Source organism: Sarcophilus harrisii, chromosome 6 (genome assembly GCF_902635505.1).
Source record: "Sarcophilus harrisii chromosome 6, mSarHar1.11, whole genome shotgun sequence".
Taxonomy (NCBI): domain Eukaryota; kingdom Metazoa; phylum Chordata; class Mammalia; order Dasyuromorphia; family Dasyuridae; genus Sarcophilus; species Sarcophilus harrisii.
This window is the reverse complement of record NC_045431.1, coordinates 182,691,961-182,836,139: the sequence shown is the minus strand read 5'-3', so window position 1 is coordinate 182,836,139 and position 144,179 is coordinate 182,691,961. Positions and strand designations below refer to the sequence as shown.

The 144,179-nt window shown below is 36.3% G+C and overlaps 1 protein-coding gene across 7 annotated transcripts; it reads right to left on the bottom strand.

Moving 5' to 3' along the window:
* Nucleotides 1-27,257: 27,257 nt before the first annotated feature.
* SH3TC1 (SH3 domain and tetratricopeptide repeats 1) lies at nt 27,258-130,737 on the bottom strand. Of its 7 annotated transcripts, none has more exons than XM_003773412.3 (18): nt 130,608-130,737; nt 83,231-83,546; nt 73,030-73,101; nt 66,054-66,181; nt 63,968-64,073; nt 62,374-62,538; nt 58,118-58,316; nt 57,015-57,085; nt 53,795-53,990; nt 52,863-52,996; nt 52,368-52,409; nt 47,036-48,730; nt 44,830-45,010; nt 41,586-41,736; nt 39,072-39,194; nt 35,220-35,370; nt 33,409-33,605; nt 27,258-27,697 (listed from the first exon to the last, which is right to left on the bottom strand). In XM_003773412.3, the coding sequence occupies exons 2-18, from the start codon at nt 83,502-83,504 to the stop codon at nt 27,440-27,442; spliced, it is 4,143 nt and encodes a 1,380-aa protein (XP_003773460.1). In that variant the 5' UTR covers nt 83,505-83,546; nt 130,608-130,737; the 3' UTR covers nt 27,258-27,439. The 7 variants fall into 7 exon arrangements, with proteins under 7 accessions (XP_003773460.1, XP_023361893.1, XP_023361892.1 ...); XM_023506125.2 differs by lacking the exon at nt 130,608-130,737 and adding an exon at nt 126,509-126,824; XM_023506124.2 differs by lacking the exon at nt 130,608-130,737 and adding an exon at nt 105,463-105,834.
* Nucleotides 130,738-144,179: the final 13,442 nt, after the last annotated feature.

Sequence of the window (144,179 nt, the reverse complement as noted above, 5' to 3'; positions counted from 1 at the left end):
AAGTGAGCATTTAAACTCTATTTCAGAATCTTAAGAAGACTCTGGATCTACTTAATACTAGGTTATGAATTTTCTTAGATAATAGATTCCCATCAATGGAGAAATAACTATAGATCTGTTATGGAAGCTTTTATGCAGCTCTAAGTAGAAGGGTTCTCTGCCTCATGTTATCAAAATCTGTCTAAAAGTGATTTCCACCCATTGTTGTAGATTCTGCTATCTCTGCCCAAGTAGAATAAATCTAATCCTCTTCTTTATGATAGCTCTTACAGTGTTTGAAGATAACTATTGAATTGTCTTTGAACTTTTCTTTTGTAAAAATATTCTCATTTCTTCTTTGCTCTCTTCCTCCTCCTCCTCCAGCTGTCATTATCATTTAGCCTATTTAGAGTCATCCCAAAGAGGCTTCCAATGTATCTACAGAAGATCAAAAGGGCAGCTAGGTGGGGCAATGGGAAGAGCTCCTGCTCTGCAGTCAGGAGGACCTGAATTGAAATCTGACCTAAAACACTTCCTAGCAGTGTGATGCTAGTTAAGTCACTTAATCCTATTCTCCTGTTTCCTCATCTATAAAAAATGAGCTAGAGAGGGAAATGGCAAACCACCTTAGCATCTTTTCTAAAAACACCCCAAATGGGGTCACAAAGAATCACACATGACTGAAACCTATAACTAGAGAATTAAACACAATCTGTTACAATTACACATGACAATTACATCTTCTATCTGTGCAATAGTTTGCCATGCATGAAACATTTAAGTATATTTGTAGAATGGCAGCTTGTCCTAGGATCATTTCTATCAAAACCCCATGAGGATAATACCTGATATTTATAGTATATTTTTAAAATACATCATCTCATTTAATCCTTATGTTAACTTTGTAAAAATCAGCACTCCTAGTATATAGCCTTTTTGCAGAAAGACTGTCCTATCCTCTGACACTCTCTCACTTTTCTGCTTGTTGACATCATCCAGGTACAAGCTATGGAAATCAATGTCCAGCACTCCCCAAAACTGCTATGAGTACCACTGATAAATCACCCACCTGCCTTCGAAACATAGAGCAATTGGATTTTCCCAGGACAGAGCACAAAAATGACTCATCTCAGAGTACATAGATAGTTAAAGAGTTGCCACCTTTCTTGCACTGGGACAGTCTCTCTCAGGGACCTGAATGGTTTCCATGATCTACAATGCTGCCTTGAATTGGGTCTAAGCAAGAGAGAGCTTGGCTTGCCTACTTACCAGAAGTGCATGGAGTCATGTCAGCATTTACTCAAGAGCTCTTTTCCTTTGTTGTACCCCAGCAAACTCATCTCATTGCTATCAGTGTCTCTTGTTCCTAGAAGGGATCATGGGTCTTCTCTATTCCTCATCTACCAAATGGTGCTTGTTACTTCCTCTCAAGAAATATTTCTGGAACAGCTAGACTATGGCATAATTGCTTTGGAACTCCAGCTGATTATGTTCTTGCCCTTCTCTACCTTTAAGGCACTGACTCCTCCTGGCCCATTTCAATTTTCTTTTGTTTTATGATAAATCTTGCAGCCTCATGCATCATGTGAAGGGTCTCCTCAGAGATCCATGAGAACAACCCTTTCTTGAACCTCTCAAGTAGAACTCTGTTTTCTGCTTGTAGGATGGTTCATGCTGTGTCTATTCTACTTAGCTCTTTCTTTTTCCAGCACCTGAGGAATGTAAATTCTGCTTTAGTCAATCTCTCCCACTAAACCATTTGGGATTAGAAGAGGTCCTCTCCCTTTCTTTCCAATCATCTTCTGGGGCAGCTGGACTTGGTTATACAAATTACCTCCAGACTGTTCTTCAAAATGGAAGAGAGAAAGGTGGAGTTCAGAGCAAAAGGACCAGTACCCCACTATAAATATTGATATCCCCACTTTACAGAAGGAGAAAATGAGGTTTAAATAGGTTAATGATTTTTCTAAGATTCTACAGCTAGAATTGTTCTTCTACAGAAGAACAAGAACTGGAATAAGATGCACTGACTTCAAATTCATTGCCCTTGTTACTATTCAGTGTAGATTTTCTTGTGAGGGTATCTCAGATAGAGAGCAATAGGAATGATATTAGGAATGGACATTCTCATTATCCAGTGAGGACACTGGTAACCCTAGAACAGAGGATATTAAGGGACCTATGTGGGTGGAGGGACCTATGTGGGTACACAGAGACCTAGCAAATCAATTTACATTTTTTTAAAACCACGTACAGAAGATAGAAACAAGGGAAAGTAATGGAAGATGACTATAAAAGCATGACATGTTCCAGTGAGAATAGTAACAGGAATGTTTCACCTACGGAACAGATGGAAAACCTTATGGTCTTTAAGACGCAGCAGCCAAGCAGATGTTAATGTACCTTCATTATTGATTTACTTGGCAAACATTAAGTTCTATAAACATTTTAAGCTGTTATTAGACTATTAGTGCATGTAACCAGTTCATCATATTTTTGGTCATATATTTCCTTAGTGACATCCTTTATTCTATTCTTATTGTTCTTTATTTGTCCTATGTGATGCCTGTTCATACTCTTCATTCACATCTCTATTTCCCATGGGAGACTATTGAATTCTAGAGTTTGTAGCTTGTTTACAATAGAGAAGTATATATTTTACAAAAGTGATCACCATAAATAAAACTAAGAGTTGGTTCTATGAAAAAGCCAATAAAATAGATAAGCCTTTGGTAAATCTGACTAGAAAAAGGAGGGAGGAAAATGAAATTAGTAGTCTTAAAAATGAAAAGGGAGAACTTTCCACCAATGAAGAGGAAATTAGAGAAATAATAAGGAGTTATTTTGCTCAACTTTATGCCAATAAATTTGATAACCTAAGTGAAATGGATGACTACCTCCAAAAATATAGACTTCCCAGACTAACAGAGGAGGAAGTAAATTGCTTGAATAGTCCCATTTCAGAAAAAGAAATAGAACAGGCAATTAAACAACTCCCTAAGAAAAATCCCCAGGACCAGATGGATTTACATGTGAATTTTACCAAACATTTAAAGAACAATTAGCCCCAATGCTATATAAATTATTTGATAAAATAGGGAATGAAGGAGTCCTACCAAATTCCTTCTATGACACAGACATGGTACTGATACCTAAACCAGGTAGGCTGAAAACAGAGAAAGAAAATTATAGACCAATCTCCCTAATGAATATTGATGCTAAAATCTTAAATAAGATATTAGCAAAAGACTACAGAAAATCATCTCCAAGATAATACACTATGATCAAGTAGGATTTATACCAGGAATGCAGGGCTGGTTCAATATTAGGAAAACTATCAATATAATTGGCCATGTTAATAACAAATTAACAAAAACCATATGATCATCTCAATAGATGCAGAAAAGCATTTGATAAAATCCAACATCCATTCCTATTAAAAACACTTGAGAGTATAGGAATAAATGGACTTTTCCTTAAAATAATCAGCAGCATCTATTTAAAACCATCAGTAAGCATCATATGTAATGGAGACAAACTGCAACCATTCCCAATAAGATCTGGAGTGAAACAAGGTTGCCCACTATCACCGTTACTATTTAATATTGTATTAGAAACACTAGCTATAGCAATAAGAGCTGAGAAAAAGGTTAAAGGAATAAGAATAGGCAATGAGGAAGCCAAATTATCACTCTTTGCCGATGACATGATGGTATACTTAGAGAACCCCAGAGATTCTGCTAAAAAGTTATTAGAAATAATCCACAACTTTAGCAAAGTTGCTGGTTATAAAATAAACCCACATAAGTCATCAGCATTCTTATATATCACTAACAAAATCCAACAGTCAGAGTTACAAAGAGAAATTCCATTTAAAGTAACTACTGATAATATAAAATATTTAGGAATCTATCTGCCTAAGGGAAAATCAGAAACTTTATGAGCAAAATTACAGACCACTTTTCACACAAATTAAGTCTGATCTAACCAATTGGAAAAATATTAAATGCTCTTGGATAGGGCGAGCAAATATAATAAAGATGACAATATTACCTAAACTAATCTATTTATTTAGCTATACCAATCAGACTCCCAAAAACTATTTTAATGACCTAGAAAAATAACAACAAAGTTCATATGGAAAAACAAAAGGTCAAGAATTTCAAGGAATTAATGAAAAAAAATCAAATGATGGTGGCTTAGCTGTACCAGATCTAAAATTATATTATAGAGCAGCAGTTACCAAAACTATTTGGTATTGGCTAAGGAATAGATTAGTTGATCAGTGGAATAGATTAGGTTCAAGGGACAAAACAGTCAACAAATATAGCAACCTAGTCTTTGACAAACCCAAAGATCCCAGCTTTTGGGATAAGAACTTACTGTTTGATAAAAATTGCTGGGAAAATTGGAAACTAATATGGCAGAAACTAGGCATTGATCCATACTTAACGCCGTACACCAAGATAAGGTCAAAATGGGTTCATGACCTAGGAATAAAGAATGAAATTATTAATAAATTAGAGGAACATAGGATAGTTTACCTCTCAGACCTGTGGAAGGGGAAGGTCTTTATGACCAAAGCAGAACTAGAGATCATTACTGATCACAAAATAGAAAATTTCGATTATACCAAACTGAAAAGTTTTTGTACAAACAAAACTAATGCAGACAAGATTAGAAGGGAAGCAATAAACTGGGAAATATTTTTACAGTCAAAGGTTCTGATAAAGGCCTCATTTCCAAAATATATAGAGAATTAACTCTAATTTATAAAAATCAAGCCATTCTCCAATTGAAAAATGGTCAAAGGATATGAACAGACAATTCTCAGATGAAGAAATTGAAACTATTTCTAGTCATATGAAAAGATGCTCCAAGTCATTATTAATCAGAGAAATGCAAATTAAGACAACTCTAAGATACTACACACCTGTCAGATTGGCTAAGATGACAGGAAAAAATAATGATGATTGTTGGAGGGATGGGAAAACTGGGACATTGATGCATTGTTGGTGGAGTTGTGAACGAATCCAACCATTTTGAGAGTAGTTTGGAACTATGCTCAAAAGTTATCAAACTGTGCATACCCTTTGATCCAGCAGTGTTACTACTGGATTATATCCCAAAGAGATTATAAAGAAGGAAAGGACCTGTATGTGCACGAATGTTTGTGGCAGCCCTTTTGTAATGGCTAGAAACTGGAAACTGAATGGATGTCCATCAGTTGGAGAATGGCTGAATAAATTGTGGTATATGAAAATTATGGAATATTACTGTTCTGTAAGAAATGACCAACAGGATGATTTCAGAAAGGCCTGGAGAGACTTACATGAACTGATGCTGAGTGAAATGAGCAGGACCAGGAGATCATTATATACTTCAACAACAATACTAGATGATGACCAGTTCTGGTGGATCAGGCCATCCTCAGCAACGAGATCAACCAAATCATTTCTAATGGAGCAGTAATGAACTGAACTAGCTATTCCCAGAAAAACAACTCTGGGAGATGACTAAAAACCATTACATTAAATTCCCAATCCCTATATTTATGCACACATGCATTTTTGATTTCCTTCACAAGCTAATTGTACAATAATTCAGAGTCTGATTCTTTTTGTACAGCAAAATAATGTTTTGGTCATGTATACTTATTGTGTATCTAAGTTATATTTTAATATATTTAACATCTACTGATCATCCTGCCATCTAGGGAGGGGGTGGGGGGGGTAAGAGGTGAAAAATTGGAACAAGAGGTTTGGCAATTGTTAATGCTGTAAAGTTACCCATGTATATATCCTGTAAATAAAAGGCTATTAAATTTAAAAAAAAAAAAAGTGATCACCATATTCTAGAGGAAATCCAAGGCACAGTCTGAATGGAAGAGGATTTCCCAATTGATAATAAAGTCCCTGAGATTCTCCTCCTGGAGTAACATCTTGTGCTGGTTGCATAAAGCAGTGCAGAATCTCTTAGATAAAATGACTACTCAAAAAGAGTTTGACCTAGACATTCACACAGGAAATCTTATATGGATGATGAAGAATAATTCTTATTCAGATTCTGATTGCCATTTATATGGACAAATTAAAGAACTTGATCAGGCACTTCACATAGACAAGTTTGGTTCTTCAAAAAAAAAAAAAAGTGAAGCACACTGATTTGGGGAAATTTCAAAGATTCTTTAATAACCACAAACTTAAAATACATATCCATCTTTAAAAATCCTCATTATTGACATATTTTGTTTTTACATTTCCAAATACATTTCCCCCTGTATCCTTTCCTCATGCCTCCAAAACCATCCCATATGACTAGGATTTTTCTTAAGGAAGAGAGGGAAAAAAATCAACAAAATCAATAAACATTAAAAAAAAACCTAATATTCTATGCAAAGTTCCACATTTGTGGGCATCTATACTACAAAGAAGCTAGAAAAGATGTCAATTCAGCATTTCTTTTCTGGGGCCAAGACTGGCCCCATCATTTTCAATTTTCTTGGGAGTTGATGTTCTTCTCATTTATATTATTGTCATCATTGTATATATATCATTTCCCTGACTCTGCTTAATTCACTTTTCCTCAGTTCATATAAGTATTTCCATTCTTCCCTGTATTTGTCATTTTAAATTTCTTTTAGTGTAGTAATATTCCATTCTTTCATAAGACGCAATTTGTCTAAACATTCCCTAATTGGTGGACATTTACTTTATTTCCAGTTTGCTACCACAAAATTAAAAAAAAAAATGCTCCTATGAATCTTTTGGCTTTGGTATCTCCAAGATCAAAGTTAGGCTCAGTTTTTAAATACAAATATGCCAATGGTCAGCAGCAGACAATAATACAATTAGTGGTTTCTGAAATGGTTAAAAGATTTTTCTCAAAAAGAAGTCATTAATGGAGAGAGAAAGTTTTTTCAACTACCGGCTTCTGAGTTTGATTTTTTGAGTCCTAGCAAAATTCTAGAATCCATTAATAAAAAGATCATTAGTGAACATCTAGGAAAAGAATGAGAAAATATGGAGTCCTTGTAAGGTTCATCAACAACAAGTCATGATAAGACTAACATCATTCTGTTTTTTGACAATATTAGTAAACTGATAAATGAGGGGAATGAGGGGAATGGTACAGACTTTGGTTTGCCTAATTTTAACAAAGATTTGACAAGTCTTTGATGATATGCTTACGAATTATATCTTATAAATTCAAATAAAAGATTGAGATAATGGATTTAATGGATAATACAAATAGAAGGATTTGAAACTGGATGAGTATCTTGCTCCAAAAAGGAGTCATGAATGGGTCAGTGTTAGTCTAGAAAGTCTCTAGTGGAATGCCTAAGGAATCTGTGCTTGGCTTTCTACTTCTAAACATTATTTATCAGTGACTTAGACAAAAGCAGAGATCATGTGCTTAACAATTTTGCAGCTCATACAAAACTAAGAACTAAAGCCAACATACTGGGTAACAGTGTTAGAACTCAGAATGCTTTTGACACATTAGGACATTGTATATAATTTAATAAGATTACGTTTACATTTCAAATCTAATAAATGAGTTTTAAAGTGTGCAAGTACACAATGGAGAAGGTGGAGTGGAGAAGGTGGGGTGTGTGGTAGGAGTTTAAAAAGATTTGGGAATTTCAGTGGATTATAAACTCAATTTAATTCAACAATGTAATATGGCAACCCCCCAAAAAAGGTAAAATTATCTTAGTCTTTGCATTAATAGAGATATTATAGCTACCCCACTCTCATAATGCCATATTTTTGGAAAGACATTGATAAAACAGGTCATTGTATTCAGCTTGTGCCACATTTTACTAAGGATGTTGAAGTAAATTTCGGTAGCCTAGTACAGGAATTCTTAAAGATTTCTTAATCACAATGCTTTTTCACCAGAGACATTTTTATGTGAACTTGGTTGTATTAGCAGATAAAATAGGTATACAAATCAAACATTTGCTGATAATAAAATATAAAACAATTCTTTGATTAACATAATTTTACCATTTATTAAATATGAAAACAAATTTACATACTAATGAGATGGATGCACTTCTTTATTTTTACATAAAAAATTAAATCTGGGCAAAATGTTTGATCTTTTACTTTTGCCAAATTTTTCATGACCCCCACATTCAGTTACATCACCCCATATGGGATTGGGGTGACTATATTTTAAGAAGCTTTGACCTAGTGGCCTGAGTGTTAGGAAGACCTGAGTTCAATCTCTCCTCAGACCCTTACTAGCTATCTGACTCTGGACAAGTATCAGTCTCCCTTTGTTCATCTGTTAACTAGGGATAATAATGGCACTCTCCTCCTAGGATTGTTGAGGCTCAAAGGTGGTAATCTTTATAAAGTGCTTTTGCAAACTTTAAAGCACTATATAAATGTTTTATCATCATCCTCATCTAGAAAGTATCCAGAAGGGGGCAACTAAAATGGTGCAGTGTTTCAATAACAAAATTTGGAGTTGTTCTTTAATCCAAAGAATAAAAGTTATTTCCCCTAAATACACAGATATCCTGTATGTTCTATAAAGCAAGGCTTCTTAAACTTTTTCCACTCCAGAAATTTTTACATACTGCCAGCTATATAGGTATAGAAAATAAATGTACAAATCAAATATATACTGAGAGTAAATCATAATTTCACAGACACTACTTTCAGTTACCTATATGGGGTCAGGACCCAAAGTAAAGAAGCTTTGTTATAAGTCAATTGGAGATATACTCAAGAGAGCCCCAAGGAAAGAAGACTAAGATGTGAAATCTGGTTCTGAACTTAATAACTGTGTGATCCCGGGCAAGTCACTTATATTCTTCATGCTGAAGTTTTTTCATCTCTAAAATGGAAGTCATAATCTAACTACCAAACCTGAGGATCAAATGAGATAATTTATGGCAATTATGATAATGATGGTGACTCTGCATTTTGTTAATAATCTTCAGAAGAGAGATTCACATTAAAATCCTTCACAGATACAAGCTCCTGTGTTTTTATCTTTCTTGTCTATAAGGTGAGTTGGGGGACAGATGAGAAGGGCTGACTTCCCTTTCTCAGGCTGGATTATGGAGGAAACAGATCACAGGGCTGAGTATTCTCTTGGCTCCAAACCCTGAAGACTCCCTACCTCCATTCCTGAAACCCAGCAGCAGTCCAGGCTAATCTAGTCTAATGCTGCCCATCTTGTAACTTCTGAGAAAGAGGCAAGCCCTCCTGATCCATCCTCTTATAGCTAATGCTTTCAACTCTTGTTATTATTCAGTCACTTGGTTCTGGGATCCAGACTGCGTCAGCAATGGGCGGTGGTTGCTTGGTTCCTGGAAGTAAGAAGTCAGAATATACTGCTGATTCATGACACTCTCCTATTGAGGATACTCCCTTTGTGTCTCTAACCTAGAGCATGGGGCTCTCAGAGCTCTAGGTTTACAATCACCAGGTTCAATCTTGAGGGACAACTATAGAAATCAGAACTCTCTGGCTTGTTTTATCTTTACTCATTATCGTCTCTAGGAAATTCCCTTTTCTGGCTCAGATATAACTTGTGTTTAGTTCCCTACAGATAAAAGTAAAAGCATCCTTAGGTATTATATTGCCCATTCGGCAGAATAACGGATATTTTTGGTAGAAGATGGCTTTGACTTGATCCCTAAGTGACAGAGAATACCTAAGTGACTTTGATGTTGTTGTTGCTGTTTGTTCTTTGGTTCTCAAAGAGGACCAGTGACATAAAGGAGTAATATCTTGACTTACAGATGAATTGGATTTAAGTGAGGGAGGGCTATGGAAAGTCGACTCTGGAGCCATCGGAGTCCAGTGGCAAGACTTACAATAGGATGACTGGCAATGATCTCGAATGCAATTGTGGTCTTTATAAACTAGTTCTCCATTTGTCTGAGGCAACACCCATTCAGTAGCTAAAGGCTAGCTAAGAGTAGTGATCAAGTGACATATAAATAAGCCGTGTAATTTTTTCTGCCCTCTCCTTTCCAGAGTCTTACATTGATCTCCAGATCATTATTGACATCCTAGGGTTTGGTTTTTGTTTGGAAGGGCAAGTGAATTTGGGATTGCTAAAAAGGAATCTTCCCTGTCTTATCATTCATTCTACACTTCTTGAAAAACAATGGCAGTAGGAGAAAAGTTCTGATTTTTGCTCTAGTGATGCAGTGTATAAATTACAGGGCCTGGAGGGAGAAAGACATTAAGTTCAAAGCCAGCATCAGATATGTTCTTGCTGTGTGTCCCTGGACAAGTCACTTAAGTCTGTTTGTCTCAGGTGCTCATCTCTAAAATGAGCTGGAGAACAAAAAGGCCAACCGCTGCAGTGTCTTTGCCAAGAAAAGCCCAAATTGGGTCAACGAGAGTCAGGCAGGACTGCACACAACAAATTATACTCTAAATTTGTTTTCTGGTCCTCTAACACTGGAGTTTGGCACTCTTCCTAAGAATCTGGTGTTGCCCAGAGAATACCTTCTCTTGCTAAAAGGCTTATCCTTTTTAATTTTTTAATCCTTAAATTTTTGAAATTGGGATTGCTGAGGAAAGGGGGAGGGGTGTGATCCCTGAGGGATTGTTGCACTCCCTGTCACATAGATCTGTGCTATGGGAGGAAATGCACCAGGATATCCCAAGGAAAACCATTTCCTCAAGGTTTAGACATGTATCACATTATTAAGTAATACGAAGAATCACTTTTCCAACCAAGGAATCCCTAGAAGGATGCTAGTGATTTGCAGAGATCATGAGATAAACAAGTCAGGTTAAGTCAGTAGTGAAGGGCAGGAGGTCCTTGGAGATTTAAGGGATCTCCAGCACTCCTTACCTGAGCTTCACAAGTCCCAATCCGTCCAGCCCAACCCAAACCTTTACTGAGCTCATAACTGTAAGGAAGGGACTTTTTAAATGGGTAGAGCAGCCCTCTCTGACCAAGCCAAATGGCTCCCAAAACCAGACCAAGCCTTCCCAAAGCCTGTGAAGGATTGTCTGAGTCCAGCCTGAGAGAGGACCCAGGACAGCACCCCCAGAATCAATCTGAGACCAGTCTATGTCCAACCCACCTAGCCTGGCTGAGAGAGCAACCTCAAGATGCTCTGGATGAGAGAAAGACCCTCAGCAAAATTCAGCCTGAGCAGTCCCTGAAAATTTCTGAGAGCCCAGAACAGGAGTCAAGGAGTAGTCCCAAGCCTAAAGGGAGAAGAACCCCAAATAGAGTGACAGAAGAGAGAGAACCTAGAGCATTGTGACAAGAAGAGCCTGGGAATAGGAAAACCCAAGACAACTTCAGACTAGGAGCCTAGTTTGGACCACATCAGGACCAGGCAGTCCCTGGCTACTATTCATTTGTGGATTTTGACTCGTTTCTCCCACCATGAACAAACTAAAGATAATTCCAAATGCCATGAGCAAAAACTGCTATATCCCCTACAAAATGTCAAGATAAAACCTCAAGGGAAAAAAATGTGTTTTTGTCATAGGGACATTACAATATTGGAAGAAATGAAACAAGACATATAGAATGGAAAAACTAGGAAGAAAAAGAATCATGAGGAAAAATTGACATCTTTGAACTGATGGTGGAAAATCTTACTTTAAGTATCTAAATTAGAATGGGCCAGACAGAAAGCAATGACTCATTAAGAAATATGAAAAAATATGAAGAAAAAAACAGAAGAAAATCTTTAAAAAATAATAATACAAAAATAATTTGTCCTGAAAAACAGATCAAGGAGAAACAATTCAAGAATTATCAGACTACCTAAAAATGATGAAAAAAAAAGTATGGATATTCCATTTCAGAAAATTATAACTAAAATTAGAACTAGAGGGCAAAGTGAATATAGGAAAAATACTCTACCAATCATCTTTTGAAGGAAAACCCCAAATTAAAACTCTCAGGAGAATCATAGCCAAAATCCACAGCTTCTGGGCCAAACAAAAATACTGTAAAGAGTCAAAAAGAATGAATTCAAATTCCAAGGTGCCACAAGTATTAGTCAAGACTCAACAGCTTCAATTTTAAAAGAGGGAAGAACCTTGAATATGATATTACAAAAATAAAGAGATAAAGGTTTACAATGAAGGATAACCTGTTGGGGGGGGGGAACCCATGCTATATACAATTATGAGCTAATTACTACACTGAGCACTTTACAATTATTATCTAATTTCACCTTCACAATAACTTTGGGGATTAGGTGCTATAATTGTAGCAATAATTATCCCTATTTTACAAAAGAAGAAGTTGAGGCAAACAGGAATTATGTGACTCACCCAGGATTATGCAGCTAGTAAGTACCCAAGGCTGGATTTGAATTTAGGACTTCCTGACCCCAAGCCTGACTCTCTTATCTATTGCCCCACTTTGTTGTCTACAGAGAAAAAAAAAAAAATGGACTTTTAGAATGGCCTTAGAATAGAGGATTCCCAAGCATTACTGAGGAAAAATGCAGAACTGAAGAGACATTTTGAAATGGAAGTAAATGAAGCTTCCAAAAGAAATGTAAAAAAAGTACACATATCTGATTGAGAGGGAGTGTATGTATTGTTTACATATCACTAGGAAAATAAAACGGAAAAAAGTCCTTTTAGAGATGGAGAGAAGTTAAGCAATTTGTATGAGTGCCACACAACTAATGTCTCTGATTTTCTTCATTTGAGTCCATTTTAGCCATCATGACATTATGCTACCTAGCCAATTTCCTCTAGATGAATGATTGAAAAGAGTGAAATATTTCCTAGAATGAGGCTCTCTTTTAGATAGTACATTTTATATTTATGTAGTTTGATCAATATTTCATTCTATTCCATGGCATGAAATAGACCTGCAGCAAGAGAACAGTTAATAAAAATGTCTTTTTGTATGTAAATTCTTGGGTTTAGCTGAGGGACATCAGCATAGGTATTTGTAAATTGATCACAACTTGGTGGACAGTTGGTATCTTGAAGCCTCTTAGAAGAGGGTCTTTTCCCACAAATTCATCAGAAAGACATTGATAAGACCTTGCTAGTGACTCAAGTAAAGTTCCACATAGTAGGAAATTCAGATATTGCAATCAGTTAATTAAAAACTCCCTTGCTGGTTAATTAACACAGTCACATTTACAAATGCATGAAGGGTTAACAATAAGTTTTCTGATCAATTGATCCTCCTGTGGGTCCAGGTTCATGATAATAGTAAAAAAATTCACATTTATATAGAACCTTATAACAAAACTTTTGTAGGTACTTTCAAATTTTATCCAAAAATTCTATGAGATTATTTTTCCTATTTTATAAATGAGTAAAATGAAACTCACTTTTCTCAAATTTATAATAGTGAATTATCTCTGATGAGACTTGAAGGTAGAGTTGGATAAGGGAAATAACCTTGGCCTATTGCTATCCCCAACACTACATCTAAATAATCTAGAACTTTGTGACATTGGAAAAAAATTACTTCCCTTTTCTAGGCCTGTTTCTTTCTCTCTGTGAAATAAGAGGCTGGACTAAATAATCTCTCATGTGCCTTCCAACTCTGAAATGTCCTTGTTCTAAAAGTAAACAGTGGAAAATAAAGAACCTGGTTGATTCTTGATTTAGGAAAGCATGGTGTACCACACAGCAGCCTGGTCTTATAGCCTGAGGAATTTAATTTACATGCTGACTTTTTTCCTTTTTAGAACTGGGATGCTAAGTATGTCACCTTCCCACCTGGGATTCAGTTTCTTCCTCCAAAAGGAAAAGTGTTATAAAGTCCCTCCTTGCTCTGTAAGGTTCTGGAATTTGGGTTGTTCTCCACATTCTTCTTCCTGGAAATAGGAATATATTTATCCCAAGTCTTATCAGTCCGAAAAGGGGATTTGTAAGAAGAAAACAAGTCATTGCAACATTATTATGGAAAACCCCCCAAAAAGGTGTGATAGAAAGATTACTCAAAAATGTTTCATTTTGCAATATTCTCTTCACAGAATTTCAGATTTTCCTTTGAAGAGAATAATAGACTCATTGTGTATGATTTGATGGGACAAAGATTATCTTTGTCCTTTGGGGAAGATTTCCCTGGCTATCACAGACAGTGATGAGTATATACTCTGTGTTTTTTTTTTTTTTTTCCAGGGAAGATTCCTTAATGTCCCTTGGGAGCCTATCCCAATTTAAAAATGACCCTTTCTGGCATGGTTTCATTTTTCCCAATCATCCTGGACTGTTTTCACCCATGGAATTCAACTCTAATTATCTTATCCCTGAAACACAACCAAAACCCAATATGATTGGGAAAATATGGTATCTTAACACTTTTTTGGGGGAAGAGGGAAGGAATTAGAAGTCTGCCTTTATGATTGGATTCTGGAAAATTGTCATTCTTCTTCCTTTCTTGTCGGATTACACTCCTGAGTGTTTAGATTTTCTCTATTATGCCTTTCATCATTTACCTTCCTTTAAACTTTCTTTTATATATTGTCTTCCATTGTTAAAATGTAAGCTCCCTGAGGTCAAGAACTATCTTGTTTTTTGCTTATATTTCATTCCCAGTGCTTAACACAGAACCTGGAACATAGTAATTGCCTAATAAATGTTTCCTGATTCAATTCAAGAAGCATTGCCAGTGAAGTCCTTGGATTTTTTAGAGGTGAGAAATCCAAGATTAATGGGCCCTTTTGTGCCATATGCAATTTTTTGATTATAGAATTACACAAAGATTAAAAAAAGATACTGTCCATGCTTTCAAGTACCCAGACATGGTAAAAGAGTGATGGGGGCAAAAGAAAGGTAAACGAAATGTTTTTAGAAATTTTTGAGGAAAGAGGGCATATTTTTATTTGGGTACTTGAAGGGAATCAAAGGAAGGTTCATGGATGAAGTGATATCTGAGTTGTCTTGTGAAAGAAGAGAAGAATTCTGGAAACTCAAGTCGACGAAGATGTTTATTTTAAATCTGAACAGGATATCCTGTGCAAATGCACAGAGATAAGAGATAACATGTTCATTTTGAGGGACTGCTAGTAGTCACATTTAGCTAGAATAAAAAGTATATTGGGGGGGGATGTGAAATAAGATTAGAAAATAGGTTAGAGCCAGATTAAGGAAGAATTTAAGCAAAGAGTTTGTATATTTTCCAAGAGGCAATTGGTAATCATGGAAGGATTTAGAGATAGGAAATAAGATTTATGGAAAAGTGCATTAGGATTATTTTTGTAGCAAAGTGAAAGATGGACTGGGTAGATCAGAGCCTGGAGGTAGGAAGAACAAATAGAAACCTATTACATAATCTGGCTGGGAGGTAATAAACACTTGAACTGGAGTGGTGGTTGTGTGAGTGGAGAAAAGGAAGGGAGGTAGATGTGTGGAGAGAATGATTTTCCCTGTGGAGGTAGAATCAATAAACTTTGCAAATTGGATATGGAGAGTTAATAGAAGGAAAAGCAAGAGATGATTTCAAAATCTTGGGCTTGAGTAACTAGAATGATTCTGTAAACAACAGAATTGGATCCCTAGGAGTAAGGACAAGTTTTGGAGGGACATGATGAGTTCAGTCTTGGTCATGTTAAATTTAGGTGCCAGAAGGACAATAAGATGGAGATGTATGGTAGGGAGTTGGAAATTGAATTCAGAATGAAAGATTAAGGTTTGATTTATAATCTGAGGGGGGAATGAAATCAACAGATATAAAGAAAAGAGGGGGGAGGAGAGAGAGAGAGAGAGAGAGAGAGAGAGAGAGAGAGAGAGAGAGAGAGAATGAGAGAATAGGATTGGGGGATTGGGTATAGGACTTTGGGGGACATGCTTAAGGGACATGAAGGACCAGCAAAGAAGACTAAGAAAATGGGTTCATTCAGGAGGAAATCTAGTAGTGAACACTATCCTAGGAATTAGAGAATGGGTGAATATTTAGGAGGAAAGGAATAGTGTTAAATGCTGTAGAAAGATTAAAGAGGATAGAATTGAGAAAAGGCCATTCATTGAATTTATCCATTTAGAAATCATTGTGATTTAATGGAGAATTTTTTTCATTTGGGTGATATGATAAGATATTAGATGGTAAGACAGTGAGGAATAAGTGGATAAGAGAAAGTGGAGATAGAAAGAGAAAACTCTTTCTCAGATCTTGTCAGTGAAAGAGGAAGAGTTATAGGATGATCATTTGGAAGTTTGGCAGGAAGAAGAAAGAGAAAAGCTTTTGTTTGTTTTACTTAAGGATGGAAGAGTCTTAAGCATGCTTTTAGGCAGTGGGGTAAGAGCTAGTAAATGAGGAGAGATTAAAGATAAGAGGAGACAGAAAAGGCCGAGAGAAAGAGGAGAGACAAAAACATAAGAGGGATAGAGAAAGGGAGGGAGAGGGGGAAAGTAGACAGAAGGAAGGGGAGAAAAGAGAGAGAGAGACACAGAGAAAGACAGAGACACAGAGAGAGAGACAGAGACAGACACAGAGACAGACACAGACACAGAGACAGACACAGAGACAGCATGAGAAAGACACAGAGACACAGAGATACAGAGAGACACAGAGAGAGACACAGAGAGAGACAAAGAGAGAGAGGGAAAGAGAGAGACAGAGAGACAGAAAGAGAAAGACAGAAAGAGAGAGAGAGAGAGAGAGAGAGAGAGAGAGAGGGAGAGACAGAGACACAGAAAATATGGATAGGGCAAGCTCTCAGAAGACATGGGAGAAGAAAAGGATGGTGGAAAAGTAAAGAAGATGGGAGAAAACATGAAGACATTTTAGTTTTAAGGTGTGATGAGGAGATGAGAAAGGTAAAGATGTGAGGGAGCCCATAAAGATGTGAGGGAGCCTCCTTAAAATCATATTAGGAAAGAAAAGTAAAGAGGTAGAAATTGGGGATCAAAAGTGAGTTTCGGAACATCTGCTGTCCAGAGAATTCTAGGGTTTAATCAGAGATGAATCAATGGATTGTTATATAGCTCTGAAGACCACTATACATAAAATAACATAATTTTACTACAGCTATTATATACTATTTCAGGATTCCCTCTAGCAGCATTCAAGGACTGGGAATTAGAGTAGAGCAGGAAGATTAAAAACTCACTTAGGATTGAATAAGTTAGAGTGAAGAACAAGATTTAGGATTTCTTTAGTGTGGGGAACTTCCAGGGTTGGATTTTCACTGCCAAGGTAGGCTGGCATCTTCTCTGCAAATTATAGTCTTGAAGAGCTGCCTAGAGAATTGAGAGTTTAAATGACTTGCCCACAGTCACACCATCAGTATGTGTCACTCGGGGAGTAGGGATTTCCCTGACCTATCCTTCCCCTAGCCTTCCCAAAAGTTCTTTTCTCTTCTCTGTCCTATCTGATAGAAAAATGGGTGCGGCTGTTCAGTTGTTTAGTCATGTCTGACTCTCTGTGACCCCTTGGACTATAGCATGTGAATATTATCTGTGAGACTTTCTTAGCAAAGGTACTGCAGTGATTAATCTCCAGTTGATTAAGATAAGCAAGTTAAGTGACTCATACAGGGTCACTTCCTAGCTAGGAAGTGTTTGAGATTGGCTTTGAATTCAGGTCCTGACTCCATACTCGGTGCTATATTCCTTGAGTTTCCTAACTGTCTCCTACTGGGTACATATGGATTAATGTTTCTGTTCTATATTTTAATTTTCTCAAAATCTGTAACCAACGCATTTGAGTCTTTGTTCTTACACTTAATTAGCTAGGTGACTATGGTCAATAATTAAAATATTCCTGAATATCAAAAATATCAATTTTTGCCCAGAGCCTTATAGTCAGGAGGTGTGAGACCAGGTCTTCCTAACTCCAGTTAACTTTCTGTCCAGTACCTAGGCACTTTTACTTGTCCCCACTCCCCCCAAACCCTGAAATGTGTCCCTCCTCATTTCCACCTCTTGGCTTTCCTCAAGTCCCAGCTAAAAGTTGCACCTGTAAGAAGTCTTTCTCAGTCCCTTCTCTCAATTGATGATCTCAATTTATGCTGCATATACTTTGTTTGTACTCAGCTGTTTGTATGTTATCCCCCCCACCTCCCCATTAGACTGAGAGCTTCTTGTGAGGAAGGACTGCCTTTTGTTGTTGTTGTTGTTTATTATCCCTGGCACTTAACACAATGCCTGGCACATAGTACATACTTAATAAAGAGTTGTTGATTGACAATAATAACAATGAAACAACACTGATGGCAATGATTCTTAGATCAATCTTGGCCCCAGAGGGCAGACAATATAACAGATTTCTTTCCTCTCCATAATCAAATCATTGGGAAAATAATTGTGATAGACTAAGACCTTACACAAATAAAAACTAACTTAACCAAGGGAAAGAGCCAGAATCCATTCCTTTGTTTATAAACTATGGTGTGAATGGGGAAACATGCTATCATTGCCTGATAACTGGATTGGGAACAGATTTTTGCTGGTAAACATCTAATAACCCTAGTTCAAGGAGGGAAGGAAAGAATTTGGCCTTTGGGTGGCCAGAGCCAAACCAATCAGGTTAGAAACAGGGGAGTCAGGAATCAAAACTAATACAATCAATCAAATCAATTAATCAAAATTAAACAGAGATTAAATTTCAAAGTGAGAAAAATGCTTGCAACAGAAGTTCTCATGAGAAGTAGGGTTTGTGGCTTGTAGCTGGGGTAGGGTTTTTATGCATGAAAACTACAAAAGGTAGGACCATAAAACAGTCATCCTTAGATCTTGAGTAAATAGTTCCCATGGCAGGTCTACATGTGTGGGTATTTTAGGGATATTATAGGTGTTTGGGGGTTTGGGGATAATATAGACTGGAAACAGTCTTTTAAATGATTAGATTCACAGATCCTTGTGACTGTGTCAAGTCTTAAGTATCATCGAGCTTTGTGATCATTCAGTAGGACACAGAACTAGAATTAGCATGGTAGGTATAGGAGTGCAGCACCTGGTTAAGTTCACTCAGTAGGTAAGAGCACAGAAATTGTTCAGTGTCAACAAGTGTGATTGATCCCTCTCTGCTACAGCATGTTGGCTATAGCTCCAGCTCTCAGGCCAGGATCTTCTAGGAAACAGGAATAAGCAGTTAAATCATAAATCCCAGTTCAGGAGTTTTTCTGTAGCTAAGATCATCCAGAGGTCGAGTGCAAAGAATTGTTGTAATGATTAAGGCTTGATAAAGGATTAAAGTTCTCAGGAAGGAAAGAAGGAAGGAAGGAAGGAAGGAAGGAAGCTTACATGCTTTAAAGGTAAATCTGCATTATCATTTTCTTGATCATTTTCTTAAATTAAGCTCTTATTTGTTGTAGATTTGTTGATTTCTGGATGAGTAAGTGCTCATTTAACAATCAACTCCTTCCTGAGAGTCAGTCCAAATGGGCTCCAGCACACCCCTTCATGGAGAAACTGAATTTGAAGCCAAGTTTTACTATATAATTTTAAATAGCTCACTTTGCTTTCCTGAGCTTTAGTTTCCTTTTTTTTTGTCTAATGGAGAAGTTGAACTAGATGGTATGAAAAGCTTCTTCCAGCTCCTTGGGGTCCTAAGCATCCTCTCTTTGCAGGACCCTGTACTTTGATAAAGGTAAATCACATTTGCAAAATGTGAATATCCAAACTTTTTATTCCTGGCTGGTGAGAGTCCCCTTGTCAGTCTCCAGACATAATATATATTTTTTAAGTTTTTCAGAGCCTAATATTGCTTTCACCAGCACCATTATAATACTTTATACCAATCTTTCCCCCTCTTCTTGACTTCCAGGATCACCTGGGAAGTTGCAAAGAGCCATGATTGGACCACACCAATTGGACCACACCCAGGTCCCCTAAAGGAAACCCAATCTATTGAGAACAAATCCTATCCATAATAAAATATTTCAGAACATAAGAGAGCTTTGTGCTTAAGATTGTGCCTTCTTAAAAAATAGTAGAAATTGAATTTTAATTTGAAAGTATAACATATTTGCCTCCTTGTGAGTTTCAGTAGAAGAATTTAAAACTAAATTTAAAACTAAAATAACCATTTAAAAATGACTACAAGTAGCAAAGAACAGGAGGGGAGAAATACTGGATTGGAAATTAAGAGTTCATCTTTGTTACTTAACTAGTGGTGTAAGTCGGGGGAATCTTTCCTTCTCCCAACCTCATGTGAGAAATGGGAAGATGTTACTGGTATTCCTTTCTTTAAATAGAATTGGTGTGAGAATCAAATGTCACCATGATTATAAAACATTATTGCACAAAAATGACATTTAAATGTAAGCTTTTATGCATGTAAACCCCTGGGGAGTAGAGATTATGTCACTCTTTATACTTAATTTCCAGTGTCTGACTCATAGTTGTTTAGTAAATGCTTGTTGATTAATAATAATAATAGCAAACATTTATAGAGAGTTTGCAAAATGTTTTATAAACCTCATCTCATTTTATCCTCACAACACTGAGAGATAGGTTCCATTATGATTTCCATTTTACAGAAGAGTAAACTGAGGCAGAGGTTAAGTGATTGATGAATGCTATAGGATTGAACAATCATTTTTAAAATATCTGGGCCTCAGCTTCCTTCTCTATAAATAATGAAGCTGGGCTGAATGAGCTCTAAGATCTTTTCCAATTAGGCCATTCTGTGACTTCACAATGATGACCCTAATTTTACCTCAATATGCTTAAAAATTTTAAAATATGACTTTTCTGCTTGAATCCAATGTTATATCCTTTAAAAAAATTTTTCCTAAAAAATATGTCTTCAATTAAAATGCATTTTCAAAATTTGTTGTCTGAACATGCTGAAGTTTTTAATTAAGGCTGAAAGCTTACCCTATGACCTTCTTGGGCAAATTTTCCTGTCAAAGCAGTTGAAGGATAATTACTTTTTCCAAAGCTCAATCTTGCCCCCTTGTGGTATTCAAGTGAGGGTTCAGCTCCTAAGAGCAGCTGGGAGCTTCTCATCCAGGTTTTTTGAAAGGAAAACTGAATTTTGACTTCTTTTTAGCTATTTCTGTCTTAAATTCTCCATTTGAAGAACAAACATACAAACAAATGATAAATCGTGTTTCCAGAGCAAGTCAATTATTCTGCTCTCCACCGGCACTGGCTAAATCCTGCTTTCTCAGGGAAAGGTATTAAAAATCTAACACAAACAAGAGCCTTTAAAAGGGGCAGGATTGGGGAGATAGTTTGAGAACAAGCACATTGGAACTGGAAGGCTTAGAACGTGGATTTCCAGAGCTCAGAGACCCCCAGTATAGGACCTTACACATTTTTAGTATCACATATTTCAATCTGGAAGGGACTTTAGAGGACCATTTTACAGACCCATTGAAGTCCAGAAAGGCAAATGACTGGACTAAGGTTATAAAGGTAGGAAATCTCTTCTAGTCCTGAGTCTATAGCTGTATACCTCTTCTTGCTGTACCTCCCATCCCCAACAATTTTACAAATTGGTAAACTGATTCACAAAGCCATTAAATAATTTGTCTAGGTCATAAAGATTAGGATGTGAGTGCACTCTTCTGCACTAAATGCTGCTCCTTCTAGTCCAAATATCTCACTTTACAGATGAGAAAATTAAGGCTTAAAAAAAATTAAGGCTTGATAAAGGATTAAAGTTCTCAGGAAGAAATTGAAAGAACCATAGTTAATTAAGCCTCTATCTGAAAAGGCACACTCTGATTTGGTAGAAATGAATTGATCTCCTTTTAGCTACTAAAGGGCCATGAGAGTGACTTTTAGGATGGTTTCTTTCAAGACAATTTTATTGTTTGTTCAGAGACTTTCAGTGGACAGAATTTCACTGGACAGAAAATCACTCGGTCTGAGTTACTGAAGGGCAAAAATGGATCTTTTGGAAATGGTTAACAATTGCCTACTCTGAGTTCCTACAGTATTTATTAATTTTATTATAAGTGATGCTGATGCAGGACCAGGAGATCATTATATACTTCAACAACAATACTAGATGATGACCAGTTCTGATGGACCTGGCCATCCTCAGCAACGAGATCAACCAAATCCTTTCCAATGGAGCAGTAATGAACTGAACCAGCTACGCCCAGAGAAAGAACTCTGGGAGATGACTAAAAACCATTACATTGAATTCCCAATCCCTATATTTATGCCCACCTGCATTTTTGATTTCCTTCACAAGCTAATTGTACAATATTTCAGAGTCTGATTCTTTTTGTACAGCAAAATAACGTTTTGGTCATGTATACTTATTGTGTATCTAATTTATATTTTAATATATTTAACATCTACTGGTCATCCTGCCATCTAGGGGAGGGGGTGGGGGGGTAAGAGGTGAAAAATTGGAACAAGAGGTTTGGAAATTTTTAATGCTGTAAAGTTACCCATGCATATATCCTGTAAATAAAAGGCTATTAAATTAAAAAAAAAAAGTGATGCTGATAACAATGTAATAGGCTACATATGCTGTTGTATAGTGAACATAGAACATGGTCTAGAGGCAGGAAAAACTGAACTGAAATCCAGGCTTAGACACTCACTAACTACTGGATACTGGGCAGATCACTATGTTTCCTCATCTGAAAAATGGGAATACTAATAACATCTACTTTCCAGGGTTGTTCTGCAGATTAAATGAGATAACATTTGTAAAGTGCTTTGTAAATCTTCAAGTGCTGTTCAGATGCTAGCTATTTTTATCAGGATGATTAGGTGGCAAAATGGATAGCTGCTTGGAGTCAGGACAGATCTGGTCTCAGACACTTACTAGCTGTGTGATCCTGGGCAAACTAGTTTATACCATTTGCCTCAATTTTTTTCATCTGTAAAATGAGCTGGAGAAGGAAATGACAAAGCACTCTATTATCTTTGTCAAGAAAACCCAGAAAAATTAAAATGACTAACAACAAATTATTATTATTATCAATGCTTTACAAAGCACTTTCACCATAGTCATTTCATTTTCATTCTCCAAAGGCTCTATCAGATAGACAAAACAAGTAGAATTAACCCCATTTTGCAGATGGAAAAACAAAGACCTTGAGATCTTTAGAAGTCACCCAAAATAACAATGCTGTTAAATAATGATTAAAGAGAAAGGGATGAGATCGAGAGGTTTTGAGATAGCAAATTAGTGAGAAGAGGAAGCTCAGGGTGAACAGCCCTTGTTTTCTTAGTAAGATATTACACAATGGTTTTATGCTGAGAGGCTTGGAGGAAAGGATATCATGGAAGGCTTGAGGAGAAAAGAGAAAGTTTGAAATAATGTCTATGGAGAAGTGTGATAGAAAGCCTATTGGAGAAATTAAATCAGGTTACCAAACATTTAAATATTTACTATGTATCTGTAACTGTGCTGAGGTTTGGGAGTCCAAATAGAAGCAAAAAGATAGTCCCTCCTCTCAGTAGCTTACATTCTGTTAAGGAAAAACAGTATATCCATGTTGCTGAAAAGTGTTTTGGGAGGAGGGGAAGAATTTGGAGAGTCAGAAGCAGAAGCTAAAAGGAAAGAAGGAGTGAACGTGACTGGCCCAGTTCTTTCTGGAAATAAAAGTTCCAGAAAGAATTGCCAAATCAGAGGAAAAGGTCACATGGCCATGGAGAGAAAGCTGCCATAGATGGATGATCATGGCATTTTCCAGGCTCAGGAGGCTGCTGGGGAATGATGGAGAAGGGCCCATATGAGATCAGGTAACAATCATAGTGGTTCCAATTGGTAACTAGGAAGCCATTTTTCTTTTTTTTATTATTATTATAGCTTTTTATTTACAAAGCATATGTGTGGGTAATTTATCAACACTCACCCTTGCAAAACCTTCTGTTCCAAATTTTCCTCTCCTTCCCTCCACCCCCTCCCTTAGCTGGCAGATAGTCCAATATATGTTAAATATGTTAAAGTATATATTAAATCCAATATATGTACACATATTTATACAGTTGTCTTGCTGCACAAGAAAATTCGGATCTAGAGAGAAAGAAAAAACCCAAGAAGGAAAACAAAAATGAAAGTGGACAATACCAGAAAGATTGGAAATGCTATGTCGTGATCCACACTCATTTCCCATAGTTCTCTCTCAGGGTGTATATGGCTCTCTTCATAACTGAACAAGTGGAACTGGTTTGAGTCATCTCAATGTTGAAGAGAGTCACATTTATCAGAATTAGTCATCATATAATTTTATTGTTGCCACATATAATGATCTCCTGGTTCTGCTCATTTCACTCAGCATCAGTTCATGTAAGTCTCTCCAGGCCTTTCTGAAATCATCCTGCTGGTCACTTCTTAGAGAACGATAATATTCCATAACATTCATATACTATAACTTATTCAGCCATTCTCCTATTGATGGGCATCCATTCAATTTCCAATTTCTGGCCACTACAAAGAGGGCTGCCACAAACATTTCTGCACACGTGGGTCCCTTTCCCTCCTTTAAGATTTCTTTGGGATATAAGCCCAGTAGTAACACTGCTGGGTCAAAGGGTATGCACAGTTTGATACCCCTTTGGGCATAGTTACAAATCGCTGTCCAGAATTGTTGGATCTGCTCACAATTCCAACAACAATGTATCAGTGTCCCAGTTTTCCCACATGCCCTCTAACATTCGTCATTGTCTTTTCCTGTCATCTTAGACAATCTGAGAGGTGTGTGGTGGTATCTCAGAGTTGTCTTACATCTGACCAATTGTCAGATCAATTGTCTGATCAATTGTAATTTAGAGCACCTTTTTATTTGGCTACAAATAGTTTCAATTTCTTCATCTGAGAATTGTCTGTTCATAGTCTTTGACTATTTATCAAGTGGAGAATGGCTTGATTTCTTATAAATTTGAGTCAGTTCTTTATATATTTGGGAAATGAAGCCTTTATCAGAACCTTTAACTGTAAAAATGTTTTCCCAGTTTATTTAGGAAGCCATTTTTCAATTTCACTCAAAAGCATGTAGGAAGTGAATATGGCATATGGTAGAACTAGACTGGGGTTTGGTAAAGCATGAGTGGTGATAGATTGGGGGAAGGGATTGGCAAATATTATAATAAATAACATTAATGAAAATGACTCAGATTTCCATGGGACTTTAACATTTACAACACACTTTCCTCATCTGACTGAAAGAAAAGAGTATATGTCAGTATCCCTGTTTTACAGATGGAGTTACTGGGGCCAAGAAATGTCACAGAGCCAGTCCATGTACGGGCTGAGATTTTAGCCCAAATGTCTGAATTCCACTTCCAAGACTTTTCTCCAACTTTCTTTGCTTTATAAATTGACTAGTATTTCAACATCACCAATGGAAATATTTTCTTCAATATTTGGAATTAGTAACATACTTCATAGCACTCTTCTTGTGACAGATCAACATCATTCTGATTTGTGCTACTTTTGTGACTAGAAAATTCATTTAATCTCTTTGAGTTTCAATTTCTTTAGGAGAGAAAGCAGCTGGTAACACCTTGGATAAAGCCCTCGACCTGGATCTAGAGTAGTCTCAGACGTTTATTAGTTGTTTGGCTCTTGGAGGATCTTAATATGTATCTGCCTCAGGTTCCTCAACTGTAAAGTGAGGATAATAGCATATTATTAATAATAATAATTATTATAACTAATAACATCAGCCACAATAATATTGAGTTTCAAATCAAATAAGATTTATAAAGGGGATAGCAAATCGTAAATGCTTAAAAAATGTTTAACTCCTTTTTTTGTTAGTTCTAAGAGGAAAATATTTTGTGCTCTCTGTAGCATATAACATCCTTCATCACCCGTTTCTCTTGGACACTCTCCTAGGTTTCTGTGATTCCACTTTTTCCTAGATCTCCTAGTCTTAAGTAATCTTGTTCTTCTTTGGTACTTGTTTATTTATGTTATTTCCAGTAACCTTCTGTGCTTCCCAAGCTTCTCTCCCAAGTCCCCTCTTCTTTTCACTTTAGATGATCTCACCAGCCCGCATGAGTTCCATCATGAACTCTATTCAAAGATTCATTTCTAGCTGTCTCTCGGACATCTTAAACTGGATATCTCATAGATATCACAAAATCAACTTGTCCACAACATCTCCCTCCCCCTGAACTCTTCCTCCTTCCAGCTTTCCTATTGCTTATTTATTATTATTATTTTTTGCTGAGGCAGTTGGGGTTAAGTGACTTGCCCAGGATCACACAGCTAGGAAATGTCAAGTATTTGATTTGAACTCAGGTGCTCCTGATTTCAGGGCTGGTGCTCTATCAGTCACTGTACCACCTAGCTGCCCCTTTTCCTATTGCTTTTAGGGTCACCACTATCCTCCCAGTTACCTAGACTTTCTAAGAGTTCTTACCTACTTTTACCTTTCCATTCCCCCCCCCCCCCCCAAGTTATTCTCTTCCATACACAATACAGTCTAGCTACATTGACATACTGGCAGTTCCTCAAACATGACAACCTGTTTCCAAGTCTTTGAATCAGTTGTCTGTCTGTCCCCCATGTTGGAATACCCTTTCACTTCCACTTTTTGTTGCCTTGGTTTCCTTCAAGATTCAATTCAAATCTCAGCTTCTACTAGAGACCTTTCCTAGTCACTCTCCCTTTTTACTAGTGTCTTTCCTTAGGCTACTTTCTATCCATTTTGTGCTAGTTTTGTATGTACTTGGTTATTTATTTTCATGTCACCCCTTCCATTAGAATGTATGGTCCTGAAGGTTTTTGCCTTTCTTTGTACCTCCCAGTGCTTAGCACATGTAAAGTGTAAGCACTTTATAAATGCTTGTTGATTGACTAAGAAAAACAGGCTGAGAACATGGTCAGAGGGCTTGACATCCACACTTCTTCCTAGAATAAGACTCGGTGCTTGACAGAGACTCATGGTGCTATTTGGAACCTCAGTATGAGAAAAAGGGAGAAAAGATGGAGGTCCCAAACCTTACTCAGATCTTGAATCATAGAAACACAGAGTTTTAAGTGACTGCAGTGACCAGCTAGGCTAACTCATACATCACTATAGGAACCCCCACCATGCTATATCTGTCAAGATGCCACATAACTTATAACTGAAGCTCTCCAATGAAGGGGGAACCAAACCACCCCCTCAAAATTCCACTTTTGGACAGCTCCAATTTGAGAAAGTGTTTCACACAAGAAATCTATCTGTATTAACATCCATTATAACTTGTCTTTCCTTAGCACCCTAACAACTTTATTACAGACCATGTCACCCCTAAGGGCAATTCCTGGGTGTTAAATGAGAAATTGAGTACGATATTAAAAAAAGTTGACATCAAATGATCATTATCAGAAAACATATTCTTAACTACCTCAAGACATCATCAAATAAATCATTATTTATTTCCTTTCAGATGCCAATACTGGATTTATTTGAGAAAAAAGTAGTAGGACACTGAGGCATTTAAATACATACAGAATATATTTTAATGCAAAATAATAATAATAATAATTCTTTAAGTTATGGTTACCAGAGAGACATCAATTTGTGACACTGGATTTTTCATATATTAACAAATATATGTCTATAATACATATGGATTTATCATTTTTTAAAAACAACACATAATATAGGGAAGTGATTTCATGCATGGCTTTTGGACACAATCCAGGCTGCCCCCCTGTAAAATTGGTCGGGGGCCAAGTTGATTCTTCGAACATTCAGCTCTGTTGCAAAGGTCCTTGCTTTCTGGTAGAAAAAGAGGGATTTCTCTCGGTCTACGAGAAAGTTGTGATAGATTGTAGCCAACCTTGTATAAATTTTCAGCTGAGCCCTCTTGTTACCTAAATCCATAGCAGCTGCAAGTGCAAGGTGGTAATAGCCAGCAGCATCAAATGGGTCCTGAAATAATAATAATTATTATAATTACAATAAAAATAATAACCATATAACAGATATGAGAAATAAGAAATCAGATACTACTAATGTGGGAATTCCTTTTACCAATTTTGCAATTGATCTAGAAATTAAGACACACAAAGGTTAAGCAAAATCCAGTCACACAACTAGTAAATGTGAAACCCAACAATCTACCCAGCATACACACTTCCTCAAAACAGAAAATGTTCTCCTTATATGTCCTCATTTTATAGATGAAGAAACTGATATTCACTTAAGTAACTGGTTTGCAAAGGATCATGGACCCAATAAGGCCCAAAGCAGAATTTATTGTCAGGTTTTCTGAATCCAAGTACAAAGCACTTTCAATTATACTGCAATCATTTAGCTGTGATCTCCACATAGAATGACAATAGGATTATCTGAATCTGTAGATTTATGGACTAAAGAGATATATATTCATCTGGGAAGGACATTCATATGTATAACACCAATGTATAAACTCTGCATTTGCTCTCAAAGTCAATTTATCCCTGGACCTGACCTGCTCCAAAACCAATCACTTCCTGCTCCAGGACTCCCCATCATTATTTAGTAACACATTATAAAGCGCTTTATAATGGCATTAGTCTGTTCACCAGAACTCCACTACATTGCTTAGTATTCTTTTTGGATAATGTTCTATTTGAGGTTTACAAAGTTACATTAGTTAGTAATGGATGCTCTTATTCCTAATCCAGTCCTTTTTCCATTGCAGCACACTGCCTAGATTAAGGAATAGAATCTTTTCAATATTTATGGATAAAATAATGCTTTATTAACAAATTTATTAACAAATCAACTTAAAAGGACCAAGAACTGTTGCCTAACAAAGGCCCCCAATAAGTCAAAATAGTATATAGGCTTTAGAACCTGTAATAATGATAACAATAATGATAATAATACACACTTAAATAGCAGTTTAAGGTTGACAAAGGGCTATTCTCAACAACTTCATGAAACAGGTAATGACTTATTCATCAGTGCACAGATAAGAAGTGTCAGAGACAAAATTTTAACACAGATCTTATCGCCACAACTCTAGTATTATTTTCATGACATCATGCTACAGGCTCTATAAACATTCCCCTTATATTTCAGAGGACAATATTGAGGTTCACTGACTTGCCTAAGGGGCTCATTAAAGAACAGAAGTAGGACTGACACTAAGAAACTAGATGGTGCTGCAATGGATAGAGTGCAAGGCTTTGAGCTCCCAGTCTCGGACATTTACTAGCTGTGTGACCCTGAATAAGTCATTGAAATCATCTGTAAAATAAACTGGAGAAGAAAATAGCTCACTCCAATATCTGCCAAGAAACACCCAAATGGTGTTATGGAAAGTCATACCTAATGGAACAAAACAAAATGAGTAAAACTCATTGGCCCTTCTGATTCTAAAGTCAAAGGTCTTTACACTATACTCCATTTTTCTGAGAATCTCTTTATACCCAATAATTCAAAGGGGGTTGAGGGCATTTAATCATTCACTCATTCATTCATTTATATGAAGTTTGACAGGGAAAGGAAAGGTCTATAGCATACAGCATGATCAAGGTGTTAGGGTATAAGCACCGGCTGTGCTTGAGTCTGTGGATGCTGAGGTGGGGATTATAAAGGGACAATAATGTAATGCATTGAAATCCTTGAGTTTATTGCCTCTGCTCCCCATGCCCAAAGCCCAGCACACAGCACAATGCCTTGTTGAATTATATGAGGGACAGACACCACAAGTTCAAGCAATAACATGGCATAGAGGAAAACCCTGGTGAAATCTGGGACCTTAATTCAATGTCCAACTTAATCTCTTATACCAATATGACTTTAGGCAAGACATTTCCTTTCTGGACCTCTGTTTCCTCATCTTTAAAATGAAGGCACTGGATGAGGTGACTTTCCTGAGGCTTTTTTTTTTTAACCTTTAAATTTATGATCCTTGATCTATTTTACAAGCTGACCTTGAGCTAGCCATCAGATCCTTTTTAGAACTGTTTACTGTTTGGAATTTTATGTGGATCCCAAATTGATCATAGATAGGATTCTTAAGTTCAGGACAATTTTTGTATTCCCCCCAACAAGCAGTGCTAAAGGAAAAGTAGTTGGTAGGCTGTCATTGAGTTATTTCCTAACTAAAGGATAGATGTGACATTTTGTCCTTGTGCTTCCTGTCACCTTAATTATTGGCTTGTATCCTGTGATAGCTCCAAGCAATAACAACAACATGGTTTAAAGCACAAAATGTAGAAGCCTCTCAGTAAAAGTTTATTAAAGGAATAACTCAATGTATTGGGCAATAATAACAAATAACGACAAAAATGGTGAAACTCAAATTTATATACTGCTTCAAGGTTTGCAAAGCTCTTTGCAGCGAGTCACTTCATCTAAAAATAAAGGGCATCTGTCTAGGGGTCTAAGTTTTCTTCTAGCTTTTCCATTTTATGCTCTTAAGATTTAATAAATGGCAAAATGTCTTTTCCAATTAACTTCAGAAGAGGCTGCAGTGAAAAATTCTGGTCACTAGCTGTCGCTGTGCACTCAGGTAGGGTAATCATCGAGAAAGCCAACATCGAGAGGCAAGTGATACAGGGATTTTAGTTTCATTTCAGAGGTAAAAGGACTTCTGAATATGCAAAGTCAGAGATGGAGGACCATCTAATTCAACACTCTTAGACTATATAGAAGGAAAGAGACTTGCTCAGGGTTCCACAGAGAGATTTTGAGCTCTAATTTTAAATGTCTGGTTAATTGGAAGACCAATTGGCATATCAAACTCAACTTGCTTAAAACTAAAGCTGTGAGACCTTAAACAAGCCATTCAACTTCCCTGTGGTTCACTTTCCTCAATTGAAAAATGAGAGGATTTGACTTTTCTCATGTCCCGCTCAAATTATGATCCTATGAATTCATCATTATCCTCTCCAACCCTGATCTTCCTCTCAGCTTTCCTGCTTCTATTGATGTTACGTTCTGTCAGTCATCCAGCTTCAAATTCTCACTCAATTTGGACATTTTCCTCATAGACCAATAAGTTGTCATCTAACTTGATAAATGCAATGGCATGTGAAAAGTGCTTTGCAAACCTTAAAAAGCTATATAGTAATTTGTTGTGATTATTATTTATCAATTTCTCTGTGGTAGTAAATATACTTTACCACCCCCTTCCTCTTGTATACTCTACCCTGATTAATTTTTTAAGCTACTGATCTCTTCTGGATGTGTTCTACAGGCTTCTTTGTTGAATTATCATCCTTAGTCTGCCTTTCCAAAGCATGGGATCCAATTTGACTTCTTCTTTCTTCTTTTCATAGATTATCTTTGGGGCAATTAATTGGCTCTTATAGGTTCATATATCTTCTCTGTGTTGTTCAGTCATTAATTCATTTTTGACTTTTTGTGAACCCATGGACCATAGCATACCAATACAGCCTCTGGTTACTGCAGAAATTTGCCTTTTTCTTCTCCAATGGATTAAGGCAAACAGATGTAAAGTGTATTTCTCAGGGTCACATAGCTTGTATGTGTCTGAAGCTGGATTTGAACTCATGTTCTCCTGACTCTAGAGCTAGCACTCTCTCCACTAAGCCATCTACTTGCCCCCTTCTCTATATAGGTTACTACAAAATCTATATAACTAGCTTGACTCTTTCCCCTGAACTCCAGTCACATATGGTATCTCACTGCTGGATAATTCACCCTTGAGGGATCTCAAATATAACACATTGAAAAAAAAGTTATTATATTATCCTTTAAACTTGCCCTTTCTTCAAACTTGCCTTTTCTGTTAAGGGCATCCCTATCGTTCCATTTATCTAGACTCATAAACTTGGAATTATCCTAGACTCTTAGTTTCCCCGCATCTCCTATACTGAATCATTTACCAATACTCTGAACAATAGAAGGTCAATGGGTGGGTTTTATTTAGCATAAGAGCTTTTTGCCAGGCAATGCTGAGGGAGAAAGATGGGATATAGGGAGGGTATTATAGGCAAAAACCATTCATCTCAATATTTTGCCAAAATCAACCCTTTGTCTTGACTCAGAATAGCAGTTCTATGAAAGATAACATAATTGCAGATTCCACTATATGTCAAGCCTTAATAGATATGGAGGTCAGAAATCCTGGGTTCAAATTTTGGCTCTGCAACCTGGGGTTCTTGGAATTCCAGTTCCTCATCTTTAAAATAAATTCAGGCAATGGACGTAAAGTGATCTTTAAAGGTTTTTCAGCAATAAATCCTTTGTAGCCATAAAATGCTACTTCTTCCATTAGGCTTCCCTTATATATCTCATCCTATCCTTCCCTACATTCTGAAAATATATGAATCATCTTCTCATAAGGGCTTCTGGAATTCTATACTTTTCTAATGTACTGGTCATATTCTAAGCTGCATTATATATTACTATAGATACATCTGATAATACTACTTTTCCCTCATGCCATCTCTTTTTAGAATGTTAAAAATTACTGTCAAGGATACTGCCATCTTTCCAGTCTCCCAGGAATACAACTATAATGTTATTCTTGATTCCTCACAATTACTCATTTTAGACATCTAATCAATTGTCAAACCTTGTCATTTCTATCTCCATATTTTACATGCCTTCTCTACACTCCCCTAATCATTTCAAGAGGACAAGATCTCATTACCTTTTACCCAGACTATAGAAATATTGTTCATCTAATTGGTCACTCTGCTTCACACATTTCTCCATTATGATCCATCCTCGACACAACTGCCAATGTGACCTTCCAAGGGTGTCGATCTCACCATATTGCTACTAGTAAACTTACTGGGGCCATATTACCTCTAGGACAAATATAAAACTTCTCTGTTTTGCATTTCAGGCCTTCACAACTTGGGCTCATCCTTTTTTCCTTCCATCTTCATCCTTTCCATCCTTTTTATATCTTACTGGCCTCCACACACTTTACTCTATGGTCCTTTCCCAATTCTTGGCACTGGTGACCACTCACACCCGAGATGCTCTCCCTTCTATATCTACCTCTTGGGAAAATCTTCTTGGTTTTCCTTTAAGTCTTAGCTTCAAGATCTCCTTCCACATAGGATCTTTTTTATTTCTCTCTGAGTTGCTAGTGGGACTTTTTTCTTCCGAGATCACCTTGTAGCTGCTTTTAAATTTTTTTTTTTATGTACCTATATACAAATTTTATCTCCAAAATTTGAATCTAACCTCTCTGAAGGCAAGACTATTTCACTTTTGGTTTTGTTACCAGGATCTGGGAAAGGAAGGATTTAAATAGGTATGAGGGAAGAGACTTTGTTTAGTTTATCTCTAAATCTTCAACCTAAGAATCTAGTAATGAACAGAGGTAAATACTTTACAAATATTATCTTATTTGATCCTCACAGAAGCCCTGGGAGGAAGAGGGTCTACTTTATATATGAGGAAACTGAAGCAAATAGTATAAATGAATTGTCAGCTAGGAGACATACTGGATTTGAACTTGAGACTGCTAAATTCAGCACTAGACCACCAAATTCCTATTCAATGATACCTTTCATTACAAGAAGCTTTATATCCTCCTGAATCACTTAACCCACAGTTGAGGATTTCTTTCCCTTCCCCAATCCAACCCAAAGCAGTTCTTGAAAATGTTGATAAGCAGGAATTATGTCTGCCCAGTACTCCAGTGTCCAGTCTGCTCCCCATACCTTTAGATCATAGAATATGAGGTCTCCCAAGATCAGGTACACCTTCACATAATACAAAGTCTCTTCATCGAATTCCAGGGGTGATGAGCACAGAGACAAAGCCTTGAGGTAAAAGTGTTCAGCCAACTCACACTGCCCCAGGCGGTGGTGGACCGCAGCCAGCCGATGGTAGGCCACACGTTCATTTAACCGGCTTCCTGAGAGAGGCAACATGGGGTAGGGGAAGGTGAGTTAGATCAGGAATGCTGCCATAAATACAGGACTCAAACCTAAGGAGGATGTTTTTTCTTAAACACACACCAAAAAAAGAACCCAGAGAGAGAGAACAAAAAGACTAGATCACTGAAGCTCCAGGAAAACAGTGACCATTTAGCAACCAATCATTTTTTTTAAACAATATTTGCTTATTGATTATACTCAGAAATTTGGCTGCAAGCAGTGGAGGAATAACTATGATATGATAGAAAGAGACGTGGCCGGAAGTTAATCAAGAAACTTCCTAGTTATATCGTTAACTAGCTTTGGGATCTTTTAAGCAAGTCATTGAATAACTGTTTCCCTATCTATAAAGTGGGGATTTTGAGTATATTCTTTCTAAGACTCCTTCTAGTAATGATAATAAACAGCACTCTTATAGTGCTTTTTCAGTGTGTAAGACATTTTTCATGTTACATAAAACAACCATGGGAGGTAGTTGCAATTATTATTATCCTCATTTCATAGATGAGGAAACAAAGGTTGTTGCTGATCCTTCATACTGGAAGAGGACCAAGAACATCATGATATTGGGTTCAAGGTACATTGTGTTTGCCTGTGGCTGATTAGCGAATACAAGCTCAGAAGGCTCTTATAATAGGTCAGGCACACATTGTTTGATCATTTGGAAATGTTTCTAGATTTGTGCATCTCATTTTTCCTTTATGCTATTTTGATTCTGCTTTGCCCAGCAAGTACAAGGTCCTCTTTAATGTTGGGACTCTCATGTCTCACAGTTGATGCTAAAGTTCTTCAGAGTGACTTTGAGGATGCCCTTGAATTGTTTCTTCTGAATATGTTAAGTGACTTGTCTGGGAAGTCTGAGAAAAGATTCATACTCAGGTTTTTTCTGATGTCAGGCCCAACACTAGTCCTTGCACCATCTAAGTGTCTTCTAACAGTCTGTATTCTGGGTTTTAGGATTCCTTTAGTGAATAAAATCTGGGCCTTGAAACCAAGAGGAATTTTGTTCGAATTTCACTTTTGATACTTTCTAATAATATAACAGGGTAACTCTTATGAGCTTCAGTGTCCTCATGTATACAAAGATAGGAATAGCATTGCCTTTTTTGCAGGCTCATACTAAAGATAAAGTGAGATGATGTATCTAAAGTATTTTGCCAACTTTTAAAAATAATACAATATATATATATATATATATATATATATATATGCATGCTGATGATGCCTTCCTCCTTTTAATAAACAAATGAGATGTCTGTAAAGTTAATTAGCACAGTACTTGACATGGAGAAAGCATTTAATAAATGCCTCCCTTCCCTTTCCCTTCCTTTTATCCTCACTTCCTTCATTCCCCTTTCTTTCTTCCCCCATCTCCTTCCTATCCCATTCTATTCTATCCCATCCCATCTCACCCCATCCCATCCCATTTCATTCCATCCCATCCCTCTCATCCCATCCCATCCCATTTCACTTATGCTAACCTACCACCAGTCACTACCATCATAATTCTGACTGTTGGCAAAGGTGGGACAAGGAACAATAAATGAGAGTAATGTTCTTTTTCTAGAAGATCAGTAGGGTCCAGAGCTTACCTAAGTTTATGCTGAGGGCAAGAGAGGTATGTGCAAATTCTAGACACTCCTGGTGGGACTTGAGAAAGTACAGCAATTCCACCAATTTGTTGCAAAGTCGCAGTTCTGTCTCCTTGTTACCAGTCCTAATAGCAAGAGGAAGAGCACGGTCCTGGAAAAAACAGTCACCAACACTAGTCAATAATAAGTTATAACAAATGCTTCTTTCAAACATCCAGTCTCTCAACCTTGGAGTTGCCCTCATCCTGGCATACCAGTGAGTTGCCAGATCATTCTAATTTCACTTCCACATGTCTTAGACCAGAATCCTTCTCTATAACATAATATTTATAAAGAACTTAGCACAGTGCCTTGCACATAGTGGTATTTAAATACTAGTTATTATTATATTTTTTAAATTTCTTACATAATCATCAGTCTCATTTAGGTCCTATACCTTTTTGTCAAGATTAGTGAATTAGATTCCCAACTGCTCTCACTGTTTCTAAATTCTCTTCCACTCTCTGCTTTCTCTCCAACATAACCTTACTACAACACAGGTATGATTATGTTATCTCTCTGCTCAAGAAGCTTCTGTGGCTTCCTAATATCCCCAAGATAAAACACCAATGTCTTAGTCTGATAATTAAGGCCCTTTACAATCTAGTTTCAAAGTAGCTTTTCAGACCTATTTGATATTATTATTCACCATTGCATCTTCTTCCTTCCAGTTAAATTAGGTTCTTTCCTATTTCCCAAACTAAACATTTTATTTCTAATTTTCATATATTTGTATAGGCTATGTCCCCTCTTCCCATTTCTACAATAATTGTCCTTCTCAGCTATATCTCTTGGAACCCCTAGCTTCTTTTCAAGATTATGTTCAGATGCCGTATCTATCATGAAGCCATTCTTAACATCCTTCCCACTCCTAAATTATTACTATATTATTTTCCTCCTCAATTACTTTGTATTTTGCATTTATCTATGTCCATATTATCTACTCTCAGAAGAACAACAAATAAAATAGCTAGAGTGGCAGCCTCCCAAGATTTTGGCAAATTGTGCTTTCACCTAAAAAAAAAAAAAAAAGATGCTTCCTGCCTTAAGGTCTTACCCTAACAATTTTAGACTATCCCAAAAGAGGAACACACCCAATATTTTAATGATTCCCCCCCGTTTTCCACAAAGTAGAACTTTGTACTATTCATTGTGAAGCCTCTGAAGCTTATTGTACATTTCCCAATAGAATATAGGTTTTTTGAAGTCCTGAACCATTCTATTGCTTTTCTTTTTATTTCTAATACCTAGAAGAGTGCTTTGCATGTAGTAAGTGTTTAATAAATTAAGGATGAGTAATTGAATCTTATTGATTGTGGATGAAATTACTGATTTAGACATATATGGATCTGAATAGGGATAAATTGGTTGACTTAGATTGTTGAGGCTCACAGCTACAACTTTGTTCTAGGGCTGTAAAAAAAGTTAGCCTTGTCCATCTGATACTAAGAGTGTTAAATATAGAGATCAGCAAAACTAAGGAAAAGACTTGGACTCCAGAAAAGGAAAACCTGGACATCTTTACAGTAATATCACTCTTCTCCCTTTGTCCAAAGGCAATAAATGGTTAATTTGGAATTTCAGAACAATGTATTCTCTCTTATGCAGCCCAACAGGATAGTTCCTAGACTATGGAAATCTTCAAGAATTCTTGACTAATAAAATTCTGGAATTTTATTCACTTATGCTAACCTACCACCAGTCACTACCATCATAATTCTGACTGTTGGCAAATGTGGGACAAGGAACAATAAACGAGAGCTGTAATGAAGGAAGGGGGTCTCTTTCCTTGAGTGGTGTCAACCACTTAGGGAAAAGAATATCTTGGGGAAATGAGTGTTATTATAAAGAAAGGGCAAAGATCTAAATCTATAATGTGAGAGATCAAAAGATTTACCCTAAGGCCTCTGTGCTTACTGTGAATTATGAGAACAGTAAAGATCAGTTGGGTTGCCACTCTATAATCCCCAAATTTGTTTTTCTTCTGTAAGAGTCCAAATCCTTTGGGAATACTACAAAGTTCTACTTTGTGGAAAACAGGGAGACTCATCATATTGTTGGGGTATGTATTCTCTTTTAGGAGAGTCCTAAACCCTTAGAGTAAGACCTTAAGGCAGGAAGCCCGTAGCATCTTTTAGGTGAAAACATAATTTGCCAAAATCTTGGGAGGCTGCCACTCTACCTATTTCATTTGTTCTTCTTCTGAGAGCAGTGCAAACCATAGAATGGAACTTTAAAACTAGAAGGTAGCTCCTGGAGCAAAGGTGGGAACTCATGGGGGAGAATTATATTAATTATTTATGGATTACAATGAGCTTTTTGGTATATTTCTGAACTTTAAGCATATCTACACTGTTAGCTTAAGTGCTTATATAGAAGTAGGAACTTTTTTGGTCCATATCTATAGAAACTTAGACACCAGCTATATTGGATTTATTTTCTGAAATTTCCCAGAGGGGGAAAATGAGCCACAAGGAATGTATTTGGAAAACTGACCAAGACTGAATGCAACCTATGAAAGCCCAGAGCCTTGGGTTCATTAGGTAATTATCATACAAAAATTTAAAAAAAGACATTATAGGTCTTTTTAAGGCAGATTATGAAGGACCTTGAATGCTAATATAGAATCTGTATTTGTGTCCTGAATGAGGAGCCAAAAAGGTTTCTAAGGAGAGAAGTGACATCATGAGGTTTGTATGTTAGTAAGGATGATTTGTTAACCTGAAAAAAACTATACTAGAAGAGAATGTGGGAATAAGACATTTAACCTCAGTTTGCCTCAGTTTCTGCAGCTGTAAAATGGGAATAATAATAGCACCTATCTACCAGGGTTGTTGAAAGGATTGAGTGAAATAACACTTGTAAAGTGTTTAGCACTGTCCTTGGTACATGGTAAGTACTATATAAATGTTAGTTTTTTACAAATGCACAAGCATATGTTCATATACATTCACACACACAATTTTCATGTGTGTACATATGTAGATATTACTTCCATATCTATGTATATGTGTCTCTGAATATATATGTGCATGTCTGTGCAGGCATATATATTCATATACACAGTACCATAATACCTTTGTCTATTATGATCCCCATTTTATAACTTAGGAAACAAAACCAGAGAGATTCAAAGTTTTACTCATAGTTGCACAGAAACCTAATGTCAGAAATGAGTTTCAAACTCAGATTTCTTCTGCCTTCAAGTAAAGAAGTCTATGCACAATCCCACACCTCCTAGAGGCAAGAAAAAACACTAGGAAACTATTTTTAAAAATCCAAGCAGATAATACTGAATGCCTTTTAGCAGAGGGAGTAAAGATGAGATAAGAAATGCTAGGGAGATAACTAGGTTGGACTCCCAGAATTGTGGAAGTTAATTGGACATAGATAACATTTGAGAGAGATGGTTAGAAAAGGGAAAAAGGAAGATGGGAGGGAGAAGGGAGAGGAATCAAATGTTTCTAGATTTAGAGCTAGAAAAGAATCCATCTTGTCCAACCCCCTTGTTTTACCAAAGAAGAAACTGCAACAGAGAATGGAAGAGGGGAGGGTGAACAAAGAAAGAAGAGAAAGTAAGAGATGGTGGCATAAGAGAATAAGATAGGTACTGTTCCTAAGGAGTTTACAAGTTCAGGAGAATAAAAGTGTTAACAGAAAACAATTCCCTATTTGCATGTAGCCCTGGTCAAGGTCAAGGAAATTTAGATACTGTGGTACTTTCCTGGATCCAGCAAAAGTCATTTGAGTTCTGGCTAAGATGCCTAATTTTTCACTCTTTTTAATCTTCAAGGATTACTGGCACCCACTCACCCTGTAGAAAGACACTGCTTTTTCTCTCTCCCAAGAACCATTGAAGAATATGTCTCCAGCAGCTTCAAACATTTCCAACCCCAGGCTGGGATCTCCAGTGTAGAGTGCAGCATCTTGAGCCACCTACAGAGAACAGGGAGCCTTTTAATGAGTCCCAGCTTGTCAGAGTCATAAATTCCCAACCCAAGGGGCCCATTTCCAAGTCTATTAATGGCCCAATTTGGTTTCAAAAGTAACCCTTCTCTCTGATCACACATGGAGGTTCCCTCTTCTCCCTCTTCCCAGTTTTACAAGCCACAAACCCCTGCCCTACCCTCACTGCTCCCCACCCCTACCCATATGTACATCATAGGAATAAATTGCTTTTATTTTAAAGTCATAACCTCTTTCTGGTGGTCAGAAAGCAAAAGGAGAATATAATCTCTTTGACCACTGTAGTTAGCTTCCATTTCTTGAGTACTGCAATGTGCGGTAGCTCTATGATGTAGACTGTGTAAACATGATCATTCCCAGTTTACAGGAAAGAAAAATGAGGCCCAATGAATTCATTTGACTTGGGTGACACAGGTGGGAAACGTCAGAGCCAAGATTCAAACCCAGACTTCAATCTAATCCAATTTTAAAATCTGAGCACAATTAGGTCACAATTTAGTACAATTTAGTTAGCCTGACATGACTACCCTAGCTTACTACTCTAGTTTAAATCTAACCTAATTTACAAAGTTCTTTCCATACTTAAAACTTTATTGAAAGCAACTGGGAAAAGAAATTAAGACAAGAAAGGAAAATATTCAAAGTGCATATTAGAATGAGAGACTAGAAGAGACCTGATTCTGACATAAAGGTCCAAAAAGAAGAGGAAAAAAAATATCAATAGCTTACAGGTATCTATAGCAGTGTTTTATAATCCTAAAGTGTTTTATCTGTGTAATCCTATTTGAACCTGTCTACAATGCCTTGAAGCAGGTAATAGAATTCATATTCTTCCCAATTTAGATGTATGAAAATTGAAGCACAGAGAATCAATCCATCAATAAACATTTTATTAAGTGCCTACTATGTGCCAAGCACAGAGGATAAATGACATGACCCAAGTCACAAAGTACCAAAGTTGAGATTCAAACTCAGATGTCGTGATTATAAACCATAAAACTGTTTATATTTAAGGAAGGACAAAGAAGCCCAGAAAGATAGAAGAATCCAGTTTGACTTCAAAGCATTTCGCTGAGAATCAGGGAAATATTAGTCACATAGGACCCTCCCCTCATCAGAATATATCTAGAGCACTGGAATCCAGAAAGAGAACTGAAAGCCATGTTCTTTAAGGATTAACAAAAAATTAGGAAACTTTAGTCAGAAGGTGAAAAGACTTGTTTGGGGACCCGGAGGCAAGATTTCAAGCTGATAATGAAGAATTTTTTAACAATGAAATGGGTTATGATAGGAAACAGTCTTGCTCCCCAATTTGAAACAATATTTTCCATGACACTTGTGATTTGGATAGGTAAAAGACTTGGTCAACTCTGAATTCTCTTCCACATGAAGAGATTCTCTTCTATAACACTATTTATTTCAGACCATTTCTACTGGTTATATGGGAGTTATGCCGCACTTAGCAAATCTGTTCTGACCTACCTTGGGGTTTTGGTATAGACTTCCTGGGGAAGGTGGGCCCTAAGTTAAACCTTGCTAGAAGGGTATGTGAAAATACAGACTTAAGACATAAAAATGGTGATTTAAAAATGTTAGCTAAGAATGTTAACACTATTATATCTTAAATAAATTTACCTTGACAAAAATTTAGAGAATTTTTGTCCAATGCTTTATTTTCCTGGACAGTTAGTCAACAGATATTAATTAAGTCCTTATTATATACCAGGGACTATAGGAAACCAAGACATGAGGAGCTGACATGATTTGTATAGTAAAGTCACACAGATAACAAGCAGCAGAGCTAAGATTCAAACCAAGGTTCTCAGATTGCAAATTCACTATTGATACCATTACTGCACATTAAGTACTTGAGTACTGGGGAGAAAAAAAAATGAGTAGAATAAAATCACCTGCCTTTTAGAAGCTTATAATCTAGTAGGAACTGGGAATAGAGAAAGAAGTACAAGCAAGTCTTTGATCTTATCTTTAATAAAATAACTTTTAATGTTCTCCCCTCCTGCATGATGGCAGTAGTTAGGTAAAATAGTAGAAAGAATATTGGACAGAGAGTTAGGAAGATATAGTTCAAATCCAACCTCAGATACTTACTAGCTATGTGACTGTAGGCAAGTCACTTAAACTTTTTCCCTCAGAATCTTCATCTGAAAATGGTGATAATAATAGTAACTACATTACAGCATTGTTGGGAAAATAAAAAGAGATATTTGTAAAGTGTTTATCTTAAAGAGCTATATAAATGCTATTATTAGTAGAACTAGTATTAATATCAACATGCTTCATATACTTCCAACATAGGATATTTAAATTTAATTTCAGTAATCACTTGTAAACTCAACTTACCTGAATGTATAAATCTACTAATTCAGTCTGCCTCAGAATGTAATAGATCTTTCCTGCCTGGAGCCAAGCATGGGCCTCTTTTTCTTTCTTCTGAAGATCTATAAATATTCCAAGACTTCTCTTAGTATATTCAAGGGCTGACTTGTAAGCTCTGAAAACAAAGCAAAACAAAACAAAAATTATAATAAATATCAAAGTCACAAAACTACTTTTCTACTCATTAAATTTAAGAATGGAATTTTAGAGTGAAAAGGGAAGTTGGAAATCATCGAAGTCTCATCTTTATTTTTTATAGATATAAACAGTCACATAGAGAGAGGAAGTAATTCTCCCACAGTCATATATTGAAGGACAGCTAGATGGCAACCCAATGGATAGTGCACAGGGCCTAGAGTTAGGAAGACTCGTCTTCATGAGTTCAAATTCAGCCTTAGACATACTTTCTAGCTATGTGACCTTGAACAAATTATTTAAATGTTTGCTTCAGTTTCCTCACCTGTAAAATGAGCTAGAGAAGGAAATGGAAAACCACTTCAGTATTTTTGCCAACAAAATTCCCAAAAGTGGCATAAAGAGTAAGACATGACTAAAAAACAATGAAACAACATAAACATACAACAAACAAGTGATGAAGGTGGGATTTAAACCCCAATCCTGACTACAAATTCAGGACTCTTCCTATCATAGGCTACCTTTTTGCTAAAGACTATTTTTCAGATATATTGTGAATTTTTTCTCAATGAGTCTTCAAGAAAATCAAGAGATTTTCATGCATTCTGCATTATTTATTTCCCTCATCCACTATGCCATGCTGTCAGGAATTAAATTCTCATATAAAGTTTCTTTCCACTAAGTACATTGTGAGGAACAACAGCCAAAATCCATATATTGGGTGGTCTCCCACATTAGGGCTCAAATTCATCTGCTGTGGGGAAAGGCTTTAATTAGAGAAGAATGGGCGGGGGGGGGGGGGGGGGGGGGGGGGGGACACATTAAAAAAACAAACAGTTCACATTGAGAGAAAATGTGATAGTTGCAAAGTACTTAATTTGCATCTTCATTCATAACAGATGACCAGTCTAGTATAGGGAAAAAACATTAAAGGTTATGGGTCCAAAGTTAGGCATTGCCACTGAATAACCAGTGGGATCTTGGGTAATAACAACTAGTATTTATCTAGCAAATGTTTAGCCAATGGCCAGATCACTTAAGATGGAAGTACGCAAGTGAAGATCCCAGTCCTCTTGGCTCCCAGAAGGAGACTCTCATATGGGCACTTCCACCTTAGGAAATATTGGCATGTGCTAAGTACTCTTTACATTTACACAGATTTATAATTTTTTAAGATTTACACAATGTTTTATCTAACTTATTTCAGTTGATCTTCACAACAAATTTTGGAAGCAGATATTCCTCAAGGGAGAGTTTACCTCTCAGATCCATCAAGAAGGAAAAAAAATATAACCAAATAAGAGACAGAGAACATTATGAAATGCCAAATTTATTGTTTATTTTGATTATAATAAATTTTAAAGGTTTTGCAGAAAGACAGACAATGCAACCAAGATTAGAAAGAAAGCAGAAAGTTGGGAAACAATTTTTACAGCCAATGTTTCTGATAAAGGTCTTATTCCTAAAATAAGTAGAAATCTGAGTCTAATGTATAAAAGTACAAGCCATTGTATTTGGCTTGGTAAATGGTCAAAAGATAAGAACAGTTAGCTTTCAGATGAAGAAATTGAAGCCATTATAAATATATGAAAAAGTGCTCTAAATCACTATTGATTAGAGAAGTACAAATTAAAAGAACTCTGAGGTATCACCTCACACCTATCAGATTGGCTAAGATGACAAGAAAAGATAATGATAAATGTTGGAGAAGATGTAGGAAAATGGGAACATTAGTGTATTTATTATAGGTAGAGTGGTGAATGGATCCAACCATTCTGGAAAACAGTTTGAACTATGCATAAATAGCTATAAAACTGTATACCCTTTGATTCAACAATAAAACTATTAGGTCTGTATTTGATAGAGACCATTAAAAAGGGAAAAGAACCAACATGTACAAAAATATTTATAACAGCAAGTTTTTTTGTGGTGACAAAGACTCAGAAATTAAGGGGATGCCCATTAATTGGGAATGGCTAAACAAGTCATGGTATTTGAATGTAATGAAATGCTATTATGCTATGAGAAATGACGAGAAGCAAATTTTTAAAAAACCTGGAAAGATTTACAGCAACCGATACTAAATGAAGTGCAAAGAAACAAGAGAACATCGTACATAGTAACAGCAAGATTGTGACGATCAACAATGTTAGATTTAGTTAGTTTTCCTCAGCAATGCAATGATCCAAGACAATTTCAAAAGACTCAGAATGAAAAATGCTATCCATATTCAGAGAAGAAAACTATGGCATTTAAATGCAGATCAAAGCATAGTTTTTTTTGTTTTTTTGTTTTCTTTTGCTTTGTTTCCTTTCTCATGGTTTTTTCCTTTTGTCCTAATTCTTCTTTTACAACATAAGTAATGTGAAATTTAATATTTGTACATGTACATGTATAACCTATATTGGATTGCTTACCTTCTTGGGGAAGGGAAAAGGAGGGAAGAAGAGAGAAAAAAACTGGAACTCAAAATCTTAAAAAATGAATGTTGAAAACTTTCTTTCCATGTAATTGGGGAGAAAAAAACAAATACTATTAGATGGGAAAAATTAGTCTTGCCTCTGCCTTCAACTTTCAATGTTAGGCAACTCAATTCCTCCCTAAATGTCTCACATTTTTTCTGTTAAAATTAAAAAGCTGGACAAGATAGTCTTTAAGGATGCTTTTAGTTTTTCTCAGTTGATTTTCAGTTATGTTCAACTCTTTGGACCTTATCTAAGGTTTTCTTGACAAAGACACTGAAGCAGTTTGCTATTTCCTTTTCTAGCTCATTTTACAAATAGAGAAACTGAGGCAAACAGGATTAAGTTATTTGCTCAGGATCACAGTATTAGCTGTGAGGTTGGATTTGAGGTTGGATTTGAACTCATGTCCTCCTGATTCCAGGCCCAGAGCTTTATCCATTATATCAGCTTGCTACCTGATTTTAGCACTAACATTCTATATGTTAGGATCTCTTCCAGTGCTAGTAGCATACTAGAGATCAACAGCTCCTTTTCTATGTGACCATATGCAAAAGCATCCAGCCCCACCATGTACTCCCAAACTATTCAGCCTATTTAGTAGTTCTCACCTTTCTGTACCTAAAGAAAGATACAGCTGACTGATGGTTTCCAATAGCTGCCCTTCCAGCATTTTGTCTGACATCCTCCTTGCCAAAGAGAGTTGATATTCATTGTAGATGACACATTGGGCTTCATTTGGCATGATGTCGCTGTAAAAATGACACAGCAACTGGATTGCTTGAAGTTGGCCTGGGAAAGTCAGTAATAAAGGAAGAAAGAAATAGTGAAGAGCAAAGCATGATGCAATCTTATCTATAGCCAGATTTTGATTATAATTCAAGAATTATGACCAGAAATAGAAATGGAACAGATAATGTGGTGATGGGGATGGGGATCCATAGCACATAACAATGGCAGTGCATATGTGTTTTGCACTTTACAATTATGATTTAATTGAATTTGCAGTTTTCCTCTTAGCTACTTTGTGGAGTAGGATATGCAAAATATCACTATAGGCATTTGAGAGATGAAGAAACTGAGGTTTGGAAACTCGATCCCTACTGGGCAAAAAGTGACAAAATGATTCCTTTGAGGTATGACATTTTCGGTAAGCATTCATTCAAAGTTTCACAAGGAAATAAGCATGTTTCATGATTCTGAGTTGGGTCTGGAAAATAGGTCCAAGAAACTACTGGAACTTTGACATAAATTCTTCTAGAAGCTCCCAGAGTTGCCTGACTATTTCTCAAGGTCTGTTTTAACTCCAATGATCTCATGTTCTAAGGTCCCTGCTTAGAGATGTTCTGTGGTTTTGTACCCAGACCTATAAGCAGAGAATTTTTGTACCAAAGGCAAGGGGAATTCAAAAAGAGAATTTTTACTGTGACCCCTGAGGGGGCAGAAGGTGGGAGATAGAAGCATGAGATTTCTTTGATGCTGAAGATCTTCTTGTGTTGTCAGTGACCTTTAAATCTCAGCACACTAGGACAAAGGCCTGTTTAATCTTTCATAATTATGACCTCTACCTGTACCTCATGAATCACAACTATTTGTGGACATGCCTTTCCACTCAACAATTAGAATGTCATTTCCTAACTATATCAAAGGAAAGAAAGAGAAAATGAAAGAATAGCCAAAAAAACAAGGGAAGAAAACGTTGAAAAAGAAAGGAAATGCTGAGAAAGGAAAGGAAGAAAATTAAAATGAAAGGGGAGGAAAGGGAAAAGGGAAAGGAAGGAAAAAGGAAAGACAAGGAGAAAGAAGGCAAGGGAAAGGAAGAGAAAAAAGCAAAAAAGGGAAGAAAGGTAGTGGAAAGGAGAGGGAAAAGTAAGGGAAGAGAAAGATGAGTAGGAGGGAGAAGAAGAGAAGAAGGAAGAAGGGAAGAGGAAGAGAAGGAAAAGGAAAAAGAAGGGAGAAGAGGAAAAAGGAAGGGGAAGGGAAGAGTTCAAGGGAAAGGAAAGGAAGAAAAAAAGAGAAGGGAAGAGAAAGAAAAGGGGAAAGAAGAGAAAAGGAATAAAGGAAAGGGGAAAGCAAGAAGAGGGGGGAAGAGAAGGGAAATGGGAGAGAAAGGGGGAAAGGAAATAAAGGGGAAGGAGAAGAGAAGAGGAAAAGAAGAAAAGGGGAAGAGAAAGAAAAATAGGGAAGAGAAAAGAAGGGGAAGGGAAGAGGAAGAGGAAGGGAAAGGAGAGGAAGAGAAAAGGAAATATAAGGGAAGGGAAGAGAAAGGAAGAGGAAGGGAAAGGAAAGGAAGAGAAAAAGAGAAGGAAAAGAGGAGAGAAAAGGAATGAGAAGGAAAAGAGAAGAGAAGAGGAGGAGGAAGGGAAAGGGAATGGAAAAGAAGAGAAAGGGAAGGAAAAGGGAAGGGGAAAGAAGAGAAAAGGAAAAGGGAAGGAGAAGGAAAGGGAGAGGGGAAAGGAAAGCCAAATGTGGTAGAACTTCAGGCAGATCCAAAAGGGGATAGAGCAAAAGCATTTCCTTTGTTTATTGTTGCTTTATTAGGTCCTGACCTATTTTAAAAGTGTCACATATTTAGAGCTGGAAGTACCTCAGACACCAATCCAACTTCTTCATTTTAGAAGACTGAGTCTCATGTACGTTAAGTGACTTGCTCAAAGTCACTAAATCCTATACCCTCTCCCATACTCCCTCAACACTTAACTACTCAGCATTCAGGCAGCAGCTGCTGGTCAAACCTAACTAAGCCCTGAATTAGGAAAAAGACAAATATGTTCCGACTCTGAGTGGGTGCCCGGGGAAGATGAAAGCAATACTTACTTTCAAAATGGCTCATTTCCATGGCCACCAGGAATGCCCACTCAAAGTAGCACTTTCCCTTCTCCTGTTGAGCACCGCTAGTATAGTGCTGCCCCAGCCAGAGGAGAGCTTGGACGAATTCTCGACCACACACAGTACTTGGAAGTTGGGAGAAGAGTTTTACTGCTTCAGTGAAATAGTGTTCAGCCAGACCACTGGCGTTCAAGTGCAGACAGAGCGCCCCGAAGTTCGCCAGAACAACCGCCTGGTTGTGCACCGCGCCAAGCTCTTTAGACACACGGAGTGCTTTGTAGTAACCCTCGGCCGCTCTCCTGGTCCTGTTCATTCTTTTCAGAGCGATGGCAGCCATGTTATGAATGATCCCTAATTGTTGAGGACTACTTTCAGAGGACTCGACAATGGACTCTAAGATGCCCAGTGCTACTGGATTTTGTCTGTGAAGAATGTGCAACCAAGCGAAAGAAACTAAGTTGTCAACGACCCGGCCAATGCTGGCCGAACCATCAGCTTCCACGGCTTTCCACCTGTACTCAATGGCTTCTTCGTATCTCCTGTGGTGGCTATAGAGTTCTGAAAGGCTACGGTAAATGGCCCCACAGAGCCTTTGTTCCTGAGAAGTCACAGCAGAGGACAACGCTTGCTTGAGGTAGTGTGCGATTTGGGAGGGAAGCACGTGGTCCACCTTCCTCAGGCCATAAAGTCTGGGGGTATTCTGAATGACCAACTGGACGCTCTCCAAGGAGCTCATGAAGGTTTGAGACCTTTGGAAAGAGGCAACTTTGATGCAGCTCAGTGTAAGGTGCGGCAGACATTTTCTGCTGTAGATCTCCCCAACATGGAAGTAGCAATCTGTAGACCATGAGCTATCCCATAAACCCAGTTCACCATTCAAAAACAGCAGCCTCTCTAGGAAGGGCAAGGCTTCTTCTGACTGCTTGAGATTAATATAATGCTTGGCCAACAGGAAACAGACCCTGGCTTCGGCCTGTTGGCTTTGTTGGCTCAAGATGACCATCTTCAAAACAAACCTGAGGAGATCGGCCTCCGTTTCAGTGCTGCAAATATAGCTGGGAATTCCCAGGAGCAGAGCTGCTACCTTGCCAAACACAAGAGCGCATTTCTCTCTGTTTTTCTGCTTCAAATAAATGGCAGTAAGATTGGTGTAAATAGCAACCACAAGGAAAAGGTCACTGAAGCTGCCTCTCAATGCTCCCAAGGCTTCTTCAAAATAAACCCGGGCTTGGGAAAGCTTGAGTTTTCTGACACATAGCCTCCCAAGGAGAAAGCACAATCTTGTCAGGGCCATGGGAAGGTTTGCCTTCTTGGCGGCTACCCTTGCCTGCCCCAAGGAATAGACAAGTTCATCCTCCTCGGTATATCCCTCAAACATGGTGTTCAGACATGAAAAAGAGAAGTCATACAGGCCCCTGTAGCATGGCTTGTATTCATCCTCATTTAGGAACAGTAGCAAGAGGAAAAATCTTTCCGGGTTATTGTCATTTTCTTCCACCTTGAAGCAGAAATGGGGTTCCTCAGGTATCGGTGAGCTCTCGGGAGATAACGGCTGGTCATCATCCTCTCCCTGGATGTCTGTCTCTTGAGGACACAGTTGGAGAGCCTTGTACCTCTCTAACACAGCTTTCACCTTGTCAGTCACTGGACTTGGGTCAGAAATGAGTGGAGCCTGAGGCACTTCTGCAAGTTAGAAGAAGGTTACAATGTGAAAAATACTTCACATTTGTGTGACATTTTAAGATTTGTAAATATGTTTCCATTTGATTCTCACTACAACCTTTGGAAATAAATGCTTATTATCTCTATAGAAGTTAGGGGGTATAATGCAAAGTTTTGTAAACTGCAGGGGGGGACCCCATCTGGGGTCACATAACTGAATGTTGGTAACAATAATATCCCACCAAGATGTAATTCTTTATGTAAAAGTAAGCAAGCACATCTATCTCATTAACATGCAAATTTGCTTTCATCTTTAATAAACAGTAAAATTATACACACACACACACACACACACACACACCCCAAAGAATTGTTTTAAAATAAATTTCTTAGGGACAGTTAGATGGTACAGTAGAGAATCAGTTCTGAAGTCAGAAGAACCCGAGTTCAAATCCAACCTCAGATACATAAGACTTCTTATCTGTGTGGCCCTGAACAAGTCACTTAATCCCAATTGCCTCACACATACACACACACACACACAAACCTACAAATAAAATAAATTTTTTTATGATTTATTATCAGCAAATGTTTGATTCGTATATCTACTTTATATACCTATATGCTCAGGGTCACATAAACATTTCTCAGTTAAACCAGGATCATGAATGGAAAAAATTTAAGATGAAACTTGGACTTGGTAATACCTGAATTTGAATTCTTCCTCAGGCACTTACTAAATACCACAAACTACTTAATCTGGGTATCAAATTTTCTCATCTGTAAAATTGAATGTAATAATAGCACCTCTCAGGATTATTGTATTAAATGAGACAAGATAGTAATGCATTTGCAAACTGTAAAGTGCTAGATAAATCTAGCTATTATTACAGATGAGCAAACTGAGGCTTAGACAGATTAATTGACTTAAACATTGAGTCACAGAGCTGACAAGTGTCTGAGTGAGAACTCACTTCTTTCCAACTTTGAATACAGCACTCTTCTTTACGACAAAAATTTAAGGTGCTAGTATGTACTTCTTGTTTGTTTAAAGTGATCTCATTTTGAGGAAAGATACCAAAGCATCACCACACAGATTTAATAAGAAAAGAATTCTTTGCTAAACTCCAGACAGACTAGAGAGCAGTATAAGTTTAGTTTTAATGGAAAGTCAGCCTTTGGACCAAGCCATACCCAATTATAGACTAATATTCCACATGTTATATTTCTTTAAAAAAAAAATCTCTCGGGGCCCTCTATTCCCTAGTAGGTAAAGTGCCTACTTCGATGCACTGGAGTGATGTCACAGCCCGGTACTTCTTTATCTTTTCGATAAACCATACCTCTTTTACCAAACTGGACTTCTCTCTACTTGGAATGAATACTCTCTGTCTACCATGTTATCTTTTCTTCTTTTCTTATTGGGGTCTTTCATTTCCTTTAAATGCTTATTGTTTATTGAGTTTTTCCATTTTCTTTAAATGCTAACTCCTGCCCAAAGTCTTTCCCAATTCTCTCCCAATTGTGATTACCACCTGTATTGTATCTCACATAACACTCAAAGAGCACTTTAATAAACTATAAAAGGTACTATGGATGGGGCATGGTGATCTGTAATTGGGACCTATCCTGATGCTAGGATATTGAGCTCCAACAGCCCTATTTTAACTAGACTTTTATCTTTTATGCAACTAGCAAAGTGTTCTGTAAACAGCAGATATTTAATAAATGCACTTCATTTCAATCAGTAAAAAGACATTGAACTAAAGAGGAATATGTTTGGAAGAGAAGAATAAAGACTAGAAACAGACTCATCTGTCTTAGTTCTCCAAACGGGGAAAATATTCAAAACAAACTCTTTAGTGATCTCTATAGATATGGGATAAAAGTACAAAATTTTGTTGAGCAGCCAAGTTTTAAACTGTTTTTCTTTATTAGATTAACTCATCAAGATGCGGCCAGCTCTGACAGCCAGGAAACAGCTGCCAAGGTTTGTGCTTTGCATGTTTTCCTCTAGGCATTTTGATAGCCAAGGAAGTCACTATTTCTTTTCTTGCCAAAAGGAATTTTGCAATATGCAGAACTTTACACCTTAAAAAAATATCATCACATTTTCTCATTTCCTCCAACAACAAACAATCTGAATTGTAAGCAAGGGAAAGAGTATTTAAACCAGATAGGTTTAGATGGATCCCTTCAAGATTTTGCTTTAAAATTTCTTAAGAGAGTCACAACTCAGATTCCATTCAGGTAAGGAAAAGAGAATCTTACGTTTGCCTTGATTCGGTTTATTTTTATTGTTCAACACATTTCTGAGGGCAAATTGAATTTTTTTTCAAATAAGTTGCAGCTGGAGAGTTTCAATCACCAAATTATATATCAGAAGAAAATAACCATAGCTCAACCTGAAATGGGTATTTTCCGGCCTCATCCTTGGGACAACACAAGGAGTTTGACCCATAGCTAAGGAGGGCTGTTAGTATATCAAGTTCTTGTTTAGTGTTAGAAAAATGTCACCAGTCTCACTTGTGAGAATTATAAAATCTTGGAATTGGAAGAAGCTTTTGAGTTCACCTAGTCCAAATATGCCCATTCATTTTCCATCCTTATGTTGAGTTCTCTTTTACTCAAAAGATGGTTTGAACCCTTCTAGTGAGGCTGAGCTTATAACCTCCCCATGATGAGAGATCATGATCAGACAGTTCTTTTTGCTTAAGAATTTTTTCTTCCATTGAGTTGAAACCTTTCTCCCTGTGATTTCCCACCCCCGTTGCTTCAGATTTTGCCTTCTGAAAACAAAAAACAGCATAAACTGAATCCCTCTTCCACATCTTAGCCATATAGCTGAATAGATGAATACTTGAGTGACTGTGCATGTCATTTCACTTTCCTAAGTTTCTTTTTCCTCATATTTAATATGGCATTATATTTGTTGGACTGGAGAATCCCTGATGGTATTTTCTGACTAGAAATTCTATGATTCATGACTCCAAGCATGTTCTTTGTCTGTCCCCTATGTCTGGACCACTGTCCCTCCTCCACTCTGATAACGGATCTTTAAGTCCAAACTAAAACTCTATTTCTTAATAGAGATCTTATCCAACCCTCTTAACCCCAGTGTCTTCCCTCTTTCTTGTATGTTGCTAGCTTTGTATAATGTGGGTTTATATGTTGTCTCTCTCAGTATAAGCCCTTTACAAGCAGGGGCTATCTTTTGTCTCCTTTTGTATCCCCAGCATTTTAGTAAAGTGCCTGGCACATAGTAGCCAGTCAGATTTTTTATTGATTGATCGATGGTTCCTGTATATGAATGAATGAATTTAAAAAGTATTTATTGTTTATTATGTGCTAAGCACTGTACAATGCTCTAGAGATAAGTCTCAATTATTTCATATAAAAAATTTCCTTTGAAGAGATGACATTCTTCAAATTCACATGCCTATTTCCATTGTGCTGAAACCATTGACCATATTTTAGGTGAATTATAATTTTAATAGCTTAAATTTATATATATGTAACCACTTCAGAAGACCATTATTCGTACTAATTGGGACCTAACTGTAGATTCAAACCCAACAGCCCCTTTTCCTTGAGTGAGAATCTACAACCCCATCTTGGACTAGCAAACATATTAATAGCACCATTTCAAAGGTCATACCTTGTTCTCGGGATTTCTGAAATTCCATTTCTTCTAATAAATCTGAATAGGAGAGAGAGAAAAAAATGAATAAGTTAACAGCTGGTTTATGTGGAAAGATGGTTAGAAATAGTCAGATAAAATTGAATGGAAAAAAATTAATAACAAGATGTTTTCAAGTACTAGCTATGATCCATTAACTAAGTCACTTCCCCTTTATGACTCTTAATTTCTTGGTTTCCTTGTTTGTCTGGAAAAATGGAGACAATGAGAATAACAAAACCTGGTCTGTTTGCCTCATAATGTTGTTGTGATAGATCCAGTGAGGTTTTAGAGCTTTTGCATGTGTCTGGGGAGTAGAGTTGGGTTTGTGAACATATTATACATGCTACATTCATTACTAAGTTGAGTCACATGGGATTCATTTATGAAACTGCTGATGGCTATATGGCTCTGTAGTCTGGAACTTTCCTTGGGTATGTTATAGGAAGGACAGCACATAAATTATATACTTACCCATACTGTATGCTGTACAAACAGTAGAAGGGGCTGTTTTCCTTAATAAGTGGATCATATCATCTTCTGAAAAATTCTTTTTGTTGATGAAAAATGACCTTTCCTCCTCATCCAAAAAGATCACATTTGCTAACCTGCAAGTAAGGATATATTATACCACATTGATTTTATTCCAAGTAACCAACATGTCTCCATTTTCTTAAAATTTTATTACCATAAAACAAGCTCCCATTTCTAGGATTCTTTGGGAGCTTAAGGCCCTAAGTTTAAAATAGTATATATACTGATGATCAATTCTAATGGACCTGGCCGTCTTCAGCAATGAGATGAACCAACTCAGTTCTAATGGAGCAGTAATGAACTGAACCAGCTACACCCAGCGAAAGAACTTTGGGAGATGACTAAGAACCATTACATTGAATTGCCAATCCCTATATTTTTGCCTGCCTGCATTTTTTATTTCCTTCACAGGCTAATTGTACAATATTTCAGAGTCCGATTCTTTTTGTACAGCAAAATAACGGTTTCGTCATGTATACTTATTTTGTATTTAATTTATACTTTAATATATTTAATATCTACTGGTCATCCTGCCATCTAGGGGAGGGAGTGGGGGGAAGGAGGGGGAAAATTGGAACAAAAGGTTTGGCAATTGTCAATGCTGTAAAATTACCCATGCATATAACTTGTAAATAAAAAGCTATTAAAAAAATAGTATATATACATACATAGTATACATATAGTGCATATTGTGTGTGTGTATATATATATATATATATATATATATACACACACACACATATATATTGTTTGCTAATATACACATACACACACACACACACACACACACACACACACACAAAACTACTGTCCATCACCAGACAAGAGCATATGGCAGGGGCCTGAGGAAGAATGTATATTTCTCTATTCACCTGGAAGCTTGATTACATGCTTGAATGTGACTGGTCTTCACAAAGCCGACCTGACCAGTCATCAAATGTCTTCCTAAAAACCACCCAAGGCAGGAAACAAGGACACCCAGGATCTCGATCTGATCCCCATCCTGGAAACTCATCTCCTCTGGCACTTGACTATAGTGATCCATTATGGCAAAACACGTACCTATAACTGTAGAAAAAGGACCATTTTTTTAAATAAATATTTTAAGGCAATAGAAATGAGGCTTCTGCCAAGCCAGAAAATCCCCTTCCAAACAGTAAATGTTTTCCTCCTCTTGGATGTGTGACAATAACAACTGTTCTAACGAATGATATTTGCATTGTTTTAGGCAAAAAGATGGAGGGGGAAAGCATGAATATTTATCAGAGTCTCAGAGCAAGAGGAATATTGAAGCATTGATATTCAGCATAGTACAGTAACCCCCCCCCCCGCCAAAAAAAAAAAAAAGCTGTGATGTATTATCTCCTTTGCCAACTATAAGCTCTTTGAGATCAGGGGTAATATTTTACCTAAATATGGAATCACTCCAAGTTCCTAGCATATACTTGTACACAGTAGGTACTTAACTTCAATTGTATGTTCCAATTTATCAAAGTTGTTATTAAAATGTGGAATATAGAAAAGAACCTGTAGGAGTTCCTTAGCTGCAGTAGTTAACTTATAGAAAATCTAGTTTGGGAAGAGAACAGCAAGGTTCTCAAATTTTCATCTGTTTTTAAAAGACTTAATGTTTTCCCCTCATGCTTCAATGGAAGTTATTCTCTTTAAAAAAAAATAAACAAACATGTTCCTTGTTTGCTTTTTTTGTCCTTTCTCATTTTCCCCCTTTTGATCTGTTTTTACTAGTGTAGCATAATAAATGTGGAAATATGTTTAAAAGAATTGCACATGTTTAACCTATATTAAATTATTTGCTGCCTAGGACAGTGGGGAGGTGAGGAGGGAGGGAGAAAAAAATTTGGAACACAAGATTTTGCAAAGGTGAATGTTGGAAACTATCTTTGCATGTATTTTGAAAAATAAAAATCTATTATTATAAAAACATATAGGGTGATAAGAAAACAGATATATATAAAACAAATTAAAAGTTAGGACATATGGATTCCAGTGCCTGTTCTGTCCATTGGAATCCATATATCCTAACTTTTAATTTACTACTCAAAACATAAAATCATTAACTTTGGAGTTCAAAGGGAAATACATAAGAGGTCATCTTCAACTTTCTACCTTAGGAAAGCAGCCCTTCACCCCCCCCAACTCCTGCCCCACCCCAAAAGTGGTGATCAAGTCTTTGCTTCAACAGCATTAGGGACAGGAAACTTGTTACTCAAGACAAGTCATTTGTTCTATTTTTGGACAGGCCTTATTTTAAGGAAGTTTAATGTAGAGCAATAATTATATCCTCAGTACAAAAGTCAAGAGTGATGGTAAAATAATAGTCCTAATATATTTGTATAAAGATATAAATTAATCTGTCCATTTCTCTGCTTTTTTCACACCATTTTTAGGAATTAATATTTCAAGAGTGGTTATAAAATTTGGGGACATGAGGAAATATGATATAGTGGAAGACTACTAGAGTAATAAGAGTTACCTTTGACTAGCTGTGTTAACATGAGTAAGTCACCTCCCCAAAGTAGTATGACAAAATAGAGAGAATCTTTGAGTTGGCTTCAAATCCAGCAAACACAGTCTCTTGAGACAATTAATGAGTTTTTTGAGACCTCGGTTTCCCCCTTTGTAAATTTTAAAGGTGGACTCTGAGGGCTAAGATCCCTTCTACTGCTATCTCCATTGATTTTTAATTATTTTCCTTCTTTACATCTCAGTTTTCTTTCCCATAAAATGTAAATATCTCTGGTTCAGTTTATCTCACAGGACTGTTGTGAGCAAATTAATGCATAAAAAGTGAAATATTATTGAAGTGTGGATTTGAATGCAAACTACTACATCTGAGGCCTACTTCATCTTAAGTCTAGGGCACTCCATCATAGATTAACTTGGATTGAAATTCCATTTCAGATCAGTACCTAAAAATGATTAAAATAGGTTCACCAAACAAATTCAATAAAATTAACATAATTTCACTTTTTGGTATAAAGGGATTTTTGTTTGATTTCAGTCTTAGAAAAGTATTTGGTTTTGGTCTGAGAATGGTTTAAGAGTTTATACAAAAAATAAGGAAAGAAATCTAGTTAAGAATACAAGTCAAAAATATACTCAAAATATTTAAATAATCAATACTATATGGAACAAAATTTGAAGTACTTGCCTTTCATTTGTTATAATTGCTTAAATATATTAAATTATGTAAAATTTATTGTATTTGTTAGAAATATTATTAGTGGGAAAGGAAGAAGAATTTATTTAGCACCTGCTGTGTGCCAGGCACTGTGCTAAGTGATTTACAAATATTATTTCATTTGTTCAAAGATTCTGAGTGCATTAGTGCCTCATACTTGAACCTGATACAAAGCGAAAATTGTCTTAAGTGGGGAAAATTTTTTTTGGAAGATTTTAATGAAGACATTTAATAGCTATGTGACCATTTGAGTGGGGAAAACACTAGTTTTGAATTGAGAGATCTAAGCATCAGTCTTAGCTGGGACATTTTCTATGTAACCATGAATTAAAAACTTCATTTCTGACTCAGTTTTCTCCTTGGCAAAATGTGTCATCTCCTCTAGTGGTTCTGAGGAAATATCTATTAGATATTTAAGACACAGATCTGCGAAACTTATAAGCTGCCATAGAAATACTGAACTGATGATCATTCATAAATGAGATCACAGAATATCAGAACTGGAAGAGTCCTTCAGCAATAATCACATGGTCCTAGCCTTCTGTTTTACAGAAGGAGAAACTAAGACCAAAGAAAATAAAAGATTTCATGATCATAATAGATGTAATCATTATTAAATTATCTTTCTTTGAAAAAAATTAAGGATTTCGTTTGGTTTTCTGTTAAGATATAACAATCAATAAAAGGTTATAATAACTTTGCTGTGTCTAATCCAGCACCAGTGCAACATCTCATCACCTTATCTATCCTAAGTGATTCACGTATACTTGAACACTTGGCAGTTCTTTCAGACACATTCAGTCCAAATTAAGTTTCTTGGTTCAACTGAAATTAATCAGACTGGGCAGAGAAAGATAAATAAGCTTTTTTTTTTTTTTTTTTTTTTTTACCAATTTGATTGCAGATTGTGGATTCAGCAGCCAAGACACCTACAGGATCAGATTGTACTTTAAGACACCACCTTGGGGAGAAAAAGAGAGAAATTTTTAGAAAACACATATGAACACCAAAGAGATGACCTAAAAGTTAGCTGGCCAATATTTTTCATTATCTAAGTAGTTTCTTAAATAATAAAATCCTATTAACTTTCATCCTTCCAGATGGAATCCATCTAAAAAATATTTTAAGTGCTTATTGTATGCTAGGCAACAACAACAAAAGCAAAAACTAGTCCATGCCTTCAAGGAGATGACAGTGTAGTGAAGTGGGAAATCACATGTACATATATAAGTATATAAAAACAGACAAAAAGGTGATTTTGGAAGGGAGAGTAATAGCAACTGAGGAGGAAGGGGATAACACCTTCATGTAGAAGATGGTGCTTGAGCTGAGACTTGAAGGAGAATGGGGATACTGGGGGATGGAGGTGAGGAGAAAGTATATCTATGCTTCATGCAAGTCCTCATTTGGTATAAATCTTAAGAACAATCCTAAAACAATAGATTTAAAGCAGGAAGAGACCTTAGAAGTCATTTTGCCCAAGCTTCCCTCTGCCACTTTTACCATTTTATAGATGAGGAAACTGATTTGCATAATAACTTGGCTAGGTCCCACATAGTAAGTGACAAAGCTTAACTCTTTTGAGTCCCTTCCTTAATCTGATATATTATGTTCTAAATTTCCTCCCAACTCCGACATTCTATGTTCTAAGGTCCTTTCTTATTTACTTCTCACTAACTGAACCTCAATTTTCTCAACTGTCCTTTGGAGATAATGAACCCTGCCATATCTTCTTTGGGGAACTATTGCAAAAATTAAATAGAATAGTCATTCAATTCAGCAAATATGTATTGGGCACATACTATGTACAAGGGCCTGCTTAGCAAGGTATATAAAAGATACAAACTAAACAATAAGATATTCCTTTTCAATATTCTCCCCAATTCTCCCTCCCACCTCACCATCTCCATGTATAAAAATACAATCTGATAAGGTGTAAAATGTTTTTGTTAAGACACTGTAAATATAAGAGAAAATTTATTTCGGTACCTACTGATGAAATGGAATCAATAGTTCCTCAGAGGCCCCTTCAGTTGACACAGGAAGACTATTAGACAGTGGTTGGGCAGTCTGCGTCAGTGCCTCCAGACAGTTTGGTGATGCAATCCGACAGGGCTGACCAGCCTTCCTCTGGCCTCTTGGAGTCATGATCTCTCTTATTTGGTTGTCAGGACACAATACAAAGAATGACCCTTAAAATGTACCAGAGGATTTTCTTTCAAGTCAGCAAAAAGAAAAAATTTATTGATATATTGTATGGTTTCATTTCTTCTGAGAATTTGTTTAAATCTTTGCTTAACCTTATAAACGTTATTATTACTTTTAAGGTGGTTCAGATCTTTAGGTAAGACCTTTAATGGATCAAATTAGACTCCAAACCCTATTCATTGATTTATATTCTACATAAACTAAATAATTCTCACCAAAAGACTGTACCTTGTTTACAACAGTCATGCCTTTTTTTCTTCAAAAAGTAGTGAGATCCTTATCACAGGATCATTAGTCAATAAGCTTTAATTATCATATGCCAGGCACGATACTAAGCACATTTCAAATATTATCTTATTTGATCCTTAAAACAAACTGGCCACATGTAGTATATTACATTTAATTTAATATTTTATTTCCTCCAGTTACATGAAAAGCAATTTTAAAGATTTGTTTTTAAAACTTTGAGTTCCAGATCCCCTCTCTTTCTCCCTCTCTATCTCCCCTCCCCAATGAGTAGCACATGTGAAGTTATGCAAAGTATTTTTATAGAAGTCATGTTGCCAAAGAAAATATAGATTTCCCCTCCCCAAAAAAACCTCAAGAAAAAAAAGTTTTTTGTTTTTTTGTTTTTAAGTAAGCTTTAATCTATATTAAGATACAATCAGTTTCTTCTCTGGATATAGATATCATTTTTCATTATAAGCCCTTCAGAGTAGTCCTGGATCACTGTATCATATGCAATGCAACCACTTAGAGATATCAGTGTATAAGGTGATAAGTCTGATTTTGCATGTATGCTCATGGAATCAATTTCATTAAAAAAAATAATTTAAGGTACTCCCCCTATTTCCCCATTTCTGTCAAGTAAAATATCAAGAAGCACTGGGGTCATTGGAAAATGAGGCAGGTTGAGTTATTCAGCACCTCCCAAACTGGAAAGCTCCCAGGTAATGGCAGCTGAAGATGGGGAGGAGGGCAGGGAGCTAAGAAATAGGGAAAGAATACCTACTTAAGAGTTTGGATAATATAACAGAGATAGAAGAAATAGAGATGGTGGAAAAAATATTGTCTACAAAGTTAGAAACCCTTATTATCTAAATGACTTTGAGCAAATCACTTTACCTCCTTTCTTATCTGTAAAATGTAGAGATTGGACTCTATGACCTCTGAAAGTCCCATCCAGCTTTTAAGTCTGATCTTATGATATCCAGCTTTTCTGATCCTATGATAACCAAGTCACAATGACAATATCATCAAAGGATTCCTGTCCAGATAACAGAGCAGTTTCCTTACCACCCCAATCCTTATGCCATCTAAAGTGGCCATGTGCAAAATTATGCTAATACAGATTTAAGAATATAACATGAGTAAATGACAAAAGTTGTGGCACACATTAGGGCCTGATATAACATTTGGGGAGGGATGAGAGAGGGATGACTGGCATCTGAGACTATCATGGAAGATGGAAGGCGAGAAGCTGTATCTTATTAAATCCTAGGGAAAACTGTAATTGGGCTCTGTTGGTGTAGCAGGCTTTTTCCCTATAGCTATTGGCTTGTTCAATGTGAGTTTGATAAAATATCTGGATAAATCCAGTTCTCCTTGACTTTATTCTGGATGCTAAAAAATCATTCCAAAGGGAAGTGAAAGTTTTAGATATTGATATCTTCTAGCTACAGTACCATGGGAAAGTTCATTTAATCTCTCTGGGCCTCAATTTTCTCATTTATCAAATGAGAACAATACTTGTCCAGCTGTTTTTGTGGAGTTGTTTTGAGGAGAGCCCTTTGTTCCTAAAACTCTATTGAAGTGTGAGTTATTACTGTAGTCGTTGAGAGGCAATGGAATAGTAGATTGGGAGTCAATAATTGAATTGGAGAAGATCTGTGCTCAAGTCCTATCTCTGGCAATTTAACTCTAGGAAAATAATTTAACCTCTAAATGCCCAAGGCAACTATCTAAGACTACTAGCTGCAGTAAGCTGATGATCTTCATTCCCAGAAGGAGTTTCTTTACCAGGGAGCCCCCTTCTCCAAGGAAATCAAAGATCCAGATCAAAACAATGACAACAAAAATTTTCTTTTATTACTACATGTTTCCTAAAACAATTTTAGCCAAAGAACAAAGCTGAGTAATAAATTAACCATCATCATCTATTATTAAGCAATTTCTTAGAATTTTAATGTGAGAAGGGCTAAAATGAGTTACTAGTTCAGCCCTTTACTTTAACATACCAAAAGTCAACTCTGATGATCTTTACTCAGTTCTCATCCTTTCTAGACTGTACTGCTTTTGATACTTATGATCACCCTTACTCCTACTGAATACTCTCGCTTCCTTGGGTTTTTATGAAACACCTATTTTCTTAATCATCCACCCCTCTTCTCAGTAGCTCTACTATATCATACAATCTAACTTAGAATATAGCTCAAAATGCTGTTCTGGACCCTCTTCTCTTCTTTATTTATATATTTTCTCTCAGTGTCTTCATCAACTTCAATGGGTTTAATTATCATCTCTATATAGATAATTCCCAATATATATCCAGTCTGGATCTGTCCTGGGTCCCAGTTCTACATTATTCATTACAGATAAAAAATTTCAGACAGGACATCATGAAGGAATCCCAACTTCAATATGACAAAAACAAATCATTATCTTTTCCCCAAAGCCCTTTCCTCTACTAAACTCTTCTATTTCTATTAAGAGAATCACCATTCTCCTACTCTCCCAAATTTATTGCCTTGGCATTATCCTCAACTCCTCAACCCCCATATTTAATTGGCTAGTAAACATCACAGCTTTTGCATCAGCAAATCCTCTCATATCTTATCCCTTTTTATTCACACAGCAACAATCTTCAGGCTTCATCTCCCACCTGGAATATTGCAATGGTTTACTAACTGATTACTTTATTTAAAGATACCCCACTCCAAACCATCAGATCTGGACTATTTCAGTGGTTTTTTAAAATTAATCTCTCTACTTTTATTCCCTCTCCACACCACAGAGCTGCCAAAGGCATTTTCTTTTATGCTCATTCCAATCATATCAACTCCCTTATTGCATAAACTCCAATGATTGCCTATGGCCACTAAAATAAACAATACTTTTTTTTTTTTTTGCAACTTTTAAAGACCTTCAACTTCTATTTCCAGTCTTATTACTTTCCAATATTCATCCTAAACTCACACTTTACAGTCCAGCCAAACTGAGCTTCTCTCTGTTTCTGACATGTCAATCCATCTTCCAACTATGACTTGACAGTGAGCACCCCTGAAGCTTAGGATGTCCTGCTCTGTCACTTCTGCCCCAAAGAGACACTCTCCTCCAAGATTCAGCTCAAAAAATTGCATTCCACACAATTTTCCTTTCATTATCCTTTGAGTTGCCAGTGCCTTCCCTTTTAGTCTTAGTTTTAATTATCTTGTATTTATTCTGAATATACTTCTATATGCATGTATTTTGTCCCCCTATAAAGTATAAACTTCCTGAGAGTTAAACTTATTTATTTTTTGTTTATATTCTCACAGTCTAGGACAGTTCCTAGATCATGATAGATGTTTTATTTATTGTTAATTGATCATTTCTACAGTGGACCTCACAGGGCTGGATTTTGATTTAGAAAGCTCAGCTCTATTATTTACTAGCTGTGTGACCTTAGGCAGGTCAATTTACCTCATTAGGACTCATTTCCTCCTATGTAACAACAACAATAACAATATTAATATAGACAGCAAAAATAATAATATTAATATAGATGGTACTTTATAAATGAGAAGGTTGTATTTGATGATCTCTAAGGTCCTTGCCAGAGTAAGCCAATTATCCCATGAACATCTTCAGTGACAAGGAAATTTTCAGGGCAGCCAATTCCATTTTTGTAGAGTTATCACTGCTAAAAATAACTGAAAAATTTAGAACCTCAAAATTTCAAGGTATACATGGGTTTTATTTTTATCCTTTCTTCCTAGTATTCTGAGGGTGGAAAGAAAAACAACAGCCTTCTAAATATACTTTTATTTAGGCAATCCTCACCTTCCTGGATTAAGAGGCTCTTATGCATTAACTGTAAAGCTTCTTCATCAATAAAGACATCAATGCCAGCATCGAAGTCTGAACTGTCCCCACTGCTCTTGTAACTGGAGAGAAGCCAGAAGTCTTGGTCCATCAACAAGTTTTCCATGCAGTGGTTTATGAAACCTAACCAACAGAAAGATAAAATTAGAAAGCCTTTTATCTTTTCTAGACTCTTTGCAAAAGGAAGGTGAATGTCGCCATCTGCTAAGACTACAGTCAGAATTCAGTACAGGAAAACTATTTCAATATTTGCGAAAAAGGGACGTGCCTTAGTTAAAATGTACCTAAGAAATCCTGTTAATATATTGGATTATTTGCCATCTTGGGGGGAGGGAGGAGAAAAGGGAAATTTGGAACACAAGGTTGTGCCAGGGTCAATGTTGAAAAATTATCCATGCATATGTTTTGAAAATAAAAAGCTTTAATAAAACAAAAAGAAAAAATTCTGTTGAGAAGTAAAATTATGAGAAAATAAGTGGAAGCAAAATTATAAGAAAATGAGCTGTGAACCAACAACAGACATACTAATGGATGATCATGATCATGGTAATGTAACACATACAGCATTTTAGAGTTCACAAGGCATTTCGCTAACCTTATCTCATTTGAATCTGTAAAGCACCATATGAAGTAGAAGATGTATTATTACTCTAATTTTATAGATGAGAAAAGAGTAAGAGAAGGAGCAAAAACCAATATCCAGAGCTTCAAACCTGAAATGACAGTATGGTAGAATAAAAAACTTAAGGAATAAAAGGGTATGGATTCAAATTCTGGCTTTGGCAATTATTATTCTTGTGATAACTTTATGAAAGAAAGCCAGCAGAGTCTAGTGAAGAGGGAGCTGACTTTGGAGCCACTGGTATATAATGGTGGTATGGCCATGATCACTTTTGGGGGCTTGAATCAGCTCTTTCAGACTATAATGCTGAAGGAGGGGAGGAGAATTTAGGTGGAACAATGCTTAAAGTACCAGTTCTGGAGTCGGGGGACAAGAATTCAAATCCAGCCTCAGACACTTGACACTTACTACTTGCATAATCTTAGGCAATTCACTTTACCCTGATTGCCTTATCAAACAGAAGAAAAAAAAAAAGACTATAATGCTAACCTGCATTAGTCTTTATTTGGAAGTTCCCTGTAACAATGAAATGACAGGTCCAGTTCTTATTCCTGCCCACTATATTTTTGTGTGACAGGGAAAATCATTAATCTCCTTTCACTTTTGTGTTATCCAGTAGCATCCAACTCTTTGTGACCCTATGGAATAACTGTCAATGAGGTTTTGTTGGCAAAGATACTGGAATAGTTTGCCATTGACTTTTCCAGTGGATTAAGCAAACCATGTACCTAAGGCCTCATATGGTTACCATACCAAGACTGGGAGATAGATACTATTATTATCCCCATTTTACAGATGAGAAAACTGAGACTTAGAGAGGTTAAGGTATTTACTCAGGATCACACTGCTGAGAAAAGAGTTGAACCCAGCAAGAGTTCAATTTAATGAGAAACAATTTAAGATTTCTCCCTGGGATTTTAAGTGCCTTACCTAAACAGTAATAGGTGGAAAACTTCCATATTTCTTCAAAAGTTTTAAATGTCACTAAAATGAGGTCCTGGTCACTGTGAATGGACAGCAGCCTGGCTGACAGCTCCTGAAGGAGAAAAAAAGGAAAAAAAAATTTGATACCAAAGTTGGCATTATTCAAAGGTTAGTTTGGGGCTATTATTAAAGTATTAATGTTCAAATAGTCAAGATTATTAGTGGAAAATGGGAAACAGTAAATGTCAGATAACAAATTATCTTTGATAAATATAAAGATCTCTAAGTTTTGATTTGTACTACCATCTCTCTTTTCTTTCTGTTATTGAGTTGTATCTGACTCTCCATGACCCCATTTGAGGTTTTCTTGGCAAAGATACTGGAGCAGTTTGCCATTTTTCTTCTCCAACTCATTTTATAGATGAGGAAACTGAGGTAAAGAGGGTTAAGCAACTTGCCCAGGGTTACACAGCTTGTATCTGAGGCCAGATTTGAACTCAGAAAGATGAAGTTTCCTTACTCCAAGCTCAGCACATTATGTACTATGGTACCACTTAGCTGATGGAAAGGGCTGTTTAAACCACTCTTTATATCCCCTTGTCACAGTTCATGATCCATAGGAAACACTTAATAAATATTTTTGATTAGCTAATTTCCTCTGATCCTTCAGATAATTTCTCGCTTGAAGTCAAAGATGGGTTATAATAATGGTAATAATTGGTTATAATAAAAAATAATAATAATTAGCATTTATGTAGTACCTATTATATACCACCAGGCACTATGCTAAATGCTTTACAATTATTATTCCATTTTATCTTGGAGACCATCCTAGGAGGCATATACTATTATTATCACCACCTTATAATTAAGGAAGCCAAGACAAACAAGTGCTAAATGGCTTGTCCAGAGTCACACAGCTAATGATACTTATCTAAGAAAGTGTGACCTGTCTACCAAGTCTAAAATTAGATTGGAATTGATTCCAAGCCCAATGTGTTTTCCATTGAGGCACATGCTGGCTGTGTGACCAATTGTGCTACCAATCTGCTTTCTTTTCTGTTGTTGTTGACTTGTGTCTGGCTCTCCCTGACCCCATTTGGGCAAAGCAACCCACTTTTCTCATTTCCCTCCATTATAAAGGGGAAGATTGGAGCATTAATATTTTTATTTCCTATCTCAAAGAGTTATGAGGAAAGTGTTCTATAGATCTTAAAAGTTCCAAAGAAATGTGAACTATTATTAACACCACCACCATTATTCCATTATTTTCTTATAAAATAAAAAGCACGATACTTTTGATTTTTGCCCCACAGGGGTGTTTGAGAACACTAGAAGTATGAGCTGTCACTATCACCATAAGGGAATCCAAGGAGGTGATTAAGGAGCAACACCACAAAAACCTTGCCTTGGATGTGATTTGACAAAATCACAAAAATGAATAAGCATAAATTGCACAACTGACCAAACAACTAGAATTGTACATGACAAGTAAAACCAGCCTCTTCTCATTTTGTGGATCAGTTACTTTCACTCAAAACTCAACTCTTTGACAAAGAGGCATGTATTTATAAGAAAATCACCTTAAAAGTTGTTTTGAGAAACCCAGCCCATCCAATGTATTTAGTAGCATTTCTACAACACAGATGATCCTCACAACAACCCTCAAAGATAGGTGATATTACTATCCCCATTTTACAAAAAAGGAAACCAGGACTGAGAGGGTAAGTGACTTGCCTACAGTCACAAGCTAGTAGGTATGTCTGAAAAAGTATTACAACTCAGGTCTTCCATAGACAAGTTCAGCACTTAGTTGCCTCAATGAATAAATGGCATATGGTCAGGGAGAGACTAAATACCCAGAATTGCCTGCCCCTTTCCATTTTATGGATGAGCTACTTTCACTCAAAACTCAGCTCTTTAACAAAGATGCATATATTTATAAGAAAATCACCTTAAAATCATAGTTAATTAGTCAGGTAGACCCAGGTTTACCTGGCTTATAGGTACACCATTACACTACACCATGACTTGGGAAGAAGAGTTACAGGAATGTCTCCATATTCTATAAATTTAAATGATTGGGACTTACACTGAACACAGTTGAAACCTCCCTGCTGTCATTTTCCAAAAGTCGGAGTCTTCGTCTCAATTCTTCCTGCATACAAGGATCAGGAAGGCCACTCTTTGATTGCACCATAATGAGTTTCAAGGAAATGTCTGGAAGAGATTAGATTGGTCAGAGGTATTAATTGAAATAGATTTCATTGCAGAAACGGGCAAATCATGTGACCCAATTGAGGACCCAAACAGACCATTAATCTCCAGGTCTAGGAATTGTGGGAGAGAGCTTCTCCATCTTCCCTGTTTTCAGCCAGCTTGTGATCTTGCTCTGTCCTTTTCTGGGACCTGCCTTCCCTTTTAATCTCTGTGGAATAGGGGAGAAGTTGGCTAGTGGAGGGCAGAGGGGGTCAGGAATGATGGTCTCTAAAATACATCAGAGAAAAATATATGCCATTCACCTATAGGAAAGACATTTCTTTCTGGATGTCAGGACCAGGGACAAGGATCTAGTTCTCTTATTTGAATTATACATATCATCTAATACATATGACTTTTCTTTATTCAGGGCTATAATCCCTGAGAGTTGACAGCAGTTATACTGTCTCAGAAGAAAGAAGAGTCTATTTTTATAGATTCAAGAACTCTGAAATCTCTATCTTCCCGAACCATTTAAAGAATTGAAGTATATCATTTTGAAACAAATCCCTGGTATTGTTTCTTAATTATTTATTTCTCCAAGTAATGATAACTTTGGGATCATATATTTTAAATAGATACTTATATCATTGTTGTTGTTTGACTAACATAGGTGGAACAATGGATAGAGCAATGACCCTGGAGCCAGGAGAACTTGAGTTAAAATCCAACCTTAAAAAAACCTGAGTTAAAATCCAACACTTACTAACTGGGTTATCCTGGGCAAGTCACTTAGCCCTATTTAACCTTAATTTTCTCATCTGTAAAATGAATTGGAGATAGCAAAGCACTCCAGTATCTTTTCCAAGAAAATGCCAAATGACATCATGAAAACTCAGACTGAAATGACTGAATGACAAAAAATGCAGTCTAATGGATCAGCCTCAAAGCCAAAATAACCTGGGCTCAAGCACTGCCTCTGACATAGAATGCCTGTGTGACTTATTATTATAAGTGACGTATAGGCAGATCATTCACCACCCCAGTGCTCTAGGCAATCGTCTATACCTCTAAGTTGAAAAAAAGGGGTTACATTAATAGAAGGAGTTTTTTCACTGGAACATTCCCTTTAAGAAATACTCATTTTTTGATATATAATTATGAAAAATTTAGTATTTATATCATGCATGGTTCAGAAAAAAAAGTTAGAGTACTTGTTTAATTCTCTGATGCTTTTTTTTAAAATAGCTTTTTATTTTTCAAAATACATGCAAAGATAGTTTTCAACATTCACCTTTGCAAAAATTTGGGTTCCAAATTTTTTTCCCTCTCTTTCTCTCCCCCCTCTCCTAGATAGCAAGTAATCCAATATAGGATAAATATGTGCAATTCCTCTAAGTATATTTTCACATTTATGGTGATGTGAGAGAAATCAGATCAAAAAGGGAAAAAAATGAGAAAGAAAAGAACAAAAACAAACATGCAAACAACAACAAAAAAGGTGAAAATACTATGTTGTGATCCACATTCAGTTCCCACAGGCCTCTTTCTAGATGCAGATGGCTTTCTCCAACTCTGATGCATTTTATAATTTTTTTCTGCAAAATTTTTTGCATGTATCATAAATACTCTCTTAACATTCTCCAATTCCTTTTTTTGTGATAATGACACACACTACTCTGAGGCTATAGGAGGGGTCCACAATTTCCTCCCATGCAGAAAAGACTTCGAGTGCCAGGTATAGGGATGAACTCTAAGTCTATTGTCATATGATTGAAGAGGATCATCCTGAGCTTAGCCATGAAATGGGAAATATTTTGACTCAGGAAAAATAACTGCTATGTTACAGAAGGCTCGCAATGTGCTCTGGTGAAGGGAACATTCATGGCAATACAGCAATATAGACCCTTGAACTATGGAGAAATTATCATGAGTGATGATAATAATAACAGTTGATGTGCATGATTTGTCTTTCTATTATGTTAATTAATATAAAATAAATGGGCCAGGAAAGAACAGCCTTTCACATTATGATACTTTATTGCTTCCAAAGAATTCTGAGATAACCTCACTTGAAAAACTATTACAGGGAATAAAAAATCATTATCTTTGTTATTTATTGTCATTGTTATAAATATTATAATTAATAGCACAATTACTATACGTGGGCATCTAGGTGGTAGCCTGAAGTCAAGAAGATGCAAGTCGAAATATGGAGTTAGACAATTATTAGCTCTGAGACCCTGGAAAGTCACTTAATTCTGTTTGCCTTAGTTTCCTCCTCTGTAAAATGAGCTAGAGAAGGGAACTGACAAACCATTCTAGCATCTTTGCTAAGAAAATCCCAAATGGGCTCATGAAGAGTCAGACATGACTGAAATGATTATACATGGCTACACTAACCTCGGATAGTCAAAAAGACTATTCTATTAATCTGGAATCATTCCATTTCTGACCAAGAATGCTAGAACATTTATGTCTATGTCCTTTTTGACATATGGCAAGATATCTACATTTCTCTTTCCCCTCAGAGAGGGTTTCTACAAATGGAAACCTAGAATGAGATTGTCTCAGAGTGTGGAAGCCTGAAGTAGCTAGAATCTATTTTATAACATATATTTATAAAATATAAAAATATATATAAAAATATACATATTTATATTTATATACATTTATTTAAAAAAATTTTTAAAGGGACATGTTTAGCAGCAGATTATAACCACCTAATCTTTCACCAGAAGGTGGAAGTAGGATAGGTCAATGGAGAGAACTTTACATTTAATACTGCCTCAGATGCTTAGCAGATGTGACCCTGAGTAAGTCAGCCTCAACTTCCCCATTTATGAAATGAGAGAATAATAATTGATGACCTTTAAGATCCCTTTTTTATATGATTGTGTTATCCTACAAGTTTGATTTTCAGAAAAATATTGGAATAGGTATTTCTGAGATCCTTCTATCTATTACCTCCTCTGTTCTAAGGGTCTAACTTGCATTTTATAATTTGTCCAATCAACAAACCAGCATTGCGATATAAAAAGAAATATAAGCCATGGTTACTATTCTCCAGCAGCTTAGCCTAGAATCTCATTAGGGAATGTAAGGTACCTATATTAAAGGGTGTTGAGTAAAACAAGGATTTCTTTTGTCATTTTTGTGTTCCTGTCCTTGAGACTGCAATGATTTCAAATTGGAATTAACCCAAAATAATCTGGCAGTACTACATTGTTGTCATGGGAAGATCTGCTTGGCCCTTAACCATTTAGGGAAATGGATCCAACAGGGAGGCAAGACATGAGAAAAAGAGGCTAGCACATGGCAGCAAAGGTCACTTCTCACCATGGTGGGACCATGTGCTTTGTGCTAAGGGACACTTCTACCCTAGGAAGTCTAAACCTGCACATCTTTTACAAATTCTTTCTGTGATTCAGGAGAGAGAGGTAGCAAAGCCATACAAGGGCTCCCTTTTCAAGAAGTTTTGGAGTTTACAAAGCCCTTTCTTTCCTCACAACCACCCTGTGAAGCAGATAATTCAAGAAAAGGCTTAAAGGGAAAAAATGACTTCCTAATAATCTTGGACAAAGCTCAAGGTCAAAGCTGGGATTCTCTCCATTCCCAGTCCAGTGGCTTGTTGTTGTTGTTGTTGTTGTTGTTTTCTTTTTCTCTCTTCTACTATACTGTGCTGCTCTCTCGCCATCTTGAATAATCTTATGAGAAATTTCCATCTGTGTTGTAAATCTTAGGGAACTACTTAAATTCAAGTTATTATTACCCTCTTCTAATAAATCTCGAGTTAATCATCACTTAGTTGAAGTTTTTTGACTGATTAAGACCTTCTGGAGACCTTATCATATAAGCCCCAAATCACATATTAAAACCAGCATGATTGTATCAGAAAGAGGCTAAGGAGCTGGGTGACTTTACCTTTCTAGATCTCAATTTGCTAATTTGTAAACAGTCTGAATTGACTGTCTATAATAGTAATAAATTATAACAATAACACAGCTTTTTAAAGTATATAACACTTTATAAATATAAATATTATCTATTCAATCTTCACAACAATTCTATGAGATAGATACTATTATCTCTATTTTGTAGAATGGGAAACTGAGGCAGTCAGAATAAATGCCTTGCCCAAGGTCACACAGCTAGTAAGTATCCAAAGCTGAATTTGAACACAAGTCTTCTTCTGATTACACATTCATTTATTGTGTCCACTGTACCAGCTAGCTGCCTCTATGATATTACAGTTTCATCAATTGTTCATCTCAAACCACTGAGATCCTGAGTTTTTTTTAAAGGAATAATTATCAAGTCCTATAAAGGAGGGAAAGGGTAATAGTGCTGGAGAAAGACCCAGAGGAAATGATTCATGAACTTTGGGGACCTCTAATCATATGCTTTGTGCATCTGCTAACAAATGTGTCTCTGGGTCCATATAGAAGAATCCTTTGGTCTCTAGAAATGTATAAGTAATATAGCTAGTAGAAAAACCACTAGATTGGGCCTTAGAAGATCTGTGTTCTAATTCCACAAAACTACTTATTACTTCTCTGACCTCAAGCAAATTATTTCATTTACTGGGTTTCAGTTTCCTTAATCTATAAAATAAAGAAGTTGAATTACATAACTTCTTGGACCCTTTGACTCAAAATTCTGAGTCTGTGACTATGAAAGACTAGTAACTATTGATTGTTATTAAAAAAATAAAAGACTACCTCGAGATCTCTCTCTCTCTCTCTCTCTCTCTCTCTCACTCACACACACACACACACACACACACACACACACACACACACAATTCAGTGAGAACAGCTTGGTTATTTTGACTCTTTGGTCTTTCCTTGTGTGCAACAATGAAGCCAAATGAATAAACTTCAAAATTAAGTCCCATTTTTCTAAACTCCTGCAGTACTTATTGGCTTTAGTTTTATTACTCATTGTGGTCTGAAACAGTTACTGAAGGCTTTATACAGACGGGGGTGCTTGCAATAATGTCACTTTGGACCTTACTGAAAAAATACTTAGAAAACCAGAAGAAGGGCTTCACCCTTTCAATTCTGCAGTTTCTGCCTTTGGACCTTGCTGTCTAGATGGGTGAGAGATCCTGACATGGTCTACTACATTTGGGAGGGATCCAGCCATGTTTCCCTCTACTTCCTGATCAACATCTTGTCATTTGCCTCATCTCCCATTCCTACTTGCTTTTTGGTTCTGGAATCATAATCAAATCTATAATTATTGTTATTAGAAAGAGTGTGCATCAATCTCCTCCTCCACTCAACATCCCATTCTCCTACTATCCCAAACCAAAGTGACCACAGCTTTACTGTAGGTATTGTCTAGTCCCATCAGGACATTAGCTCATTGGAAAGAGATAATATCTTCACTTTTATATCTATATTCTCACCTCTCTGACCATAAATGCTTAATAAATACTTTTTTATTCATTCATCATTGTAAAAAGAAAATTCATAAATTTCTTGATGAACCTCAACAGATGTTTGAATTCATTGACAAGCAATTCTCTATATCTAACCCAATTTCTTCTTTCTGTAGTTCATATACTGTACTGTCATACAGGAACATATATATCCACTGTTTGCTGTCCCTTCCTTAGCATACATGAAATTTCACTGCCTTTTTGTAAGTCTTAGTTATTCAGAGTTGAGATACTGGAAATATCCCAGAACACAGAACTAGAAGGAACTTGAGAGCTTAGCTTGCCAGAATTAGAAGAAGCTTTATAAACCAAAGAGCCCAAATCTTTCATTTTACAAATAAGGGAACTGAGAGCTAGCAAAGTCAGCCAAAGTCACAGCATGTTACCACTTGGCAAAACTTCTGAAAAATTTCTTGTTCCAATACAAAAGGGATCATTTAGCTTAATAATTATTACTACAAACAGAAACTGTTGTCACAACACACGATAAATTTATAGAGATGCTGGGAGATGTTTATTTTGCCTAAGCTATGAAAAAGCATTTTGTTTCTAAATTAAATAGAGGGGAATATTTGTGGTCACTCATCAGCCATTCAAAGAACAAAAAAAAAAACAAAACAAAAAAAAAAAAAAAAACCCTGGGAAATAACCATCTTCATCCTGCGCTCATAATATTCCCTTCTTCTATCTGTCCACTACTCTTCTTACTTTCCTTCAGGACCAATTTAGAACATCCATGGAGCCCTCCCTCACTCCAGACATATAGAAGATGAATCAGGTGCTTGATTATTTGTGTATAGAAATAGTGTTTTTTTTTTTCCTGTTGCAAACAGACTCACCCCAAGTACTCTTTAAATAATTAATTTACTGGGTATATTTAAATTAAGATTAAAGTTTGATGAGCTTTCCCAGGAACACCCATGTTATAGGAAGTGAGGGATGCCTGCATTGTGTCTGAGATAAAAATAGACCCTGTGCTGAGGTTTTGGAGAGCGACTGGCCTGGTCTTAGATGTGGCTTTCTACAGAAATGAAAAGAGCCAGAGAGAAACAGAAAGGAACCCATATTTTATTCAAGTTTAGATTAAGAGTAAGATATGGTGAAAAGTGATGTTAGAAGAATTAATAAACCTAAACTAGACATTTTGATGCCCCCCAAAAAAGCAGCATGAAAACAAAGCATCTTGTTCCTTTAGGATGTGAAAATAATAAATGAAATAAAACAAATTCAGTTAGTCTATAAACATTTGTTAAGTGCCCACTATGTGTCAAGCACTTTTCTAAGCACTGAGCTAAGTTGTTCCATGGGGTACTGCTAAAGGAATGCATGTGTTAAATATATGCACCTTCTAAACTTCAGTGACCAGGAGAAAACCCTAGCTACCCCACCCTAGTTAAAGCTGTTACTATGTAATACTTGGTACCTGTTGGAAAAGTTCCCATCTGGCCGAGAGATGTCCCCGCTGTGGTCCTGTAGCCATCAGAGAATCGAGTTTCTGTAAGAAAAAAGAATTGTGAAAGTGAACAAAGTTTCACAACCAAGTTAAGAATGCCAAACTTCTGCAGTATGTAGAGGACTTCGGCTTTCTCTCTGTATCTCTCTGTCTCTGTCTCTCTCTGTCTCTTTCTGTCTCTCTCTCTCTCTCTCTCTCCCTCCCTCCTTCTCTCTCTCTCTCTCTGTCTCTGTCTCTCTCTCTTCCTCTCCCTCCCTCCCTTTCTCTTTCTCTTTCTCCCTTTCTCTTCTCTTCTCTCTCTCTCTCCCTCCCTTCCTCCCTTCCTCCATTTTCTCTCTCTGGAGGGAACCTTCAAAATACTCTATTCTAATACCCTGATTTCCCATGGAGACAGAGTCCCAAAGATCAAAAGTTGACTGGCCTAAGACCACATAGTGAGCTAGCAGCTACGCCTGGCCCAGAACCCAGTTTGAATCCAGCACTTTTACAGCCACATTTTCTTTCCTAAAGTTCTGTTACAGTATTATTCCTCAGCACACACACACACACACCACCATCACCACCATCACCACTACCACCACCCTGTCCATTGTTGAAGAACCAGCTTTGATAAGTCTGGAGAGACTGAGTTGACAGGATAGTTAGTGGTTAGACAATATGAGGTAGTGGACAGAGAGCTGACCTTAGGATAGAAAGACCTGATACAAAGTACTGCCTTAGTTGTGACCCTGAGCAAGTTATTTAAGCTATCAGTGCCTCAATCAATCCTTTAAGACTAAAAACTGGAGTGGAGCTAATCTTCTTTGGTAGAAGTTCTCAATCCTAGAGCTCCCTACACTGATCAAATCTTGAGTCCTGTGTATGTGTGCGTGTGTGTGCACGCACATGTGTGTATGCATTTATATATTTATATATACAATGTATGTATATGTACTATGCATATGTATTATATAGTTATGTATATACCAGTTATGTATGTACATGTGTTTCTATGTAACTATATGCATATACATATTGACACACGTGTATTATAGATTTATACACATGTTTACATATAGACATGATATATGTATATTATATATGTGTGTGTATAAAGTATATATATATATATATATATATTGTGTGTGTATTTAAACACACACACATATATTATCCATTTGATTATCTGTCTATTTGTTATTTATCTATCTATCTAGATATCTATCTTATAGTCAGTGGTCTTAGAACATTTGCTAAGTTGTATACTTTGTGATCTGCCTCGATAAAAGCAGGGTTTGCCATTTCTTTGAAGCACTGACTCATGTATGCGGAGGGGAAGGTTGAGCATGACAGACCAAAGACTTAGACTATACCAACATAAAGTTGTCTGATTAAATCCCGACACTGATCTCTTTCAGCTTTAATAGGAGCACTCTCTTTCTGTTCAAAACTGGAAATAGAGACTATACTTAAAATATTATTTTCCCCACTTAAGTTTTTTCTAGTTCCCCCATGGCCTGCCAAAGAATACTGAATTTGGAATCTGGGTACCCGGATTTGCATCATAGTTCCATTATTTCCTCTGACCTCCTTAACCTCTTTGAACCTTTTTCCTCATCTATAAAATAATGCATCAGACAAGATCACTCCTAGAGTTCCCTTTCCCTACCTCTCCCTATATATCCATAATCCTATAATGCCTGTGCTTGACATTCAAACCCCTCCAATGTTACCACAACCAAAACTTTCCATCTCCTCCCCTTTCTCACTATTCTTTTATGCATGAGTAATTCCCTCCAAGGACAACTACTTACTGCCTCTCTACTCATAAATTATTCTGTTCTGTTGGAACACCTTGCTCCCATCTCCCTACTGATCTAAACCCTTCCTGTGGTTTGGTGGAAAAAGTAGCACACCTACTGTCAGAAAGACTTAAGTTCAAATCCAGCCTCAGATATTTACTAGTGATGTAAAATCCATAATTAATTCATGCCTTCTTCAGTTTCCTTATCTATAAAATGAGGATAATAATAGCACCTCTTTCCTAGGGCTAGTATGAGAACAAAATAAGATTGTAAATTGTCTAGAAAGACTTAAAGTGCCATATAAATACAAAGATGATGAGATGAGGATGAGAACAAAGATGAAGATAATGATGTGAGCTCCTTAAGGAAAGGGTTTTGTTTTGTCTTTATGGAAACCTACATCTGGTATTTAATAACTTTTGCTCAACAAACTGAATTGATTTGGAGTTTTCAGGTCAAATTTTCTCTCCCCTATTAAGTCTCCCTAACCATTCCAGCCCAGGCTGATTGGTCTTAGCTGAAAATTTCTGTAAACTTTAATTTCCATCACTACTTAAGAGTTTAACATGTTAGTAGTTTCCTCTCAAAGCTATTTTTTACTTCATTAAGACTGGATTGCAAGTTAATCTTCTGGATGATGAAGCAGATCTTAGGTACTCATTTGCTACTACCCAAACCCCACATCTCTAGCACTTTCATAACCATAATGGTCTTTCATCCTCATGACAATGTTATGTTATATAGGCACCATGATTGCACACCCCTCCCTGTCCATTGAGGGAAATGAAGGTCAGAGGGGTTTAAAAGATGATTTGTCAAAGATCATCTAAGTAGCAAAGACCACATGAACCCAGCTCCCCTCTCCAGAGAATTTAGGACTCAAATTTAAAAAAAAAAAAGTTAACTTTTTTTTACATATAACTGGGAAATATTTAATAAATCAAAATATATTTAAAAACTAAAATGCATAGGCACAAAATCTAAGATCTGCCATTCATTGGCTATAGGATTTTAGTATGAGATAATGCATAATAAAGAAAGAAAAATGAGGGATTACAATAAACAAAAGATAGTAATGATGTCAGCTAAATTCAGATGAATTTTAATGAATAATTGCAATCTCAAAGAGATGATGGAACACATCTCTGAAACACATCTCCCTCTCTGAGTAAAAAAGTGGGGACTATGGGTAAGGAGTACATAACATACAATCGAGGCAGGGTTGATATTTTCATTGTTTTTACTAAACTGATTTTCTTTGTTACAAGCTGTTGTTCTTTGCCCTTTGTTCTCGAAGAGGACTGAGTTTCTGGGGAGTTGATGCCATGACATGCAAGTGAATTGAATTTAAGTGAGGAAGGGTTGTGCAAAGTCACCTGCCTCACTTTCCCCTCCAGAGCCATCTATATGGCCAGACATAGATCAGGATGACTAGAGATGGACCTGGATGCAGTGGGAGAACTTGACCTTAAATTATTACAAGCAAGCCATCAAGGAAACGATGTATATTACCTGATCTTGTTCCATATACAGTCAAGACAACTAGGATGTTTGAAGCAAATGTTTACTTTGTTACAAGTAAAGATTCAAGGGAGATATGGGGATGATGAGCATATAGGAGGAAATGACTGATAAAAGTAAGAAACATACACATTTTTTGTCTTGTTCTAGATCATACTTGTTATACACCTGGTAAAGAAACCATTATACAATTCATAGAGAATTGGGGAGTATGCAAGATATAGGGGCATAAAGAAATTAAGTATCTTGCTTAAAGTCATCCATTTTTTGTATCAAGTTGGCCTTGAACCTAGGTTTTCATGATTTTGAGGCCATCTCCTGATGAATTATACCTTGTTACCTCTCACTAAAACTTAAAAATAAATAAAATTGAATGGGGTAGAGAAAGGAAGGGAGAAAAGGCAATTAGACTAGACTTTCTTAGCTCTAAATCCTATAAAATTTTATTTTGTTTGGATACAGTATCCTTATATATCCTTATATAAAGAATAAAGTATTCCTTAAAACTTTCAGAAAGAGAGAACAACCTTTTAATTTCATACAAAGGATGTTTCCCACGGGCCAATATTTTCTCCTCTCACTTGGCTGCCAAAGATTGGAAAACTCCTATTTGAACTGGGGGTTTGGCTGGTATTTCAGAGGGATTTAACAGGACAAATACCAACACAAAAATGTGTGTGAACATGGACAAGTGTTTTTACTCTCTCACCCTGGGAGTAGAAAAACAAAATAAAACAAAATAAAAATCAATGCAGTAATTCTGGGGCAATCAAACTTGGCCAGTTTTAGTTTGGCAGATTTTTAACCCTAACAAGAGGGTAAGCTGACCTTAAAGGTGTTCGAGCTGGGCTATCAGTCCCATTTCCTAGTTAAGCTGTCACCTATCTCTCTTGATCCACTTCCCCCTGTGAGTCATAACCACATGGGGAAGCAGCTGAAGTAACCTCTTCTTATCTTGTCCTTGTTTATCTACAGGGATGGACAGAGAACCTTCCTCAAAAGCAGTAGGTTGAGTTTTAAGCTAGAATTTCATAGGATCTGAGGTTGGAGAGCTGGAAGAAATCATCTAATCCAAAAATAATCAGTAGCATCTATTTAAAACTATCAGTAAGCATCATATGTATTGGGGATAAACTGGAATCATTCCCAATAAGATCAGGAGTGAAACAAGGTTGCCCACTTATCACCATTACTATTCAATATTGTGTTAGAAATTCTAGCTTTGGCAATAAGAGTTGAGAAAGAGATTAAAGGAATTAGAGTAGGTAATGAGGAAACCAAATTATCATTCTTTACTGATGATATGATGGTATACTTAGAGAACATCAGAGGTTCTACTAAAAAGCTATTAGAAATAATCCACAACTTTAGCAAAGTTGAAGGATACAAAATAAACCCACATAAGTCATCAGCATTATTATATATCACTTACAAAATCCAACAATTAGAGTTACAAAGAGAAATTCCATTTAAAGTAACTACCGATAGTATAAAATTAGGAATATATCTGCCAAGGGAAAATCAGGAACTATATGAGCAAAACTACAAAACACTTTCCATACAAATTAAGTATGATCTAACCAATTGGAAAAATATTAAATGCTCTTGGATAGGGGGAGCAAATATAATAAAGATGACAATACTACCTAAACTTATTTATTTATTTAGTACTATACTAATCAGACTCCCCAAAAACTATTTTAATGACCCAGATTTGAGTTCTAGGATTCTAAGAAACTATAGCAAAACAACAATACATTAAATCTGTGAGTCAGACATTGAAAGAGCATCAATCAATCTTCTATTGTATTAGTCCCATCCAAAAATCATCATTTTTGATACATGATTTGGTACATGAGATTGATATTATCCCTCACATCTCCACTATCCCACTCCAACTCAATTGAAATCATTGCCAAGCTCATTCCAATATGGCTTTTGAAATCTCTGTTAGCAATAAAGTCCTCAGTGTCCTAAAGCTTTTTTAAAAATGGAAACCCTGTACTCCCATTAAGGATACATATTGTATTCCCAGCAACTCTCTGGCTTATTTTTTTCCCCAATACTCCCAATTTGCAGGCCTGAAAATAGGTATACTTTCTTTTCACTTGCATAAAGAAAGAGTCCTGTATGTAGAATCAGAAAACCTAGATTGAAATCAGCTTCCAAATTTCTGTGACCTGGGTCAAAATTCCAGTCACCTTCCAGTCATTGTATCTCTGCTATGATACTACTTGCCACTTGTATATCTTTGACCAAATGGTCTATAGCTATCATCCTAAATTACTCGCCCTCTCTTGATCATAATTTTCTGCTCTATAAAGGAGATGGTTGGGCTTGTTGATCTTTAAAATCCCTTCCAGGTCTAAATAATCATTCCCCTTTCTACCATCACCCAGAGAATATTCATATGAATTATTTGTGTCCAACCTGTGATAGAGTTTTCAAGCTCATAAGGATCTGATCAATCACAGTTAACACACTGAACCTTAATCTGACACAGCATTTGGACATCTTCAAGAATGAAGGGCACCAACTAACCAACCAACTAATCATCACTCAATTTATCTTTCTATATCTATGAAAATGTGTTGCATCAACAACTCCTACTGTACCTGGTTTTTGGTCTTCTTCTCCACTTTACCCCAGGCTATCATTATTATCATATCAACAAGCTATTAATTAATTAATTAACAAGCTTGTTAATGTCACTTATAAAAACAACTGGACCAAGTGTAATTCCCAATATGACCTAACCAGGGCACCTTTTTTACTCCTTATAAGCACCATGAAGACAAGAACTTAAAAACTACTACTCATTAGGTCTTCATAGAGAAAAAGTTTTCAATCTGCCTAATTATACTATCATCAAGTACCATTTCCCATCTTATCGCAAAGGATATGATAGATAGATTTTATGAAACATCTTCCCAAAATATAGGTCAATCATATGATTATATATATGACATTTTCCTGATCTGCCTAATTTTTTTTTGTATTGATGACAATGGGAGAATTGGACCCAGGACTTTCTGAATCCAAAACCAAACCTCCACCCACTATGCCATGCTGCATCCACCAAGTCTGATGATGTTCAAAAAAAAAAAAGGAAATGAAATTAGTCTCAAATGACCTGTTCTTGCTGAACTCATCTTAGTTCTTAATGAGCATGGATTCCCTTTCTAAGGACATACAAATTGTCACATTACTAACATGTCCTACAATTTTGTCAGAAATTGACATCAAGCCCATAGTTGATGGTTTGGAAGTTTTACCTTCTTCCTTTAAAGAAAAAAAGAGGAGAGAAGGAGGACTTTTGCCCTACATAGGATTTAGATATGGGAAAGCCCACTAATTTTACAAATAAAGAAATTATTATCTAGAAAATTGAATGAGTTGCTCAAGATCACACAAGTAAATTCAAGTTCAGATCTCTAATTCCCGATATAATTTTCTTTTCCCTGTATCATGTTGCCAGCATCTTTCTACCTCCTTCCTTTTCAAACATTTCCAACTGGATTCAACCATCAAAAAAAAAAAATCACATAATTTTCCAGTTGGAAGATATTTTTAAAACCATTTCCAACTTAGAGGATTCCAGAACAGTGGTATCCAAACCCTGCTTGAAGATCTTCAATGAATGAGAGCCCATTACCTCCCAAGGCAGCCCATTTTATTTTAGGACAGTTCTAATTATTGGGAAACTCTTTTTGTCATCAAACCTAAATGCACCTCTTTGTAATATCCCCAATATTTGTCTTTTAGATCTTTCCTCTGGATCCAAAGAGAACAAGTCTAATCCTTTTTCTGAGAGTGCTACTTCAAATACTGAGAGAACAATCATGTCCCCCCTGAATTTTCAATCTAATTATTCTAAATTGCTTCAGATGGTCTTCATCCAACATGGACTCTAAATTATTATCCTTTTAGCACTATAGTTTATAATATGTTCAAACTAGCTGCTTTCAATTGACTGAAAGAAGCTTGAGATTCTCCCAACATCAATTACCTTGTCAAATTCACTTTTTCCTATGTTAGAACTCCTTCTGTTTTTGTACAGATCATCAAAGAATTTCAGAGATCACAAACTCTCAGAGCAGCAAGGGAAATAGATTTTAGAGAAGCTTCCTAATCACTGAAGCTATCCCAAGCCAGAAAGAGTTAGCTTTGATAAGTAGTAGGTTCCTTATTTCTGGAAGCATACAAGTGGATGCTGGGATGCTATTTCTCTGCATGTTCAGTGAATAAATGAAAAATGAATGCCAGTATTTATTAAGAACTTATGTGATTCCAGTCTCTGGCATAAGAACTCACTATTTGACAAAAACTGCTGGGAAAACTGGAAAATAGCATTCAGAAACCAGGCATTAACCAACACCTAACACCTTATATTAAGATAAGGTCGAAATGGATTCATGATTTAGACATAAAGGGTGATACTATAAGCTAATTAGAAGAACAAAGGATAGTCTGTCTCTCGGATCTATGAAGAAGAAATGGATCTATAGCCAAAGAATAACTAGAGAACATTATGAAATGCAAAATGGATAATTTTGATCATGCTAAATCTAAAAAATTTTGTATAAACAAAATCAATACAGTCAAGATTAGAAGAAAAGCAGAAAGCTGGGAGAAAATATATATTCAATATTTCTGATACAGAACTCATTTCTAAAATACATAGAGAACTGAGGCAAATTTATAAGATATAAGCCATTTCCCAATTGATAAGTAGTCAAAAGATATGAAGATGCATTTCAGATAAAGAAATTAAAGCCACATATAGTCATATGAAAAAATACTCTAAATCACTATTGATTAGAGAAATGCAAATTAAAAATTCTGAGATACCAATTCATACTTCTCATATTGGCTAAAATGACAGGAAAAAATGATAAATGTTGGAGGAGATGTTGGAAAACTGGGGCACTGATATATTGTTGGTAGAGTTGTGAACTGACCCAGCCATTCTAGAGAGCAATCTGGAACTATGTCCAAAGGGCTATCAAACTGTGTATTCCCTTTGATCAAACAGTGCCTGTATCCCAAAGAGATTGTAAAAAAGAGAAAAGGACCCACATGTGCCAAAATGTTTGTAACAGCCCTTTTTGTAGTGAGAAGGAACTTAGACATGAATGAAAGCTCATCAGTTGGAGAATGGCTGAATACGTTATGGTATATAAATGTTATGGAATATTATTGTTCTATAAGAAACGATCAACAGGATGATTTCAAAGAGGCCTGGAGAGACTTACATGAACTAATGCTAAGTGAAGTGAGCAGAAACAACAGAACATTATACATAGCAACAACAAGATTATGCCATGACCAATTGTGATGGATGTGGCTCTTTTTAACAATGAGGTGATGCAGGCCAATTATAATAGACTTTGGATGGAAAGTGCCACTTACATATAAAGAGAGAACTGTGAAGACTCAATGTGGATCAAAGTATAGTATTTTCCAAAAAATACTTTTTTTTAATTGTTGTGCTGTTTGACAAACAATAGTATTTTGTTTAGTTGCTCCCCTCCTGTGTCTGAGCCTTCATGACCCCTTTTAGGATTTTCTTGGCAAAGATGTTGGAGTGGTTTGCAATTTTCTTCTACAATTCATTGTACAGATGAGGAAACTGAGGTAAACAAAATTAAGTGACTTGCCCAGAGTCACATGGCTAGTATTTTGATGTCAGATTTTAACTCAGGAAGAGAAGTTTTCCTGACTCTAAGTCCGTCATTCTATTCACTAACTGAGCTACTTGTCTGACAAAAATAGTAGCTTAGATTTATTTATGGCTTTAGTTTCATAACATTTATTACATGTTACTTTAAGTGGCAAAATACTTTATGCATGTGATCTAATTTGAGCCTCACAACAACCCCTGTAAAGTGGATACCATTACTACATCTATTTTACAAATGAGAAAACTGAGGCTAAAAAAGGTTAAAACTTGCTTGGGATTACAGAACTAGCAAGTATTTGAAGCAGCTGAATTTGGATTTTCTTGTCTCCAAGCTCAGCATTCCATCCACTGAGTTACTCAATCTCCAAAATCAACCCACAGAAGTAAGTACTCCAAAGAGGTCAGAAAACCTGTTTTATCACTTACTAGATCTGTCAGCAAGCTCCACTTGCTCAGACTTTCTCAAGGATAGGCAAACTTCTCCAACTTTTTCTCACCTTTTAAAAAAGTCACTATAGTAGAAAGAATAGGAACTTGGATTCTGTAGTTTTAGATTTTAATCTTGGCTTTGCCTTGATAGTTGTGTGACTTGGGTAGACTGAATTATTTACTGACTCAGTTTCCTGAATCAAGGCTTTTAACCTTCCCCACCTTCCCCTCCTCCCCCAACACAGTACCCTTTGGAGATGTGGTGAAATCTATGGACTTCTTCACAGAAAAATGCATTTAAATGTATAAAATAAAATCCATAGGATTATCAAAGAAACCAATTATATTGAAATACATTTATCAAAATATCAAACAAATACAAGTTCATGGACCTTAAATTATTAATCCCTGGACTAGATGATTCTTAAAGATGTCTCTTCTAGCAATCCAGTACATTCTAGCATGTTATAGGGATTATGTTCTAAGTTTTCTTCCAGTTCTAAATATTTGTCCTTCTGTGTTCTAAGGACCTGCAAGCTTTAAGATTCTGTGATACTAATATTCTAATAAATGCCAACCTTCTCTTTCTTTACCCTATCCCTTGCCTATACTCTCACTTTAGAAAGGGGAAAAAAAGGCATAACTAGGAGAAGATATCTGTCACCCTGTGAAAAAGAAGACAACATGAAAAACAAACAACAGAAAAGGAAAACCCAGAGAGGGGAAAGCCAATGGAGATGAATGGAATTCCTACCCATTTTTCTGAACCCAAAAGTTTCTTCATTTTCCTTTTCTCCTAGAACCTTGGGAGCCTGGATGGGTCTGGTTGGTCCCTGAAGACCATCAAGAACATTCCTCCTCCAATCCTGGTCTCTCCTTTCCAAGGACCCCATCAGCTTTCTTCCCATCAGGGGACTCAAGCGCTGCTGCCATCCTTCCTCCTCTTCCTCTTCTTGGTTAGGCTGGGGCTCAGTGTCTTGGATGAAGCATTTTACCGTAGCATCAGATGGTACCACTGGCCCCTCCATGACTTGTTGATTCACTTCTTGCTATAAGATCTGCATGACCAGCTGTGCAAAAGCAAAAAAAAAAAAAAAAAGTTTTCAGAGAAGAGGATCATGTAGGGAAATATCCTGTTGTTGAAAAATCACCATCAGGAGAACAGGAAAGAACTTTCCTTCCTTCCCGATTATGTGCAAACACTGGGATTCCATTTGTCCTGCCTGACTCTTTCCTCAGTAACATGGGGGATAATTACTTGCTTCCACAGACAATTCACACCCATTACCAGGCTAAATTGCCAAGTAGAATCATAAAGCAGCAGAGATTCTCATTTCACAGATTAGGAAACTGAGATACCAAAATTTAATTGCAACAGCAACAATATTTACATTTTACTTTGATTTTATCATGCTCTTTTCTCATACCAATCCTATGGGACAGAAAAAGCAAGTATTCTTATCACCATTCTCCGTGCCGAAGGTCATAGAACTAGAAAATGACAGAGACCTGCTTCAATCCATTCATCAACAAATAGTTGAGCTACCAGAGATCTGCTAGATACTGGAAGTGCAAATACAAAGAATAAAACAATCCCTACTCCCAAGAAGCTTGAGATCTAATAGGGAGGATAATCGTCTTGACCTTTGGCAGCTTATATAATTACTTATGACCTTTGCCACTGAATCTATCTTTTCACCTGTAAAATGGTGATAGTAACACTTGTTTTATCTGTCTTATAAGATTGATTTGAGAAAAGGGCATTGTGAACTCTAAAGCAATATATAAACATGAGCTACTGTTACCAGTATTATAGTAATTATAGATAGCTAGGTGGTTCAAGGAGTTAGAGCATGGGGTCTGGAGTCAGGAAAATCTGAGTTCAAATTCAGCCTCAGACACTTATTAGTTGTATGACACTGAACAAACCACTTAATCTCTACTTTAATCCCCTGGAGAAGAAAATGGTAAATAAACTGCTTTGGTATCTTTGCCAAGATTGGGTCATGAAAAGTAAGGCAAAAATGAACAACAATGAAATAATAATTATTCAATTGAATTTTAAAATTAATTTAATTGAATAATATTCAGTTCAATTACTGAATAAATTTTCAATAAAAATAATAATTATCATTTCATTACATCCTCAGAATAGTTCAGACAGATAGATGCTATTATTACCCTCATTTTATAGATGAGAAAACTGAGGTAAATAGGTGTTAACTGACTTGTCCAAAGCTAGTCTGAGGCTACATTTGAAATCAGGTCTTCCTGACTAAGCTCAGTACTCTATCTACCATGACATTGAGCTGAATAAATATAAAGGCTATATATATATATATATATACTATTTAGATGCAAGATAGTTTAGAAGGGAGGGTACTAGCAATTCTGGGGATTAAGAAAGACTTCATGCAGAGGCTGGTCCCTGAACTAAATCTTAAGGGAACAGAAAGACTGTAAGATGCAGAGAAGAGAAGAGAGTAAATTGGAGCAATAGGAGACAGCCAGTATAGAAACAGAGGGAGGAGATGGAAGATTATGTGAGAGGAAAAGAGAGAAGAGCATCTGCTTTGGGGAAAACCCCAAATGTTCTTCCTCATTGTCACTGAAAACTCCTGAAGCCCTCCTTCCTCATGCAGCTCTTTCCCCTTCCTCCCCACCTGCAGCCCCTAATTGATCCATTATCCTTGGGAAAACAATGACAACAAATGTTCCAAATCTGTCTTTCTCTTTATTTTCTCAATGCCTCTATGACAATAAAACATCAGAGAATATTAAAACTGGACAAACCTTAACCATCATTCAGTCCAACCTTATTTTACAGAAGCTTTATTAATGTTTCATTAAATAACTTTAGTATATTAAGTAACTACTGATACTTTATTAAGTAATTTTATTAATGCTTTACTAAGTAAAAATATTAATGCTTTAATAATTATTGATGTTTTATTAAATAAATTAATCAGTGCTTGATTAAGCATTTATTATGATACTTTATTAACTTTAATGCTTCCTTAAGTAATCCTATTAATGCTTCATTAAGTAACTATTAATGTTTTGTGAAGCATTTACTGTGTTTACTTCAAATGACTTTAATTAATAAACTTAATATGGCATTAATAACAATGCTTTGTTAAGTTATTAATGTTTTGTTAAGTAACTTAATGCTTTAGTAAGCATTTACTATGTTTAAGTAATCAATAAACTTAAAGCATTACAAATTAATGCTTTATTAAATAATTCTATTAATGTTTTGTTAACTATGGATCCTTCATTATGTAAGTTATTAATGCTTCATTAAGTAGCTATTAATGACTTGTTAAGTATTTAAGGATGTTTCAGTTCCAGAGTGAATGACACTGACTCCCATCTGTAATGTCTGGGCTAGCTTTCTGGAGGACCTCAAGATCAACCAGAGTCCTTGGTCTTTAGGTGGAGAAGTGAAGGAGGGAAATTGTGTTACCTTTTTATGAATTAATATATTAAGTCCAGGAAATTGTGCGCAGGTATATTTTGAGTTTTTTGCTTTTTTTTTTTTTTTTTTTAAGTTTGTGTCAGCACCCAATTCCAGAGCTGTTCAAGTTCTTAAGGCTATTTTAAGGTCTATATTTGTAGTATGGGGAGTTGATATCTGTTAGTTTGCAAAATATGGTGAGTTTCTGATGTATAATTTAGATTACCAGGTTATGTCTTGAGGAATATTTTGTATTTTTAATATTCAGCAAAACACCTGCAGTTTCTTTTATTTTATTACATAATCTGTAGTGATTAATGATGACTTTTAAAATTATTATTACATTGGTCCAGATTTTGAATTTCATCATTATGGAGGGGGAAGGGAGCATGATTCCAGGTATGGAAGCTCACTCCATTGATGCAGATTAAGTGCTCACTGTAATTTATATTCTTCAGAAATGCTCAGGTTTATTGAGAGGCTGAGTGACCACCCATATTCACAGAGCTAGTATATATCAAAGATTGAATGGAACTTGGGTCTCATCCCACAAGTGGCCTTCTGTTCAGCATTATTTAGCCTCCTTTTGTATTTTATATAAAATTATCAGATTACTGCTATCACTGTGAACCACTCCTTCCTCCTGGACTGTATCCTTTGGATTTTGTGAAAGGTTTCTCTCTTAGTTCCCTTCCTGATTGACCATTCCTGCTGAGTCTCCTATATTCACATCAGCCTTTTCCTACCCTCAGAGTGTGAGTGTTAGAGCTCTGTTTTGGACCTTTTCTTGGAGCTATATTTTCTCCTTTTATGATTTATGCAGAAGTCTCCTAATTCTACATATCAAGCCCTCACCTTTCTCTTATGCTCCAGCACAATATCACCAATTACCCAAGGACATCTCTGCATGGAGCCTATCAGGATCTCAAAATCAATGATTAAAACAAAATAGTCTATTTTCCCCAAAACTTTCTCCTGTCTCCAAACTTCTCTGCTTCTGTGGAAGTCTATCCTCCTAGTTACCAGACTTACTGCCTTGGAATCATCCTCAAGGTTTCTCTCTCACTATTACAGCATATTTAATCAATGGCCCACTCCTGTGCTTCTAAGTCCCCTTTCTCATCAATTTCTAGTCAACTCCCATAACCTCTACCCTATCTTTATCCCTCATCACCTCTAGCCTGAGTCATTGCAAAAATCTCCCAATACATCTTCCTGCTTCTAACCTCTTTCCTCTCTAACTTATTCTCCATACACTGCCCAAACAATATTCCCAAAATATAGATCTGATTATATATATACTCCTACTCATAATCTTCATTGTTTCCTACTAGCTATTGCAGAAAACAATACAAAATCCAAAGTCTGGCTTTGAAGGCTTTCTTCAATCTGAATCCACACTTATTTTTCATATATCTCCCACGTGAATTCTCCATCCTAGACAGAATGGCCTAGTAGCTTATTCCTCATGTATGAAAATGTTATCTGTTGGCAGGAAGGGCTTTGCACAGGTGAGTTGCATTTCTTCCTCATTGCTGTCTTGGAATCCCTAGTCACCTACAAGACACAGTTCAGATACTAGTTCTTAAAGCCTTCCTAATTGCCCTAATTGTTAATGATTTTACCTTCCAGAGATTACTTTGTATTATTTGTACATATTTTAATTAATTTAACTGTGGCTATATTCCTCTCACCCCACTCCAGTTGAATATAATCTCCCTGATGTCAGAGAAAACTGGTTTTGTATTTTTTGCACCTAGTGTCTGGTAAAATATCAATCATTCATTCAATAAATACTTCTTAAATGCCTGATATGTGTTAGGCACTGTGTCAGCTTAATTCTTAACTGAATTAATTGCTGACTTTTATGTAGTATGTTAAAGTTTAGGATATATTTTCACGTGCATGATCTCATTTCATCCTTTTAACACTCCTGAGAGGGGGACAGACGCAAGGATTATTAGTCCCATTTAACAGAGGAGGAGATTAAAGCCCAGAATAGGGAAAATTATTTGTTGAGGATCGTGGAGCTGGTCAACAATAAAGTCAAGGCTTTTATCCAAGTCTTCTCACTCTAAGACCAAAGGCTGATTTAGTCTAGATAGGACTTATGATCTGTTAACTCAAGTAGGCTATGTATCTGAGTCAAAATGGCAAAAATTGGGAAGAACCCTTTCTCTGATCCTCTGGTTCTCTGACCAACCTCAGATTGGTCCCTACCATACTGAGTCTCACAGCACTGACATGCCTTCAGTCACAGCCAGGAAAGGAAATAGATTTTCCCTGGTGCTGAGAAGCCACCAGCTGTGGGAGGGAGGAAAGGAAGGAAGCCAGTAAGCAGATCTGTTTTTGCAGAGTTAGATAAAAAATTCTAGCAAATGGTTCTACATATTGGGAAACATCTAAAAGGCAATTTATCACTTGCAGGAGGAAAAAATCTATTGTATAAGGGGGAGGAAGATAGAGGAATTACAAAAAAGCAATTTGTGTTAATAAATATGTTTTACGGGACTATCTCCACGGTATTATGTTAGGTGATGAGGCTACAAAAAACAAAAATAAAATGACACATTCCTTAGAGGAATATAGGGTCAACCATGGGAATATGGAGAGTAGGGATAGGAAAAGAGAACAGAGATAAAACATACATATATTTCAATGGATCTATGATCTCACTGAAAGGAATAATTCATCTAGTATTCAAAACACAATTTATTCATGTCATTCCATCCAGTGTGACATCCATTTCCTCCACAAGCAATCCAACTAACCCATATAGGGGTCCTCTAAAGATCTGGAAATTGCATGAAAGTCTACGGAGCAAGTGGTCTGTCCATTGGTTATCACTCACTCTTGCTATAAGATCTAAATCCTTTCTTTCTCAGGCATATAGTTTCTTATGCTGCTTTTCATGCATGTAATACTTACTAATGCACTATAACCTATTCATGCACTTACAACGTGGCTGTCCATTGCTCTTGAGTGATAGACAGTTTTATTCCATGACAATCACAGACCATCATGAGAAGACTATTAGTATTCTTTATGTCTTTAAGTTTTTGTGTGGATATAAAGATGCAATTTGCTATAGTGCAGCATTTGTTGATGCATGGTTGTTTCCTTTGCAAACTGTTATCAATTATACATGGATTACTACTGTGAAAATTTTATAGGATTAGAAAAACAGGTATATAGATTGGTTATTCTTGATTTTTGCAGTTGCCTTTTTTGAGTAACAATACCTGAATTTTTTAAAAAATCCATTAACATACATTTATTAAGCACATGCCATGTGCTAGGTTCTATACTATATACTGGAAGTACAAAGACATAAGTGAAAAAGTATCTACCTTCAAAGAGCTTAAATTCTATAGTAAAACTTATAGAATTCCAAGTCGTTGTTATCTTTCCCTTTTTCAGGTATCATGAAAACTGATTCCCCAATGCCTTCAAAATTGTGATGTTTTTCTGAATTTTCTCTTCATGCTCAACAAATTGCAGATGGCAAAAATAGGAATGATCAATAGAGGAGTTGGGGAAAGACATGGGGCACTAATGTATCATTAGTAAAATTGTGAATTCTCAGCAATTCTGGAAAGCACTTTGGAATTATACCAAGTAAATGACTAAAATGTCCATAGCCTTTGACCCAGAGGTCCTCCAATTGGACATATTTCCCAAGGAAGTCAATGAGAAAAAGAAAGATTCCATATATACCAAAATCTTTTAGCAGCACTTTTTGTGTAAGTAAAGAACTAGAAACAAAGCAGGTATTCTTTGATTGGGAAATGGCTAAACAAATTGTGCTATATGAATGGAATATTAATGTGAAACAATGAGTGTGATGATTACAGATACATGGAAAGTTCATATGAGATGCAAAGTGAAGAACCAGAAAAACAATATATTTACTGATTACAGCAATGCAAGCAGACAATAACAAAATAATCTGAATGTTGTGATCAATCTTGGCTCCAGGGAATAGCAAAAGCTATAGCAGCATTAATTTTAAAGTTTGCAAAGTACTTTACAAATATTACCTCATTTAATCCCTACAACAACCCTGATGGGGAAAGTGGTATTATTAATTTATAGATGGGGGGAAGAAAGGGAGGAAAGACGCATTTATTTTGTTTTGAGGTAGAGTTAAGTGACTTGTGCAACATGGCACAGCTAGTACATGTCTAAGACCAGATTTGAATTAAGATCTTTCTGATTCTGAGGCCTAGTGCTTTAGCCCCTGCACCACCTAGCTGCCCTCCAAAACAAGCATTTAAGCACCAATTATATGCAAGGCACTGTGCTAAGCATTTTACAGATATTATCTTATTTGATGGGAAAACTGTAGTTGAGAGAGGTCAAGTGAATGATCTGAAATCATACAACTATTAAGTGTCTGAGCCACAATTCAAAGCCAAGTCTTCATTTTACTCCCTTCCTTTCTTCTTGGCAGAAGTAAGGAATCATGAATATGGAACCCTGTATATAATGTTGGCTTTGGGATGCAATTTTTTCCCCCTCTCTTTATTCTGTTATAAAGCAAGAGTGTTTTACCTTTTTCTGTATTGTGAACCCCTTTGACAATCTGGACCCCCATCTCAGAACAATATTTTTAAATATATAAAATAGGTTAAAAAGAAACACAATTATATGGGAATACTTATCAAAGTATTTGTTTAAATTCATGGACTCCTTTTATAAAAGAAGAGCTTGTTGCAAGGGAAGATTAGAGAGAAAAGGAAATTACATTGGTAAATATGAAATAAGAACAAAAGATCCCAACATTTTTTTAAAATGTCTTAACTAAAAACAAATACCTTAGGAAAGGAGTCTTAGAACCAGAAGCAAAACTCATTGAGGTGAGCGCCTATCTGAACAGGAATCTCTTCTCTATTATCCCTGACAGTTGGTCATCTGGCCTCTGCTTGAGACTCTCCAGTTTTAAAAAGTCATCTAAAGTTTAGCCCTTAAAAAGTTATTCCAGGAATTCTGCTGTTAGTATTAACCCATTATTTTCAGATCTTTGGTTGACTTTCATTCTTGTTGTTCCTATCTGTTCTTCATGTGCCCTAGCATCCCTCACAAGCATCAGCTTGTGAAACCTTTGAAATGCCTCCCCATGAAGATATCTTGTTTCTTCTCATTCACATTGAAAGCAATATCCCCAGTCAATCTTTCCCTCTTCTGAATTCCCTAGCACACTTCAGGTACGTGTATCAAAACCTTATCTTCCTTATAAGAGCAACTGGCAATCCTTCTTGCTATCTCCTCTCTTCCCCCAGTGCCCTGCACATGTGCCAGCTCTGTATATGGTGGATGATTGAATGTATTTTGAATTCCAAGCAAAAAAAGAGGATTGATTATATGGGAGAAATTTTCTTACCATTATTTTGTCTTTTATTAAACACTCTCCAAGGATTAAAAGCAGAAATTTTTTATCGCTTAGTAGCATTTAAAGATTGGCAGAATAGTTTTATGCTTTTAAGAAAATAAGCTTTTCCTTTATCACTATACACACAGCTCTAGTCCAGTCTTTAAAAACTTAGATTTTTCAATGTAATGTAGAAGAAAGAACACTGGACTTGGAAACAAGCAAGACTTTGTGTCTTAAATCTCAATTCTTGCAAACTTTGTGACCTTGGCTTTCCTAAGCCTTGTTTCTTTATCTGTACAATGGTGATAATAGTATTTCTACTTTGTATCATCCAGGGTTGTTGTGAAGACCAAATGAGAATGCATTCAACAAATATTCATCGGACACTAACCACATGTTAGGCACTGGGAGTGCAGAGACAAACTTGAACCAGGTCCTGCCCTCAGGATTTTATATTCTATAATGGATATAAAGTACTATTTAAAAATTTTTAATGAAAATATGTTTAAAGTGATTATACATATATGATCTATATCAGATTGCTTGCTGTCTTGGGGAGGGGAAAGATAAAGGAAGGAGGAAGAAAAAAATTTGGAACTCAAAATCTTACAAAAATGAATGTTGAAATGTAATTAGGAAAATAAAATACTATTGAGGAAACAAAGTACTTTTTCTTTTTTTTTTTTTTTTTTTTTTTTTTTAGTATTCACTATCAAGTCTTTTCCCCTTTGGTTTTATACAAGGAATTCCTATCTCCAAAGTATTAATTATTTCACAAACAATTTTAAGATCAAAACTCAACAAATAAGATGGGTTGGGACAGAAGGAAGATGATTAGCTTGAGAATGGGAAGAATTAATATCCTGCTTATAATCTACACAGGAGAAGCAGTATAGTGTAGAAAAGGGGCAGTATAGGACAAGTGCAGTAGATAAAGTGCCTAGAGCCAAGAAGACTCACTGTTGTTAAGTTCAAGACTGGCCTCAGACACTTAACTAGCTATTTAAACCTGGACAAGTCATTTAACCTTTTTCCTCATCTATAAAATGAGCCATAGAAAGAAATGATAGACTATTTCGGTATCTTTGCAAAGAAAACCCCAAATAAGTGACACAAGGAGTCAATACAATTGAAATAATAACACCAACAAAAAATAATATGAAGAATGCTGGATTCAGAATGAGAAGACCAGAGTTTTAGTCCTGGCTCCTCCATTATTTAATAAACATTTATTAAGCACCTACTATGTTCCAGGCACTACAATATGTGGCAGGGATGGGAAAAAAAAGGCAAAAATAGTCCCTGGTTTCAAGGAATTCATACTCTAAAGGAGGAGCCAATAAGCAAACAAATATATGAAAACAAACTATCCATAGGGAAAATAGGAACTAATTAAGAGGGAAGGCATGAGAATTAAGGAAGATTTAGGAATTTAGTTGAGACTTAAAGAAAGTCAGGATAGCTAGTAGGAAGAAGGAAAATGGTAAAGCATGTGGTCAGTCAGAGAAAATGCCCAGAGCTAAGAAATAGAGGGTCTTGATCATGGAACAGCTCAGGAGACAATATCATTGGATCAAAAAGAATGTATTTCCACCAACAAAATTATGCAATGATCAACTGTGATGGATTTAGCTGTTTTCAACAATGAGGTGATTCAGGCCAGTTCCATGAATTGGATGAAGAGAGCCATCTGCATCCAGAGAGGATCATGGGGACTGAACGTGGATCACAACATAGCATTTTCAACTTTTTATTGTTGTTGTTGTCATTTGCTTGTTTGTTTTTTTGTTTCTCATCTTTTCCTTTTGAACTAATTTTTCCTATGCAGCATGATAAATGAGGAAATAGGTTTAGAAGAATTGTACATATTTAACCTTTATTGGATTATTTGCTGTCTAGGGGAAGGAAGAGATGGGGAGAGAGGGAGAAAATTTTGGAACAGAAGATTTTTACAAGGATGAATATTGAAAACTATCTTTGCATATAGTTTGAAAACTAAAAGCTATTGTGTAAAAATAAAATAAAAAAGATTAAAAAATAATAAAAAAAACAAAGAGATATGTTGACAAGTGAGAAGTCTGAAGAGGGAGAAGAGGCTAAGTGATGAAGGGCTTTGAGCACCAGAGTATTTTGTATTTGATCTTGAAATCAATAGGGTTTGGAATTTATTGAGTAAGAAAGGTGAAAAGGCCAAAAAAAAGTGCTTGGGAGTAATCACTCTCACGTGTTTGAACTCAACTAGCCATGTTATCTTGAGCTAATCATGGCTCCTTTCTAAACCCTAGTTCCCTCATAAGTCATATGACAAAGTTGAATGAAATGATCTAAAGTCTCTTCCTGATTTAACTCTGAGCCAATGTATGTATTAGAGATCAGCAGGTGGGCAAGTCTCGCTTGTTTATATCAAAATAGCAATCCACAACTTGAGGGAAGTGAGTCAGAATAAAAATTAGGAAGCTAGGCAAAAAATAAATAAAAGACAGAAGAAAGGGGGCTGGATATCACCAGCTGTTGTTGTTCAAAGCTTTTGTCTTTAAGCTAAAGAACAGAAACATTTCTTTCCTAAACATGTGAATAGAACACCTTATATAATATACATTATATTTATATGTTTCTATTCTATTAAAAATCTATTAACTACTAGCTACCATCTAAAATCTACAATCTACTATCTTGAGTATTGTCCTGTACTGAGTAGTGGGGTAGGGAGCATGGGAAGAAAAGTAACAATCTCTGACTTTAAGGAGCTTCTAATATCCTTGGGCAGTAGAAATGATATATGTCCACAATTATGTGAAGAGTCAAACAGTTACCAAAGAAGTAGATTGAGGGAAAGAATCACTTCTAATTGGAGTGGGGAATGATTTTAGTGTAGGACTCTGAGACCCCAACTCATAAGTAAGAATCCCTGGAAACCTTAGGTTCAAGGTATTCCTTTGAGTCTGTTCCCTTAAAACTATAGGTCATGAGTTCCTACTGATATATTTATCTTCAACAATCAGACAAAGTATAGTTAGCTTAAAATCAAGGCATTTGCTAAAATGGCATAGTAAGAAAAATGACAACACATATTTTCTCATACAAAAGAGACCCACCATCTTCTGCTTATCACCACCAACCCAACACCAATTATTGCTGACCATCCCACCACCAACAAGGCAGGCAAATTAGTCCAGCTGAATTAGCAAGACACCATGAGGGAGAAGCCAGAGGCAGCATGTGCTGGGCAGGCCAAACACTTGCTGCCATTTTGATTACCACCTCCCCTTTTACTCTATTGGAGCATCCTAAGAGCCATGGGAATAGAAGTGCCATTCCAAGACACCAACCATTCTTCTAGCCCATTGCTAGTAGTCATCATCTAGGGGAGCAAGATATTAGAATGTACATTTCTTGAGATCAAGGACTTTATTTTTTTTAATTTGTATTGCCAATGTTCAGCAATACACTAAAAATATAATAAATGTTTCCATTCATTCATTCACAGGTATGGATAGAATTGTTTGTGATGTAATTCCCCTTCCTGTCCAAATTCTATGAAGTGACTTGCCCAATGCCAACTACTGAGTTTATATTGGATCCAGAATGAAAATCCCTTTCTACTCTCCATCCCTTACCATGTCTCTTGTAGTATGTAGTAGAGTATAGGAGCCAAAGAAAAAGCATGGTCGAGTTGGAAAGGAAGTCAGCATAGACAGCCTGCTGGAGGTTTAAAAAGCAGACAGAATAATTGGGGGTTGAAGAGACTCAGGAAATCAAGCCCCCAAGGACAGACCCTCCAAAAGAAGCAAAGTGCCCGCTCCTGATACAACCCCTTATTTCCACCTGGTCATGGCTCTCTGCTAAGTCATTAACCAGCACCTGAGCAAGGCTAGCCTTGTATTTAAAAAAAAAAAAAAAGTAGTATAACACAGGCAGAGGAGAGAAAAAGACACTTCTCAACCTGATTCCTAGTCACTGACCATAAAGTATCCGAACTAACAGGGATATCTAGACCATTAAATCCAATGTCTTCATTACACAAGTAGTAAATGGACACCCAGAAAAAAGTTTTCTTGATAATGGCAAAATCACAGATCTCTGTGGATCCTGGACCTTCCTCTAGGGAGCTCCAACAATACAGGACAGGCACAGGTACTTTGGTCACCTTTCTAAGGTAGGCCCAGGAGGGCCTGGAAAGGAGAAAGACCCAGACACTGCCCTCCTCCCCACCTCCTCCCAGGGCAATGGAATGTCTCCAAACACATTCCAAAGATACCATACTTCTGTACTTCCTGGACTGGGGTGTGGAGAACCTGAAGAACCATAATAATCTAAATAACTAATTCAGTCTCACTTCAGTGACTCTCTCTGACCCCCTAAATCTTTGTAGTTAAAGGTCAAAATTCCTGCTCAAACAAGCTATTTGCAAGAAAAACTGGAAATAATGAAAGAAAGTACTAGAACCATTATTCCCATACTCAAATATAGGCATAGAGTTGATTCCCAATTCTGCCTACTGGATTTCAAGGTCAAGAATAAATAAGATCATAGGGTTTGGAGTTTGGTGGGACCTCAGAATACTTAGCAAATTAGCAGGATTTTAGTGATGAGGCAATTAGCACAGTAGATAGAGCAACAGGCTTGAAATGAAAAAGACTCAACTTTCTAAATTTAAATCTAACCTCACACTCTTAGAGTTGTGTAATGTTGTTTCCCTAAGTTTTGTCATCTATAAAATGGGCTGGAGAAGAAAATGGCAAACTACTCCAGTATCTTTGCCAAGAAAATCCCAAATGAGGTCATGAATAATGGGATACAACTGAAATGATACAAATGGGATACAAATGAAATGATAACAAATCAACAGGAACTAAACTTGTGATTTTATTAAAACAATATTTATTGAATAATAACTCCCTAGTAAAGAAACTCCCTCTACCAGGACAGATGAACTTCTCTTCTCATTTTATAATCCTAGAGAGCTCCCCAATACACTAAATGATATTCCCAGGGTCATACAGTCAGGATGAATCAGAGACATATTTTGAATCCAGTTTTTCAAGCTGGCTCTCTATCCATTATTCCACATTGCCTCTGATTTTTAGAAAGGCAGTATTTTATAGAGGAAAAACAAAACAAAGCAAAATGCTGGACTAGCATAAGACCTTGGTTTAACTATCACTTATAAATTGCACAAGTCATAACTCCAGATGAGTTTTAATCTCTTTCTTTTTATAATGGGGATATAATAGAAGTGAATCAGCTATCTCATAGGACTGTTGTAAGAAAAGGACATTGTAAACTTTAAAGTGCTACATAAACTTAAATTACCATTGTTATGATAAAGTTGATGACAAAAGACTCCTTCTTCTGATACTGTGACCAAGCTGGCCCATTGCAATCCAACTTTCATCATCAATCATCAAATTGATTTTCCTAAACTACTAATCTAATCACATTATCAGCCTGTTTAGTAAACTCCAGTGGTTTAAAGCCCCTTTTATTCCTCACTACCCTTAATATACATAGCCTCCTCATACAGTGACACTAGCCCCACACAATGCACTCCATCTCCTAATTCCAAGATTTTCAATGTTCATTGAAATTGAAATTGAAATTTTATATCCCTCTCATCTCTGCTTCCTGTCTTTATTGATTTCCTTCGGATCGCAGCTAAATACATACCTTCTACAAGATACTTTTCTTAATTTTTCTTAATGTTAATGCCTTCCCTCTATTAATCACCTCTTTTTTATCCTCTACATATCTTGTTTGTACAGTTTTTATGCTGTCTCTCCCATTCAATTGTGAGTTTCTTGAAAATAAAAACTGTCTTTTACCTTTCTTTGTATTTCTATCATTTAGCACATAAGTGATTAATAAATGCTCATTGACTGACTGGTTAATTTATGCACTTATTCTTTACAATAACTCCAGAAGTAGATAGTGCAAGAACTGTTTCTTTTCTATAGAAGAGGAAACTTCTTAGAAGCTGCAAGGTAATTTGCTCAGACTTACAAAGCTAGTAAATTTCAAAGGTAGTATGGCAATCTAAGTCCTCTGACTTAAATCTAATATTGTCTCCCAAGATATTTTGGGGTTTACAAATTTTTTTTAGGGATCATGCCTTAAACCCGAAACACTCAGGCTCTCATTGATTGGCCAACTATTGTTCCCAATCAAGCCTCATTTGGTCACTGAATTCAGATGGTTCAGAATAAATGTAATAGCAGTTACTTCTGTATGGGCCAGAAACCCCATAATCTTTCCCTTCCAGATTGATTTTGGTTTTTTAAGTAGATATAATAAGTTATTTTTTGCCTCAGTTTTTTTTTTTACAACCTAATCTTAAACACTGAATGTATGTTGCCTCAAATTAAGACCTGGGCAAGACTTTAGCTTAAAAAGGCCAAAGAATATTACTCCTACTGCATCTGGGCCATCTCCTGCCATGCTGATTTATATTTTGCCGCTGAACCCAGACAACGCCAGAGAAGAGAGTGAGACTGGAAACTTTGCTGGGAAATAGCCCACCCTCACTTAAATCCAATCCATTCAAAAGTCATGACATCTCTTTCCTAATATCATGGTTCTCTTCAAGAATAATGGAAAATTACATTGAATTCCCAATCCCTATATTTTTACCTGCCTACATTTTTTTGATTTCCTTCACAGGCTAATTGTACAATATTTCAGAGTCCGATTCTTTTTGTACAGCAAAATAACAGTTTGGTCATGTATACTTATTTTGTATTTAATTTATACTTTAATAATATTTAACATGTATTGGATATCCTGCCATCTAGGGGAGGGGGTGGGGGGAAAGAGGGGAAAAATTGGAACAAAAGGTTTGGCAATTGTCAATGCTGTAAAATTACCCATGCATGTAACTTGTAAATAAAAAGCTATTTTAAAAAAAGAATAAAGGACAAACAACAATAACAATCTTGTTTCCATTATATATTTGTGTATATATATGTATATGTGTACATAGTGTCCATTATAACATATATAACATATACAATAATATATAAACAATCATGATAATAACATATAATAATAATATGACCTGGTATATATTACACAAAACACTCATTTAAATATCAAAGCATATTACCCAAGGAACAAGATACTTAACCTAAATCCTCCAAAGTCACCTTATAGTAAAGGAATTTTTTTTTTTTTTGCTTTGTTCCAGACTACCATCAGTAAATATGAAGGTGATAGATGATAGATATATGATAAACAGATAGACAGATGATAAAATCATCTAATCAACTTAATAGAATCATAAATCTAGTTCTGGAAGAGACCTAAGGAAGCCAACTAATTCAACTCCTTGTATTTTATAGAAAAGGAAACTTGAATCCCAGTCCAGTTAAATGATTTTTCCCACATAAACAGTAAGTGTGTAAAGTAGATTGAATCTGGAGCCTCTAGTGACTCCACTGTATTATTACTTTCCTTCTCAGCTAGCAAACATACCCACACAGGTTTCTGCGATTGAGAATCACCAAGGCTTCAGTAAGAAGGGCCTCTCTCACTAGTTACTTATATAGTTGAGAAACACATCAAATGTAAGAAGTAACACAAGTGGTAGTAGAAATAGCGTGGAGCTGCAGTTAAGGAAACTTGGCTTTTAATCTTTATCCTTGCCACTGGCTGAATGACAGAGCAAGTCACGTACTGCTCTGGACAATAAATCATCCATAAAATGTGAGAAGTCCCTATATATTCTAAGATGTTTATAGTAGTCCTTTTTATGGTAGCAAAGAATTGGAAACAAAGTAGATGCTGCTTGATTGGTCAGTCAGTGGCTAAATCAACTGTGGCCATGAATGTCGATGGAATATTATTTTGCTGCATAGAAAAGCATGCACAGATTTACCTGAATTTATCCAGAGAGAAAGAAGCAAAACCAAGAAAACAACATACATAATGACTAAAATGTAAAAAAAACTAGAAAAAAACCAAAAGTCAATGTTGCAAAATCACATAGAATAATTATGACCCCCAAAGAAGAGAAAGGAAGAACATTCCCACTCCACTTGTTTGAAGAAGTGGGAGATTCACGGGTACGAAATATTGCATATTTTCAAACTTTTTTCAATATATCAATTTTACTACTTTTCCCCCTCTTTTTTTCTCTCAAAAAGGGTTTGTTTGTTTGTTTACTTTGTTTTTGTTGCTTTGTTTTTAATTGGAAATGGCTCTCTAAAAGTAGGGAAGGTATAATTCTAGGAGAAATTTTGGCAATATTAAAAAGACAACAAATGAAAATTTATTTTTAAAAAGAATAAATAAGATAATGATAGTAGATCCCCTTTTAATTATAATTTTCTATGAACTATTTTTAAGGTTTCTTCTAGCACTAACATTTTATGTGTCAACATTTTTTTATGTTATATATTATATTATATTATATATTATCCAGAGTTTAAATCCAGCCTCAGACAGTTACTAATTATGAAATCCTCAGCAAGTCACTAAAACTTTTTGTCTCAGTTTCCTCAGATATAAAATGGAGATGATGATAGCAACTATATCACAAGATTATTGTGAAAACCAAATGAAATAATATTTGTAAAAAAAAAAAAGCTTAGTGCATTACTTAACACATAGTAAGAACTATATAAATGTTTATTTCCTATTCACTTCCTGGAATCCAAGTATTATAAAAATTCCTGTGCTTGATCCTGCCACTAATAAACACCTACTGTTTTCTAGACTATAAAAACCATTCCACCTCTTTAAGTTTCTCTGAGTATTTGAATATATGTCTCTTTTTTTATCTCTTCAATACCAGAGGAGGCTTCCTCGATCAGTTCTGAAAGAAAAAAATACAAGTCTGGAGTCTTAGATCACATTTTAGTGGTCACTTAGATTGACTGGTACCAAGGGTCTTAATGTCCAAAATCTTCTCTCTCTAGGGCAAGTGTCAAAAGCAACATTGTGCAAGAAGTTTCTTGGTGCAGTGAAAAGAGCCCCCAAGTGTGTAATCAGAGGACTTGGAATCAAATTCTATTTAGTACTTGTGCAATTTTGAACAAGTCTTCTCTCTCCCTAAGATTCATTTTCCTTACATCTAACATTTAGAGGGTGGGGTTTAGCTTCCTTCTGCTTCCTATGATATAAAATTTAGGTTTCATTTTGACTGAGAATGATAATGAGGAAGTGAGACAAGTTTCTGGGGATATTGCTATTTCTTGAATATTCCCTCTTCCTTAAAGAGGAATTTAGAATTGCAAGATGGCAAAGGTGGAATTGGACTTCAGTGACATAGAATGTTGGAACTATTGGGATCTGGAAGAGTCCTTAGGAACCATGGCATTTTGGATGTTGAAGCTCAAGAAGTTGAGAACAGAATATTAAAGATGGAAGGTACTTGAGAACATTGAACATAAAATGTTATGCCTAGAAAGGAGCTTAAGACATAGAATTTAAAATCTTAGACATTAGAGATATAATTATCCCAACCCCCTTGTTTCATTGATATGGAAACCAAAGGAAGGCAAGTGAATTACCCTTCCCATGACCATACATCAATTAATCACGGACTCAAGTATCCAGATCTTCATCTTTCCATTCTAGCTTCTCTCTATTGCAGTTTATCCATTTATACCATAGCCCTTGCTATGCTGAGGAAATCTGCTATGCTCAGGAAAGAGACCTCACCCCAGATATAAGAAAATCCTTTGGTGGCTTGACCTCATATATACATTCATTCGTTAAGAGAAAAAAGAATCAGTATTTCAAGGTATATTTTGAGATAGGCAGAAGTCTTGAAATTGTCCATTCCAACAGATTCCATGTGTTATCTTTAGTTAATTTATCATAATGAGACATTATAGTAGTTTTTCTTTCATGGCCAAGGGCATGGACAGCAGAAGAGGATATGCAAGCTTCAGGATAGGGCTGAGAGTGAGGAGTTTGGGACTCTAAGCCTAACTTTGTCTCTACATTTTGCTCTGTGACTTTACCCAAGTTTTCTGTCCTCTTGATTTCCTCTTTATAAAATGTAGAGATTGGAACAGATAATTCCTAAAGGTTTCTTCAAAACCTAACATTCTACTCCCAAAGTTTTCAGGAACTTTTTGCCAGAATCATTTTTAAAAAATAATTTTATACCTGCCTGAATTAATTTCTGAATATATCCTTCCTCCTCCATTCAATGAATTATTCATTCCAACAGAAAAAAAAAAAAAAAAAAAAGAGCAAGCATTTGAGTACAGGCAATCAACACATCAACCTAATGTAACAATATTTGTCATATTACACACCCATAATCCTCTACCATCTGTGAATAAGGAAAGCACATGCATTCTTACCTCTTCCTTGTGTATAAGCTTTTTATTATGACAGAGTATTAATTTTATTTTTTGTTCTTTCCATTTACACTGTATCTTTTGCTTTTTCTAATTCTACTTGCTTTATTCTACATCAATTCCTATATTTTGCCAGAATCTTTACCAACTTCACCTTTCACAAGGCATATAGCAAATGTGGAGAAATCAAAGAATTTGGTATGGAAGCAGATTCATTCTCCATCTTTCATCTTTTGCTCCAGCTCTAGTTCCACAGTGCTTCTGCTAATGCTATGCTCACCCTTGGACTGGCTCCCCTCCCACCCACTTAGCAAGCATCTGAAGCAACTGAGCTATATCTTAGGAGAAGAGAGTAAGCTGAACATTTCAAAATTGCAAGGGATTCAGAATTCAGGGGATTCAACTCTCTCATTTTATAAATAAGGCAGAATGGAAAAGGAGAGAGCAATGTGCTCATGGTTAGGCACTAGGGCAAAAGCAGAGCTAGTATTAGGTCTCTTGTCTCCTAATCTAGCATCTTTTCAGCTGCTCTGTAATCCAATGCTTCTCTGATTAGTTTATTGAAAAAAAGTTAACTTATGACATCTTTTAATCTGTTCTTGGCATTTGCAGCAAATATTTAGTTTGTGGTTTACAAAGACTCACCACAATTACGAGTTCCAATATTTCATCTGCTCAAAACAAAAATGAGCAAAACAAAAAACAAAACACAATGAATATCATTCTGAAAGAACAAAACACACCCTTCTTCAATACAAGTACTCCTTTATTAAAAGATGATGGCTATTTTAATCGGTTTGCTAGAGAGCACTATCAATGACTTAGGAAGCTTCCAAAGGTCACCATAAAACAGAATGGTACACATTGGGAGAACGTTGGGCTTAGGGAGTCAAATGTCCTAGCTTGACCAGTCACTAACTACATAATCTTGGGTATATCACCCAAAAACCCAGAGAGGGAAGAAAAATATTACCTCCATTTCAGAGAGGAAGTAACTGAGGTTCAAGAAGATTGAGAGGAAAATCATCCTTGTAACCTACAGATTATAGCATTGAATTTGCTACCATTATCCTTTGAATTGCTGTTTTGTTTAGTCGTTTTCAGTTGTGAGCAACTCTTTATAAACCGATTTGGGGTCTTCTTGGCAAAGATATTGAAACAGTTTGCCATTTCCTTCTCCAGCTCATTTTACAGACAATTTAAGGAAATTGCAGCAATCAGTAAATGACATGCTTAGATTCATACAGTCTCTGAAGATATATTTGAACTCAGGTCTTCCTATTCCAGGCCCAGCACTATCCACTGCCCCACATATCTGCCCTTGAAGTATTATAGTCAGCTAAAATTTTGCCTTTTTACCTTGTCTTCTAGTAACAATAGATCTATATAACTGTACAAATGTGTTTATATATATTGGATTTAACATATATATTAACATGTATAACATATATTGGATTACTTGCCATCTAAGGGAGGGAGTGGGGAGGAGGGGAAAATTTGGAACCCAAGGCTACACAAGGATCAATGTTGAAAAATTATCCATGAACTATGCTCAAAAAGTTATCAAACTGCGCATACCCTTTGATCCAGCAGTGTTACTACTGGGCTTATATCCCAAAGAGATCATAAAGAAGGGAAAGGGATCTGTATGTGCACAAATGTTTGTGGAAGCCCTCTTTATAGTGGCCAGAAACTGGAAACTGAGTAGATGCCCATCACTTGGAGAATGGCTGAATAAATTGTGGTATATGAATATTATAGAATATTATTGTTTGGTAAGAAATGACCAACAGGATGATTTCAGAAAGGCCTGGAGAGACTTACACGAACTGATGCTGAGTGAAATGAGCAGGGCCAGGAGATCATTATATACTTCAACAACAATACTATATGATGATCAATTCTGATGGACCTGGACATCCTCAGCAATGAGATGAACCAAATCAGTTCCAATGGAGCAGTAATGAACTGAACCAGCTACATCCAGCGAAAGAACTCTGGGAGATGACTAAGAACCATTACAATGAATTCCCAATCCCTATATTTTTGCCCGGCTGCATTTTGGATTTCCTTCACAAGCTAATTGTACAATATTTCAGAGTCCGATTCTTTTTGTACAGCAAAATAACGGTTTGGTCATGTATACTTATTGTGTATCCAATTTATACTTTAATATATTTAACATTTACTGGTCATCCTGCCATCTTGGGGATGGGGTAGGGAGAAAAAGGGGAAAAATTGGAACAAGAGGTTTGGCAATTGTCAATGCTATAAAATTGTCCATGCATATAACTGGTAAATAAAAGGCTATTAAAAAAAAAAAAAGAAAAAAAAGAAAAATTATCCATGAATATGTTTTGAAAATAAAAAGATTTAATAATAATAATGAAAAAAAAACAATAGCTCTATTGTTCTCATACCAGTTCTCACCCATAACAGAAGGATTTCTCCTTCACAGTCTGACAATAATGTGACTGAAGCAAACTACCCAAAATACTACCTAATATTTCTGTAATACTTAATTTTTCATGAGACCATGAAAACAGCCACAGATTTGGGGTCAGAAAATGTGGGTTAATGATCCAGCTTTGCCATCTATCAACTGAGCAAACTTTCCCTTCCTCTGAATTCTACTTTTGTCACCTGAAAAATGGTTATATTTGTACCTCACCATATGACTTTGAGGTTTGAATAAAATAATGCATGTAAAGTAGCGCATTTGGACTTTTAAGTACTCAGTAATCATGTCATTTGAGGAAAACAATGAAAAAATTTTTGTCACCATTTCACATACAGGGAAAGAAATAAAGTCAAGGATAAAATGAAGTGATTATCCTTAGGTACCTAGCCTGAGTTGGCAGCCTTAATAGACTACTTGCTGTTTAATTAGGTGCACCAGAGACCTCAGAACAGACTCCCTGGTTTGAGCCAAACTAGGTTTAAATACAAATGGGAAATATTTAATAAAAGAAATGAAAATATCATAAAACATAGATAACATTACATTTTAAAACTATTAGTTGATATCCTATGGGGATGCTTCTATATGGATTAATGGCCCCTATTTCTGTTTGACACCAGTGATATACACAACAACAGAGGAGAGGAGAGCCCTTAGACATTGGACACCCAGCCTCACTACATTCCTTTCTGATATATCAGGATCAGTTCCTCAAACTTCAAAGACCTTCCTTACATCTGAATCAAAAAGTACTTGCCTGCAAGATTTAAGAAGGACTGATTCATAAATTGGCAAGCTGGGTGGGAAGCCAGAGATTGGATTAGGTATAAGAAGAGAATTATGGAAGCTGAGGTATCAGGAATTCATTTGCTTTCTTTTTTATTTATTTCTTTTTTTTTTTAACCAACTTATGTTTTCAGGGAATTCCCAGTGAGAAAACTCCCTCCATCAATTCAGATCTTCATTTGATTTATACTTAAAATCTTAGTGAGTTGTCTAGGCCACTTAAAGATTAAGCCAAGATTTCAATGTAGAACTTGGTAATTTTAAGGCTTCCTCTCTGTCCACTATATCACAATTGCCTCTCCTGGTATTCATTTTATTTTAAAATGAGTGACAATTAGGAAAAATGAAAGGAGGGGAGGAGAAAAGAAGGGAGAAGGCAGGGAAGAAGACTAGAAAGGAGAAAAGAAAGGAAGGAAGGAACGAAGAAAATATGGTCTCAAAAAGAAGAAAGCTTGTTCCTGCTAGGAACACCGTCAGCCTTCAGTCGCCCTCTGAGAGATCACATCCAAGAGCAGAAAGTACAGGACCTCAACAATTACACAAATAATTTCTCTCACACACTGGTGACCAGAGCCCACCCACTCCACATTTGCTGCCCTACCTTGTCAGAGGACGCTTCATCCTTCCCTAACCCTGCTGCCTGTATACAGAGCCAGCCCGGCCTCAGCTCCAGCCCCACAGGCAGAGACTTCCCGTATGTGTACACATATCTTCCTGCCTGCCCTTTTTTACCTGGCCTGCTGAGGAAATGGGAAGCTCAGTGTGGTGGCTGGCTGGCTGAAGAGTTGATCATTAACTCGCCGATGTTCCCATACATTCCCCCAGACAGCTTGCTTGCTGCACCCCTTTCCCAAACACTGATTCTTTCTGAGCACCCTTTTTTTTTTTGAGATGGAAGCCATGCCATAAGATTTCCTCTAGAGAAAGGGGAAATCAGTGGTAAAGAATTGGGGAAGTCTATCTGCCTATCCTTCATTCTGGATTGAGTCACATATCTCTCCCCCCCCTCCCCTCACCCCTTTACTATACAGTATCATGGAAAACACTTACATGTTTTCCATGGTCAAAATATTCTACCCGTTTCTTTGAAGACTACCTTACAGGACCTCTTGATCTATTCGGCTTGGGTCTGCAAGTTTCCTTTTGGGCTTTGTTAGGCAGCTGGGAAAAACAACACTTTACTGGAGCCAAAGTACCTTCAGTGGGAAGAATACAGGCTTTAGTGAGCCAAGAAATGTGAGTTCAAATTCAATCTTTGCCATCAACAAGAGGTATGATTGTAGGCAAATCATTTCATTTCTCTGACCATCTTAATGTTTATGTTATAAAAACTGGAAAACAATCCATTTCCTGCTTTTTACATTATCTTTTTAAAAGTGGTTTACTATTTTTTTAAACCCTTCTGCTGTTTACATAATTATATTTGTACAGCTGAAACGAAAGCCTTCCCCGATCTTGAGGAGGAACTAGCTAGGAGACAGCTTGATGTAATAACAGAACATTCATAATTGGATGACCTGGAACCCATCACTTTATTCCTTTAAACTTCAGTTTATCTACAAAGGGAAAGAAGGAACAAGATTAGATTAGTTAGCCCTCATAGTTCCTTCCAATACTAAATGTGTGATCTTTAACTTAGGTTTATACTAAAAAATGTTCAAGAGTAGATTGTTCTAGCATTCTCTAATTGTATATTATTTTATTTACTTGTGAGCAAAACACTTTGTAAATTGTAAAGCATTATAAAAATAACAGCTATTTATTATTATTTGGAGGAGTGAGTGTCATATTTAGTTCCAGAAAGTACCTTATCAATTGCTTAGTCCAATCCTTTCAGTTTATGTATAAATCAATGAAAGTTCTGTGAGTTCAAATGACTTACCTGAGAAGGTCTCTAGTTACTCTGACAGTCTAAGTTGGCTCATCTAGAATTCATTCTAGAATGCTGTACAGAGATCACATGCTAGGGCTCATGGTACTACATTCTTGCATAATATTAGTGAAATTTGTTCCCAGCTTTATTGGCATTCCTGTGCTTGCTTGCTCATTGGGAGCAGAGGAGCCAAGAATCATGGAATTTGGATTTTAGAACTAGGGGGGACCATAAGTAATATTGGGGTCTAGACCAGTCGGGGCATAATAGAAAACACTTAATTTGGTATCAGAAGTTCTGGGTTTGGTTCCTGCTTCTTTGCCTTAGGAGCTGAGTGGAGTTTGAGCAAAAAATTTTCCTTATTTAGACCTTGGTTTCTTCATTTGGGAAATGAAGGGATTCTAATTGGTGTCTGGGAATCTGCCTGGCTCTAATCCTGTAGTCCCTACGATTCTCTCTCTATCATCACAATAAAGGAAAGACTACAGTTTTATAAATGATTGATTGAGATCCAAAGAAGCAAGATAACATGCCCTAGATAACATCATCCTAGAGCAAAAGCTGGATCTTCTGGTTCACTGGTCAATGTTCTAACAACATTAATACTATACCTATTAGTTCTAAAATGCTTTCCAGATGTAATTAAGAAGCATCCCCATTGCTGCTCTCATTAGGCACCAGAAACATTTATTGATCACTCACTTTCTACATCATGTTTATAAACTCTCAAGAGTGTATGTACAATGCCTTATGCCATTATGTATACTAACAACTGGGTTGATAGGAAGGAGTGACTGTCATTCAGAAGACTTAGGTTTGATAACTTGTTTTGTAACCATGGACAAATCACTTCATTCCTCTGTGTCTCAATTCACCCATTTGTAAAATAGGGAGATTATTTGTTTTACCTTACGAAGTTGTCATAAGAATGAAAAAAAAATACTATCATCAGAATTAGAACTTCCAGAAATCATCTAAGATCATAGAACTTAGAGCCAGAAATGATGCAGAATAATATTCAGTTTTTGTTGTTGTTCAATCATGTTCAATTTTTCACAACCTTATTTGGGGCTTTCTTGCAAAGATACTTTAGTAATGGTTTGCCATATCCTTCTCCAGCTCATTTTATAGATGAGGAAACTGAGGCAAACAAGGTTAAATTACTTTTCCAATGTACAGTTAGCGAGTGCTTAAGGCTGAATTTAATTTTACAAAGGTGAGTCTTTTTGATTCCAGGTCCCAAGTTCTATGGCACTATGAAGTCACGAAGGAGTCTTTCAGAACAGTGAATACTGGACATGGACTCTGTAAAACTTTAGATATATCATAAAGCCCATCATTTTATGGAGACTGGGAAGTATAACACTATATTGTGATTTTACTGGCAAAGGGAACTACCAGAGGAAGGAACTCTCTACAAGGGAAGAAAGAATGAGTAAACTATTAAGCACTTACTATGTGCTAAGCACTGTGTTGAGTACTTTACAAATATGTCATTTATCTTCATAATTCTAGAAGATAGGTATTATTTCTTTCCATTTTACAGTTGAGAAGTACTATATTCTCTTTATAGATGAGGAAATTGAGGCAGAGAGAAAAAGATACAATGAATTGCCTAGAGTCACACAACTAGTGAGTGTCTGAGACTGAATTTGAACTCACTTCTCCTTGGCTCTAGATTTTGTGCTCTATTCATTGCACAACCACCAGAACTGGTCAACACCTTTTCTTCAAGGATAATCTTATAGTTGTCTAGAACATTGAGGGGTTATATATGGCTTGTCCAGAGTCAGGATAGGTCAAAGGCAGCAATTGAATCTAGATCTTCCTAGTTTTGAGGCTAGCCCTTTATCCACTACACCATAACTCATTTTATAAAATCATTTAAGATGAGAAAATCATTAAGATAATATTAAGTTAAGATGATTAAAAACTTTACAAATGGTCTCTCCTTTGAGTCACATCATAGTCTGATAAAGTGGAAGCTCTAGTATGATCACTTCTATTTTACAAAGAAGGAAACAGAAAGGTGAATGACTCAAATGTCTCATTCTAAATTGGACAAATAATAAGGAGGCGAGCCCCATTGTCAGTGGTCTATCTGTTTTCAGATAAAAACAAGAAATATTCCCATTGCTGCTCTCATTATACACCAGAAACATTTATTAATCACCTACTCTATACATCATACTTATAATCCCTGCTTGTGATTCCTTCTGTTGGGGGAGCCTGAGGCTCCCTCTAGATTGCTAGAGCTCAGAAGTTTGAGCTGCAATAGGGATAAAGACATCTTGGGGTGCACACTAAGTTCAGTACCAATGTGATGGGCCCTGTGGAGATGGGGGGAGGACCACCATGCTGGTTAAGAATGGGGAAATGAACCAGATCAGAAACAAAGCAAGTCAAAGTTTCCCCACTGATCAGCACTAGTACTGAGCTCAGTTTGACTGGTACACTCACAGACTAGGAGAGATACAGGGACCCAGCTTAAAAAAAAAAAAAAAAAAAAAAAAAGTTATTGTTCTCATTTGAAAATAACCTAGTTTCAAAGGCCATCCCCAGAGAGGCCCTCAGTAAGTTAGTTCTGATCTTTCTTGGTCATGGTTCAAAGTTTACTCCACCCCTCTCTTCCTGTTGTCCCCACATTCCTTGGACTCTGCTTCTTCCACTCCATAAACACAGTGCTGGGCTAGGAGTTTTCTTCCCAAACTTCCCAAGAATGTCACCACTGAATAGATCAGAGAGCACCTAGCCCTGCCCCACCCCACTAACTTACCCAGAGAGGACCCAGACCCAAAGACTCCTGAGCTCATATAGCCAGTTAATGTCCATGCTATTTCCCTTATATTACATTTGCCAAAACAAATACTTGCAAACCACAGATAAATCTTCTCTTTTCTCACAGCCTCCCAATACCTATGCAAGTAAGTCAATAAACTAAAGATGATTCACAGGTAAGCAAGAAGTGGGGCGTGGCATTGGGAGGTTCGGTCTCAAAAGTTCCAATCCTTGGATTGGCTTCATGACCCCATCTCTTGGCAGAGATGCTGGAGTGGTTTGCCATTTCCTTCTCCAGATCATTTTCCAGACAAGAAAACTGAGGCAGTGGCTAGTCAGAGAACTAGTAAGTATCTGAGACCAATTTTGAACTCAGACCTGAAACTTCCTGAATCCAAACCCAGTGGTCTATCCGCTGTGCCATCTCACTGCCCACCTGGGAGGAGGATAGCTTCCCTTTCATTTCTGGCTGTCTCCTCTTTGAGACTCCAGGTTTAAATGGCTCGTTACGATTTTGAGCACATGCAGATCTGGCACAGTATTTCCTACAGAGATAGACTTTAGAAACTAGGAGTAATGTATGTAATTCATTGTAATTTTTTACATTATTACATTGTAACACATTTCCATGTTACATAGTAACATGTAAATTCATATGTAAGAAGGAAAGTTTTGTGTGCAACAAAGAGTTATTGAGAATCTGTGTCTTTCAAGGCCACTCTGGTAACCGGCTGGTTATCCCTGGGCCTTTGTGTTAATGTGTGACCAGGTAACCTCTTAGGTTCCTGCCAGCAGGTTCCATTCTACAATCCCTGGGAGTTACTGATATTATCCAAAGCTGCTTCTCAGTGCTGACATTCAGCAATGGCCATAGCAAGTACTTTACATTCTATTCTGCACACCAGCACTATCTTAGAACCCCTTACTGATTCTGAGATTGCTACATTTTACTGCACCTCAAACAATTATCAGGGACATGGACCAGCTAATGGGCTTTTGCTAATTTGGATTAAGCAAAACTCGGATAGTGAGAGTAGGATATACAGCAAAGGCAACATAATAAGAGTAGTAATAATGGTGTTAATAATAGTTAACATTTATATATGAGAACTTTAAGGGTTTTAAAAGTACTTTACATATCTCATTAACCATCATAACCACATCAACCATGGAATGTAACTGCTATTATTATGCTCATTTTACAAATGAGGAAATTGATTAAGGCTGAGGATGACTTGTCCAAAGTCACATCATTGTAAAAATTTGAAGCTGTATTTGAATTCAGGTCTGACTTCGAGTCCAGCAGTCTAGTCACTGAAAAACCTAGCTGAAAAAATATTAGTATTAAGGGGAATAGGGAAGGAGGAAGGAAAACAAGAGCTTTGCTTTGAAGGAACCTAAGGATTCTATCTTTTTGGAAGTGATGTTAAGAGGCCAGGAACTGCAACCATCGGAGGGGTCCCAGGATATTTCCTTTCCTCACCGCTGTGTCCCTTTGGCATTATTATTCAGTTTCCTGTTTGTAAGGCTCTCTACAGCTGCAGGCTTGGCTAGGAATGGAGGGGATTTTTCAACAGCCATTGGTTTTTTACAGGTTCTGAAGAGCTCAGAGGAAGGTGGGGGAGGCAGGGAGGACGAGCCTCAGTGTCTAGGAGAACATATTGCAAAATAGCCACATATGCTCCAGCCTTCTCACTGGTCCCTCTGCCTCCAGTCTCCCAATCTAATCAAGCTGTTATTGAGCCAGCTGCGAGAAGATTTTTTTTCCTTTTTAACAAATTTAATAGTATTTTATTTTATTTTTCCAATTACATGTAAAAAATAGTTTTCAACATTCATTTTGTTTGAGTTCTCCTTTTTTCCCCCTCCTTCCCTCTGTTACATATACTCTTTGATCCAATATCACTGGCTTTCTGGCTGTTCCACAAACAAAACACTCCATCTCATCCAATTGTTAGTAGATTCCTTCCTAAACTACCTGGTATTAAACTATTTTGCATTTATTCTTGTGTGTGTGTGTGTGTGTGTGTGTGTGTGTGTATACCTATCCCCATTAGAATATAAATTCTTTTAGCAGGGATTATTTCTACCATCATATTTCTATTTGTAGCACTTTCTAGCAAATAACAGCTATTTAGTAGATGTTTATTGATTGATCATACATTAATAATACTTATTAACACCTTACTAATTTGAGGAAAGCAGCATAGCATAATGAACAGAGAGTTAGCGTCAGAGTCAAGAAAAATTCCTATGATAAATATTGATTGTGGGACCCTAATCAAGTCACTTAAGCTCTTGGGGTTCTAGGTTCTAAGTTGTAAGACTATAAAATACAGAGGAAGTGTCCATGTACATTGGTGAAAGGAATTTCTCCTGTGGGAGTTCCCTCTTCAATGAAATTACAGCTTTAGTCCCTATCCTCCTCCCCCCAAAATTGAAATAAAGATTGAAGCCATACTGTAGAAGAACTTAATTGCCAAACCAAGGACATTGGGCTTTATTATGGAGGCAATGGAGATGGCATAGATTTCTGAGCAAGATTATCAAGGTAACGTTTTAGAATGATTGATCTGGCAGCTGTCTGAAAGACAGAACAGAGGCATAGACATCAGCTAAGAGGCTATTAATATAAACTAGGCAAGTGAAGGGCCTGAAGTGGGGTGATATCAATGTGAGTGAAGATAAAAGGACAGATACCTCAAATGAAAAACTGAAGAGACTGATACAGATATACATGGAAACTATCCAACAACTTAGATTTCAGGAAGGATGTTGATAAGCTGGAGAGCATCCAGAAGAAAACAATCAAGATGGTGAAGGGTTCTGAGATAGGAGGCCCATTTTTTGACTTATTATCTGAAGCTGGAGGAGACCTCAGAGGCCATGTAGTCCAACCCTTCTTGTTTTACAAATAGAAAAATTGAGAACTAAGAAGTTGAATGGCTTGTTCAACTTCAAACAAGTAGCTAGCATCCAAGGTAGGATGGGTGGGAGGTTCCTTGACTCCATAGCTAGTCTTATTTCTAATATACCAAATTACCTACTTTGAAGGATCTGGCTATTTAGCTTAAAGAAAAAAAAAACACTTAAGGCAAGTGGGGAGACCAGGAGATTTCTCTTCAAATATTTGAAGGGTTGTTTTAGAAGAGGGATGATCCTAGTAACAGAACTAAGAACAGATAGGGAGTGAGCAGGTGGGGGAACAATGGATTGACCATTTAGAGTGATCATTTTTTTCTTTAAACCGTATTTCTGCAACACCACTCAAAATCCTTGGCCACATATTCAGACCTGCTCATAATATGTGACAACCGCCCCCTTTGGAAATGGTAGAAGAAAGCAATTTGTTCCAATTGGCATGAAGGCAGCTAAAGCAGGCTCTATGGAGCGCTTAGAACTTGGTCAGATATCAAAGATCCTAAGGTCATCCAATGCATCCTGGGTCATCACCAGTTATCCTGACTTTCTTCTGGCCACTGGACTGTAATGACTGGAAAAAAGAATGACGCACATGGCTGTGCATTTCTGCCTCATTTGCCCAATTCACACACAAGTCAAGACATCACTCCATAATGTCATTGGTCCTCTTTGAAAATGAAAGACAAACAACAACTCTGAAATATCTTTTGCAAAGAAGCTGGTTTTCTTACTAAACCTAACCCCATAATTAATGCCTTCATAATTATGATCACATTGTCCCTCCATTGTGGTAAGATTTTCACTCAACTCCAAATCCTACCCATCCTTCAAGTCCCTTGAACCCCAAAGAGATTTTTAAACTTTTGTCACTCATGACCCCTTTTCACTCAATGTATTTTTACATGACTCCAGGTATATAAAATAGGTATACAAATGAAACATTTACTGATAATAATTCATAATTTCATGACCCCCACATTCAGTTACAAGACTCCATATGGAGTTGCAATACACAGTTTAAGAAGCTGGGATCTAGAGTACTAAAAATTATAGTCCTGGCCCAATTGCTTAGTTTCTATGACTTGGATAAGTCCCCTTTGCCATTGGGGCCTCAATTTCCCATCTATAAACTGGATTAAATGATCTCTGAGGTCCCTCCCAGATCTACATTCAATGTCCATTAAGAAAAAGCTAAAATTAATTTTATCCCAACGATTCCAAAAGTGCTTGGGCATCCTTCAGTAAACTCCAATTTAAAGGATCCCTACAGTATAAGCTACTAGAGTAATTGGGCACTAACTCTAATTTTTTGGTTCATAATAATATTTATGATTTCTATAATTAAATTGTTTTTAAATTATTAAACTAAATTATACTTCCTATATCTTTTTAAATTTTACAAAGTATTTCCCCCAAAACAATTCTGAGAAGAAAGTTTTACCCTCATCTCACTGATAAAGAAATGAAATTTCAAAAAGAAGATGCTGTTTATTTGGAGTCACTCAGCTAATAAAAAAGCAGAGTCATATTTGGATTCTGGCTACCTTGGTCCAAATCCAGAGAGCTTTTCTTTTCCCCTACTTTTTTCCAGCAGAATGGCAAATGCCCCAGAATATACTAGTAGATTGGTCTAATTTGCAAGATTGGTCTAATTTGCAAAGGTATCTATGAAACCGGTAAAGAAAGGGTTTCTAAGGAGAAAAGTGGAGGTTGGCCAAATTCTAGTCTAAACCTCCCTCTTTGTCCTTATTTTCCTATTCTCCCTCTCACATAACCCATATTCCAAACTGTTATTACTTAATCTTCTCTTAACACACTCCCTGTTCTCTTCAGGCCATAGAGATGAAAAACCTTCCTTCTAAAGACTTCCTAGAATTTATCCCATCCTCCAAATGTGATTGCTCTTTGCTTTGAACCCTTAGGAAGACATTCTGTTTTTGTCCCTCTGGGGCTGTGCATATGTTTAACCCTTTCTAGATGACAATCTTCCTGAGGGAAAGGGCTATGTTTTAATATCTCTGAATCACCTCCTCCCAGATCTCCCACAGACAGCAGCTGACATGCAAATTATTTGTTGAATAGCAAACTATTTGAAGATTCATTGCTTTTCTTTGTCCCCTAAACTTATGTTGAAAACCCTTTTAATACCAAGTTTAATATCAAGAAAAAAAATTAATACCACACACCCCCACCATCAAACCATTCCTTATGATGAAGGAAAGCAAAGCCAGTGATGGGTGATAGCACATACAGACCTGTAGTCCCTCATCTTTCTATTAAAATATGTTACTGTAGTTCCTTAATAATGCATGGAACATCTAATTTATAACAGACTTGGAAGGTAAATGATGCAGGTGTTGAGTCCTACTTTCCAGAGGAGTAAATGAAGGAACAGAAAGAATGAAATTATTTGCTCTCAGGATCACAAAGTTAATATGTATCAGGGTCAAGATATTGTCTCAGGCTCATGACTCTAAATCCAAGGATTTTTTCATAATTCATAATTGTTGGGTTTTTTAGTAAGTCAAAAAATTACATTCCTTTGTAACTCCAGCATATGGAAAGATGAATCCCCTTCCTAATCTGGGACCTTGACCTGAAATATACTGAACCCTTCATTCTCACTCCTTCCCCTCATCATAATTCTCTTCTTAAACTTCTGCAGGAACTTTTTAATTATTCCCTTTTAATTTATAATGGTTTATATATCATTCATCTTAAATCTGACCAGTTTTTCCTTTTTATTAATTTTACATTTTCCCTAGATGATTAGTGTCTAACTAACAGATAGGAATTAGTTAGCACCTTGAAATTCCTCCAAATAGTTTAAAACCCATCTTTGCATAATTCTGCCTCATTCTACCTGAGCCTACAAAACCAACCAGTTGTCTAATAATTAGCTGTACCTACCTGGTCTTTCTGCCTGGAGTTTCTCCTGTAAGGCAACTAACTTACAGACCTCAAACCTGCCAGTGAATTAGGAGGGTGTCTACCCAAGCATATAAAGACTTACTCTGACAGAATGGATGAATGAGAACAATTTGTGGAAATGGTCATGAATGAGGCTGAAGTAAGCCCTTTGCTCTATCACATCATTTATTGGTCATCTTCAAAAATGGACAAACAATAATATTATATACTGCTGCCAAAGTGATTATCTTTAACTATATTTGTGACCTTGTGATTCCCTCTACTCAACAATTACTTCGGATCCCTAGGGCCTAAAAGGAAAATATCGTTTAATTTATAGTCTTTATGCAACCGGCCTCAAATCTTTCTTTACTGCCTCACTGAAAATTATTCCCACTCCTCCATTCTATGATGAATTCAAATTGACCTTCTCTTTCTTGTTCACACAGCACACACTATATCCTATCTCCTTATCTTTGTATTAGTGGTCCAGTAACTGAGATAGATTTTCTACTCTGATTTGCCTTGAGATGAGACCTTTTCCCCTTCAAGATATAGCTGAAGTATCACCTTTTTCTTCATGAAACTTCTCCTCAACTAATTTTACCCCCCCTCAAATTACCTTGTATTTGTTTATATTTCTTCTTTTTAATATTTCTACTGTAATAAATGATTTTTAAAAAGCACTTAAGTGCTTACTTTGTACAAAACACCATGCTAAATTCCAAAAATATAAATTTTAAAAGGCAGTCCTTGTTTCCAAGCCATTCACATTCTATTCAGAAGACACTGTCTATGAAAAATTCCATTGACAAAAATCCATTGATTGTTAAGGGACAGAAGTAAAGCAGATGATAATCCCTCTCTTTTAATGTCATTTCTGTTAATAACATCATATCAGTTTCTGATATTACAGCATTTGACAGCACCAAGGATTTTGGTGGCAAGAAATTTCTTTTATGCGTCATCAGTAGCTATGACAGCAACATGGGAAGAAGCAATTGCCAAGCCATATGTCCATAAGGGTTGCTTCCTAGGGTGATAATACTATATACTGCTGCCAAAGTGATTCTCTTTAACTATATTTGTGACCTTGTGACATCTGGGTAGTCTGGGGGCATCCTGCCAGTGTCAGGGCTCTTAGGCTTTACCTGTTCATTGGTCAGTAATTGTTATTAGTGGTAACTGATTTATTTACAAGGATAAAATAGATGACATAAGATTCAGAGGATTATCCTCCCATCTTGTAGGTGGGAGAAACTGAAGACTTTTTTTACCCAGACACTGAGTCTACTGACTGCAAGTCCGTCACATTTCCCACTCCATTGCCTTCTGATGTGGACACCATCAGGCTAATCCTTTGGCACAGAACCTTAGAGTCACTAAGATTATAGGGAGATGAAAGAAATCTAAGTACTTCTATTCCCTTCACTAGAAAAGTCAGATCGGAGACATTGGTGTTATCTGTACTCTCAGATATTCCAGGAATCAACAGAGAACTACAGCTGTCTAGCCTAACAGTACAGCTACTTTGTGCAATTACCCAGGCTTACCATAATGCTCCCATCCAGCTCTTTTGACACATTTACAACATAGAATGTTAGAACTGGAAGAGACATTGGAGATAATAAAATTCCACACAGGGAGGAAAATAAGTCTCACAGAGGTGAAATGCCTTGTCTTCTATTACACAGCAAATGAATAACTCTGGTATTTGCACTGTATTTTAAACAAGGGAGATAAGACAGACTTAGTGCAATAGAGGAATAGGAAAGCTAGGAAAGAACCAGATTCTAGGCTGAGTTTTGCTGCTATATTACTGTAGTGAATGTATCAGAAAGAATAGGGGAGCCAGAAGACTGGGGTTCAAATTCTCCCTCTGTCTGTCTAATTAGACAAGACTTTGAATAGGATAAAAATTTGGTAAATGAAGGGAATTAATAATCCAACTGAATACTGTTTAACATTTCAAGCAGTGGTTGAGACACAGAAGACATGTTCATCAAAACTGGCAGAAAGCAGAAGGCACAAAGCCGGGAGGGATGGCTGATGTAGTGAATGAGTCAAAGTTCAAAAGGGACAGGGGACATTCATCCTCCTAGATTTCATCTTACCTGATCCAGCCTTAAATCTTACCCTTGGGCTTAAACAATCAATTGTATAATCAGAGAAGGGAGAGGAATATCCAGAGAGAGGGGGAGGGAGAGGGGATGATGAGTAGACCTCAAGTTCTATATGAGTCAGCAGTGTTGTGGCAGCCAAAAAACCTAAGGCAATCTTGGGTTGCATTGAGGAAGATCAGCTGCTTCCAGGAATCAGAAGGTGGCATTACCCTGTTCTCCGCCATGGTCAGGCTATCTCTAGGATATTGTGTTTAGTTCTGGGTGCCACAGTTTAGTAAGGACTTTGATAAACTGGAGGGTGTTCAGAGGAAGACAACAAAGATAGAAAATGTGCTGGAGTCGAGGTCACAAGCCATAGACTTAGTAAGGAGGAGGAAAGTTTGCAGAGGTCAATGTAGCTAATTAGTTTCAAGTTCTTAAATAGAAGACATTCATTTGCTCTTTTTGGTCCCAATGTATCTTTCCCACAACAATGGATGGATTGAGCTAATTTATGATTGACAGTAGGAAACTCTACCTATCAATTAAAGCTGTCCATAAATGCAATAGATTGTATCAGGTGTGAATGGCTACTGGATCATAGAAGTATGTCTTCAAGCAGAGCCTGGATGAATCTTTTTAGGGGGAGAGGGGATATATATTGTAGCAGGGACTCCTTTTCAGGCCTGGATTAAACTGAAGTCCTTTCCATCTCTCAAATTCTCTTAATTTCTTCTTTCTATGTCTTCCTTTCCTTAGATATAAAATAGAGAGATTTGGACTCAATGATTTCCAAATCCCCCTTCAGCACCTTCATTCTACATCCTGTTATATTATAATCTCTCCGAGCTCTAACATTCTGAGTCTGTTAGATGTCCCCACTTCCCAAAAGTCATCAGGTTTTTCTATCTGGCCATTGTTCTATGCTTCAGGGAAAATAAACAGTTCAGAAATTCAAAAGCGTGAAACTCCTCTATGGCCTGTATAACCAGCCTTGTCACCTAAAACAATAGTAACAACCTTCACATCTCTATAATCCTTTAAGGTTTACAAGCACTTTTCACAGAATCCTCCTGGAAAGAAACGGCCACAAAAGCATCACTGTCTTTGTGTTACATACACACACCAAAAAGACACGGAACTGAAACTGAGAGAGGGAAATAACTCGAAGCAAAGTCGGAGCTAAATTTAAGATCTGGAATTCTGACATTAACTAACTCGATTCTTTTAAACAATTATTTTTAATGAAAATGTTTAAATATACAGTTTTTTTTTAAAATAAGCATATTTTATCAAGTCATAGTGATCAAGAGTAAGGAAGGAGTTAAAAGCCTGCCAGAAATGTTGTCAATACTTCCCATGCCAAGAGATTCATGTGCCTTATTTATTTCTACCCTACACACACACATGCGCACACACACACACATACACACACTCATACACACACACACACTCTCTCTCTCACATACACACACACACACACACACACACACACACACAACATACACACACTTTTTTTTTTTTTTTGGTAAAACAGGAGAAGTGACTTCATATTCTGTATCAAACTGTAAAATCAGAGACCAAAAGAGAAAAATACAGAGTCCAGAGTGTGAGGAAATGCTGTGGCCCAGCAGTCTAGAGGATAATGCTGACATCAGAGAAATCCAGCTGTGACAGGAGCATACTATAGATGACCAGATGCTGAGTTTCTTAGAGTAGGTGGGGATAGAAATCAAGATGGAATAAAAAACAAACAAACAAACAATAACAATCATAACAGCAGGGGCATCTCTTTTATCTGCTATTCAACATTATCAGGAAGTTAGTAACAGCTTATTACTTATGGAGCAATTCCAAACTGACAATGTACTATGATGGAAAGAGTGAGGGATTTGGAGTCAGAGACCCCTAGATTATTCCCTGTGACTCCTTGATTAAAAGAAGGCCTGAATATCAGCTTGATCATCTTTAAAATGAAAGGTTTGAAGCTCAGTGGTACAATAGATAGAGAGCTGGGTTTGCAGGGAAGAAGACCTGAATGCAAATCTCACACTAGTTATGTGTGTGTTACTAGTTACCCTGGGCAATCCATTTAACCTTTTTCTGCCTCAGTTCCCTCTTCTATAAAATGAAGTTAAATCAAATCATCCTTCCACAATAGGACTGTTCCTGTTGCAGTTTTGATATGTCACAGGTTGGCATAAGAAACTAAAAGAGAATTTGGGGGAAGTTGACCAAATACTTAAATGAGTATTTGGGGACAGTTTTGTGGAAGCTGCAGATGACACTTGAAGCCTATAACCAAATAATTTAATGGGAATTTAAGGGGATTTTTGTTAAGCTGTAACTGACACTTGAAGGCCACAAAGTCTATGACCAAATAATTAAATGGGAATTTAGGGGGAGTTTTGTGAAACTGCAAATGACACATGAAGGCCAACCATAGTCTATGACCAAATACTTAACCAAATTTTACAATAAACTGCTGAAAACATTGCATAAAAGAAAAGGATAAAAAATTCAAACATCTCTGATATGAAGAGAATGACCAAAATATTTTACATGGATTTTCCAAATCATGGGATATTGGCTCCTAACTCCAGTGATATGGAATGAATAAATATAATAGCACCTACCTCCCAAAGTTGTTGTGAGAATAAAATGAAATTTTTGTAAAACACTTTGTAAACTTTAAAGTGGTATATATGTGCTAGATGTTGTTATTGTTATCATTATTATTTAACCTTGGTATTATATTTCTACTACAATTCTAAATCTTGGGACACTTTCCTCATAGTTACTACTTTACCAGCAATTTGCTGATGGAAAAAAACTAAGAATCAGAAGAACAATAATGCCATAGCCAAGGTCATACACAGAATAAACGTTAAGAATTGTGTTACATTGATGCTACAAAAGAAAAAAAAAAAAAAGAAATCACTGTCAAGTAGGGAAAATCCCTGGATTTCATGGAAGAGTTAACATTTAACTGGGCTTTGAAGAAAAGGATTTCAACAAGTAGAGAAAAGGAAAGAGTGCTTTATAAAACTTAGAACAATGTACATAGTAGGCCCTTGATAAATGTTAGTTGATTGGTTGATTATAGAAATGAAAGATATTCTGTCCAGAACCAGGAGAGGTAAGAGTGAGATCAGTAATATATCAGGTCAGTAAATGTGGTCATCAAGATTTTTTTAAATGATATTAGGAGGAGGGGAAGGTGAAAATCTGTAGCTTATATAGCCTTTCAGTTTGCAAAGTTATGTCATTCTCTAATCTCATTTGATATTCACAATAACCTTAAAAAAAAAATCAGACAACCAGGGCTGGCTGAGGAAATTAAAGGCAAATGACTTTTCCAAAGTGAGACTCAATAGAAGCCCTATCTTTGGACTCAGTTTAGAATGTTTTCCATTATATTATTAACTCTAATTTAAACTCACAGAAAGTAGAGATGAAAATATAGTAGTTCTTCAAGTCTGAGGATGTGATTGTTGTTAGTTGGGGAACTTATGGCACACAGGCAAGTCTTGGCTAAGGCAGGTAGAGATTTAGTGACTGATTTCAATATCATAATACTGGTGAATTCCAAAGGCAGAATTTGAATTCATACCTTTCTTTTTCATAGTGCCAGGAGTTGTGCTAGACCCTAAATTACAAATAATAAAACAATCCAAATTCTGAAAGTACTTACATTCTATTGAAAAGATAGCAAGTACATACACACATGACATGTACAGCTAAAGCAACATGGCACCTAGGAGGTAAGAAAGAATCAGCATATGCTAGCTAGCATTTTTCCACATTACCTCTCAAATATGGGACATCACTTAAGTGAAGTAATATGGTTGCTTAGAGCAATGGCTCTTGAAGTCCCGAGAATTCTAGAGGTCTCTGAGACCCTTTCAGAGGGTCTACAATTTAAAAATTATTTTTATTTCTAATGTGGTAAACATATATTATCTATATAACTACATAAACAAAAATTCTTTGGATGGATCATCAATAATTTTTAATAGCATAAAATATTGAGAACAAGTTTGAGAACCACTGGCTTAGAGAGTCAATAGAAAAGTTATGATTTCAAGAACCCTTCAGAAACTTTCTGTAGGATCAAGCCCAGGAACCAACTGGTCAATGCCAATGTCAAAGTTGACATTAGAATATTTTAATACTTATTTTCAGATGGTGGACATAATTGTGTGGGTTAGCTTCCATTTCTGGCTTATGTGAAGTTATGGCATCAAAGTATTAGCATAATCTCCATAGAGTTGACTCTTGTCACCAATGAAATTCAAATTTTCTGAAAAAATTCTGTATCTTTCCTTTTTTCTTATTAAATTTGACATTGTAGCATACTAACTTATGAGTCCATTATATCTGTCTCTTCTATGAGAATGGAAGAACCTTCATTTCTTATAGGATCAGAAAAACAGATCTGAAAGAGATCTAATTTTAACCACCTCATTTTATAGATGTGGAAGCTGTGACCCAAAAATATTAAATTACTTGTTCACATTCCCACAGGTATTTAAGTGAAAGAGGTAGAATTGAAATTCAGGTCTTCTTGTAGTATTTCTTCCATTATACCATGCTGTTTCCTTATATGCCCTCTCTCCAACCTAGCAAAAGACTCTATCTACTTACCTACCTATAGATATATCAATATTAATATTAACCAATAATTAATCAATAATATTGATAATTAAGCAGTATGTTTGTTGAATGGAAATAGCAGACATTAAATAAACATTGAAGATATTAATAGGAGACTACAAAATAAATATTGAAAGTATTAATGCCACCTGAAGGCAGCTATAACTTGGACACAGAATTGAGACCAAAAGGATTTTTCAAGAAAACTCACTGCTAACCTCTTCACCTTGTAGAGGAGCAAAATTAAACCCAGAGAAAGGAAGATATGTATTCCCCATCAAAAAGTAACTCATTGATTATTGAACTGATATAGACTGATTAGATCAGGTCTCTTTTCTTATGGGGGGGTGGGGAGGAGGGTATGCAGGTGGAGACAATAATGATAAAAGAATACTGAGGAATACAACCCCATACAAATACAAAAGAATTCCAGAGCATGGGTTCATAAGCTTTATTTTCTTATTCCCAGATATGATGCATTCTAATGTTTCAGAGCCTCTTTTATCAGCTCAGAGAATTACTGAATTGCAAAGTTGAAAGGGACCATATCAGTCATTTGGTCCAACTGATATCCCAAAAAGAATCTTGATTACACCCCACCCAACCCATCCATTCTCCAGGTTGGCTAGAAGATCTCCTGGGAGAGAGAATATGCTCCCCACCAAGAGGGTCCATTATACTTAGACATGAATATTAGGAGAATAAATTGAACCCTTGACAACTTCTACCCATTGTGCCTTCTGAAGTCAAACAAAACAAATTGAATGGTTTTCACAATATGACATTTTCAGTACTTAAAGATGGTTATCCTATTTACCCTCTCCTCCAACCTTCTCTACTTCAGGTTAAACCATTCCCTTTCTTTCAATAAATGTTCATATGTCATAGACTCAGGTCCTCAACCACAAGAGTCTTCCCCTGGACAGCTGCTCTCCAGATTATCAATGTCTTTTCTAAAGCTGCCATGGGCTTCAAAGCAGATGTTGTCTGATGAACAGAAAACCTCATTTTGCCTGGAAGCCATTCATTCACTCCACTATCAACAATCATTTATTATCGTACATGTACTGTTCTCAGCACAGACAAAGAGAAACACAGTCTGTCCTCAAGGAATTTAAAATCTAAAGCTCTACTTTGTTTAGAGTTACTTATTAAGTTAGCCTTATTAGATTTGGAGGCTGCCGAAGTACAGTCCTCCTCTGTATGAGCTACTTATTCCCTAGGATCTGGGGATTATTAAACCCAGGTTGGATATGAGGAATAGGAAATAAACAGACCAGCAGGTGGATACAGCAGCATGACTGATGAATATTCATGAATACAGACTTAACTCCAAATAAGTTCCTTCAGTTTAAAATAGCAGTGGTCAGACTATTAGATGGAATAGAGTGGCCTTTGGAGTAGTTATACATGCAGCTTCATAGCTCTGGACTTAACAGTGTGTATCAATGAAGTGGGCCAAAGATAAAGAGATGCTTTTTTTTATATCTTCCCTATATAAATATGTTCATGTGGTTGTATATATTATTCAATAAAACATAATTATATCATCTGTTCTCAAAATCTTGATTCTGATTAACAAACAGGCTATTAATATTATATCAAATACTTTCTAGAACTACCCACCAAAATATCACCTTCCATCTACCACATCAGCACCTGAGACCCAACCATCTAGAATATTAAGGCAAAATCCTTGCTGCAAAAGTTGTATTCCCACCTAAATGGAAACCTCTCTGGTACTCAGAAGATTATTATCAACAAATACTTGTTGATTAATAAGAAAAAAGATCAAGTCCCTAGTACACTCAGAAATTCTCTAGTGTAGAGACATAAAAGCTGATAAACTCTTGGAACTGTCAATACTTATTAGGAAGCACTAGACTATATCCTGTCATAAAAGGATCACAAGACCTTAAAGTCCAAAGAGGCCTTAAGACATAGAACATTTGGGGCAGCTAGATAGTGCAGGGAATAGAATATCAGCCCTGAACAGGAGGACCTGAGTTCAAATCTGGCCTCAGACACGTCACTTAACCCCAATTGCCTCAAAAAAAAAAAAAAAAAAGACAGAACATTAGAGTTGGAAGAAACCTTAAGATACAACCCTTTTTCCTGTAATGAATTCTTTAAGCAGTCTGATAAAACTAGTGATAAAATCCTTCTCAGAATCATATTTTTACATATATAAATTAAAGTACATTGGATTATAAAGGAAACTAATTATATTGAAAAACAGTTATCAAAATATTTTAAAATTACAATTTAAAAATGTCTAACAAATAGTTTAACTACCATAGTTCTTTCAACACATTAAAGAATGCAAATAATATCCTGAGATATTTACAGATATAATATTCTGTGAAAATTCCTATGATTTCTACTGGAACTAAAGGCTTAGTTACTGCAATGTTATGATTTGCTGCCATTCACAACTGAAGGAAATAATAAATTTCAGTTAGAGGATGGTAAAAAGTAAAGAGATTATTTTTTTCCCACCCAAGTTCATACATCCCCTAGAATCTATTCATGGAACCCTTAGGGGTCCATGGACTACCATAAACTAATAACCCCTGATCTAGGCCAGGCATGGTACTGAGCTCTGTAATTCCTGCTACAAGAAAAGCTGAGGTTGATGGTTCACTTGAGTTCCAGAGTTCTGAGTGGTGGTGGGAATAAGCTAATAGGGTATTTATAGTGTGTGGCACTAATATGGTAAACCCCTAGCAAGGGAGCAAGTGCTAAGAAAAGAGCCAAAAGGCCCACATCATAATAAAGCAACTCAGAACTCCTCTGCTGATCCATTTAGTTGTTGGATAAGGCTTTTTGAGGAGCTGTGGCACTTCCAACTTGTCCAAGGAAAGGAAGAAGAGAAGGAATAACAGAAAATGACAAAGAGAAATATTATCTTCATTTGGGGGAAATTGAGATTTCTTATAGCAAAAAAAAAAAAAAAAAAAAAAAAAAAAAAAAAAATGTGTTACCTAATAAATTGAATGGAGATTCAAATATAGGTCTCACCTCTTTCTCAAACTCTAGTAGGAGGAAAAGGAGGTGGAAGGAGACTCCAGTTCTAGTTCAACATCTTCACTTACAGGAATTACAAAGAATTAACTTGGAGGAATTACAGTAATTGATTCCTAAAATGCAGAGAGGCCGGAATGTAAGCTTTTAATAAGACAGGGACTATTTCATTATTCTCTTTGTATCATCAACAAGCAACAAAAGCTTGTTGATTAATAAGAAAAAAGATCAAGCACCCAATGCACTCAGAAATTCTCTAGGGTGGAGACCTAAAAGCTGATTAACTCTTGGGATTGGCAACCTAGCAGATCCACTTCCACATAAGGCTCACATTCCTGCATTTCCTGCCTCCCAAGCATATTCTCATAGCGACAGCATATCTTTGGGAGTGCACTGCTGAAGAGACAAAAGCATAGCTCAGGAGCCCCTGTCAGCAAAGAGAAAAGTCCTGGAGATTTTCCTGTTATTACTCCTAAGGAACAGGAGTCAGCAACATGGAGAGAGAGCCTCACAGGAAGGAAGGGGTGTTTGTCAGGCACCAAAGTTCCCCCCAATGTCTGTCACACCCATGCAGACACACACATACACACACACACACACACACACACACACACACACAATTTGAGCCTTATCTTTCAAAGCAAGTGAGTATTGGGAAATTTGTTAGTCTATTGAAAGCATGCTGATTTATTAAGTGGCACAATAATTAAGCCTGAGTTTAATCTTGTCTGAGATACAGGCTAATTAAATAATCCTGAGCAAGTCACTCAGTCTGAACCTGTTTCTTTGGATATAAAATGAGGATATTAACAGCATCTATTGTTCAAGTTATTTCAATCCTTCTGACTCTTTGTGACTCCATTTGGGGTTTTCTTGACAAAGATTACTAAAGTGGTTTGCCATTTCCTTGTACAGCTCATTTTACAGATAAGGAAACTGAGGTAAAAAGAGTTATGTGACTTTATGGCTAGTAAAAATAGTTGTAAGCTTTATCAGTTTAGTATTTTATGGGAATAATTCAGGGTATCCCAAAAGTCTGAGTGTAATTTTAAGGTATTGAAAGTTTAGTAACTTAAAACTGCATGAAGATTTTTGGAATAACTCCCAAAAGAATTACAATTCTTATTTTATAATATAAAACCGTGTTTACAATGACTTCTTCATAACCTCTCTTGGCTAATAAGTTTTACAAATAGTATTATCCCCAGATAGGAAAACTAAGGCTTAGAGGGATAAAAGTGAATTGCCTTAGTTTTGCATAGATAATAAATATTACAGTGGAGACTCAAACCTAAGTATCCTTGATTCAAAATTCATTGTTTTTGTCTAGGTAAAATACATGTTATAGCTAACATTTAAAAGAAGGAAAAAAAAAAACTCACCCAATTAGCATGGTGCCAAATGACACCATTTGGCCAGTTCTGAGATCAATTCAGATAACAATGGCCTCAGAGAAGGCAAAACCTCATCCCAAGTTTCAATAACTGTACCTCCTCAAGTGAGCAGGTCTGGTTCTATACAAGACAGAGGCAAAAGGAAGTAGGCACAAAGAAACTTATTTATAGCAACCAATAAAGTTAGTCAAGACCAAGTCCCTCCTTCTGGAGATAGATTCAAAACCAGGATCCAACCTACCTCCTATTTTTAGATGAAGGCTTCATATCTGAAGTGTGTACGTTTTTTTTTTTAAATGAGGAAAAGAGATTTACCAACACCTAGTGGCATTTTTTATTCTTTGGGAATAGGAAAAAAAAAAAAAAGTAATCTATACAGTTCCTTCAGTGAAGCTTTTCTTTTAAAAATGTTATTTTCTAAAAGACTTTTCACCACAAACATTCTCAGTTCTAAATTCCCTTCCAACTCCAGAACTGACTTTTTAAACTCTTGGGTTCCACATAAATGTGAGATGTTATTTTCCCTTTCCTAAACATCTTTCCAATTGTAAAATTCTATGACCTATCAGCTTGGATATGTTCTATCCATTCTCTCCTTATGCATCCCATCCACATTTCGCCCTCCCCTCAAATATATTTCTTCTCATTCATTACCACTGTCCTTTTGCCCAAGCAAATTCCAAAAGTTTCAAGCAAACGTTTATAATCACTCTTTGTTGTACGTCTAGAAGAAATTATATTCACTTTGGTCTTTCTGGTGTTCATCCTTAAGGGGTATGAATAAAATGCATTTTGTTGAAGGGAAACAAGACTTTTGTCTGACTATAGCTGAAATACACAGCCCAGATAGTCCATCTTGAAGCCAGAAACAAGAGGGTTCAAACCCTGGCACTGCCACATACTGACTGTGTGAACATGGGCAAGTCAATTAACTTTTCTATATTCTGGACAATTCTCTAAGATTTAAGCTACAGAGAATGTGCTAGTCTGCATTAATAGAGTAAGCTTGCTCATCTGGGAACTCGCCATATCAGTTATACCACAGATCAGACAATCATAGATTTAGAGCTGGAAAGAACCTTAGAAATCATCATGGACAGCCCTCTCAATTTAATAAATGAAAAAACTGAGGCTCAGAGAAGTAAACTAAGTGTCTAAGGTGAGATTTGAACTTGTTTTCCAGACAACAAATTCAAGACTCTTCCATCTACGTCACCCCATTCAGTTCCTATTCCTATACCTTATGCACATAGAAATATATAATTCATCATTGTATATATTTATAGATTATATTGTACATTTGTTTTAAAATATTTGCACTATATATTTGCATACATATGGATATTTTTATATCCATATGTATTTATAAAACACTCTTGAGATCTTCAAAATGCTTTTTTCATGACAAAATTGTAAAGTAGGGCAAATATCATTATTTCCTTTTGTAGGAAATAAAGACAGAAGCAAAAAAAAAAGGGGGGGTGGGGAAATCATTTGTTCAAATTCCCAGAATAAGAAAACAGGGTCTGAATGCAGACCCAGGTGTTTTTTTTTTTTCTTCAAGATTTTGAGTCATTTTCTTTCTATTGCACCATGGTGTCTCTTGGTAGCCACATATAATCAAAACCATAGAATGGTAGCACTGAAAGGGATGTAACAGGTCACCTAATCTAAACCACCGATGACTTCACTAAATTGTTCTTCCAGGCTATCCTTAGACTTTTCATGTCTGATAAGCCAGAGTATCATAGTGCCTCCATTCAAAAGCTTCATAAATGTTTTAACTCAGTCTTGCAAACAAGGAGAGCTTGTCTACTCATATTTAAAGAATTAGGAGTCCCCAGACCCAGTTCCTCCCCACATCACAGGTAGAGACCAAGCCACAATGATCATAATTCTTGCCTCTTCCTTTACACTGAATCATCATTCAGTGGAGGCATGTAGATCTCTTCATTTCCTTTGCTCAGAAAACTGTCTCGAACATGGTTAATGTGGTTTATAAAATGATGAAAAAGAGCAATGTAAGAACCAGGGTGGATTCTCAATAAAAATGTGTAGTAGACCGAATTTTTCTTCAACAACTTCCATTTTTTCCATCTTTTCCTTTCCCCAATTTCTTTTTTCTATCTCTTTCTTCCAATGCCAGCTCCCCTTTTATTAGCCCCCAAATCCCAGTTTCTCAGATAAAAACTCACTATTTCACAAAATTAATAGGAAAACTGGAAAATGATATGTCAGAAACTCAGCATAGACCTATATCTCACATCCCATACCAAAATAAGGTCAAAATTGGTACATGATTTGGAGCATAAAGGGTGATAACATAAGCTATTTAGGAGAGCAAGGGATAGTCTAACTAGCAGATCTTTGGAGAAGGGAGGAATTTATGACCAAAAAAGAGCTACAGAATATTATGAAATACAAAATGGACAATTTTGATTACATTAAGTAAAAAAGTTTTTGCACAAACAAAACCAACACAAAGAAGATTAAAAGGGAAGTACAAATCTGGGGAAAATTTTTTTACAGCCTAGTATTTCGGATAAAATATTCATTTATGAAATACATAAAGAACTATGTAAAGAATACACATCATTTCCCAATTGAAAAATGTTCAATGGATATGAATAGACAATTTTCAGATGATGAAATTAAAGCCATCTACAGTCATATGAAAAAATGCTCTAAATTATTATTGTTTAGAGAAATGCAAATTAAAACAATCCTGAACAATCCTCACATCTCTCAGATTGGCTAAAATGACAGAAAAGATAATAATATGTGTTGGAAAGAATGTGGGAAAACTGGGCCACTAATAAATTGTTGGTGGAATTGTGAAATGATCCAACAATTCTGGAGAACAATTTGGAATTATGCCCAAAGGGTTATCAAACTGTGCACACCCTTTGATCCAGCAGTCTCACTACTGGGTTTGTATCCTAAGGAAATCATCAAGAAAGGAAAAGGACCTACATATGCAAAAATGATTGTAGCAGCTCTTTTTGTGGTTGTAAAAAATTGGAAAATGAGTAGATGTCCATCAATTGGGGAATGGCTGAATAAGTTATGGTAACATAAAAGTAATGGAATATTATTGTTCTATAAAAAAAAGAATGAACTGATTTTAGAAAGATCTGTAAAGATTTACATGAAGTGATGCTGAATAAAACAAAAATACATTGTACACGTAACAGTAAATCTTTGTGATGACAAACTATGAAAACTTGATTCTTCTCAGCAGTTCAGTGATCCAAGGCAATCCTAATAAACTTTGGATGGAAAATGCCATCTGCATCCAGAGAGAGAGCTAGGGAGATTGAATGTCAATCAATACATGTTATATTCACTTTTCCCCCTCTTTCTTCTGATTTTTTTCCCCTCCCGTTTTTCCTCTTTTGTTCTGATTTTTCTCTCCTGACATGATTCATAAAGAAATGTATATTTTTTAAAATGCACATATATAACCAGAAAAATAAAATAAAATAAAAAGTCACATTATCTAACTCTGGAAGACACAACTCTTTTCACCATACCAACCCACAAATATCATAGCAGAAGAGTCTCTTAGAGCTATCATCTATTCCAACCCCCTAATTATATAGACAAGGAACCTGAGAAGGAAAGTGATTTATCTAAAGTCACACAAATTGCAGGAGTAAGAGTTAAGGCTATATCCCTCATATAGGGATCCCATCATCTCTGAGTCCAAGGTCAGCGTTCTTATTACTTTACTAAATTTCCTTCCCCCTCTAGCCTTGAAGGAATGACAGAGCCACTGTTCCCAAGCTCCCACGTCTTCCCTAGCCCTGGGAGAAAACCTTCCAAAACATCCCAGGTTCAGAACTCCTTCTGTTTGCCCAAACTGTGCAAAATGCCAGGGCCAAACTGTGGGCCTCTACTCCAAATAAACAGGCTTACTTCAACTAGCCAAACCTAGGGCTCGAAAACCAAAACAGTAAAGCGTAGCTGTTGGAAACAGCCAACAGGAAAGAGGCCTGGGCAGAGAAATACATATATTTCACTTTTCAGGCAAGAAGGTAAAAAAAAATACACACACAAAAAAAAATGTGGCTGAAAGCACAATTACCTGGGAGTACCTTCTCTTCTTCTTCGGGAGGCACCATGGATTTCTGGCCAGGAAGACACTACAATTTTTTTTTCTGGGCCAGCTTTCATTATGAAAAACCAGTCAGTTTGCATTGGTAATTAAGTCATTGTTATTGGTTACCGCTTTCCAGTCCCTCCCAGCAGAGGGAAAGTCCCAGAACTTCTCTTTTGTGACCTTCCTCTTATCACAAAACCCAAGCATGTTATTTCAAAGGTCAGCAGGCTTGCCCTGGAACTGAGGGACTGCAGAGATTGTTCATAGAATGGCAGAGTTTATAGGGCCACCTTGATTCCCCATCTATTAATTTCTCTCCCCACCTCCCTAAAGAATTAATTTTAAGAGAGTTCAGAGAGTAAGGCATTGAAGCAGGCCTTGGAGCTAGGAAGACCCAATTTCTGATCCCACCTCTGACCAGTGTTGTGTATATACGATCCTGGGAAAATCACTTAAACTCTTAGAGATCTGCACAACTAAAAGTTGTGTGTGTGTGTGTGTGTGTGTGTGTGTGTGTGTGTTATGGGCCCCTTCTCACAATAAAATACTATATAAGAAACATTAAATTAATATAGCTTTTTTTAAAGCCAAGTTCAAGGTTTCCAGATTTAACAATCCCTCACCTAAGATTATAAGAGAATGTCCTTATTTATCTGGCAGCTCCCTATGCCAGGAGAATCACAGGCCTAGTCCAATTTATCAGAATCCTTCCATCAGAGGTGGAAGGGACCTTAGAACATAGACTCTTAGAACTGGAAGAGTCCTGGATCTATCCAAAATTGGAAGGGACTTTGGAACATAGGATGTTAGAGCTGGAAAGGCACTGGGAACATAGAACATAAAAATTAGAAGGGACTTTAGAACATAAAATGTTAAAACCAGAAGGGCACTGGGAACATAGACCACAAAAGTGGAAGGGACCTTAGAACATAGAATGTTAGAAGGAAAGGTCCCAGGAACATAGACCATCAACAAAAGTGGAAGGGACCTTAGAACATAAAATGTTAGAACTGGAAGGGCACTGGGAACATAGACCATCAAAAGTGGAAGGGACCTTAGAACATAAAATATTAGAATTGGAAAGGTCCTGGGAACATAGACCATCAGAGGTGGAAGGGACCTTAAAACATGGAATATCAGAGCTAGATGGATCCTTACAACATAGAGTATCAGAGGTCAAAGATTATCTGAATATTCCACTGACAGAGAACATCAAAGGTAGAAGGAGACTTAAGAAACATAGATTCCAAGCCCTTCATTGTAAAGATGAGGAAACTGAGGATAGAGAGAAGAAATGACAGGTTATGTTTAAAAGTGAGTGGAATAGTAGAAATTTGAATCTAGATTCTCTGACTATAATACCCATAAAATATAAGGCATAAACTGGCCATTGATTACAGTGCGCCATCTTCTGTTCTGCCATGGTGATAACAAGGATGGCTTACATTTATATCATGCTCTTATGACATAAACACACTCTCCTTGAGGATGTAAGTCTGTTAGTCTTAAGAGTCAAAATAGAGCCATTCTGAGGCAGCTAGAAGGAGCAGATGATAGAGCAGCAGCCCTGAAGTCAGGAGGACCCGAGTTCAAATTTGTTCTCAGACACTTAACACTTCCTGGCTGTGTGGCCCCAGCAAGTGACTTAATCCCAATTACTTTGTAAAACAGCAAAAATAGGCATTCTTTGAGGACCATTTCAAGCCTGATCTCTTCCATGAAGTCTTCCTAGATGATCCCAGTCCTGGATTCACAACAGTTTCTCTCCATACTATTCCACAAATTAGCTATTTACTACTCTAAGACATTTCTTGATTACCTATTTAACTCTTTTATTTTTCTTCTTCTTGTGCATTTATTTGGTCCTGTTCATCACAATTAGATTGTAAATGTTTTAAAAACAGAAATCACCTTCTTAGTCTTTTCTTCTGTTTTCCTGATGCCCAAGACAGTGTCAGGTACACAGTGTCTATCCAGTTAACAATACAATTAACAAAGATGTTTGCTATAATCTCAGGAAAATTCCCTGGCTCAAAAACTGTTAGTGGGTTTTAATTAATAGCCTTTGGTATAGTATTCAAACTCCTCCTTTATTCAAGCATACAGGCAATGATTAGTAATGGCAGACTTTGAAGTCTTGTGACTTCAAAGCCACAACCTTTTCCACTAAACCAGATTGCTATAGCCAAATATTTAATTGACCTGAATTGTTGAAATATTAAAAAATAAATACAATATCTTCATCCCCTAAACTTAATTTTTTGGATTGGTGAAGGCATTGATCATGGCTAAACTTCCATTTGGGATCTTGGACCTTAACTGTTTCTAATTCTCAAATTCTAGGATAATAATTCTTGTGCTATCTCATGGGGACTTCTCTGAGTCTGTATTTCTTATTAAATCACCATATAAATCTGAACTACTATTCAGAGAGAAAAGATTTTTATGCAAATGTCAGCAGACTATGACTGTGAGGAAAAAGTCAAGCAGAAAGGGCTAAGATTCGAAGAGGCAGGATCCCTTTGGTTAGTGAGCTCAGAGTAATTGATCAGTCAATAAATCTTTATTAAGTGCCTACTATGTTCCAGGTACTGTGCTAAGTGCAGAGGCTACAAAGAAAGACAAAAAGCAATCTCTACCCTCAAGGAACTCAAAATTTAAGGAGGAAGAAGAGATGTAAACAAATATAAACATTTATTAAGCACCTACTACATGCTTGAAATTGTTACGTTCTGAGGATTCAAAAAGAGGCAAAAAGCAACTCTTTTCTTCAAGGATTTTTCAATCTAATGGGGAAGACATTATGAAGACAAATATATACAAAGCAAGCTATATATGGGATAAATAGGAAGTAATTAAAAGAGTGCTGGAGTTAAGAAGAGTTGGGGAAGGTTTCCAGTATGTGGGATTTTAGTTGGGATTTAAAGGAAACCAGGTAAATTGTGGTATATGAATGTTATGGAATATTATTGTTCTGTAGAAATGACCAGCAGGATGAATACAGAGAGGACTGGAGAGACTTACATAAACAGATGCTGAATGAAATGAGCAGAATCAGGAGATCATTACACACCTCAACAACAATACTATATGAGGATGTATTCTGATGGAAGTGGCTCTCTTCAGCAATGAGAAGATTCAATTTAGTTCCAATTGATCAGTGATGAACATAACCAGCTGTACACCCAGAGAAAAAACACTGGGAAATGAATGTGGACTGCTTGCATTTTTGTTTTTCTTCCTGGGTTATTTTTACCTTCTGAATCCAATTCTTCCTGTGCAACAAGAGAACTGTCTGGTTCTGCACACATATATTGTATCTAGGATATACTGCAACATATTTAACATGTATAGGACTGCTTGCCATCTGGGGGAGGGGGTGGAGGGAAGGAAGGGAAAAGTCGGAACAGAAGTGTGTGCAAGGGATAATGTTGTAAAAAAAAAATTTACCCAGGCATGGGTTCTGTCAATAAAAAGTTATAATTTAAAAAATAAATAAATAAAGGAAACCAGGGAGGTCAGTAAGAGGAGAGAGAATATTAAGATATGGGGGTCAGCTAGAAAGAATGCCTGGATGTAGTGTTTTGTTCATAGAATGGCCAGGAAGCCACTGGATCACTTGATGGAGTTTCTCCTTGAACTTGGCCTTGAGGAACAAGAAAGACTAAGAGACAGGAATGGGGAGAGGCCATCAGTGGAAGGAAGCCTATCCAGATACTGATTTTTCCAAAGTTAGCCAATTTACAACATAGAATTTAATCCTTAACACAACATGTCAAAGCCAGCCCACGGGGTACAGGTACAGGAAGTATGCTGATATAAGAAGTTTTTATTATCTCTGTGTCATATAGGACTCACTTTGGACTTTCTTATTACAGATATAGAAAGTCAGGGCAATGCACTGTCATATAAAGACTAGAGTTCCTTTCCTGCCTCTACCATTCACTGGCTATAAAACAATTGGCAAGTCACCGCCTCTCTCTGAGCCTCAGTTTTCCTCATCTATAAAATGAGTTAAAAAAAATTCCTGTCCTGTCTGCTTTCCAGAGATACTGGCAGAATCTGTTAAGTTAATCAGTCTGAAATTTTTAAACTATGAAGTGAAATAAATAAATAAGAAAGACAGAGACAGAGAGAGACAGTACACACACATACCGCCCGCCCCCCATTATTAACATTATTAATACCCTAATGTTTGGAAATGACATTTCTGAAGTGAACTTCCATAGATAAAGAGTACAAGTCATAGAGTATATGTGATACTAGGAAGGACATTCTTTTTGCATGGATTTTAATTGAGGCAAAAGAATAGTTTGGATTCAAACACAACTGCCTACAATGGTAGATACTACATTATTCTTGACACAGGCAGGGTTTGCTTCCTCTTTATAAGGAAATCAAGATAATCCATAATCGTTTTAATTTGGTACAGAAATTAGCTAGGCTTATTGCTGCCATCTAGTGATAATTTGAAGAATAGACATTAAAAAGAATCTGGATAATTCAAGCATTTAATTTTAATATCTATGATTTCTGGATGGATAGAAATCACAAAATATCTAAAATGGAAGGGACCCTGGAAAGTAGAATATTGACCCTCAGATCCAGAAGCGATATTTAGAACAAAGAATATTAGAACTATAAGGGATGCTAAAGATATTTTGGTCCAATTGTCAAATCATCATATAAATCAGTATACTATTTGCATGCAAATTATAGTAGACTATAGCTGCAGAGAAAAGTCAAACAGAAACATCTATGGATCTATATCTGTCTACATGACTATTTTATTTACTTATTTTTAAATTTTGTTGTATTTTATTTGTATAACATTATTTTCTCTAATTAGAATCTTCCTTTCCCCATCTTCCTTGGAACAAATAAAAACCTTTAACATCTAAACCATCCAGCTAGGTGATTCACTAGATAGAATGCCAGACTTGGAGTCAGAAAATCTCGTTTTCCTGAGTTCAAATCCTGCTCAGACACTTAATAGCCTGTGTGAACCTGGACAAGTCACTTAAGCCCTTTTTACTTCAGTTTCTTCATCTATAAAGTAAACTGGATAAGAAAATGTCAAACCACTCCAGTATTTCTGCCAAGTAAATCCTATCTGGGGTCATGAAGAGTTGGACATGACAGAAATGATTCAACAACAACAAATTAACTACAATCTGAGAGTGTATACAGCATTCAGCATTCCATATCTCTTTTCTGAGAGGATAAAGATGTGTGTTTCATCAATTATCAAAGACTAAAATCATTCATTATAATCTGCCAGAGTTTACTAGCTTATGTCACTATAAAAGTCCCCTTGACTATGTATCTCATTCTTTATCACTTTATACAAGGCTTCTCCTGCTTCTTTGAATTCTTGGATAGTCATCATTTCTTCCTGCTTAATTATATTTGATTACATTCGTATATCATGATTTATTCAGCTATACCACAATCAATGGGTATCTGTTTTTAGTCTTTTGCTACACAAAAAGTGCTGTGTGACTATTTTATTATCAATTGAACTAGCTTTTCTTTTATTGACCTCCTTGGTTTATATGCCTACTAATGGGATTTCAGGATTAAATGCTATGAACAGGTTAGTGACTTTTTAACCTATTTCCAAAATATTTTCCCCTCATCTTATTGATGGGAAAACTGGAGCTTTAAGAAAGATGGCTTGCTTAAGATCATGTGGCTAGTTGGTGTCATAGCTGGAATTGGAAACCAGGTCTCCTGACTCCCAGTCTATATTTCCATACTTTAAAGATTGGGAATATTCTGTCATTGCCTCTGTGAATTCTTCTTCTTCTATGTACTTTACAAATATAGATATTATCCCTTAACATCAACAACAATATTTGATGATGATGATGATGATGATATGAGCCTTCATGAAGTCAGATAGCCTTTTGGGGTCTCAGTATCCCTCTCTGTAAAAATGAACTAGATGACATCTTAGATCATATTATTATATTGACTATAATAATGATTACATCTATGTAATCCTTAAAGACTACAAAAATATTGGTATACAGTAATTACTTTTGTTCCTCAAAATAAATCTGTCACATAAATACTACAGATTTTACTGTTTTCATTTTAAAGATAAGGAAACATTTTAAGGGAGTAATTGGTAGTTGAGAGTCAAACACAAGGACTCAGACCCTCTATCCAGTTTGCTTTTTTTATTACTCCATGTTGCCTCTCATAGATGGTCTCCAAGAGATACTGTAGCCCCCAAAATCCATCACTATGTGATGAATATTTCTAAATTCTAGTTTGATCCTCATTGAACTTTAGAATTGATTGTACAACATGGGAGACACTGGAACAGGACCACCCAGCATGGTGTGCTCTCATTCGAGAAAGTGCTGTGGTCTATAAACAAAGCAGAATAGAATTAATCAGAAGAAACACAAGATTTTCAAAGTTAGAGAAGCCAGCCCAAATGTATATGGAGACTATTTATGTCTGACCTGTGACAGAGCATTCCAAGCTCGTATTGGTCTGATCAGCCACAGTTGGACCCACTGTAATTCAACCCTAATATAGGAATGTCATTTTGGTTCTCTTCGAAAATGAAGGACAACAATCAGTCCATCATGGGGTCCATGCCTAAAGCCAAGTCATTTTGGTAACACTTTCCAAAACTTGCATTCTCCTGCTCATTAAATTATAAGCTCCTGCAAACAGGAGCTTATAATTAAAATAATCTTTCACTTCTTCCCTAATGATATCAGTTTTCAAGATGTCCAAAATCTTAGATGATTGTACTACTGACTGGGGAATTAACATTAGAAGAATGGTACCTACTTGTAGAGGGTACAGAACAATGTCTTCTAGCATCAGTTCTGAGTCTCACCTTCTTTCATACTCCCACATCAATGAAAATTAATTCATCCTGAAAATGGTACTAGTGGCTGCTCAGAACTGGTCAGCCCTTTTGACAATGTTGACCAGCTGTAGACTTCAAAACAAAACAGAGATATGGGGAACTTTAGGGAAGGTTCACATTTTGATCCACAAAAATGTTTGCACTTAGATGCTCAGAAAAGATGAGAGGGCAAAACAAAAGGAAGACAAAGGGTTTATATTTTAGTGTGCTAGATTTCATTCTAAGGAGAGTTAGTTTAATGCTTAATAAGTTGTCTCTCATACTTCGAACATGCTTCTAAGCTATACTGGTTAAATTCTTTCTTCTTTTAAGGCTCATTCAAGTCCCACATCTTTTATGAACTTTTCCTTGATTTCTTCAATTAAAACTGATCTCTGCATTAAAAATCTTTCTAATCTCTTAATTGAAAAATTTGAATCATTTTCCTCTATCTCAGTGATTCTCAAAGTGTGGTCTAAAGACTCTAGGGGTTTCTCAAAAACTCCTTTTAGGGAGTTCAAAACTATTTTCAAAGTAATACCAAATTATTATTTGCCTATTAAAATGCTTCTCCCTCTTCAAACTATCTATATGAGAGAAACCAGATTTTCTTCATTTACTTTAATCAAAATGACATATCACAACAGATTGAGCACAGAAGCAGCCGTAAAAATCCATCTGTTTTCCATGAGGCTAAATATTAAAGAGATTTGCAAAAATATGGGAAATAATGTCAATCTTCTCATTATTTTTTGAAAGTGTGGATGTTTTTCATAAGAAATATGCTAACATGTAATAAATTTACCCTTATTATTTAAATGATTTAATAAATATTTAAACTGTATTAATTTTATTTTTAATATGGCAAATATCAATTTTTTAAAAGCTCTATGGGGTGTTCTCAATAATTTTTAAGAATATAAAGGGATCCTGAGACTAAAAAGAAAATATATATATATATATATATGTATAGTTTGGAAAAAAGAGTATTTTAAGCATAAGATTTGAAGAAAAGACATTAGTTTGGGTAATTTAAAAATAATTAATGGCATTAAGGAGAGCAATTTCAGATGAATGATGAAGTTGAAAACTAGATTTCCAGGAGTTAAGAAGAAAGTGAGAGATGATAAAACTGTGAAATGTACCACCCATTTAAAAAAGCAATTTGGAATTATATTTCACACAAGGGAGTGGCCTGTGTATTATTTTGTTGTGGCCAAATAGGTTATGTAAGTGTACATGGGTCTGTCTAGATGTGGCTCCTAGTGAGGCAAGAATAGGCAATTCTACTGTCTCCTCCCTTCACCCCTTTCCAAGGAAAACTTTGATTCCTGCCAGGAAGGGAAAGCAGAAGGTTGGAACCTTTGATTAGCCAGTCTACTATCCTCACAGAAAGGGGTATCAGGCTAGAATTATGTCTATTGGTTACCTTAAATTTTGTTAGTCTAGGGAAGAAGTTTTCAGGTTCAAGATACAGATTCTAATAACTATTTTCTATGAGCAGGAATGTTTCAAATCATATATACAAAGCTTGTTGCCCTTTCCACCAGATTTCAGTTCAAGAATGATTGCACATAGCAAATAGCCAATGAACCCATTTATCCAAACAGATGACAAAAATTTAGTAGAGAAAGCATACATGGGAGAAAATGAAAACAATTCAAATTAACTTGGTTTTTCCTTTGGGAATGAGATAATTTAGCTCAACTAAGAGAGAGTTCCAGAGCTCACCTAAAGAGAAGATTCCTTAAGTCTCTAATATAGTAAGCAGGAAAGAGGAATATGACTGGAGTTCTACATATCATGTCTCTAGTTCAGGGCTCTGACTCTCAATGACAGTGGTTCAAGTCAAACTATTAAATATCCTCCATTTCTCTGAGCTCCTTTGTCACACACACACACACACACACACACACACACACACACACACAATTGTCTCTTTTGGGGACAGAAAGTTGTGGATACAGCTTAATAATAGCACCAATCCATGCCCCCAGGACCAGGCATTGTCTCTCTGATGATCAGTAAAGACCCCATAATTTGATCTAATGTCTTGATTTCTAAATCAATGGAATTTACTTCCTGGATTCTTATTGGGAGGTGAGTATCACAGGAATTAGAACAGATCACTGCCCTCACCTTCAATGGTTTGTGTAGGATTACTTCAACAGATTAAGGTCATAGATGAAAGGGAAATATCACGCACTAAAACTTTTCTCCTTCCTTCTTCCTCCTTCCTCCTCCTATTATTCTTTTTTGAAACTCCTGTCTTGGATCATGCTCTCATGCTAAGTGCTTTCACGTGATGTCCTAGGACAGGTCTTTATTCCAAAAGACATGGATCCATGAAGGAACAGTGTCAAAGGCTCCTTCCATTAATCTCAAAGCTAACAAAGCTGAATCCTGTAACATTCACATTTTAATAGAAGATCTAAGGTGAAAAGGGCAGTTAACATGGCACTAGATAAAGCTCTGGTTCCATAATCAGGAAGAACTTAGGTCTTCCTAAGAGACCTGTTACATGACATGGGCAAGTCCCTTAATCTTCTTTGTCTCAGTTTCCTCATCTGTAAAATGAGTTGGAGAAGGAATGGCAAACCACTCCAATATCTCTGCCAAGAAAGCCCCAAAATGGGATTTAAAAGCATTAGACATGACTAAAAATAACTAAACAACAAGGTTTCCAAAACCTGTTATTTATTTAATATTAATTTAATTCTTACAACCCTGAAACATAGATGCTATTAGTATCCTTAATTTAATTAAGATAGAGACAGAGGTTAAGTTACTTTCTTGCCCAAAGTCATGCAGCTAGTGGAAGCTGGATTTGAACTCAGGTTTTCCTAACTCTAGGCCCAGCTCTTTCTAGTTTGTATCTTTTATTTTTTTATTCAATTAAAATTCATTTAGTACCTCCTGCCATGGGAAAATCATATATATATATATATCTTTTTAATTTACAAGTTATATGCATGGATTATTTTACAGCATTGACAATTGCCAAACCTTTTGTTCCAATTTTTCCCCTCCTTCCCCCCACCCCCTCCTCCAGATGGCAGGTTGACCAATACATGTTAAATATGTTAAAGTATAAATTAAATACAAAATAAATATACATGTCCAAACAGTTATTTTGCTGTACAAAAAGAATCGGACTCTGAAATATTGTACAATTAGCCTGTGAAGGAAATCAAAAAATGCAGGCGGACAAAAATATAAGGATTGAGAATTCTATGTAATGGTTCCTAATCATCTCCCAGAGTTCTTTCACTGGATGTAGCTGGTTCAATTCATTACTGCTCCATTGGAACTGATTTGGTTCATCTCATTGCTGAAGAGGGCCATGTCCATCAGAATTGATCATCATATAATGTTGTTGAAGTATATAATGATCTCCTGGTCCTGCTCATTTCACTCAGCATCAGTTCATGTTTGGGAAAATCTTATGGCAAATTCTGTGGCAAATGCAGATATAAATAATCCAAAATCTTTGACTTCAAGAAGCTTGGAGAAATAAAACAAAGTACAGAGGACAGAAATTTGAAGGAGATAGTAATTCATATTTCTATAATACATGAAAGTTTACAGGACATTTTCCTTACAAATCTAAGAAGTAGGTAGTAAGAGAATAAACCCATTTTACAGGTAATGAAAGTGAGAATGAGAGAGAATTACCTTGCCTTCTGTTACACAGAGTAGATGAATCTAACTCAGATCTTGTTGCTATATATCCAGTGGTCTTCCCACCACATTGGACTATGTCCGAATAGTCTGAAAATGCTATAAAAACAGACAGATAAGGAAGTGATAGATATCAGTGATATCAGGTATCAGAGGAAAATTCCTGGAGGATGTCACCTATAGACTGAGATTTTCATGGAGATAAGTGCTACCCAAAAGGAACCAAGGAGGCAGATTATGCATACTTAAAAAGAATAAATTATTACTCTATATACAAATAATCAGATAATTAGGAGAACAATCATCGATTCATTCATTCAATAAATATTTAATTAGCATTTACTAGCCAAAGCCTTTCCCTAGATTTGAAGTTTATTTTTTTTTTAATAGCCTTTTATTTACAGGATATATACATGGGTAACTTTACAGCATTAACAATTGCCAAACCTCTTGTTCCAATTCTTCACCTCTTACCCCGCCCCTCCCCTAGATGGCAGGATGACCAGTAGATGTTAAATATATTAAAATATAACTTAGATACACAATAAGTATACATGACCAAAACATTATTTTGCTGTACAAAAAGAATCAGACTCTGAATTATTGTACAATTAGCTTGTGAAGGAAATCAAAAATGCAGGTGGGCATAAACATAGGGATTGTGAATTCAGATTTGAAGTTTAGATAAGACCAGGACCCACTATCCTACCAGTGGTTCTCAAAGTATGGTCCAGAGAAATCTGGAAGTTCTCTGAAACCATTTCAGAGGGTCTACGAATTTAAAAATTAGCTTTTATTTCGAATATGGTAAATATCTATAAATATAACCCACATAAACAAAAATTCTTTGACAGGTCCTCAATAATTTTTAATAGTATAAAGAAATTGAGAACAAAAGTTTGAGAACCATTATTCTAGGGTACTATCTTCCTCATGAAGTCCTTGCTTATTCCCTCAACCACTACCCTTAAACTGCAGGACATGCAACTACTTTACATAAATTGTATTTATTCACTTTACATTCTTTTCAATAGTATTTTATTTCTTTCAAATATATGTAAGGATAGTTTTCAGTATTCACTTTTGGAAAACTCTGTGTTCCAAATTTTTCTTTCTCCTTCCCTTACCTCCCCCCTCCCCAAGATAGTAAGCAATCTAATATAGGTTAAATATGTGTAATTCTTTTAAACATATTTCCATATATGTCATTTTGTTCAAGAAAAATCAGATTAAAAAGGAAAAAATCACGAGAAAGAAAAAGCAACAACAACAAAAAGGTGTTGACTGCTTCATCAGGATATGAGCTCTTGAAACTAAGGATTGCTTCATTCTTTGCACTTGTACTTCCAGTACTTAGTACTATGCTTAGCACATGGTAAGTGCTTACTAAATATTTTTTGATTGATGGAATGCATAGTTCAGTAGGCGATACTAAAAGATAAAATTCCCTAAGAAAAGAGACTGTGATCCCTGTGGGGCAGAGGAGTTCAGGAAGGCTTCAGGAATTTTATAGTTCATTAACCTTACAGGAGATGGAGAATTTTGAAGGATAGAAAAGAGTTCTCAGTATTTTCCTGGAGTGCTTTTGGGTGTCTGGTTTCAATTGCTGGTCACCCAGCCTGCTTATGTCTTTCAGCTCTCCAGAAGACAGGTTTGGTTACCTTTTTGGCAAGCTCTTGAGAACCGTGTAAGTTTACCAGTTGTATAAATAATGAATCATTATAAATAAGTCATAGGGAGAAGGTTTATTAACATACCAAGGTACACGATATACAAAGTAATTCTAGGAAAATCCAGGGAACCTTTTTGAGGTAGAGAGGAAAGTAAGAGGAAGGAAAAGAAGCAGTTCTCTGGTTGAATTTTGACAATTGCCTCAATCTGACAGATAAAGATGAATCAGAATTGAATTTATATAGTAAAACCATGGGCTGAATATTTACCCTTTGTATCTTCATTTCCATCCCCATGCTACCATCCTAGATCAGGCCCAAATTATCTGGACTATACCTTAATTTTTCTCCTATATCAGTCTTCCCAATTTCACTATCTCCCTGCTCCAATCTGTTCTGTTACTTGCCAAATTAATCTTCCCAAAGCATAAACAATGTTAATCACATCATTTCTCTGATTAAAAGCCTATTGTACCTTCTTTTTGCTTCCTGAATAAAGTCTAAAGCCCAGAACCTAATGGCAATCAATGCTCTTTCCAATTTTGCACTACACTCCTTTCTTACTTATATTTCACACTATTCTCCACCACAGACCCTCCAGCTTAAAACCACATTACTCATCATATTCTAGAAACACTCTACTTTTCTCCAGTATGTACCTTGGGTACCCCACAAAGATGAGGTTTCCTGATTCCAAGCCTAGTGCTTGATTTACTGCACTACCTAACTGCTCCCTCCCATTTTCTGTACTTAGAATGTCCTTCTCTGTTCCAACTTCATCTATAAATATAGCTTACCCCATTCTTCAAGATTCACTTCAAAGAACCAGCATCTCCATGAGATGTTCTCTGATTCTCCCAAATGCAAGTGATCACTCCTTGCTCAGATCTCATGGGTTCATACCATTCAATGTGCTTACCATATTCTATTTTGTATTATCGTGATTTGTATACATGCCATATTTCTATTGTTATTATGATTATTACTTTTTTAAGATCATAGACCAAATCTTACTAAAGGAGATCAATGTAAAAGTTCTATACTAGGAGACAAAAAATCAATTTCACAAGTAAAAAATAAAAGAGATATGATGATTTAGTTTGCAGTTGTGGAGAGAATGGATTTAAGAATGAAGAGATTAGAGGAAGGAAGATCTATTAAAAAGCTACTACAAAAGTTGAGGTGAGAGATGATGAGGATCTGAACAAAAGTGGTAGCTCCATTGTTTTTTGTCCTTCATTCTTGAAGAGGAACAATACATCAGGGAAGTGGTGCCATGACATGCAAGTGAATTGGATTTAAGTGAGGGAGGGCTGTACAAAATCACCTGCC

Bases quoted from the DNA above. Each gene is read 5' to 3' on its own strand.
- SH3TC1 (XM_003773412.3), bottom strand. From the start codon at position 83,504: ATGGAGGGGCCAGTGGTACCATCTGATGCTACGGTAAAATGCTTCATC. The intron at 39,195-41,585 runs GTAAGTTGAGTT...TGTTCTCTGTAG, and splicing joins TAGTAGATTTATACATTCAG to GTGGCTCAAGATGCTGCACT. The intron at 35,371-39,071 runs GTGAGTGGGTGC...TGTTTTTTCCAG, and splicing joins AAGCAGTGTCTTTCTACAGG to GACCGTGCTCTTCCTCTTGC.